At 45.7% G+C, this 122,165-nt stretch overlaps 6 protein-coding genes, 1 non-coding gene and 1 pseudogene across 11 annotated transcripts; 7 read left to right on the forward strand and 1 right to left on the reverse strand.

Moving 5' to 3' along the window:
- Nucleotides 1-2,290: 2,290 nt before the first annotated feature.
- Nucleotides 2,291-10,637, reverse strand: LOC129328735 (zinc finger protein OZF-like). The gene is made up of 5 exons (XM_054978001.1): nt 10,556-10,637; nt 8,535-9,581; nt 7,221-7,280; nt 5,784-5,886; nt 2,291-4,500 (listed from the first exon to the last, which is right to left on the reverse strand). Exon 5 carries the CDS (start codon nt 4,412-4,414, stop codon nt 2,921-2,923), a length of 1,494 nt encoding a protein of 497 aa, XP_054833976.1. The 5' UTR covers nt 4,415-4,500; nt 5,784-5,886; nt 7,221-7,280; nt 8,535-9,581; nt 10,556-10,637; the 3' UTR covers nt 2,291-2,920.
- A 4,064-nt stretch (nt 10,638-14,701) lies between these two features.
- Nucleotides 14,702-23,746, forward strand: LOC129328739 (zinc finger protein 396-like). Its single transcript, XM_054978005.1, has 4 exons — nt 14,702-14,779; nt 16,267-17,205; nt 19,478-19,607; nt 22,533-23,746. Exons 2-4 carry the CDS (start codon nt 16,429-16,431, stop codon nt 23,006-23,008), a joined length of 1,383 nt encoding a protein of 460 aa, XP_054833980.1. The 5' UTR covers nt 14,702-14,779; nt 16,267-16,428; the 3' UTR covers nt 23,009-23,746.
- A 2,375-nt stretch (nt 23,747-26,121) lies between these two features.
- On the forward strand, nt 26,122-53,461 carry LOC129327823 (uncharacterized). Its single transcript, XM_054976577.1, has 11 exons — nt 26,122-26,203; nt 27,132-28,028; nt 30,833-30,953; nt 33,240-34,236; nt 39,851-40,547; nt 40,980-41,064; nt 42,104-42,773; nt 42,879-43,052; nt 48,278-49,046; nt 49,711-49,825; nt 52,144-53,461. The coding sequence occupies exons 2-11, from the start codon at nt 27,294-27,296 to the stop codon at nt 53,298-53,300; spliced, it is 5,520 nt and encodes a 1,839-aa protein (XP_054832552.1). The 5' UTR covers nt 26,122-26,203; nt 27,132-27,293; the 3' UTR covers nt 53,301-53,461.
- Nucleotides 38,516-43,482, forward strand: LOC129328719 (zinc finger protein 397-like). 3 transcript variants are annotated; one of them, XM_054977970.1, is made up of 4 exons: nt 38,516-38,562; nt 39,714-40,547; nt 40,980-41,064; nt 42,104-43,482. In XM_054977970.1, exons 2-4 carry the CDS (start codon nt 39,831-39,833, stop codon nt 43,105-43,107), a joined length of 1,806 nt encoding a protein of 601 aa, XP_054833945.1. In that variant the 5' UTR covers nt 38,516-38,562; nt 39,714-39,830; the 3' UTR covers nt 43,108-43,482. The 3 variants fall into 3 exon arrangements, with proteins under 3 accessions (XP_054833945.1, XP_054833944.1, XP_054833943.1); XM_054977969.1 differs by having other exon boundaries at nt 38,523-38,562; nt 38,960-40,547; XM_054977968.1 differs by lacking the exon at nt 38,516-38,562 and adding an exon at nt 38,817-38,862 and having other exon boundaries at nt 38,960-40,547.
- A 2,999-nt stretch (nt 53,462-56,460) lies between the features above and the next one.
- Nucleotides 56,461-71,688, forward strand: LOC129328700 (uncharacterized). 3 transcript variants are annotated; one of them, XM_054977936.1, is made up of 6 exons: nt 60,128-60,251; nt 63,479-63,514; nt 63,777-64,754; nt 68,563-68,692; nt 70,063-70,821; nt 71,281-71,688. In XM_054977936.1, the coding sequence occupies exons 3-6, from the start codon at nt 63,993-63,995 to the stop codon at nt 71,667-71,669; spliced, it is 2,040 nt and encodes a 679-aa protein (XP_054833911.1). In that variant the 5' UTR covers nt 60,128-60,251; nt 63,479-63,514; nt 63,777-63,992; the 3' UTR covers nt 71,670-71,688. The 3 variants fall into 3 exon arrangements, with proteins under 3 accessions (XP_054833912.1, XP_054833911.1, XP_054833910.1); XM_054977937.1 differs by lacking the exons at nt 60,128-60,251; nt 63,479-63,514 and adding an exon at nt 56,461-56,501; XM_054977935.1 differs by lacking the exon at nt 63,479-63,514.
- A 3,709-nt stretch (nt 71,689-75,397) lies between these two features.
- On the forward strand, nt 75,398-75,469 carry TRNAT-GGU (transfer RNA threonine (anticodon GGU)). The gene has a single exon. It is a non-coding gene; the product is annotated as a tRNA-Thr (tRNA).
- A 10,458-nt stretch (nt 75,470-85,927) lies between these two features.
- LOC129327824 (zinc finger protein 850-like) lies at nt 85,928-102,648 on the forward strand (annotated as a pseudogene).
- Nucleotides 102,649-108,937: 6,289 nt separating this feature from the next.
- LOC129327825 (zinc finger protein 22-like) lies at nt 108,938-109,474 on the forward strand. The gene has a single exon (XM_054976578.1). The coding sequence runs from the start codon at nt 108,938-108,940 to the stop codon at nt 109,472-109,474; it is 537 nt and encodes a 178-aa protein (XP_054832553.1).
- The last annotated feature ends 12,691 nt before the right edge of the window (nt 109,475-122,165 follow it).

Below are 122,165 nucleotides of genomic sequence, written 5' to 3' on the forward strand. Positions count from 1 at the left end.
AATATCAGAATGGCTGTATAAAATTTGGAATATTTCATATTTGACCAAAATAACTCTTATAAGCAATAAAAGTTTAGTCAAGAAATGTATCAGTTTCTTGAAAATGAATAAATGAATAATATGAATAATATGTTTTGGAAGAATAAACACAACAAGGGTGTTCTATCTTATGTATACTTTTGAGTCAATATAGATGCCTATGTTTGCATTTTTAATAATTTCTTTTTAGGACTACATATACTCAGTGCTTTTTTTCTTTAAAAAATGTTTAGGGGTACTCTCAGTACACGGGAATTCCAACATTTTAAAATTTTTATTTTCTCCCGTTAGATTCACAAAATGTTTAGGGGTATGCGTACCCCTGCGTACCCCCAGAAAAAAAGCACTGAATATACTTCCTCTAAATGGTGGCAGTTATGCATTTAATGAAGATTTAGATAAATTTTCCTTGAAAAAATCTCAATCTCTCTCAGTAGAAATTCAGACTTTAATGAGGATATTGTATTTTTTGTATTTTATAGACTGACTCACTGATTTTTGGGGTACTTTTTGTCAATTCGCTGACTATGGTAATGTAATTATTTATAGTTTGAATCTTTCTCTGCTGTTTGGTGTAGTGTTTATTAACAAATAGTTCAGATTCCTGTTTAATGTTTAATTATCAATTTAATCTTTATGGAAAATGAATAAAATTATATATGTATGTATCTATATAGAGAGAGAAATATAGACACATGTACATGTGTCTATATATAGAGAGAGAAATGGGCTGATGTGAAATGCTCTCTCTGGGACGAAAGGAACAGCTCCTGGGCCAGAAAGGAGGGAGGGGGGCAATGTCAACACCCAACTTCTGCCTGGATTGGGCCCCTTGGGCTCTAGGGGAGGGCCTGCATGTGTGAATGTTCATTCCTTTCTATGATAACAGAGCTTGAAGAAGAGCCCATCAGCTGTGAGAGTGAGTGTGAGGCTGTGATTCTAAACTCAGGCCAAGGCCAGGGATCTTCCTCTGCCCAGAGACTCCCTGGGTAGCTTTGGGTCAGCCATTATTTCTCAGCCTGAAATACCTCACAGAGTTGGTGTGACTTTTAAGATGCTGAGGGGGAAGGACCATTAACGTATCCCTGAGGACTTTGGCGGGAAGAAAGCTGGGAACCTAAAAGGAGAAGGAGAAGCTGAACCCTCCTATGGTTTTACCAGAGATGGAGCAATTCCTACAGTGTCATAATGTCAAGTATTAACACAGGGGCAAATAATAAGGTTAATTTTTTCCTGAACAGATCCAGAGAGCTTCCCCCTCATTATTAAGAGTCCACAGTGAGCCCTCACCAATCCAAAACCAAGTCCACAATTCAGGCCAGAGTTAAGAATAGCTTTAATTCTGCTGGATTGTGGTCTTGGGTGGAAATAGGGTTGCCAGCCTCTCGTGGGACCTGGAGTTCCCCTGGAATTGCAACTTATCACCAGACTACAGAGATGGCTGAAGAAAATGGCCGCTCTGCGGGGTAAACTCTTTGGCATTATATGCTGCAGTGGCTTAGATCCATCTCCAAATCTCCAGGAATTTCATAACTTGGAGTTGACAACCCTGGGTAGAAAGCTGCCAGACAAAGAAAGTAGTTTTGTTTCCAGAGAGGCTTGACCCCCAATAAACCTAGGATCCTCCTTGAGCAATCCTAGACCTGAGTCCCATTTTACTTAATGGGGTTTTCTCCCAGGAAAGCGTCCTTATGACTACAGCCTTTGTGATGCATTGCTAAGAATGCAGCCCCAATTGTACAGGTGAAACTGAATGTTTGCAAGGGTAATGCTTATAAATGTGCCAACAAAGTCCATGATCTGAGACATGTGCTCCTCAGGAGCCTTTGCATGTGACTGAGGGATCCGTCCATCTCTTGAATCATGTGGTTGAGATGGGAAACTGGGTCTGCCTGCCGCATGGAATGATATGCAAAGTATGGGGAAGGCCTTCTTTTGGGAACATTTTCTGTGCTCATAACGATGTGTTCCTTTGTGCTGTTGAATTGTGGCGTAGCTTAATGCACAGAGCTGGTGCCCTTGGGGAAACTATGAGACCTTGTGAATAGGCCATGCTTCTAAAGTGCATATTGAGGTAAAATTAAGGGATGGCCCTCTACAAGGCACAGGGATCTTTGGGTTGATAGTAATTGTGAATGTGAGTACTGCTGATTTAAAACAACATGGACACAAAATTATTTTGGCCCTCTGGGCCAGCTAAATGCTTTCCAAATGTTAATACAGTTGTCAAAGAATAGCACTGGATTGGAAATATTTAATTATGGTCTGGAACAAGAGTGTGTTAAGGACTGTTGACTCCCATATGAACGCACCCGGCAACTAAGATCTTTGGCTGAGGCCCTTGGCCAGGTAGTGCCTGGTTACTGGAGACAAGGACCTAGTTGCAGACCTCCTCCCTCAATCGCTCTAGATGCCCAGATGTCTCGGCTTTTGATATATAAATCTGGCACAGCTTCTGGCATTTAGATTATGTTTCATCCCTTTTACTGTGCTTCTACATTGTAATGGAAAGGCAGGATTTATAACCCTTAAAATAACCAAATAATAAATGTAACTGAATTTGTCGTCTATTTTTTCCGAATGTGCATTTGCATTGGTTGTATGTAACGGGACGTGAACTATTCCTTCCTCTTCCTGGTCACAGAATCAATATTTTTAAACCCATTTATCACATTTGTATCACATCCTTCCTCCAAGCTTGTCACCTGATTAAAAGTCATACAATGAATTAAAACAATATTATAACCTTGTAGAGAAGAAAATCATTGTTCCTTTGTTCATAGATGGTGCATGAACATGTCACAGCTCAGCACCACTTTAAAAGAAGCGTTTGCTCCAGAGGAAGGAATCTTTGTTCAGGGAGTTGCCATAGAAATACATTCTATTGACTCAGTCCTAAAACGGGTTTCTCTGCATCATGTGTTCTCTCATGTCTAGTAAGATGAGCTTTCCGGCTGAAGCTCTTCCCACAGTCTTTGCATTCATGTGGCTTCTCCCCTGTGTGGGTTCTCTCATGCGCCACAAGGGTCGATCTGGCACTGAAGCTTTTATTGCAACAGGCACATTTAAAAGGTTTCTCTCCTGTATGGTCTCGCCAATGAGTAAGGAGGTGTGATTTCTGGCTAAAGCCCTTCCCACAGTCTGGACATGTATGAGGCTTCTCTCCAGTGTGGATTCTCCGGTGGCTGTTAAGATTTGTTTTCTGGCTGAAGCTTTTCCCACAATCTGAGCATTTGTGCGGCTTCTCTCCTGTGTGTGTTCTCTCATGCGCAACAAGGGTGGACCGGCCACTGAAGCTTTTCTCACAGTGTGAGCATTTGTATGGCTTCTCTCCTGTGTGGGTTCTCAAGTGTCCAGTAAGGAGGGAGCTCAAGTTGAAAGTTTTCCCACAGACAAAACACTTATAGGGTTTGTCTCCTGTATGCAGTCTCTGATGGTTTGTCAACTGGGATTTGTTACTGAAACTTTTCCCACATTCTGAGCACTTGTGTGGTTTCTCTAAAACATGGGTGTTTTCATGAGTGATCAGAACTGACCGCAGACCAAAACTTTTCCCACACTGTGAGCACTGAAATGGCCTCTCTCCTGTGTGGATTTTCTGATGACTGTTAAGGTGTGCCCTCTGGCTGAAGCTTTTTCCACAGTCCATGCATTTGTGAGGCTTATCTCCTGTGTGAGTCCTCTCGTGAGCAATAAGAACGGACTTGAAACTGAAGTTTTTACCACATTCCAAGCACTTATATGGTTTCTCCCCCGTGTGGATTCTCTGGTGCCTTCGGAAGGTTGCGCTCCAGCTAAAGGTTCTCCCGCACTCAAAACATTTATAGGGCTTATCTCCCGTATGGATTCTCTGATGGGTAATAAGCTGTGATCCGGCGCAGAATGTTTTCTCACAGTATGAGCATTTATATGGCTTCTCACCAGTATGTGATCTCTCATGCACAATCAGGTTTGTGCTCCTGCTAAAGCTCTTTCCACAGTGAGAACATTTAAAGGGTTTTTCTCCTGTGTGGATTCTCTGGTGGATATTAAGGTCTGATTTCTGGCTGAAGCTTTTCCCACAGTCCAGACATTTGTAAGGTTTTTCTCCTGTGTGGGTCCTCTCATGCTTAGTAAGATCTGTACTCCAGCTGAAACTTTTTTTGCAAATGTGGCATGTCTTTTGCTTCTCATCAGTGGGAGTCTTCTGTTGCACTGCAGTTTTGGTAAGCTCCTTATCTGCTCTCCTATAACAAATGGATTTCCCTGCTGCTCTGCCTTTGTGGTTTCCTCGCTGCATCTCAGGCCTGGGCTGACTCTCCAAAGCATTTTCCCGATTGGGACACTGGATGCTACTCGTGTCTGGTTGCTGCACCAATGACCCAGAGGGCTCCATTCGATCAATAAATCCCGGAGCAAGGTTTTCTTCCTCATTTTGGGATACCCAGCTAACACTTGTTATAACAAAGGAAGACTCGTTCTCTGCAGAAAAGAGAGACAACCTCAGTATGGGGAAGTATTTCCGTTTCGTTTATTACATTTACAACTGGTATGCACCAACCTGAAGGTTTGGGGTGGGGTTGACAATAAGGAAACTGGTTTCTAACAGCCCCATAATACAAAATTACAGCACCCTGCCACCTTCAACCTGTCCAGCAACACCAGTTCAAAACAACCGAGACAGACTGGCAAGATGGCTACAAAACCCATCGTAGTGAGACATGTGGGCCCTTTGAACCAATGAGCTGAAAGAACCAATGAGCTGTTCCGAAGTTAACACAGGAAGCACCAGAGCATCCACCTGAGTTCTTGTGAAGTTGGCTCTGCCAATTATGAATATATATGTAGAACTTAATATTTATATAGAACTTATACATGGAATACATGTAATCCATAAATTAAAAAGGACAGGCCTTTCCCTAAAAAGCTCGCCATCTCAGCTGAGCAAGCACTCTCATATGAATACATGGCACTGCCTTTATCCAGAGTCAGACTCTCAGTCCTTCCAGCTCCGCATTGCCAACTCTGACTGGCAGCAGCTCTTTGAGATCTTTCGCATCATCTGCTACTTGAACCCGCACACACATGACGCTACCTCATTCTGAATCAGACCATCGGTTCCTCAAGGTCAGTATTGTCTACTCAGACTGGTAGTGGCTCTTCGGGGTCTCAGCAGAAATCTTTCACGTCACACCTACTACCTGGTCCTTTCAACTAGAGAGGCCAGGGATGGAACTTGGGACCTTCTGCATGCAAAGGGGAGACTCTTCTTGAGGTCCTTCAATTGGTCATGCTGTTGTCTAAACCTTTTGTATGCCATGTTCATTCACAGAACTGTGGCACCTCCTGAGATGCCCCATGAAACCCTTGGTCTATCTAGGATTGAACGGGGAACATTCTGCACACAATGCCAGATACTTTTTACACTTAGCTGCTAGAAGAACCCCCAAACTACCTTGGCCAATGGGTAGGATCGTCTACTCGGAATGGCTCTCAGGCAAAGAAGTGTCTTTCCTCCGGCTGGAATTGCTGGGGCTTGAACTTGGGGTCTTTGACATCCTAGCCCTCCCCCTTTCCTCCATGGCACTTGGGATAATGTTTCCAGTTCTTCATTCCTCCAGTTTACATAGATGGTGAGATAGGTTAACAGCAAGAGCTCAAATGGGGATTCCCAAGTCTCCTTGGTCCTGGACAGACACTCTAACCATGACACCGCGCTTCTCTACTTCTTCCCGTAACAGCTCTCACATAACAAGACACCGTACCTATTAAGCTTTGGTCCCCTGGCTTAGTTTCTTCAGAGTCCAAGGGAGTTGATTCTTCTTTGTGGGAATTCACAGATGCCTCCTTCGTGACTAGAGGCAAGATCTGAAACAGCAATAAAAGGAATTTATTCAGGGCTCAATGAAACCTGATTCAGACATAACTCTATGGGGCAAGTTATTACTTCTGTGAACCAGATCCCAGGTGGTAGCATGAACACCTGACAACAGAATCCAAGCTGCTGAGCCTCCATCACAATTTCCTGGGAATTCAGACCCTCCTTTTGGACAGCGTGATGGCAAGAATGCCTGTTCTCCCACCAAGGATCCCTGCCTGGAAAAGCTCCCTGCTGTGGTGTTGTGCTGCAAGCTCTTCTCAACCTGCTTTATGTTGCATTCAGTGACTTTTAATGGGCTGTCCAAGACTGGATTCAGAAGATATGTTAACTGATGGGGGGAGGGGGCGCGGTTTCCAAAAATGTTGCCTCTCCTAGTGGACCTGGTAATCCCCGGTTACAGAAAAGCTGCAACACATTCAGTAATATTTGTTATCCAGATAGACTCTTAGGAGAGTGGACCAATAATGTGTTGGTGCTGTCTTCCATTTGCAAGTAATTATAAAAGGTAAGCTACAGACACAGTGCATTGTTGGCAATTTCTTCCCTCCCAACTCCTTGGTTAAGCTCTTCCTTTAAGAGCTCAGCTAAGCTTATTCATCCACAATAGCCTCTGACCAGAAAGCAAGGGCTTACTCTCCCCTCTCCCTCTCTGGGCCGTGAGCCTGCCAACTCTTATTTACTTAGAATATTTTTATGCCTCCTCTTCAGAATTCTGCTCAAGGCAATTTAAAAACACGCGATTAAAACACAAACAACTGGACATCAGTAGCATAAAAACTATCCATAAAACAGAGGCAGACCATTAAAAGGCTGTTTTAAAAGAACTCTAATTAAAAGCCTGGGTGAAAAGATGTGTTTTGTCCTGGTGCCTAAAAGATCGTAAAGCAGGTGCCAGGTGAGCGTCAAGAGAGACCCGTTCCAAAGGTGAAGTGCCAACACAGAAAAAGCCCTGTCTCTGGTTGCCACCCACCTCACCTGGAGGGAAGAAGAAAGCAGAGCAGAGCTTGAGAGGCAGATTTTAACTGATGGCTTGATAGTATGGGAGATGGTCCTCCCACAGAGAAAGCCCTTCTCAATGCCTGCTCACAGTTGCCTTCCAGGACACCCATCTCTCGCCCTTATGACTTCCCAGACGCTTTGGCAACGGATGTGTCTTGTCTTGGCCTGAGAGCAGTGTTCCTCTGGCTAGCCAGTGTGGTTTAGTGATTAGAGTGCTGGACTAGGTTCTGAGAGACCCAAGTATGAATGCCGTCCCCCATTTTACCGTGAAAGCTCACTGGGTGAACCTGGGCCAGTCACACTCTCTTTCAGCCTAACCTACCTCTCAGGGTTGTTGTTTTGAGGAGCAGAGGAAAATGATGTCATCTGGTTTGGATCCCTTCTGCGGAGAAAGGTGGGATAAATATCTAAATATATTCAGCTGATTTTCCATTGTTCCATCTATGGGGGGGTCTCCTTTTTTGGTCAGCCCCACAGATCATCCACTCCCTCCTGAGCCCCGGGGGCAGCCAGTGTGTCTCATCTTTCCCAGAAGCATCAGGTCTCACAGGAGGAAAGTGGACTCATGTGGGAATTCTGGGGCAGGACCCTAACCCACGCTATCAAAACTTTAAGGCACCTCCACCATCTCCCCTGCCCAAATTTATATATTTAGTTCATTTATACCCTGCCTTTCTCCCCAGTAGGAACCAAAGTGGCTTACATTGTTCTCCTCTCTTCCAGTTTATCCTCAAAACAACCCTGTGAGATAAGTTAGGCTGTATGCGCATGACTGGCCTAAGATCACTCAGCAAGATAATAATAACTGCACTTATATACTGCTCTTCTAGACCGATTAGTGCCCCACCCAGATGGGTGAAGGCCACATAAGGCAACAACACATATCAGAAAAGAGGGACTGTCCCTGGTAAATGGGGACGAATGAAGCACCTAGTTAGTGTGGGGAAAAGGATCCCACAAGGCAGACAGGCAGGAACTCATTCTTACAACCTGAACCATCACCTTCCTTGTCCGCTGGCCACAGGGATGCTTCTCTACACTGAAGGAGGAAAAACTCCATTGTCACTGGCTCTAGGATCTGAACCCTCATCCAAAAAGGGAGCTAAACTGACCCAGAAAAGCGTGTTCGAGTGGGGGGGATGGAATCCGTGAAGCTCGGTTTTCAGCCTTAATGAGGTCCATCACCCTGTGCTCTTTCATACCCCCTTACTTGTAATTTTTGGTCAACTGTGTAGACAGGAATGACGGTGGGGTCATGTAATTCCCCCTACTTTTACTGAATAAGAAATAGGATTGCCAACCTCCAGACTGGGCCTGGAGATCTCCTGGAATTACAATTGACCACCAGATGACAGAGATCAGTTTTCCTGGAGAAAATGGCTCATTTGAAGGGTGGACTCTATGGCATTATACCCCGTCCATTCCCCAAACCCCACTTTCTCCCTGACGTCTTTGCTGCTTTTCTTTGAAAACAAAACACTGAGGTATAGATGTTTTTTCTTTGCAACTGGTGCCATGCATGGGGAAACCTCTGAGGATTGGTTTTTATTCCAATGGCTAATTTGGGTGTCTCTTCAGCTCACACCCTGGATTAGTAGTTTGTGTTTCTTGTGGAGCGGAGGTGAAACACACTCACTTGCTGTTCCCCTCTTCCAGCCTCTCCCTGCCTCAGCAGGAATGCCTCAGCCAGGGCCACCGCCTGGGCGCAGCTCTCCGCTCTGTGCTCCCTCAGCCAGCTCTGGATCTCCAGGGGCAGGATGGCCAGGAACTGCTCCAGGATCAGCAGCTCCAGGATCTGTCCCTTGGTGTGGCTCTCTGGCTTTAGCCACTGGTGGCAGAGATACCAAAGCTGGCCACAAACCACACGTGGCCCATCTCCTTCTTGGTAGCGCAGTTGCCTGAAGCGCCGGCGCTGGGCCTCTGTGCTTGCCACTGTCTCGTCTCGGATTTCTTCCTTTAGCTCTGTGGTGTTTCCCATGACCTTGGTTTCCAGGTGGCTACCAGCCTGTTGAGATTCCTCCTCAAGGCCTAGCCAGATTTGATGTTCTCGCTGGCTTCTTGGGTGCTGGTTGGCATCGACAGACTCTTCCAAAGAGGCTAGAGGCCCCTCTGGGTCCTGTATTGGTCCTTCCATCATTTGTGGATCCCCCCACTGCACATGTGGAGACTCCACAGTCTTCAGAAACTCTTGCCACTGTGTTTCCCAGTGCTCCACCAAACCCTCCTCTGGTTCCTGTTTGATTTGTTGTGGCACCACACCGTTTAGAAATTCCCTCCAGCTGACATGAGGGGGGCACTTTTCCAACAAGTCTGGTTGCAGGTCTTCTGGGTCTTCTTCTTTCATTTTTGTCCTTGGCAACATAGTTTGGAAATGGAGATCCCAACTGGAGTGGGAGTCCTGTTAGGCAGCCATTTTGTCTCAGGCCACCGCCTCCTCTGAAGTCCATCTGCTCTCAAAGTTATTTTTTCTTGACAATTGTTGGGGAGAAATTCTTTTTTTTTTAAAGCTTCTGTGCCGATATCCCTTCAAGAAGGGCCCTTCAAGAGCCTTCCTTCCCTCAAGGCTCATTTGACCCTAATAACAATATTTGATCCTTGCAGCACACAGATTTGTTTTTCATGTCAAATGGATAGCAACAGCCAGAGGTCATGGAGTTTGAGGCAAGCAAAAGATGGCTGCTCCCTGTTGGAAGGAAAGACAAAACTGAAAAAGTGAAAACAGGAAGTTGCATACAGGATAGTTTCTTACAGGTTATCGATGCCCCATTTTTTAAAAAAGGATATTCTTCTTCGATAGAAGAGAATACAAGGAGAGCCCTGCTGAGTCACAGCAAAGACGTATCAAGATCAGCATCCTTTTTCCAATAATGGACAGCCGGATACTTTTAGCAAGTCCAAAAGCAAAGCAACTGACAATCTATTCTTGCCTTCCTTCCAGTATCTGATATTCAGGGGTAAACTGCCTCTGAACATGGAGGCTCCTTCTGGCCATCTAGCTATTGACATTACCCTCAGTAGCCACAGAGAAATTCTTTGCTTCGGTGCAAAGACCTTAAGTAACTGTGCAGAAAACTCCTCTGGGTATATGCAGAGTGCTTTTCTGCGGAATAACAATCTGTATTTATCAGACTGAGCGTGTTGGCGGGTGGAGGATAGAAAGATGAGCTTTATGCTAAAGAACACAAACACAGGCAGCTTGCTACTATTTTGGGATTCAGATTATCTCGCTGTTTGTGGAAATTCAGGCCTGGATGTCCCAATCTCATCCCAGATCACGTGCTATTTGCTGTACCTTTGACCATTAGCCAAGCTCTTCCTCCTCCTCCTCCTCCTCTCCTTCCGGCACAATTAGGAAGCAGGCAGCAGAATTTAATTCCCATCCCATTTCTGGGCAGAAAACACCAAAGGAGAGGCTTCCGAGCACTCTTAAATCCCTACATAACTCACTCAGTTTTGAAAAGCTCCTCTCTCATTCGGTTGCCAACCTCCAGGCCAGGGCTTTGACACAGGTAAAGTAAAGCAGGGGGCTGCCCCTCTTCCCCCCACACCCTGCTGCTTCCTTTGCAAACAGCCTGCACACTCCCGATGCAACAGAAAATGCAGTTTAATCGTGACCTTTATTCCCTCTATTGCAACAGCAGTTCCCCAGCTGCTCACCTCTGCACTCCAGCCCCTTTCAAATCAGCAGCTACCTCCTCCGTGAATGCAACCCCCCTTCCACCCCCAGATATGGTCCTTTCCTTACTATCATACATCCTCTTTCCCCAGTTTGTCAGGACCTCTCTAGGAAACTGTTCTCGGTTTGTTTAACCCTTCGATCTGGACCATTCCAACAGGAGTTGGCGTCGCAGTAAGAGGCTTTCTCAATTCCTCTTGACTTTCTCACCCTTCTTCACTTGGCCCATTCCCAACAGGCTCAAATATGAGTGCAGTAAGGAGTGCGATGCACTTTGCACGTGCTCAGAGGACTCAGAGATACAGCTTTCTCGCTTAGCGGAGGCTGTCAGAAGAGCCCTGCTGGAGGGACGGGGTAAATGTCGGAACGGGCATTAAAGAACTAGTGGTACCACAAAAAAACAGTGGAATGTGTTAAAGACGCTCCAGAACAAGATTTTAGAAATGGAAACATGATGCTTTTATTAACCCTTTCCCTGCCAAAATGCTCCTGGAACAGGCCAGAACGGGCACTAAAGAAATGGCAGTACCGCGGAAAACAGTGGGAAGCATTACAGGCAATGCATAACAAGATTTTAGAAACGAAAACACTGAAGTGGCATTTTTTTTAACCCCTTCCTAGCCAAAGGGCTCCCGGAACACCACAGAACAGGCTGGAACAGGCAGTGAAGAAATGCTAATGCTATAAAAAATGGTGAGAAGCATTGAAGACAAAGTGGCCTGAAGCTAGAGTTACCGACAGTTCTGGAGAAAAATGTCTTTTCCTTTTAATATAGGAAATGGGCAATTGAAGCTTTTCATGGCATGGAGGTAAATAACATCCTCATGTAAATATCCCTGTCTGGAGCCAGGAGCCACTTAAAGACTGGAGATATGTTCCTACAAATATCAGGTATACCCTTGTTTGCAGAAAAATCTTGAACTAAACATGGAGGTTACAATTTATCCAAACTAGCCATCAACTCTTCCACTTGCTCAGACTTTGCACAAAAACTGTCTGAAATATGGGGTTGCCAAGTTCCATAAAAAGACAGGGATGAGCTATGTATGAGTTCTGGAAAGGATCATTTGCCAGGTTTTCTGAGGGGAGAACAACAGAGAATTGGATTGGAACAGCAAGCAGCAGGGTTTTCTGCAGTGGCTCAGGTTTTTAAGTGGGCCCAGACCATGTTTTCAGCTCCCGCTCCTCATAATTATCTGAACTTAAAATATAGCCTTAAGCCAATAGAAGAGAACAACAAGAGATCTGTTCCACAAGGGAAATTCAAGCCATGGCTTGGGATGCTGAAAGATCAACATGGAAATACAGTATCTAATCAGGACAAAATGAAGGAAAGATGGAAACAATACACTGAAGAACTATACAGAAGAGATAGAAGGATGACAGATATTTTTGAAGAAGAGTCCTTTGATGAAGAACCAGAAATCTTAGAAGTAAAGTGAAGTACAAGTTGCACTCAAAGCAATTGGGAGAACTAAAGCACCTGGAGTAGATGAAATACAAATAGAGCTATTTCAAGCTACAGAAACAGAGTCCATCAAAATTTTAACAAGAATCTGACAACAAATGTGGGAAACAAAACAATGGCCCACAGACTGGAAATGTTCAGTCTACATTCCAATTCCCAAAAAAGGGGATGCCAAAGAGTGTAGCAACAATCTGACTATTGTGTGAATTTCCCATGCAAGCAAAGTGATGTTCAAGATTCTACAGCAAAGACTCTTACTATATATGGAATGCACCAGGGAATTTCAGAAGAAAATCAGCATGTGTTTTATAGAGTGCAGCAAAGCTTTTGATTGTGTGGATCATGAAGAGCTATGGATAGTGTTAAAAGAAATGGGGGTGCCACAACATCTGATTGTTTTGATGCACAACCTGTACTCTGGACAAGAGACTACTCTTAGGACAGAATATGAGGAAATAGAATGGTTTCCAATTGGCAAAGTTGTCAGACAAGGATGCATATTATCTCCCTACCTGTTCAACCTCTGTGCAGAGCATATCATAAGGAAAGCTGGATTAGATCTAGAAGAAGCTGGAGTAATAATTGGTGGAAGGAAAATTAACAGTTTGAGATATGCAGATGATACCATGTTACTGGCAGAAAATAGTGAAGATTTGAAACAACTACTGATGAAGGTTAAAGGAGAAAGTGCCAAAACAGGATTGTATCTGAACATCAAGACGACAAAAGTAATTACTGAGAAGTTACACAATTTTAAAGTTGACAATGAGGAAATTGAAATTGTCAAAGATTTTCTATTCCTTGGCTCAATCATCAACCAACAGGAAGATTGCAACAAGGAAATCAGACGGCAATTGAGACTTGGAAGAGCAGCTGTAAGGGAGCTAGATAAGATAAAGATAAAGATGTCTCCCTGGGAACCAAGATCAAGATAATCCAAACAATGGTATTCCACATTACGCTGTATAGATGTGAAAGTTGGATAATGAAGAAGGCTGACAGGAAGAAAACTGACTCATTTGAAATGTGGTGCTGGAGGAGAGTTCTGCGGATACCATGGACAACCAAAAAGACAAATAAGTGGGTACTAGATCAAATCAAACCTGAATTTGCCCTAGAAGTTAAAATGACAAAACTGAAGCTATCATACTTTGGTCACATTATGAGAAGACAAGATTCTTTGGAAAAGTCAATAATGCTAAGAAAAGTAGAAGGCAGTAGGAAAAGAGGAAGACCTAAAACGAGATGGCTTGATTCAATAAAAGAAGCCATGTCCTCCAGTTTGCAAGATCTGAGCAGGGCCGATTCCAGACGACTAACCTTAAGTCGCCTCATGCCGCCCTCTTCCGGATCGCGACGGGGAAAATGCGAAATATCGCGTTTCCTCGCGTGAGTTTTGCGCGACGACGCGCAAAACTCGCGCGAGGAAACGCGATATTTCGCATTTTCCCCGTCGCGATCCGGAAGAGGGCGGCATGAGGCGACTTAAGGTTAGTCGTCTGGAATCGGCCCAGGTCTGTTAAGGATACGATGTTCTGGAGGTCTTTCATTCATAGAGTCGCCATAGGTCAGAGGTGACTTGACAGCACATAACACACACGCCAATAGGGGGTCACCTGGCTGGAGGCTTCAATTAACAATCAAAACAAAAGGAAACTGCTTTAAGCATTGCTCCCCATAGACCAATTCAGTCAGTGCGTCAAAATGAAGGTGAGTGCAACAGTGATAGAATTGGAAACGGTGTGTGTGTGAACAATGAACAGTAGATGAATGTGAACAAAGCCAGCGATGCAAAAATTGGCAACACTTCGTTTGGAAAGCTGCATGGAGTATGGGGTCTCTTGAAAAGGAGAGACCTTTAAGGCCTTTTGTCAAGGCCACATTATATGGTATCAGGCAGGGATGTTGGATCCTTCTTGCCTTTGGAGGGGGCTGAGACAATGTATCCCGGTGGCTGTGTCTGGGCTGGGCTAAAGTCCCCTGCTCTCTCGTCTGCTCTGGACCACCACTCTGATCAGCAGATGGATACTTCTGGATCCAAGCGCTGTCCCCCTCCTCTGCCATGAAGTAACTGTTCTACCAAATGAGCACTTCTCCTCCCAAAGGTAAGGGGAAGAGTGGGCAGCTGGATGCCCTATAAGGGAGGTTGCTCTCTTCCCCTCTTGGGCAGCTCCTGCAGGATCTGGCACCTGGGGAGGCAACAGGGCCACTGACCCGCAGTACTTTCCTGGGTTGCTCTCTCCCTCCTGAGACTCCTTGTTAAAAGGCATAAGTGTCCCTGGAAGTCCACACATTTAAATGGTTTCTCAGCTGTGTGGATACGTTAATGGACAGTAAGGTTTGTACTCAGTGCAAAGCTGTTTCCACAGTCCTCACATTTAAGCTGTTTTCTCACCTGTATGGATACGTCAATGGACAGTAAGCTCTGTATTCTGAGCAAAGCTCTTTCCACAGTTCACCACTGAGGCATAATGGAGCCAGACCCTTTGCTGCGGAGGATCATATTGGCTTGATGTTGGCTGACATTTACCTGCCCTTTCCTTGGATGCTCCGTTTGCCTTTTCTCTCCTGGGCCCCTTGAACTAAGGAAATGCTCCCTAAGGGTTAAAGAGAAAGAGAACTACAGTCCTAGAGAGGCAAATGGGATGGGGAGATGTGGGAAAGCCATTTCCTGTCCTCCCCATTTGTGGGAGCCGCTTCTTTGTTTCTCAGGCTTGAATGGCTGGGAGGAAAACTGGTGAGCTGAAAGGGGCTTTGGACGGGGAGAAGGGGGAATGTGGGGTGGGGGCTGCAATGCAAGACCCAAAGGAGAGACCTGCAGAATCCCATCAGCCCAGCGGTCTGTTCTAGTCCAGCATCCTGTTTCACACAGCCAGCCCCACAGTTGCTCTACAGGGCCAGCAAACAGGCCTTCAGGAGACTTGGCTTCATATCCGTGCTCTACCACAAAGCTTATTGGGGCCGTTCACTTTCAACCTAACCCACCTCACAGGGTTGTTGTAAGGATGAAATGGGAGGAAGGGACCATGCATGCTGCCCTGAGTTCCTTAGAGAATGGGGCAGATTAAAACCTAATAATTAAACAAACAGCCACATGACAAGGGGATATACAGCAGCATGTATGTTCTGCAGCATGGGGCTGAAGATAGGGGGAAGCGTCACCTGTTGGCTTTCTGCCTGTCAGATTCATAGAGGATGGGTCTATTCATGGCTATCAGCAACATCATATAACCTCCATGACCAGCGGCTGCCTTCAATGCATCGGTGAAGGTCTGGCTTGAGAAATTCCTGAAGATTTTGGGGGTGGAGCCTAGGGAGTATGGCATTTGTGGAGGGGAGGGACCTCAACAATGCCATAGGATTCACACTCTAAAGGAGCCATTTTCTTCAGGGGAACTGATCTCTGTACCATGGCGATCAGTTGTAATTTGGGAACTTTCCAGGCTCCACTTGGAGGTTGGCAACCCTAGATAGGGTTGCCAACTGCCTGGAGAAAAAATGTTCTGTCCCATTAATAGGTGCTTAATAGGATGTTATTTCCCAGGTAATGTGACTTTCCTCTATGCCATGAAAAGCTTCAGCTGCCCTTTTCCACACATGGGACAGGAGATTTTTTTCCCCCCACGGTGTTGGCAACCCAAGATCCTGAATTTTAGTCTGACATTCTAACCACTATACCGCATGTCTTCTTTCCTTGCAGGTAACAAAGCCAAAGGAGCCCTGCAGTGCAGGGCAAGGGGGTTAAAAAGACGAGAACTCTCAATGCCCTTCAAAACACTCAAAATCAGACATTCCAGTTTGTTTGTCAAGGGTTATGCTGATAGAACTCTCAGTCCTAGAGAGGCCCAGAAAAATGAAAGGGGGGGGAGGCGTGGATATATGCAAAAACAAGACAGGCTGATCCCCCCACCCTTTCTAACAGCTTGTGGTGGGTTCAGCTTCCTTCCCCTCCCTCTCCACTCCTGCACCTCCCTAAACCCCCAAAATACTCCTGAAATTCCAGGAGACAAATTTTCATTACTCCCAGAATTTCAGGACTTCCAGTTCATTTCAGGTATCCCTGTGCTGCCCCCAAATGGCTAACTTTGAAATTAATTTCAACTCCGGTATATCCAAATGCACACTCCCTATCGGTATTGTGAATGCAGACTCTTCAGGGTCTCAGACCCTTTCAATGGCGATGGTGACTGCAGACTGTAATAATCATCTGTCTCTCATCCCCAGGGAGGGGCCTTCTTGCTCTTCCAGAATACAATCCGTTCTGGCAATGATCTACTGAGAGATAAAAAGAAGGAACACTCAGCCTGCTTCCGTTTCATTGTCTGAAGATCAGAAAAGAAATTTGGGAATCCAAGTCTGCTAAGTCTAATCTTGGCCTGAGGCAAAATGACCACAACAGGGGAAGGGGGTCTCCAGTCTCCTGTTCAGCTAGAGCAAGGGGTGCAGACAGATATTAAAATGGAGGAAGAGAGCCCAGCAGGCTACCAGTGGACTGACGACTCAAGAAAAGCCCCTCATATCCTCCAGAGTGGAAATATCAGGGAATTCCTGCAAAGGAGACAAGCAGACAAGATGAAACAGGAGCCCAGTGAGGGGCAGCTTCAGAGATGGGAAGTCCAGTGGCTGGAGTTCCTGAAGACAGTGGAGACCTCTCCGTCAAGCTGGAAGAATCCACAACTGCTGGATGAAAGTGTCTTTTCGGGTAAGGCTCAGACTGTTCCGTCTTCGCTTCAAGGACAGCCTGTCACCAGCCGCCAAAACGCAGGAGAACAGGTGGCCCAGGTCTTACCCCCTCCTCATGAAGCTTGTAACAGGCTTGAATGTGGAGGCTATGGGCAAGTGAAGGAAGAAACGGAGAGCCGGGAGGCCCTCAGCCCAGAATTACAACGCCAGCGCTTCAGGCAGTTCCTCTACCTGGAGGCTGAGGGGCCCCATGAAGTTTGCAGCCAACTCCGGGAATTTTGCTGTCGGTGGCTGCAGCCCGAGAGACACACCAAGGAGCAGATCTTGGAGCTCATAATCCTGGAGCAGTTCCTGGCGGTCCTGCCCCCAGAGATGTTGAACTGGGTTAAGAAACGTGGCCCAGAGACCTGCTTCCAGGCAGCTGCCCTGGCGGAGGAGTTCCTGCTGAAAAAGCAAGCATCTGAAGGGCCAGAAGAGCAAGTGAGAGCAATACTGTGCTTGTTGGAGGTGCTAAGAGCTGCTTTGACTGATGGGCAGGACAAAATGGTTGAATAAATTGATGGGTAGGCCCTTAGAAGGGTCTGAGATTGCCCAAATAAAAGCAGAGAAGAATATCCTCTTAAAATTGTAAGTAACAAGAGGGGCACCTGTGAGGACTCACACAGGAGGGGACACGGCCTCCCCTCAGCCTGTTCCCATTCTCCCGTGACCACTGCTTCTTTATTTCTCCCTGTCAGACTGTGACGCCTGAGGGATGGACACCGGGGTTGCTGAGCCCTCCAGCATCCTTTAGTGGTGGTCCACAGGCAAAGCCTCAGTCTTTGGAGGAGGCGGGGGTTCTATCTCACGCTAGTCCCCCTCCCCTCCCCCCTGACTGCAAGGTAGAGTCTGGCCTGTCCTCCTTGGCTACCCTGTGTCCTGTTTTTTAAAGGCTTTCCTGTGGGCAGGGCAGCCCTGGACCTGTTTGGAGCCTGCTGGTTGGGTTCTTGGCCCAGGCCTTTTCTTCCTGAACCCCTCCCTCCCCTGCTCCCTCAGAGGGCCTCTTTTTTCAGCTTAAGCCAGCCTAAGGAAGGAGACACTGCTGGCCTCATCCATGGGAGTGCTGGCGGGTGAAGCTTGGCAGGAAAACCCTGCCTCTCTATGCTGCGTGGAGGAAGCAGCTGGCATGGGGAGTGTCCCAGCCAAGTCTCCCTGTGCTGTGGCCCTTTCTTGCCTGCTGTCCAGCAGGGCTTCTGCCATGGACTGGTCAGTTGTTCCAGCCACTGGCGGGGCATGCAGCGCTTGCCTGGGAGCCTTCACCAATCCAGATAAGTTCAGGGGTGTGGCCCTCAGTGCTCCCCATTCTCTATCCCCTGCTCATCCCCCTACACTCATACCACAGCTTTCTTAGTTGCCAAGGTTACCCCTCTTGTCAGTGAGACCTCCGCCTTGTGTCGTGTTTAGGTTTTAGCGCCCTCTGCCAAGCCCCAGGCAAGCTACCTAGCACTTGACGCTTGGCAGAAGGCACTGCCACCTACAGCCAATGTTCCACAGCAGAACGTGAGGCGGGGGTCTTGTTGGTGTGAGGAGTTGCCTTGGCAACCCAACTAGCCACCAAGATCTCATGAAGTAAACTGCTGAGATCTTGTTTGGCAAGGAACTTGGCGATTCTTTTTTGCTGTGTTTGCTCAGATGTAGAGATCTCTATATTGTGGGTTTTTAAAACCTTAGTTTTTAGGAAAAAACTTTCTGTGTTCTTCTGCAAACTTTGGAGTTTCCCTGGGTTTGTGAAAAACTCCATTGTAGCCCTTTGTAGGTCATATTGTGCACTTTTTAAAAATGCATGGCTATTAGATATATAAAGGAGAAGTAGAATTGTTGGCCTCTTCGTCTCCTCCTCCTCCCTGCTTAGTGTTTTTCAGGGTTTATTTTAAGCACTGTTTTTTTCAGTTTAAAGGAATAAGATGGCTTTGTGACTGACCTTGTGGTGAAGTGGATATCTCTCCAGAGCACGTTCTGGGGGAGGAAACAATACCTGTGCCCAAAATGTTGCAGAGGCACTTCCTCAGAGGAATTGTCATTAAAATGAAGTAATTATGTACATAATAGAGCCCTGTTGGATCAGACTGATAGCAAATATAGCAGGGATGCCATTTGCCCAGAGATAGTGGGCAATTTCCTGCCTCCAAGCCCCATTGGAGCTCTGTACTCCAGCAGGTGCAAAATTAGGGAGCAGGAAGCAAAGCCATGTGATGTCATGACATCAATTCCAGTTGTACTCAAAACTGGCATCACAATATTTTGAATTCCCCAGATCTCTATGGAGATTGAGGAGTTGCTAGAGCGTCATGACATCACTTCCGGGTATTCAACATTTGCAACATTGTCCTCATCCAACAAATATTCCTGCTGGTGGCCAGCACTTGACATAACCAACGCGTCTCAGGTCCTGGGTTCAAGTGAGATCACCTAAAGATCACCAATTTCTACACCAGGCATCACCTGCTGATCCCTGAATTCCAAGGTGCTGTTACAGACAAAAAAGGAGACCAGGCCACTCTTTCCTTCTTCTGGCCACCTTTGCCCATCTTGAAAGAGGAAAACAGACCCTCAGGCCAGTTCATTCTTAAACTGGGGGTTGAGGTGGAGAAACCCCGCCCCCAGTTTCTGCCTCTGTGATGGAATATGGGAAGGGGGGTGGAGGTCACAAGATGCATTTTGCTAATATTCCCTTACAGCCCTGACCTGAATGGGATCTTCATTTCGGTTTCAGGGTCTGGAGCCAAGGGAAGGGGCAGCCTTGAATACCTCTAAAGCCATGCCAGCTTCCTTGGACCACTTGCAGATGCCAGTTTATAAGGCAGCAGAACAGGAGAGTGATGCTGAAGGTGGAAATATCCTGGGTAAGGATGTACTTTGTGTCTATCACCTTTTAGACTGCGCTTTCAGGAGATCAGGGTTGCTTATGTGGTTCTTCCTCTCCTTCAGTCCTCCTTACAATGAGCCTGTGAGGAAGGAAAGGTTGCCAACTCCAGGCTGGGAAATTCCTAGAGATCTGAGAGTGGCACCTGAGGAAGGTGGGTTTGGGGGAGGGGAGGGACCTCAGCAGTGTATAATGCCATAGAGTCCTCCATCCCAAACAGTCTTTTTCTCTAGACTGATCTCTGTCATGTGGAAATGAGTTGTATTCCAGTAGATCTCCCAGCCCCCCGGGAGGTTGGCAACCCTAGAGGGTAGGTTAGCCGATAAAGAGAGTGACTGGCCCAAGGTGGCTTTATTTTTATTTATTTATGCCATTTATAGTTTGCCTTTCTTAAAACAGATTACATGGTGCGTGTCTGTACAATCAATATCATGACATCTCAATATACATGTAATGGGGTATATGCATGCTATTTTGCAAAATTTAAAGAAAAATAAAGATGTAAAGATTTAACAATGTTGAAACAGAGCATAGGCAAATTCCATGACTGATATATTAAACAACATAGAAACTACCCAGTAGGATCATATGTATAACAATAGATCCAGAGGAGTTAGCCGTGTTAGTCTGTAGTAGCAAAATAGAAAAGAGTCCAGTAACACCTTTAAGACTAACCAACTTTACTGTAGCATAAGCTTTCAAGAATCACAGTTCTCTTCATCAGATGCATCTGATGAAGAGAACTGTGATTCTCAAAAGCTTATGCTACAGTAAAGTTGGTTAGTCTTAAAGGTGCTACTGGACTCTTTACTATTATGTATAGCAATTGTAGTAAATTCCCTCCCTGTCCCTTTACCTATTGATCTCTTGAGACCACTTCAGCCTTCCCATCTGAGCAAAAAGCCCTCTTGAACGATTCACTTCTGCATGGTTTACAGAAGGCCAGGATAGTGGGAGGGCAGCTGTTGATTCTGCCCATGTGAAGTGCGGTACTATTATAACAATTTTGTGGACTTGGCTTGTCTACCTTTTTATTTTTGTCATTCCCTTTGTTCTTCCAAGCTCAGGGCAGAGCGTACGGCTCTCTGCTCCCCATTTTCTCCTTACAACCACCCTATGAGGTAGGTTGGATTGAGAGAGAGTGGCTAGCTCAAGGTTACCCAATCACTTTGCAGCACAGTACGGATTTGAACAGGCGCCTAATCAAATTCTCTAACTATTACACCACACTAGTGGTTTTAGGCATTTTGTTTGAAAGCCACTTCAGAAGACTATAGCTGAGAATGTGTGTGTGTGCATACGTGTGTACGTAGAAAGTTTTTACCTCCTTTAGCGGGAGATTCTGGGAATTGAACTGGGAACTTCTCCAAGAGTCAGCAGTGTGATGCTGCTGCAAAAAAGGCGAATGCAATTTTAGGGGGCATTGAGAGAAGAGATAGTATCTAAAGTCGTGTGAAGTTCCACTCAGCTCAGTACTATGTCTGGTCTCATTTGGAGAGCTGGATCTAATTCTGAGTATTGCACTTCAAGAAGGGTGTGGACAGATTCAGAGGAAGGCAGTGAAGATGGCCTGAGGTCTGGAAAGGAAGCCCTATGAGGTAAAGTTGAAAGAATTGGCCCTTTAGACTGAGGGGAAGTCAGGATCACATTCTTCAAACTCCTGAAGGGCTGTCCCATGGATAAAGGCAAAGAGTTGTTTCTGCTGCTCCCGAAGGCAAGGCTAGATGGAATAGTACAGTTGAATATTGGGGAGGGGCTGTGGCTCAGTGGTAGAGCTTCTGATTGGCATGTAGAAGGTCCCAAGTCCCATTCTCGGCATCTCCAGTTGAAAGGATGAGGTGGACCAAGGGTATAAGGGTCTGCCTTAGTAAAATGCTGGTTCATGTAGAGAGAGGCCATGGCTCTGTCATAGAGATTGCTCTTCAATTTAGAAGGATCAGGGGATGTGTATGACCTCAACTTGAGACTCTAGAAAGCCACTGTCTGAATAGACAATACTGATCTCAATGAATCAGGGGTTTGATTCAGTATAAGGCTGTTTCATCCATTCACGTATTCCTTTGGAGAAACTTCCAAGTTGTTTTGGAGCCTATTACCTAGAAGGGAAGGTGAGCTCTGCCATGGCAGGGGTCTTCCAGCAGAGAGAGGATATCCTGCTGTTGGGAATGCTCTCGCTGGGGGTTTCCTGCATTGAGCAGGGGGTGGACGTGGATGACCTCCCAGAGGCCTTCTGACTTTGGATCTGCAGTGCTCACTGGCTGAGCTAGAGCTTGACCCTGGAGTGGAAACTGCTCAGCTAACCAGGGTGTAAAAGTGCGCTTACAATGCAGCCTTGCCAAGGCCCAGCTCCAGATTTTGCAGGGGTGTTCAGGAGATCCCCCTTTGCTGCCATCTCCTCGCTACCCAAAGAGCCAGCAAGCTAATAGCCACTGGGGACTCCTCTTTATCATCCTGGCCTCGGCACACTCTTTCACTGAGACAGTGTGCAGTTGATGCTGGCAAGGGATAGCCACAACAGGTCCAGGGCTGGCGGTGAGCCTTCCTGGGGCCTCGGCCTCCACACAAGTGGTGGGAGGTTTGGGGGCAGGGACATGGGAGGAGGCAGGGACATGTGAGCCATTCCATCACTTCTGGGGAAAACCCAAATTGATGAAGGGTAGCTCTCCAGCCTGCCCCTGGAGGAAAACCTAAAGCTACTATATGTCACTTCCATGTCCCCCCAGAATTCATGTAGCAGCATACACTATGCCAATTTTTTTTTTAAAAATCCTAAGTGGTGGCAGGCTAAGATGGCTGCTGGTGGGAGACAGCCATCTTAGTGAACCCAAGGATGCTGATCCCGATGCTAGCTCTGGCTTTATCACCCACTGGCAGTTAACCCACGATTATTTTTGTCTCTTATCAGGCAAATGGCTCCTGAGTATGAACGAGGAAGAGAAATACGCTCTGGAAGGCTTCAACCACGCGGCTGCCAGTAACATAACTCAGGGAAGAGAAAAAGAATTGTCGTTCCAGAGTCATAGAGGGGAATCCAGGTGTCCCCATAGGCCAGAGCAGAAGGGAAATTGCCCAGGAGCAGGAACATGGAAGTTATTTCCTTCTCAACCTGAACCCCTCTTTAAAACCATCATACAGTACAAAATTCACCCTTGCCAGAACCTGAAAAAGGACGGTGGGAGAGGCTTCCAGCAGACATCAACCCTTGTGAAATGCGAGCACACCGAAGCAAACCGTAAGCCTTATAGTTGCTCGGAGTGTGGGAAAGCTTTCTTCATGTTCTCAGCTCTGAGGACTCATCAGAGAACCCACATAGACCACAAGGGAAGCCACGCAAGAGGAGCAGGCCATACAACAGCCCCATACAGTAGGCCCATACAATAGCTACAGATGGTGAGAGAGAAGTCAGCGGCAGCTCTATTAAACTTCTTCGTCAAATGTGGTGGTAGGAGCAACCAATGTAGTGTTCGGATTTCTGGTTGATTCAAAACCAGGAGGAACTGCAAACATTTTGGAACATCAGATTCAACTTTCAAGTGATCTGAACTACTTTCCATGCTAGCCAAGACAGCAATGAGAATAAAACTGAGCCTCATTAAAATATAAGCAAAGAGCCAACGTGGGACAAAAGAGAAAAGGGCGGCGGTAGTGGAAGTTTTGTTTTGAGGTCTGGGATTTGGGAGGTGGGGTAGGAAAGAGGGACCAGCTGTTGGCATGGAAAGTGCAAAGCTTTAGAGAGATGTGTCTGTTCCCCATTCCCTCTAGAAAGATATACTTACAGAGAACCCCAATCTGTAGGGATGTGCAATGCACACAGAGCTGTACACAAGGATGTCTGGGCAATCTATCAGACAGATTGTTAGGGTGCCAGAAACAGAGTGCGGTATTGAATTTAAATTCCCAGTCTTTATGAGACTGGAATGCCCAGCCCTCAAAACCTCCCTCTTTGGGATTCCTTAAGCTCTTGGGGGGAAATCCCCCTTTCCCTCCCCTTTAAACTGGCTGCCGTCAACATCCCATGTCTTCTGGAGGATGCTCAGATCTCTGCCATTTCTGAGGGGTTTTCCTTTTAAATTTACAAAGACATGCTTTTCAGCCTTAAGAGTCCTTGAATTAAATTAGAGTTGCAACTGTGATCCTGTTGTGCGGCTTTTGTTATCCTTTACAGGGGCAAGGGGAGGGAGTTTATAATACTCAATATTGTTAGTCAAAAGGGAGAGGAAAGACAACCTTAGTTTGAAGGGAGATTGTGTATGCTGTTAGAACAGAGTGCTCAGCCGCTAAAGATGACTTTACCAGCCATTTGTCATTAGTGATGCCACTGATGAAGTCACAGGTGCTGTCCAGGAGGTGCTCAGCACAAACTGCAACCAACTTATAGCGAGACCTTAAAGGTAAGTGAGGACCGGAGGTGGTTTGCCATTGCCATCCTCTACAGAGGAACCCCAATCTTCCTTGGCGGTCTCCCATCCAGGTACTGATCAGGGCTGGCCCTTTATAGCTTAATGCCACTGTATTCTTCATAATGTTGACAACAGCAGTTGTTCAAAAAAGCATGAATAAGAAAGGATGTGATAGAGGTTTGTTAACCTTATGCTCATCCACCCTGTTCAGCTGGTCCCAACATCTATTTAATTATTTATTTAATTATTTCATTTATAGCCTGCCTGCCTTGTTGAGGACATCTCCATTTTCTGGCAGAAGTTGCAGGCTTTGGTGAAGCTTCTGCCATTATATAGGGGAAAGAAACCCCACAATTATGCATCTTTGCAACTGGCTTCAATTAAAAATAATTGAAAAGCCAATGCTGTCCATGTATGCTGCAAAGAAAGCCCCGCTGAGTTCATGGGATTTAAGCCTAAATTAAATAGCACAGGAACATAGCCATTGTTATTGTTATTGTTGTTACTACTACTACTACTACTACTACTACTACTACTACTACTACTACTACTACTACTACTACTACTACTACTACTACAGGAGCCCCGTGGCAGAGTAATAAGCTGCAGTACTGCAGCCCAAGCTCTGCTCACAACCTGAGTTCAATCCTGGCAGAAGCCAGGTTCAGGTAGCCAACTCGAGGTTGACTCAGCCTTCTGAGATCAGTAAAACGAGTACCCAGTTTCCTGGGAGTAAAGTGTAGATGACTGGGGAAGGCAATGGCAAACCACCCCATGAAAAGTCTGCCAAGAAAACATGATGTGACATCCCCCATGGGTCAGTAATGACTCGGTGCTTGCACAGGGGACTACCTTTACCTTTTTTACTACTACAATGCATATGACTAGTGTTTGGAACACTGCATATGCTCAGAGCAGAAATTAATAATTATGAAAGGAGCTGGAGGGGTAGGCACTTTGCATATGCTCAGTGGGTTTCCAGTAAGTTTTTGGCTAAACATTAGGAAGAACTCCCTGACAGAGCAGTCCCTCAGTGGAACAGGCTTCCTTGGGAGGTGGTGGGCTTTGGAGGTTTTTAAGCAGAGGCTAGATGGCCATCTGACAGCAATGCCGATTCTATGAACCTGGGTAGATCATGAGGGGAAGGGCAGGAAGGGTTACATCAGTGGTTAGTTCTCGTGGCCCTTCTTACATGCCCAGGGTAAGGCCAATCATTACCTTGGGGTCAGGTAGTTTTCCCCAGGCCAGTTTGGCCAGAGATCCTGGCAGTGTTTTGCCATCTTCTGGGCATGGAGCAGGGGTTACTGGGTGTGTGTGGGGGGGAGAGGTAGTTGTGAATTCCATGCAGAGGTTGGACTAGATGACCCTAGAGATGCCTTCCAACCCTATGATTCTAAGTAAACTCACCAATAACATTCTAGCTTAGTAGCAGTAGAAAAGAGCAAGAGTCCAGTAGCACCCATAAAACTAACAAAATCTGCGGTAGGGTACGAACTTTCGTGAGTCACAGATCACTTCTTCAGATACCCATCTTGATCTTTTATAGCGCAGTGAAAGTCCTAGCTATTGATTATATTGTATTTTCACTCGCACTGTACAATCCGCCTTGGATCTCAGTGAGAAAGGCGGATAAATAAATACATAAATAAAAACAACACACGCTGAACATGCTGGAAGTAAATATATCATTGTTGGTAGCCCTCACTGCAGTGCTGGCCACTCTGCATGTGCTCAGAGTAACTGGTGGTGAGTACTCCGTTGCGGCACTCTCTTTGCACGATTAGAGCCGATACCCAATAGTATTACGCTCCCTCCTTTACAACCCCTGTCCTGCCCGTGCTTCCTCAGAAGCCCCGCTGATTTGAATGCGGACTGCCTCCTAGTAAAGAGTGGGCCGGACGGGTTACAAAGTGCACATGCTCAGAGGGAAGGCGTTTTTCGCTTGCTACCAAGGCTAATAGCTCTGCTTCCCGGACCAGATTTTTCCGCAGGCTGAATCTCAGCTGCGATCAGGCCCCCTTGGCGCCAGCCAGCTGCAGATCCAACCCCTTTCCTTTGGGCCCTTTAAGGGTCAAGTCGAGAGAGCGCCGAGTCCTAGAGAGGACGTGTTGGCGGAGGCGGGGAGGGCTGGCTTTGCTGGCGGAGAGGAAGCCGCAAATGTTGCGCGGCTGCAAAGGTGAGAGCGAGAGGGGCGCTGGGAGGGAGCCGAAGGAGAGGCTGGGAAGGGCGGGAGAGGATCCATCCCCGGCGGAGTTCCTGGGGGATTGCACTGGAGGAATGCCAGAGAAACTTGCAGACGAGCAAGCCCGCTCTGGCCGAATCCAGGCCAAGGGGTTGCTCGCTGGAGGATGCCTCTACTCCACGCCTACCCACTCCACGCAAACCATGCCTAGGGCTGCTACCTTTTTGCCCCTGGCAGGATTCCTGTGCCCTTTTAAAACAGCTGAATGACAGGCAAGAGAAGTTATTGGCTCCACAAAGCAACTTCTCATCTCCCCCCAGTTGATCCTGCCAACAACAACCCTGCGAGGTACGTTAGGCAGGAGGTGTGGCTGGCTCAAAGTCACCCAGCAAGCTTCAGTAACAGAGCGGGGATTTGAACCTGGGCTTCCAAGATGTTCATGTGCTGAACCAGCCCCTGTAGTTGTGCCTTTCTTAGCAACCCCTTCTGTTGGCAGTGGCAAAACTTTATATGGCAAGGGATTTGGGGGGGGGGGGCGCTTTACCTTTTGAATTGCTGCCTTCCTGCAGCTAAGACCCAGGAGCAGGGCCACTCAAAAAGGTGACTTCCCTGTTTGGGGAAGACAGGTGCCTAGCTTCTCATTAAACCACTGGGTGTGTCGAATAAACTAAACCTTTGGCTGCAGGTTTGTTATAAAACCAATTCCACATAATGGGACCTCCTGGTTATTGCAGAGGCAATATGTTTCTTGCGCCTGAAGCCTTATGAACCTCACAGCCTGCCAGCTTAAATTAAAACTGATTTTTCAGAGCTCAAACTCTTCCCTTAGTTTGGATGCACAGAGAACTTAATTTTTTCTTGTGGTTCTTATCAGAGCTTCCTTTCCTCATTCACTTAGTGAGCTGTTTCCATTGCCTCACAGGACGCTTGAACCTTTGTTTATTTTGGGACAAGGCTTCATCACTGTGCTGCAAGCAACTCCTGCCGAGATGACGCATTTTTAATGCTGTGAGGTCTGAAGGTCTGAACCCAGCAGGGTGGACCTCGACAGGCATTCATGTGAACTCATCCAGACGGGAACTGAATGGAAAGGCATCTTTCCTCATCTGGAGGAACAAGGATGTCTTCCACCCAAAGAACTTCAGCAGCAGCCCTGGGTCTCCAATTCCAGTTGATGTTGGGAAACGTGGTTCTGCCGCAACGGAATATAGAAAATCAGGACTCTGTAGGGTCCAACCTTAGAGATAGGCTGGTGGGACCTCCAGAAAGCCTTCATAATAGTATCCAGGGGAAAGCTGGAGAGTTCCCCAACTGTAGTGAGGGAGTCCCTGTAGGAAATAAGGCCTTAAATTCAGAGTGGGGCAGGCCAGAGACTGCCCCATGGGACAGCACAAAAACTTTTGTGTCCTCTGTAGAGGGAGAGGTGGTGACCAGCCTTTTGCCAAACTTCAGCAGAGAGGCAGAGCCAGCACATGGCTGCCTGGACTCCAGAGGAGCTTATGAGGACCCCACAGAAAGAGATGCCACCACTGTGGAAACTCAGCGGCAGAACTTCCGTCAGTTCTGTTACCAGAAGGCCAAGGGACCCCGGGAGGTTTGCAGCCACCTGTGGTATCTCTGCCACAGGTGGCTGAAGCCAGAAAAACACACCAAGGAGCAGATCCTGGAACTGCTGATCCTGGAGCAATTTCTGGCCATTCTACCTCCGGAGATGCAGAGCTGGATGGGGAAGAAGTGCCCCGGGACCTGTGCCCAGGCGGTGGCCCTGGCCGAGGATTTCCTGCAGAAGAATCAAGAAAGTGTGACACTGGGAGAACAGGTGAGAGAAGATCGCCTCTGTTAGCTGTAGGAAGTTGTAAAGCATCGGAAAGGCCACCTTGTCCTCCTAATATGAGAGATCCCTCAGCTGACATCCTTATCTGATGCTCTACAATGGGTACCCTGTTTTCAGAAGGCATGTGGTTTCCAGAGACAGGGCTTTCTCTGTAGTGACATCCCAACCGCAGAACGTGCCTCCCAGATGTGTCTGCCTGGTGGCTCTGCATGTTTCCTTTAGGTGCTGGGTTAAAACTGTCCTGTTTTCAGAGAAATGTAAATTAATGGCTTCTGAAATGCTTGTTTGGATATTTTAATTCCTTAATTAATAGACATATTTTGCCCTGTTTTTTTTTTTACTCTTCCAGCCCTCCAGGGGGCTCACAACAAGGTAAAAACAAGACATAGTTTTAAGAATCCACACCTCGAAATGCTCAGGAGAAAGGCAGGCCTAAATCTTAAAGAAATACATTTTTGAATAAAAAATCTCAGCTGCAAGGGCCATAGTCAACACTGTATCGATTTTATGCTGTTCAGACATAAGTAACAGCCCCCCCCCCCACACACACAAGCTTTCCAAAACAAAACTGTCACCTGCCTTCTCAAGAGTGATTGAAGAGGAAGCCTATTGAGGCTCTCTTGAATGGGGTGGGGCTGGCAGTGATGGTAGGTAACCTCTAGGCCACCTCAAAATGGCCCTGTTGTCGGAAGCTTAATGAAAGGTGATGTGACACAAGGACCTCCTTGCTGGCACCGATGTGAGGCAATGTTGGGGTTCTCTAGCCTTGCAGGCATTCCCTAGCCCTGATGCCACCAGCAAGAAGGCCCTGTTACATGCTGCCTCCCCTCAGACTGGTGGGGCTATGAAGGGCAACTCACAGTGTTGTTGTGAGGATACTATGGAGGAAGGAAGAAGAAAGTAGGCTGCTTTGAACTCTTTTGAATTAACTGAAAGGGTAAAAATCTTCCTACAAATGTTTTTGAAGGTGACCAAAAAGTGCAGGGAGGTTTACGATGGAGGAGGCAAGGCCCGTAAGGTTTCCTGCACTGTGACATTTACAGCAAGCATCGCTATTGCGGTACTGGAGTGATGCAACGGAGGCCTGCTGGCCTAATCAGATGCCGCTGATCTGCAGCTTCCCTCTCTGGCTTCCTGCACTCTGGAAGTTTTGTGTCCCGGTTCGTGTTTTATTTGCCACGGCATTTTACTATTCTTCACAGATAGTTAGCGACTGGGAAGGTCCAGTGTGGGAGGGATGGCAGTTTTCAAAATAAATAGAAGGAAGGTATGGCTAAGAGTGGGCGGGCCGCCTTCCATTTTTGCTTGTTCCGAGGCCTGCTCTTGAGCATGGACTGTCCAAGCAGCAGGCAGGCGACCAAGGAGACACAGGCTTGTGCTTTTCTTGGACGGGTCAATCGACCGAACCCTTTGGGGAGAGAGTTGTGTCGCACAGTGGTGAAGAGAGTGAGCGGTGATCCAAGAAATTTGCCACAAGGTAATGGCAGAGAAAGGTTTCCCCAAGACTGGCTTTCTCCTTGGGCTTGTTCTTCATCTGGTACCTCCAGCTAAACAGCTGTTCCATGGCAGTGACAAGAAAAGCTTTTCTCTGCTGAAGTTCAGAGAGCAGCATTTACTTTGGGTAGCTGTACTTGGCTATGCAGGCGGCTGCTTATCCGACTGTGCCTAAGGCAACCATTTATCCACGTTTAATTGGAAGGCAATGTGGCTTGGTGGCAGAGGCCCTGCAGAAGGTCCCAGGTTTGATTCCTACCATCTCGAGTTTTAAAAGGAGATCGCAGGCTTTGAAAGAGGAGTCCCGGTGGCGCCTTAAGGACTAACAGCATTTTGATACAGTCCTAATGAAGTTACTCCAGTCTAATCTTATTGAAATTGCACTGTTTAGTCTGGCTTGAGCTTTTGTGAGTTGGTGCTCACTTCTTCAGATGCCATGAACAAGAAATCATAGTCCACATTTTTATAGGAAAAATTGCACATAAGGGGTGGGGAATGGATTTGCCAAATAATTTTTTTTTACTGAACTGTGGATTATGATTTCCTCTTCATAGCACCTGAAGAAGTGAGCTGATTTGTCGGGAATAAATGTTATTCTCCAAGGTGCTACTAGATTTATGTCTTATTTTGTGACAATAGACTAACATTGCTACCCCTCTGGGAGAAAAGGCCGCTGCATACCAATATAAAGCTATGTGGACTGCAGTATAGAGCTTCATATGTTTGCACAAGTTATGCAGTTAGTTTCAGGTGAGTAGCCATGTTGGTCTGCAGTAGAGGAGTTTGAATTCAATAGCACCTTCAAGACCAACAAGATTTCCAGGGTATATGCTTTTGAGAGTCATCCTCCCTTGGTCAGATCCCTTGTATCTGCCAAAGGGAGTTTTCTCTTTAAAGTGTATACTCTGGAAATCTTGTTGATCTTTAAGATGCTACTGTACTTGAATCTTACTTTTCACATAGTATGCAGCTTTTCATCATAAGCCTCAGTTTTGTCCTCTTGGGGAAGCATAGCGCTAGAATGCATACGCTCTTGTGCATCTGACGAAGAGAACTGTGTTTCTCGAAAGCTTATGCTACAGTAAAGTTGGTTAGTCTTAAAGGTGCTACCGGACTCTTTACTGTTACGCTCTTGTTGATTCACTTCACAACACCCCTGTGAGATTGCCCGTGCTGATTCCCAGGCCTAAGTCTGAATCCACAGTTCAGGTGGCCCTGATCTCTTGGATCAATTAGCAACCTAGAAGGATATCCCTCATTCCTTACCTAAAATCCTCATTCCTAATTTTTTTAAGGAGGCTTTCCAGGAGATGCCTGTGGATCCCATTGAAGCAGAGCAGATGCCTTCTGGGGCTGGGGAGAAACGGCTGAGCGCAGAAGTCAAAGAGGAAGGCTGTGGGGGTGCCAGCTGTCCAGGTATGTATGATCTTCCTCAAAGGAGTTCAAGGCAGCATACACGGGTTTTCTCTACTTTTTCCTCACAAGAGCCCTGTGAGGTTGGCCATGCCAAAGGGCTGTGCTCACCCAGTGAGTGTCATGGCAGGGTGGGTTTGATCCCAGGTATCTCTGCGGCTAACCAGTACGCCATGCTGGCTGGATTCCTTCTGTCTCCAGTTTGAGGCAATGCTCTGGTGCTCCACACTCAAGACGGATCCATTTTGTGGCAAGGAAAGAGATTCAGTGACCTGCCGGAACTGTTCAATTTTTTTTTTTAATGTGCATATATACTTGACTATTTTCCCCTCTCCTTCCACCATAATTTTTCTGCTTCTAAAACTCATAGGGTGAGACACCCAGATATTCAGGGTCCCCAATTTTTTAAATTTAGATTGGGTATTTCTGTACCACCTCTTCAGAGTCCTGCTTGAGGGAGCTTACGATTAAAAACCACGATATTAAAACACAAGCCATTAAAACATAAGCGAATGGATGTAAAGCAGCATAAAAATTATCCATAAAACGGAGCAGACCATTTAATGCTGGCAAAGTAAAACCCCAAACTAAAAACGTTGGTACTTGGCACTTAAAAGAAAGTAAAATAAGCGGAGGCTCAAGAGGGGCCATGTTCCAGAGGCAAGGGGCCACCACAGAAAAAGCCCACTCAGTCATCCAGCATTGCTTTTGCATTTGATCAGGAGAATGGAGGAGAGAGCATGTGTGTCCCGTTTGTACATACATCGGTGCTGTATCCACATTCTGGTGAGTGCGACACTACTGCGTCCTACTCTCGTGTAAGCACTGTGGACCCCTGGCAGTTGTGGGCAATGCTGGAAGATCCCAGCTGAACACGGTTGAAGGAGGAGCCAGGTGAAGCAGGGAGGGCAGGGGAAGTGTTCCGGTGCTGAGATGTTTTGTCCGGTGACTGCCAAATATTTCATCCCTTGGCTCTGTTTCTGAGGCCCCCTTTCTTTCATTAAAGACATTGATTTACTTTATTTACAGCCTGCCTTTCTCGCCAAGTCTCCAGGCAGATTACGTGGTGCAAAACAGTGCAATCCATCAGCAGAAAACAACCAGCGGGGAAGGGTCGTGGCTCAGAGGTAGAGCTTCTGCTTTGCATGCAGAAGGTCCCAGGTTCAATCCCCAGTATGTCCAGTTAAAAGAATCAAGTAGGAGATGATGTGAAAGACCTCAACTGGAAGCTCAGGAAAGGTGTTGCCAGTTTGAGTACTCAGTACTGACCTTGATGGACCAATGGTCTGATTCAGTAAACGGCAGCTTCATGGGTCCTTGGTTGTCCAACCAAATTACAATGCAATAGGATGAGGATTACTGAATTAAGAAACTGCAAACAACAAACTGCCTAAGGCAAGGTATACTATAACAGACTCAAAAGTGAACATACAAAGGTAGAAGACAATGCAATAAAAGCAAGATGACATATACAATAAATCTTGCAGTAGATGGCAACCCTATTCCCTTATAGAAGCAGCCTCCGTTCTGCTGCAGTTCTAACCTAAAAATGCCATCCTGGACATTTCTGGTTTGCGCTTTCTGCAGAATGAAAGAAGTGTGGGGAAATGGATTTGTATGCATTAGCACTGGAAATGTCTGCCTGGTACTATTTTTTGAACTTTTTAAATATTCATTGAACTCGTGCAGAGCAAAAGAATAAAATAAAGAGATCCATTACAAACAGGCAGTTAGCATATCAGTTTCCCACCTCTGTTAAATATATCCACCCTAATCTATCGATATCTAAGAAGAGACTAAACAAATTGGTAGGAATTTATATTGAAACTATATATTTGAATGAATATGGATAATTACCCTGGACCATATTGCGTCCAATTTTTGACCTCTCTTTAAACGAGTAAGTTCCACCATTGTAGGAATTTCTTTAATCATATCAAGCCATTTCTCAATACTAGGACCAGAATTTGATTTCCAGGATCTTGCAAACATCAGTCTAGCAGCCATGATTAAATATAACAGATTTGGTTGTAACTTTTTGGGAATCATGGCAACATAGTTAAGTAATAAAGTTTCTGGAGATCTTACAATTTGTCTATCAAGCCCAATACTTAGCAAAGCAGTTGTCCTATTCCAACAGACTTGTGCCTGAGAACACCTCTGCTACATATGCATAAAGTCTAGCGGTAAATTATTACAGTACCAACAAGTCCATTATATATTTTAGATACATTTGCAGGGAGGCAAAGTTGGTGAATCACCTTGACTAAATTTTCTGTCTTGTCATAGGTGATAAGCAGCTGAGTGAAAAGGAGACGCCACAGCTGGGAAGTCCAGAGCAAATGGAGATGCGCGGACAGAGAAACGAGAGGAACTCTTTGCCTTTAATGGAGGAGGAAAGTTCTTCCAATCCTCCCGGATCAGACAGAGAGCTCAGCAACAATCTGGAGGGTAGTACTGCTTGCTCTGAAACCCCTCACAATCCCAGTGAATCCATAACCCAGCTGAAAAGCTCCAAAGGCAAGCAGGAAACAACATGTAGTGTGTGTGGGAAGAGCTTCAGCCGGAGAACAGGGCTCTTGGCTCATGAGAGAGTGCACACAGGAGAGAAGCCATACAAGTGCTCTCACTGTGGCAGAAGTTTCCGGTCCAAGTCAACCCTAGTGGTGCATCAGAGAACCCACACTGGGGAGAAGCCCTACCAGTGTCAGGAATGTGGGAAGAGCTTCCCGGTGACCACGCAGCTGATTGAACACGAGAGAACCCACTCAGGAGAGAAGCCCTACCAGTGCGCTGAATGTGGGCAGACGTTCCGCCAGAGGTCGCACCTGAAGAACCATCAGAAGATCCATACAGGCATCAAGCCATTCAAGTGTTCATATTGCGGGAAGGGCTTCAGCATCAGCTCGGACCTTATCCGACACGAGAGGGCCCACACGGGGGAGAAACCGTACCAGTGTCCAGACTGTGGCAAGCGGTTCTGCAACAGTTCACAGGTGATCACTCACCGGCGAGTCCACACGGGGGAGAAACCTTACAAGTGCCTGGAATGTGGGAAAGGGTTCACCGTGAGCCAGCAGCTCATCCGGCACCAAGCTGTCCACACCGGAGAGAAACCATATCAGTGCCTAGAGTGCGGGAAGACCTTTGGTGTCAGCACGCTGCTTGCCGGCCACCTGAGAATCCACACGGGGGAAAAGCCGTACGAATGCTCGGAATGCGGGAAGTGCTTTCGGCTGCGCTCCACGCTCATCACACACCTGAAAATCCACACAGCAAGAAAAATGTAGGGATTGGCAGACTTTAAAGAACGCTGGATGGGGCAAGGGGAAGAAGCTTTAGGTTATAATTTTAAAAGTCTTGGAAGTAAATTTGGTAGATGATAACAAAATAATAAAATCAGTGTGTTTATATAGTGTTTACAAAAAGGAGTTGCTTATCATGCAGTATCTTGTAACCCTTACAACAACCCAGTAAGGCAGGCTGGTGTTATGATTTCCATATTGGAGATGGGGGTTAGGTAGAGAGAGACTATGCCTTGGCTAAGAGTCAGCCGGTGAATTCATGGTGGAGGCAAGATTCAAACTGAGAAATTCCTAACTTGTAACGGGAAACGGAGCTGTATCAGCTCTGAACTCTGAAAAATGATTCATGTAGGAATGTTCTTCATTGGATACTTGAAAAGCCCTGGAGGAAGAAGAACCAAGACGAGAGGGTAAAGGCTGGGGGGGAGAATTTCAGTGTTTAAAATTTGACCCATACTGCACATGAAACCACCCAGAAAGGAATGTAGATTAGGGGTTAGAAACGGGTGACCCCTGGGTAAAATCAAGCTCAAGAGCTAAAGTTGCCAACAGACTTGGAGAAAAAATTCCTGGCCCTTTAATAGAGGTTTAAAGCGTGGAAATGGGAAGATGAAGGTTTTCATGGCATGGAGGTAAATCAGATCACCTAGTAAATAACATCCCATTATACCATTATTAAAGGAAGAGAACATTTGTTTTCTCCCGGCCTGCTAGCAACCCTACCTAGAGCACCTGCCCCTTTGCTTTCCAACACAAATAAATATTCTTCCTGAGACCTCCTTTCTGCCCAGAAGGGCCATTCATGCTCTATCATTACAAGCAGATTGAGAATTACTAATGGAAAGGGGAGAAACAAACCACTTGACAGCGGGGAAAGAGGGAGCTGGCAGGCTTTCCTGACAACCAGTGTGGTTGCTTAGATACTCCTAAGGCAGGGAAGCCTCCGTTAGAGCAGTGCCGGTAGTTGTCGCAGAGCTCTTCCAGGCTCAAAGCCATAGCCCTGTGAGTTTGGACTGTGGGAAAAGGTTAACACATACTATAGAACTGCATTGATGATGTAGAGACGTTCTTGATTAAGACCATTTCAGCTGGAAAAAAAAGATGTGGATGGAAGCAGCAATTGGTGAATTGTGTCCCAGATTCACTAAACTCTCCTTTAGATGACTTTCCATGCGGATTCTGAACTAATCCATGGCTGGATTAGTTTCTGTATCCTTGGGAGCTCCTCTCTGATCTCTGGAGCATAGTTTTTTTCAAGCTTTGTGCCGCATCCTGTGTGCTGAGGAGTCCCCTGAGCTGTGCAGTTCATGTTTGATATTGGCTGTGGTCTCAGTCAGGGCCAGATTCAGATTTGGGCAGAGGTGGATGCCATTTAGTGCCCCCCCCCCGCAAGATGCCACCATTCCTCCTCCTCCCTCTCTCTCTCGAGTCAGTGCAGGCAGGGCTAATGGAAGCCAAAGTGAATAAATATTTATTTACTTAATTTTAATCCCCACCTATCTCCCCAGTGGGGACCCAAAGTGTTTCAAGACATTCTCTGCACCTCCGTTTTATTCTCACCACAACCCTGTGAGGTAGGTTAGATTGAAAGAGTATGACCCCTGTGAGTTTACAAGGCAGAGCAGTGATTTGAACCTGGGCCTCCTATAACTTGCTGCTCCACTTTCTCCAGCATCTCTCAAAACAGAAACTGGGAAACCATCAGAGAGGCCTCTGTCTGAGGCAGTCTCCCATTTCTGGCTGGAGGGGGCCGAGCCCTGACACTTCTGTGCTCCTTTTAGTCCGGCTGGCACTGACAGAGTTTAAAGGAGCTTGAACGTGTGTGTGTGTGAAGTTCCCGGCACCAGGAGCCTCTGACAAAGGTGATTGTCCCTGAGGACTTGAGACGTTCTGCTGCTTCTCCCAGGTACCCTTCTTGACCCAATGGAGGACATGATGAAAGGCTGGAGAGTCTGGGACTTTTTAGTTTAGAAAAAAGCTAAGGAGGTACGTGGCAGAGGTTTAAGAAATTAAGCAATGGGAGGGAGTGTTTTTTCTCCCTCTCCCAAAATAGTAGAACTCGATGGCATCCAATGAATCTGATGGGCAGAGATTTCACAAAAATGAAATACGTTTTTACCCAACGAGTGATTAGACTGTGGAATTCGCTGCCAGAGGATGTAATGATGGCCACAAACATAGTGTTAGAAAGGGATTAGATAGATTCATGGAGGACAGGTCTATCGGGGTCTAATAGCCATGGTGACTAAAGGGAACCTCTACATTTTATATTAAATGTTTTATATGAAATGTTTTTAAATGTTCTTAATGCTGTTATCTGCCCTGAGCCTGCTCGCGGGGAGGGCGGGATACAAATACGATAAAATAAGAAAATAAAATTTAGAGGCAGTGAACCTCAGAATACCAATGCCAGAAGCAAAGTTAGGGGAAGGCCTTGGCGTCTGTGCCCTGTCAATGCTCCAGAGCAACTGGCTGGCCGCTGTGTGAGACAGGATGGTGGACTAAATGGACCACTGATCCAATCCAGCAGGCTTCTTATGTTCTTATGCCTCTGTTGGTGTGCAGTACATTGGGGCCATCTTCTGATTTCTGAAAGAAGGGAAGTGTGCTTGGACAGGGGGCCAGCCAGCACCTGTGACTCTCGTCTTACTTGTTGGCTTTGGGGGTCACTTTGGCTGTGCTCCTTTGCAGGTGCCCAGCCATGCTAACCATGGCTCTGACATCCCTCTCCAGCACCCCCCTAACACTCTCTTGTGGCTATTACAGGGGAAAGGTTTTTAGAGGTACACAAGCTGTCTCTCAGGAAAGCAAGTCTACCATTATGGATCTTCTCTGTGGGGACTCTGGCTAAACTTTCAGGATCTGCATAGCTTCCCTTCGCTTTGTCAGAAAGCCTGCACATGGACAATGCTCCTGGAATTGTGGTACCACCTCTCACACTTCAAGGCCTCATGGTTTATAACAAAGCAGATGTCTCGGCAGTAAATGGTGGTGGGAGAACTTGGCACTCACCTCCCGCCCCCCCCCCCCCCGTTTGCATGTGTGCTTTGCGCATGGCAGCAAATGGGTGGATTTGGGCCCCAAACAGTTCCAATTCGGCCCGTTTGGGGCCCAAATTGGCCTGGTGTGAAGTGTGGGAGTTCTTCCGGTGCAGTATGATGATGTCACTCCTGGGAGTGCCATTGTCATACCACACCAGGAACACGCCTTGGAGGCTTCTTTCCCTGCCTCCCCCCCCCGGCTAGTGTGAGTGACCTATGCTCATGGGTGCCATGGCACCCACCAATACTCTTCCTGGTGGCTGCCAAGTGTTTTTAGAAAGTGGGTGGATTCACGTTTGGCGCATGCCAACCAGGGTTTCCAATTGGTCACTGTAGATCTGGTCGGGGGCACAGATTAAAATAACCTTGTTTCAGCATCTTTTTAAAATTGCCTCTCTTCCCCGCTGCATTTGGGCCCCCCCCCCTCTCTCTGTGTTTGTTATGTACATCAGGTAATGTGGTTCTATCTCTTAAGTATTGGAAGTTTGCTTGAAAATCTTTCTTTGATGGAAATGGGTTGAGCCGGTAGTGGGTAGAAATTATTTTTCTTGTATACATTTTTTTTATCCTGCCTCTCAGCCATAGCTTCTGAGTAATTTTTTTCAATATAATAAACTTGCATGCTCAAATATCAGAAAGCATCCTAAAAAACAGCAACCAGCTTAAAACGAGAGCAAAAAGAAAAAAATCTCACAAAGGCCTAGGTAAACCAAAAGGTCCTGAAACCAACAAAAGTGTATAATCAGCAACAGGGAAGCCACCATGGAAACTGCCTAAATTGTGTGCATCTAAAGCAGGGCCTCTGATGAAGATCTTAAACTGCAGCCTAGTAGAACCTTAAAGACTAACAACATTTATTCCAGCAGACGCATTCATCATTCCAAACTCACTGTGCCAGATGCACGGGAGTGAAAATCTTATTTATCCAAGTACCCTGAGCTGTTTATAGGTCATAATCAATGTGCCAACATCTTTTGGAAGTAAATAGGTAGACTAGGATTGAGGCCTTTTTAAAACCGGTGAGATTAATTTCCTTGTTGTGGACACAGTGGTCTCAATGGTGCTACTAGATTTAAAACTTGCTGTTCTACTGCCGACCAAGACAGGTAAGATATGCGCAGTCCTTTAAAGGGTTACATCTATAGCGTTGCAATTCCTAGAGAGGCCAGAAATAATGCTGATAGCTGGTAAATAGGGCAGCCCTTTCCTTTTCCTGGCAAAGAGAGAAAGAAGCTGCCAGTGGGGCACTGCTGCAAGATTAGAGAGGTGAGGGTCAGGGGAGGTGTGAGAAATTGCAAGGGGAGAATGGGGTGGAGGGAGTAAATACAAAGGGACGTTTTTCAGAAAGGGGCATTCAGTTCAATTGTGGGCAGCACTAAAGTGCGTTTCTGCAGAGGTGGAGAATTGATTGCATGAAGCCAAGATCTTGTCAGCTTTCTGAGGATGCTTCTCACTTTTGGTCTCTCCTTCCCCCTAGTCTAGACCTCTTGAGCCTTCTAACCCTGGGAGAATTCATCTGTGTGTAAAAGCATAGAAGTCCATTGAATTCAATGGATTTAGAATGAGGTAATTCTGTTTAGGACTGAACTCCAGGATAGTGGGTGTCAGCCAAGTATTTACTTATTTGCTTACTTAATTTATACTCCACCTTTCTTCCCCATAGGGACACAAAGCAGCAGATATTGTTCTTCTCCATTTTATCCTCACAACAACCTTGCGAAGTAGGCTCAGCAGAGAGTGTGACTGGTCCAGGGTCACTCAGTAAGCTTCCATGGCAGAGCAGGGATCTGAATCTCCCTGATCCTAGTCTGACACACTAACCACTACGCAAACTGGATGTGGCTGTCTAGTGAGAATGTGTGAAATCTGGTTACCCTCTCTAAGGGGTGTGTCAGAGCTCTTTTCATTCCGCCCCCCCCCTGGAAGGAACTGCTATTACTAGAGATGTAAATTTTGTTTAAAAAACATTATGGTTTGAACATCAACAAGCTCACAGCCAAAACTCTCGGAAGTGTTTGTTGGGCATTACTCCATCTTCAAGACTCTATGGAAAGTCTGTTCTGCACTAGAGAACAAGGAATGAGGTGGGATCCACTTCCCTGGCTACCAGAAGCCTCAAAGGTATTTGGCCTCATGCCTTGCTTCAGGCTGCTTCCTCCAAGGGTGATGTTTCTGCTGAGCAAGGAAATTCCCTGGATGTGCGGGCATTGCCCTCTGGTGCAGCAGCAGCAGGGATGTTATTGGCTCTCCCGAGACAGCCTTTGTCCGCATGCCTGCACCTTCTTGAAGAGATCTGCATGCCTGCCCAAACCTCCTGAGGATTTTTAACATTGACAGCAAAACAGAAACAGTAAACAAATCATTAACATCTTAACGTGACATCCCTAGCTGTCATTTATCTGCACTTGCTCTTGCAGGATTCAAGACACTTGCCTTGGTGGAAAGCCCCTCCCTGGATGTCTCGAGGTCGAACATCCTTTGTGAGGCAGCTAATTGTATACGTGAGTTAAGAGCCAAGGTAGAAGGAGCTGGCAATGTTCTTGCATCACAACAGAGAGGAAATGGACCGGACAGAAATGATGCCAGCAGATCCCCAGGCCCTAGCGCTGATAGGGCCACAGGCAGAGCTAGAAGGTCCTCCAAGAATGCTGCACAGACCGCAACGGAAAGTGGACAAGGGGTCTGGAAGAATCCAGGAGGATGTTGTCGAAGGCGCAGACCCTGAACAGCAAGAGTACCCGACATTGGTACAATTGCCTAATTCAGGACGGGAGATGGCAAAGCCTGCTAAGCCCTGTCTACCCTCACTTAGAGGAGGAGACAATCAAAGCTGCTGTTCTGGAAAAGACAAAGCAACCCATTTCCACCCAGGCCTTTCTGGAGAAGGCAAGGAGGCCCACGGCCACTCAGACTCCAGGGGGACAGAGAAGAGTGGGGAGGCTGCAGGGAAAGATGCTGCTACCATGGAAACCCAGCGACAGAACTTCCGGCAGTTCTGCTATCAGGCGGCTGGGGGGCCCCGTGAGGCGTGCGGCCAGCTCTGGTACCTTTGCCATCGGTGGCTGAAGCCAGAAAGGCATACCAAGGAGCAGATTCTGGAGCTGTTGATTCTAGAGCAGTTCCTGGCCATCCTGCCAACAGAGATCCAGAACTGGGTGAAGGAACATGAACCAGAGACCTGTTTTCAGGCAGTCGCCCTGGCTGAAGGTTTCCTGCTGAGGCAAGAAGAGGTTGAGAGACCTGAAGGACAGGTGAGAGCATCTTTTCCTAAATTACCGTCAAATAATGTCTAGTAGAACCTTAAAGACAAAGAAAATTTATTCGTTTCAGGAGGGTAACCATGTTGGTCTGCAGCAGAACAGCAAGATTTGAGTCCAGTGACATTTTAGACACCAACAAGATAAGAGGTTTTTTAATTTGTTTTATAATATATTTGTATTTTGAAAGGGATACAGAAAAAAAGAATTCTGCTGGTATCCAGCAGAATTACAGTAGAAACTCATTCCTTATTGTACCCTATGCAGTCCTCCTGAGCCAGGCCCCTTCTGTTTTTCTACAAAGGAAGCTTTAACTCTTGAAAACTTACGCCCTGAAAATTGTGTTGGTCTTTAAGGTGCTACTGGACCCAAATCTTGCTGGGTTTCTCCAGTTTCTGTGACAAGCTGTCTTCTTGGTTGTTTCAGGTGGCTGCCATGCCTTCCCTTAAAGCAGATGGAGCTCCTTTGGATAGCAGAGAAAAGCTGTTGTGTCCGGAAGTCAAGGAAGAAGGTGGCAGCTCTTTGGGGAAGGATTTGTTGTGAACGACCATGGGGATTCTGCTCCTTCTGGCTGCCTTAAAGCCAGACCTTTCCCTCCCTCTGGCTCTTGCAATTCAAGGGCTGAGGCTGCCAGTCCTTAGCTAAAGAAAAGGAGATCGAGAAACTGTCCGTGGTTTGGGGGGGGGCAGGGGGGTTGGATTGATGGTTGACGGCTCTCTTGGGTGAGGGCAACTTATTTTCTCTCCCCTCAGCTCCCTTAACTAAACATCCAGATTGACGCAAAATTCTGGAGAACTCAAAAACTAAAACACTGTTCTGAGATGCACACTGTTCTTGGATACTTTCACTGATCTTCCTAAAAGGGCTTTACATGAGTCTCGTTTTTAGAATTTAAACTGTCAGGGGCTCTTGTGCTAAAAGAGTCCAGGGTGGAGAGCGGAATACAATTTATTAGAACTCTTTTTTCTCTGATCCTAGTAAATCTGGCTCCCATATTCTTGTAGCTTCAAATATCTCTTTAAAATCTCACAATAGAACAGTGGTGGAATTGTAGCAAATGGCCAGAGGTTTCCCGGTAACCCTCAAGCAAGGCATGAAGGCATCAGTCCCCTGTTGCAGTCTCCACCCCAGCATTTGGTACTCTGGAGGTATACTGCCTCTGAACTTGAAGGTTCCACTTAGCTTAGGTATTGATGGACCTCTACTCTAATAAATCTCTCTGATCCACTTGGAGTCTGCTGTGCAATTGGCCATCACTGTACCCAGTGAGTTCCACGATCATCTGTTGTGTGAAGAAAGATGATCAGTGGTCTGTCCTGAATCTGCTGCCTGTCTGTGTCATGGGGTGATGCCAGAGTTTTAAAATTATGGGAAAGGGAGATAAAGTTCTCTCTGTCCGCTTTCCCTGCACTATAATTAAAAAACCCCTTGTATATTCTTTAAGGAGGAAATAGTCACCCAATTCCCATTGCTCCTTTTTAAAAGGTGTTTTTTCTTCCCAATGCCGGAAATAATTCATATCAGAAATCTCTCATTTTTTGCTCCTGTAGATGTAAGCTGGTTGAATGGAGATGAAGAGGAGGAGGACAGGCTATTGGTGAGAAGCCCTTTGCCAGTGGAATCTCATCAGGAGGGAAGACCTTGGCAACATCTGCCTAAGATAACAGATTCTCCAGTTTATTCAGAGGCAAAATGGGAAAGTCACCCAGAAGAGAGCACCAGTAAAGCTACAGAAGTCTTGCTAGACCTCAGTGAACACAGAGGTCAACAGGTACCTCCCAAAGGCAAGAAACAGAGGACTTGTAGTGTATGCGGGAAAAGCTTCAGCCGTAGCACCGGTCTGATTGCACACCAAAGAATACACACCGGAGAGAAGCCATACGAGTGCTCAGACTGTGGGAAATCCTTCACATTGCGGTCCAACTTGATTTCACATGAAAGAACCCACAATGGGGAAAAACCATATTCATGCCAAGAGTGCGGAAAAAGTTTTAGTGTCAGTTCACAGCTCATTAAACACAAAAGAACCCACTCTGGGGAAAAACCATACAAATGCACAGAATGTGGACAAACATTCCGCCAGAGTTCACACCTTAAAAACCACCAGAGAATCCACACAGGAGACAAACCATTTAAGTGTTCGGATTGCGGGAAAAGTTTCAGCGTGAGCTCAGACCTGATTAGGCATGAGATATCCCACACAGGGGAGAAACCATATCAGTGTCCGGACTGTGGCAAAAGATTCTGTAATAGCTCACAGATTATTACTCATCGGCGCGTTCACACAGGAGAAAAACCCTATAAATGCCTGGAATGTGGGAAAAGCTTCACTGTGAGCCAGCAGCTTAGCAGGCACCAGAGAGTTCACACAGGAGAAAAACCATATAAATGCCCAGAATGTGGGAAAACCTTTGGTGTGAGCACCCTTCTTTCAGGACACCTGAGGATTCACACAGGCGAGAAACCATACGAGTGCTCAGAATGTGGGAAAAACTTCAGGTTACGTTCAAACCTTATCGCTCATCAGAAAATACACACTGCAAGGAAATCCTAGAATCGTTTGACTGTCAGAATAAAAAAAAGGGATTCCTTGATTTTGACATGAATTAACTGATTTGTTTTTTAGAAGTCCTATTTATTTAAGGGATTCTGGGACCCTCATCAGATCCCCAGAAGATATCTTTGTTTTGATTAGGAATATTAACTAAACAGCAATTTACTCTCCAGGTGTTTTCATGTGTTAGAGCATTTCCTTACATTTCTACTAGATATAATGTGAAGAAAGGTTTTTGGGGTTATAGAATTGTTACTAAAACCTGGATTTGTAGAACTAGGATTAACAAAATGAATATAATCTTGTAATCTGGACCTGTGAAACCATACCCAGTTTGAGGTGTTTTCATGAGAATCATGACCTTAGAGTAAAAGAGATCATGCATTTTAATTATAGAGAACTTGATGCTCTGAATTTGTTTCATTTATATGCAGCCTTTCTCCCAAAGCGGTTTGCATTGTTCTCTGTTTTATCTTCACAACAACCCTGTGAGGTATTTAAGGCTAATTACTATGCCACACTGGCTTCCTGAATAAAATCAACCCATTTATTTCCACTTAAGAACCACCACCATATAATACAAATCCCATCCTCCGCTAAATCTTAAGGTTAATTTTCATGCCAAGAAAATCAAACCAAGCAGAATTAGAAATCTGGACCCCTTTGTTGACATCTGGAAATCTTGTTGGCCTTTAAGGTGGTAGTGGACTTGAATCTTTTTCTCCCATTGCAACAAACGCTTCTCAGTTTTTGTCTTGGAATATATATTAACGCTCTCTCAGATGGAGTGGGGAGGAATTTTATTCCCCCATACTGTATCTGCCTGTCCATGCTATTTCCACTCTCCCTCCCCCTGGCAGCCCCCACAGCGTCTCTCTCCCCTTTTCCTGCTTTCCTTCTGTCTACATACAGAAGGTCCCAGGTGATGTCAAAGACTTCCATCTGAGATCCCGGAGAACCGCTCTCAGTCTGAGCAGACAACGGAGGCTTCAATCAATGTTCCAGTGGTTTGACTCAGTACAAGGCAGGTTCATAGCATGTTCATAAAGGCATAACAGATAGGGAAATGCCCCTGGACATCACCCCACAGCACAATTGTGCTGACTGCTGAAGCAAGAGGAGCAGCTTCCTAATCATCTGGATCTGAACCTCAGCAGCACAGTAATGTGGACTTCTAAACTGGATATTACTCATGTAGCTTCAAAGCAAAGAACTCCTCAATGCTATGCAGGAGAGTTTGGGAGGGGGAACATGTGTGGCATCTACATCCCCTGACCCTCCCATCTCAGGATACCTTAAGCCAGTGGTCCCCAGTGTGGTGCCCATGGGCACACTGGCTCCTGCTGATGTGTTTCTTGATGTCAGCTTGCTTCTTCCACAAAGCAGAAAGCTAATCCTCTACCTCACCAGAGCGGAAAGTGCTCCAGAAGAACGTAGGAGGTATCACCATTGTGTCTGCTGGGACATCATTTGGAAACAGCAGCCTTCATGGTGGAAACCAGTATTTTATGATTGGCTCTCCCGAAGGCAGCAATTTTGTGGTAGTGCCCACTAATTGTTTTCCAAATTCCAAAAGTGCTCATCGTCAACAAAGTTGGGGACTCCTGTTTTTAAGCTGGAACTCTGCAGTGTATCTTGCATTCTGTTCTAAGATGAGAAAGTGGGAGTGCTTGAAGGGCTGCCTCCTACAGTGAAGAACCTCATCCCAAATCCTGTTGTCCATGCCCCCCTCTGCAATCTGTAGCTATGGACATCCTATGTGATTTAATTGTGAGTTTTGGGGGACCCCATGTAGAAATCCTCAGGATCCACAAAGAGCCCTACTTGGAATCACGTTTTTGTGCCATGGTGGTGCCCCAAAGTGGTGGATGCATGATTTGTGTTGTGCAATGGAGATATGTGATTTGATGGTAAGTTTAGGTTAGAAACCCCATGTAAGGTGTGAGTATCCACACCTTAGATTCGTAATAGTAAAAAGTCCACTAGCACCTTTAAGACTAACCAACTTTGAGGCATAAGCTTTTGAGAACCACAGCTCTCTTTATCAGATGCTTCATCAAATGCAGAGAGCTGTGGTTCTCGAAAGCTTATGCCTCAATAAAGTTGGTTAGTCTTAAAGGTGCTACTTGACTTTTTACTATTTTGCAACTACAAACTAACATGGCTAACTCCTCTGGATCTATGACCTTGGATTTATGTGTTTGCTTCATGATAATGCCTCAACGGGGTGAATTTGTGATTTTTATGGTGCTTCCTATTGACCACTGTATGAGATACAGTATCATGGTGGTTTGGTTTCAGTGAAAAAAATCATGAATTTATGAGTATCCATGCTTCTGATCCATGTTTTCAGTTTGTGGACCTGGCTCTGATATTGTTCTTGTTAAGAAGTACAGCTTTCTCACTGAGATTCAAGGTAAATTTCACAGTGCAAGTGAAAATCCAATATAATCGACAGCTAGGACATTCACTGAGCAAATTACAATACTGAACAATAGGGGATCCATCTATATCGTCTTTTACTTTCCCCTGATTTATCCTTTGCTTTATTCCCCAAAGCCGGCTCACATCATTCTCGATTTTATCCTCACAACCATGAGGTAGATTTGGCTGAAGGGGTGCACCACACTACAGACACAGAGCCTTTGAGATGACCAACTGTTTCCTTCCACCACGTTCCTCAGCCTTTATGGGCAGCCTAACACCCCAGCAAAACAAAAGTCCAGTGACACTTTGAAATCAAAAAGAGACCAGTAGCACCTTTAAGACTAACCAACTTTACTGTAGCATAAGCTTTCGAGAATCACAGTTCTCTTTGTCTGATGCATCTGACGAAGAGAACTGTGATTCTCGAAAGCTTATGCTACAGTAAAGTTGGTTAGTCTTAAAGGTGCTACTGGTCTCTTTTTGATTTTGCTACTACAGACTAACACGGCTAACTCCTCTGGATCTGTAACACTTTAAAGACTAACAACACTCATTTCAATGCAATAAGCGCCTTTGTGGGTAACAACAGCCCATCTCGTCACATAGAGATGTTGGCAGAAGATCCACAGGTGAAATTTCCCAGCGGAAGGAGGAAGGCAGGCATTTCACCAGCTGAACTGGTGTCTGCAATCCCGCTCCAGTTATTTTCCACGCAAGGGAAATGGCGCCACTAACAGCACCGCTGAGTCGCCTAAGCAACCGTTGCTACCCGTCACGCGCCGCTAATGCCGCGTCACCACCCTCCTTCGCCCTCTCTCCGCTAGAGAGGATGGAAGATGGCCAAGCCCGTTGCCATGGATGCAAGAGAAGGGCGGGGCTTCTTGCGGCTGAGCTTGAAACCCTACGGTCCGAAATCAGCGAGAGGATGCCTAGAGAGGACGTGGCTTCCGCTTGGGAGAGGGGGGACGTTGGGGGGGAGGAGATGGAAGATGGCCGCCAATTCAGTTGCCATGGATACAGCAGAACGACAATCCGGTTGCGGCTGAGTTTAGAACCGGTACGGGCGGTCTAAAACCAAATAGTGAATGCCTAGAGAGAAGAGGAAGGTGGTCAGTATTTTTGTCTCTCTATGGTGCGAACTTCCGGCCCCTTTCTCGTGGGTGGGAGCTATTAGAAGCTCTCCTAAGTCGCCTGCATGAACGTCGTGGGGTGAGCGTGGGCTGGTTGTGTGCATGAGCGAAGGTAATGCCGTGCCTTGAGTTTTATTGCTTAGTGGGGTGCAGTTTGATATGCTGCACTGGTTACTGGAGTGCAGTATGATTTTTTTGCATGCATTATTATGGAGTATAGGCAAAGTAAATAAATAAATACATGCATACGTAAAATCTGTTGCGTTCAGTCAGAGCGTTGGATCATTTTGGCAATTCCTAGCCGTGCATGCTAGCCTTGGAAGAGTTACAGTGAGTGGTTTTTTTTGAAAAACTGCTGATGGTTTCTCTTGGTTGCAGATGCAGAAGCTGCTGGGTCGTGCTTACGTTTTGGACGGTGGGAGGCCTCTGTCGGCAAAGAAAGAAAAAAATTGGGGGAGGGGAGGCTTGCATAATGGCCACAAAGATGTGTTGTGGTCAGATTTCAAATGCAGCTTGCTCTCTGTCAGCCCCCTGTTGCCAGAATGCTGCCTGCCTTCCAGGGCTGTTGTAAGGAGGCCACAGCATAATGCATGGGGGGAAACTTGTTAGGGAGATGACATTTCAGTGGCATCAGGGTTAAAAGAGTGAGCTGCAACCCTGGATTCAAATCGGTAGATAGCCTCAAGCAAGGCTTCTTGCCTGCTGTATGGGGAGGGGGGTCATAACACTGGCCCACCTTCCAGCACTGTTATCAGAGTACCAAGCGGAAGGTGTGAGATGTGCTTGGAACACTGGTTTGCCTTAATTTGAACAAATGCTGACCTAAAGAGAGAAGGATCCAAATCGCCACTCTTACCATGAAATTCACTGGATGATCTTGGGCTAGTTTTGTAGCCTGTGGGTAGGTTTCACAGGATGTTTTCAACTAAGAACCCAAATGCATGTCACTTCTGATGTGCTGGGGTGTCGTTTGTGTGGTGTTTGCAGCTGCATTATTCAATAAGTATAGTCCCCCACCTTTAAGAACTGGAAGTGTCCAGGCAAAGAGGACTGGATGTAACTAGGGAAGAAATGAAGGCAAGAGAGCCAGTGTGGTCTAGTGCTTAGAGTGTCAAATTAGGATCCGGGAGACCCAGGGCCTTGGGCTTCCTTCGTGCTGCATTTTTCCTCTTCTGTTTCAGCCTCACAACAACCACCCTGTGAGGTTAGTCAGAAAAAGAGCAACTGTTAATATTTGTTTGGGCTGCTCAGAAACTCAGACGAAAATCTGCAGGAGCCAAATGAACTATCCAGATACCCCCACACAATAAAATTTGGTTTTCATCGCCTGGGATGATGGCAATAGTGTTTGAATCCTGCACTAGTCACAGAAAGGTTTGTGTTTTGCCATTAGGCTAGTTTTTCACTGACTGAAGTTTGTTAACAAAATACTCAATGGGACTTTTTCTCTGTTTTGTCTTTCCCTCAGGGTATCCAAGCCATCTTCTGGACAATACATTTCCCCCCTCAGTGCTCTGTAGAACTCCTGAAAAACATCTGTAGACCCTATGGGACCTGCATATAGGGGGGCAGCTAGCCAGCAGCTGAGTAAACATCCAGCAATTTTTGTGAAGATACAGAGGTAGTGAGAAGCCATTTGTGATTAAGATCATTCTTTCACTGAGAGACAAAATGGCTGCCAGTCAGGGGACTGAAGGGGCCGTGGGTCTCCAGGATGAGCTGGGGCAGGGTATTATACAAGCAATGGTCAAAACAGAGGATCAGGGCCTGGTAGGGATCGAACCTGGGGTGGGGTCTGATATAGTGATAAGACTCTCCAAGGCTGAGAAGGAGCAGAGTTTTCTGAAACTTAAAGAGGAACCAGATGATGAGAATCTTCAGCAGTGTTCAGAATTACAGCAGTGTCCTGAGGGGACCCAACTGGTATGGGGAAACCCACAAACACCAGGGCCTGTGCAGTGGGGTAACATCGAGGACATGGAAGGAGTGGCTAATGTTTCCTGTTGGCCCCGAGGTCTCCGAAGGTTAAAGACCAGAAAGAAGGGAGAGTATTTGAAGGTGAGGGAGGAGACCACAGGTGATGACCTGAGTGCTACAGACACACAGCGGAAGCTCTTCAGGGAATTTGTCTACCAGGAGGCTGAGGGGCCCCGTGAGGCCTGTTGCCACCTCTGGTATCTCAGCCATCAGTGGCTGAAGCCAGAGAGGCACACCAAGGAACAGATCCTGGAACTGGTGACCCTGGAGCAGTTCCTGACCATCCTTCCCCTGGAGATCCAGAGCTGGGTCAAAGAGGGCCAGCCACAGAGCTGCACCCAGGCGGTGGCCCTGGCTGAAGGGTTCCTGCAGAAGCAGTGCAAGGGCAAGAGACCAAAAGAGCAGGTGAGGGCATTTTGATGGGAAGTCCCAAAGGTCTCAAGGGTTCTGGTCATGACTTTATATTGAGGTGCTGAAGCCATGGCAACTTGATGCTCTTCCATGCGTGTGATGGTGGTGGGGTAATGGTGGAGGGTTTGTCACGACTCTGGCCACTGTCTTTTTAGCCCAAGTTTCAGTAGTTTGCTGAAGGAAAGGCATCTATTCCACTGTTAAGTAACCACGTTAGACTAGCCTTGCTTGATCAGGTCAGAGGTCCCATTACTATGTCTCAAACAATAAACTCTAAACTTACATAAGCTGTATTTTCTTTTTTCAAAAATCTGTTACCCCTTGTAAGTTGTCTTTACTCTGAGTTTGAGGGAAGCCAGTAATGTCAAATAATACATCAAAAGTTTTTAAAAATATATTCCTTTATTGTTTACTTTATAGTCTGCCTTGTTGAGATGCAAGGTGGGTGACAGAATTTAACAATGCCTTAGGAACAGTGAATCAAAGCTATCATGGTTGTAAAAGGCTAGGCACCACGATTTTTGTCTCCCTAACATCCAGGGTTAATCCTGTGGGCTGGGCCTTTGGGACATGTGTTCTGAGTGGCACCTAGCTCACCTTGATGGTAAATGCACAAATGCTGGGCAGCAATGAATAGGACCTTCTCTGCTCTTTTAAGGTGATGACAGTGGTTCGGGAGACACTTGGGAGTTTCTCTTTCGCAAACGGGACCTCAGTGGACTCTGGGGAGATGCAGGCGTTGACTGAGAACGATGGGGACACTAGCATGCCAGGTGAGCTCTCCTTGTGCAGAATTCTGAGACCCTCTTGAGTTGAATTTGGGCTTGGCTGCCCAACCTTTCTTCCTGCTTGAGGTTCAAGCGATGCAGTTAACTACAAACCCTGAAGCTGATGTGGGAGAGGAAGCCCTCCTCAGCTGCACTTTCTACAAGAGGGAATTACTTTTCCAGGAGTTAAAACTGCTGTCATGCTTGCTGGCCTTCTGGCCCCCATTTGGAAACAAGTTTGGTCCTAAGCAACTTCCAAAGTAATTGGTGATTACTTTAAAGGTATTTAATACCTGAGATTCTTAGTACTACTGTATCGATAATTTCATTTATACTCCAGTTCTCTCCCCAGTGAGGACCCAAAGACCCACTCTCCCTGTCTCCTTTATTTTCACAACAACCCTGTGAGGTAGGTTAGGCTGAGCTTATGTGACTGGCTCAAGGTCATCTGGAGTAAAGCAATACCATCACTTCACGTGATCTGGACATTCTTCTTCTGTTGATACAGCCTAAACTCATGTTCGCGATTTGCATTTGCAAGGGCTTTAGTTTTATTTAACCGAAACAGCCAATCAAGGGAATTCATAACCTGATTTTTAATTTGGGTTCTTGTATGTATTTATGATTTTATTCCCTCCACCCATTTATGAATCAGTAAAACATGCACACGTTCACAGTTCCTAGGATAATCACTCAAAAAGCATTACCAGACTTCCTTAATATTGTATTGGCACTAGCATCTTTTATATTCGCTGTTTAAGTTTATGAAAGATTGGATGTTTAGAAACGGGGTGGAGGGGGATTTCCATTGAAAAAGAAAGCACTGGGAAATGTTCTGCCACAAAGGCTAATACGTAGGATGTATTGTGGCAGGTATTGTTCCTGGACATGTTGCTGGGGGCGGGGTGGGCATTGAAAGTAAAATGCACCTAAGGAAAACGTAGAGGGAAAGTGCAGTCCTTGGCAGAGTTGCACCCGTCTAAGACCACTGACTGTAATGTACCTTAGGATTGCACTGTAATGGCAGAAGTGGTCTGGACAATCTGGTAGATCTATGTTTTAATAAGACTGAAGGAGGAGGCTTCACTTTCTTCCCTTTGTGCTGCTGCACTCTTGCTTCGACTCTTGGGCCAACATCTCCCAAACCTCTGATAGCAGAGAGGCACTTTTCCCCCAGGCACGCTGCTCCAGAAAGGCTTACTTGCAGAGTTCTCCGAATCCTTGTTGCTCCGGGGTCCAGGAGGTGGTTCGCGTGGAGGCAGCCCCCATCTCCACCCCTCTGAATCCATCTGTCCCTCGGGCTGACTGTCAGTGACTGGTCTCAAACTGACAGAGCAATTGTCATGACTGAGCGGGGGGTTGCGCTCGGTTCTCCCGGGCCCGAATCCGGCACTCGAAAATACTAAACCTCATGGACTCTCCAGGAAAGAATTTTGGATGGCGTGATCCCCGCCAGAGACTCTAAGTCAGAGCAGATGGCAGTGGCTGAATCCAGCTCAGCATCAGGAATTCTGACGTGCAGTCCCATCAGTGACTGGCCAGTAACGACACTCAGCAAAGCAGGGCAACAGGTCCACCCACAGGCGAGGCAGGGGGCTTTTGCGTATACGAGGGACTCCCTAAATATACAGAAAACATGACTTTGTAAACAAATGAGAAGAAAAAGATGGCCGCCTACTAGGCCTGATGAGAGAAGCTTAGCAGTTACTTCCACGCAAATTACAGAGGGTTGGCTCCATCGAGGGCCTGCATGTCTTGAAAAAAAACATGACTTTTCGGGTTTAAGATTGAAGTGTGCCTCCAGCTTTTAATTTGGAATAAATTTGTTTCTCCACTATCAGTGTTTCATGACACATGCTGGTAGTTTTTAGTTTTGGAGGATGGATGGAATCCTAAGGCAGTGGATAATTGTGGGAAGATTTGTACCTTTGTAACAGGACACATCACAGTGTTCCCCCCCTCCTTCCGCACTGTTCACTAACACAAGGGTGCCACTGCCATCCCAGACATTGGTGGGATTTTGAGGGAGGGGGATTCTGAGTCAGAGGCTGCGGCATTTTTCTTTCGAAACAAATTGCTGCTGGAACGTGACCACAGCTGCCTGTTGAGCTTGTGGCTGGGCTGGCCGCTCTCGGCCATGTTTGTAGCTAAAGGAGTTTCCAGGCACTCTTGCTTGCCCCTTTTTTAAGATACTTGAATTTGGTTTTTATTCTATTTCTTTTTTTGCTTTCACTTCCCAAAATGACAGTCACAACATCCCCATGGATTTCCTTTCTTCTGCGTGCTTTGGAAGGATTTGCGTAAAGCTTCCATGTTTGTTCCAGCAGGTGACAGGTGGGTGAGTGAGAACAAACAGGAGAATCTTGTGCCGGAAGATCCTGACCAACTGGAACCTCCGTGCCATAAAGAAGGAGAGTTGGCTGCAAGTCAGAATGGATCAGGATGGGGAAGGGAATGCCACCTGGAAGAGACCCTGGCCGATTCTATTCCTTATGCTGCAGAGAAGCAATGCTTCAGAACGACTGCTGTCCAGCAGAGGTGGCTAAACAATGACAAACGGCACAAGTGCACTGTGTGTGGGAGAGGCTTCACGCGTTCCACTGGCCTCGCTGCACATCAGAGAATCCACACGGGAGAGAAACCCTATAAGTGCTCAGAGTGCGGGAAAAGCTTCAGCTTGAAGTCCACCCTTGTGGCACATGCAAGAACCCACACAGGAGAGAAGCCATACATGTGCACACACTGCGGGAAAAGCTTCACTGTGAGTTCAGACCTCACGAGACACTACAGAACTCACACAGGGGAGAAGCCGTACAAATGCACCGAGTGTGGGAAATGCTTCCGGCAAAGCTCCTCGTTCACGTGCCATCTGAGAATCCACACTGGGGAGCGACCGTTTGAGTGTTCCTGCTGTGGGAAAGCCTTCACCATGTGCTCAGACCTTACGAAACATTATAGAACCCACACAGGGGAAAAGCCATACAAGTGCCCAGAATGCGGGAGGAGGTTCCGCCAGCACTCCTCTTTCACCAACCACCTGAAAAGCCACAGAGGGGAGCTGCCATTCAAATGTTCATACTGTGGGAAGTCCTTCAGTGTGAGCACGTTCCTTATTCGGCACGAACGAATCCACACTGGGGAAAAACCATATCAGTGCACGGATTGTGGGAGGAGGTTTGGTCACAATTCCCAGTTGATTTCACACCGAAGAGTTCATACGGGGGAGAAACCGTACAAATGCCTGGAGTGTGGCAAAACATTCACTGCTAGTTCCCTCCTCCGGGGGCACCAGAGAATCCACACAGGCGAGAAGCCCTATAGCTGTTCTTTCTGTGGGAAGACATTCAGCCTGAGGTCAAACTTCCGACGACATCAGAGCACTCACACAGGAGAGAAGCCATATAAGTGCTTGACCTGTTGGAAAAGCTTCATTACCAGTTCGGACCTCCTTGCACATGAGAGAATCCATGTAGGAAAATAACTATAGAAATGCATAGGTTATGTGAACCCTTTTTAAAAAAAAATCCATGAAGCACTCTTTAGAATATCCACATCACAGGAATAGGTGGACTGTGAGACTTGAAGTGGGTTGTTGAGTTTATTCCTTTTCTTGGAAAGAATCTGTAACTTATTGCTACATGGCTCAATAAAAGCAGCTTGCTAGTTGCAGGCTAAATAAAAAAAGCAAATAGCAAGTTGATAGGATGGCATATTTGCAATGAGACGATCAGAGTACTTTATTATAAAGGGGCACTTCCTTTCATGGTTGTTCTCTTGATGTCATCAAATGTTGAGTTTGTGTCATTTGGAGCATTTTAAACAAGAGACTTAGGGTTGCATCCTGCCGAGATAAGGTACACTATTGTTTGCATTATCCAGTAACATTCCTGGCTTGGTACAAATCCCGTTCTGTCTCATCCAGAGGTGAACGGTATGTAACTGAGCCCCAAATTAAAGTGTTTGCTGCCAAGTTGAATGCGCCTCTGGAAAACATCAACACCCCCCGCCCTCCACCTTCAGCCACATTTTCTATTTCAATTCCTGTAACGAGCGTTTCTGACATACTCTCACATAAGTGCAGTCTTCATAATACAAGATGAACATAATTCATATTTGGGAAAAAGTGTATGGCATGTGTCTATCCGTGTTGGCTCCTGAGTTTTGAACAGAGAAAGGTGGGACTCCTGAACAGAATGATCTCCTCCTCTCTCTGGCTTTGTTGAGTGCTCTGCACATTGGTGCAGTGGTTCCTTTTCCAGTTTTTCAGCCCCACAGATGCTTGACTTTGCCGGTTTTAGTCTTACCATGTTCTTCTAGAGCGATGGGCTTGATAAAAATAGACAAATTTGTGTAGGTGTGCACTGTCGATATCTAGGACTGGAACATCCCGTGTTCAGAGGTGACCAGGTATGCTGGGGTGTGGCTGTCACTTTTGTGAGACAGGGGACCACTGAGGGACATGAACCTTTCATCTGCTCTGTCAAAGTTGTTTTCACGAGCCGTTTCACATGACCTCAGTAGGAGGCCAAGTTTGCATTCTGCAGAGACCTTACCCTTGGAGGGTCAGGATCGTGTCACACATTCAGATCTAACATCTCTGAGTAATTCCAAAGGTGCAGCAGCCAGGATGAGCCCCCTCTTCTCTCCCTCGACCCCATGTGGGCTTGGAACCAGAGAGGAGGGTAGCACACCACTGCATACCCCTTCTTGTAGAAGTGAGATCAGTTGATAGTTATTTGCTTCAGCAGGTAAAAATCAAAGCTCTGATTGACAGGTGTTGGGGGATGGCTGTCATCTCCGTGTCCTGGGCTGGATGGCACCCGTTGCAGATGGAGTCCTGAGCTGACCGGGCCTTTAGGTCTGGTCCAACAAGGCAATATTTTGGAGTACCCACCCTGGAGGCCAAGCAGTGCTAGGGAACTCCATCTTTCTATGCTTCATCGAAGCCATAATGTCCTCAAACGAGTTGAATTCTACCTTGATACTAGATTTTTCACTGGAAAGATGGCCTCTGGGATTTTTCTCTGGGATTTTTTCCCAAGTAGGCTTAGCATCTCAGCCTTTGTGATAGCCCCAGTTCTGAGGCGATCAGTGAGTTTACCCTTCTGTCCCACCAGGTAAGAAGAAGCAACAGGCCCAAGGCCCCTCCATGAGACTCTCAGCAGGGGCTTGAGCACAGGACTTCCCCCCCCTAGCCCTGCGTTTTCTGACTGCTCTCACAGTAGTGAGAGCTGCCCGGGCTCTTCTGCCCCAGTTCTCTTCACGCAGAGCCTTCCCAGCCAGATCCGGGGCTCCAGCCTGATTTCTGTCCCCCCTCACCCCGTCTGCCACTGCGGCCTCAGCCTTGACCGATGTCGTTCTGGGGAGGAGTGCTCACCTGCCGTTTGAGGTGACATCTTCACATTGCCCTCCAATCTGACCTGGGATGACTGGAACTGATGGAGCCCTAGAGCCATAATGGGGCCAGAGGAGGTGAGGGAGGGACGTTTGTAGATGGCGAGAGGCCATAGCCGTCTAGAGCTTGCTGCAACTGGTGGGTTGTGTGGGTCTCAGTGTATGGTCCCAGGGCACCTGGGGCTGCCCGCTTGCAGAGGCCAAGCAGGTCTGGGTCATCTTTGCATTCTCTGATGGAGGAAAGCTGAGGAGTCCGTGCAGGGGAAAAAATACCGCAATTGCCCACCAGACCAATCGTCCATCTAGGTTAGTACGGTTGATTCTACATGGTAGCAGCTTTTGGGCAGGGGGCTGTTTCCTACTTTGGATCTTTTTAACTGTAGACATCAGTATTGAATCTCAGACCTTGGGCATGCCAAGCAGGCCCTTTGTTGCTGAGCCACAGCCCTCTCCTCTGCACGGTTGTGAAAAGGGTCCCACACAGTTGATCCAGATCTGCCTACTCATCTCTTGCAAGGCCATTAGGTTAGCCCCCTAAGCTACCAGGGGCTTGTGTCATCACACAACTGCTACAGGGGGAGTCAAGAAAGAGGACCAGAAAGAGGGGTGCAGAGATGAAAGCTTGGCTGCAGGCTGCCTTCTCTCCCATGTTCACTACTAGAAAGCTCAGGAGGAGGAGAATTTAAGATCGCTCCTTAAAAACTTCAGTGCTACACGTGCCACTTGGATCAGAAGCATGCGGGGATACTGTGCACCAGAACGGTGAGCTTTATGTATGCCCTGCGTAAAAATTTCCTGCCGGTCACCTATTCATTCCTTGGCATGCCCATGTACTGTTTTTGGTGAACGAATGAGTACCAGGGGTGTAAGATCTTGCTAGAGAATTTGGTATTTTCCAGCTACTCCTCTGCAGGCTATTTTGTCTTGGTGTTTATTCTTTGCCCATGGAATTGGTTTCCTCCTGATCGCTTGTCCACGCAAGTTGCCGGATATGACATCAGACCATTGAAAACCAAGTTCAAGGGGGTTGTGTGTGTTCGGGGGCAGTACGTTCCCCTCCATTTCAAAGGGCTTCATGCTGCAACTGTGCAGTTGCCGAGTTACACCCTTCTAAGCTCTCCAGCTTCAATGGGCTTAGAAGGGTGGGACTCTGCTTAGGATAGCATTGCAAAGCCCTCAGGAACTGGCCAAACCAGTTGCAAGAAATCCAGAGCCAACTGACAGAAGGCTTAAGAGACTTCGCTTTGAGTTGGAAAAAGTTACAGAGATGAAGCAGAAAATCCACAAGGTATGTTTTGCTATGTGGTGTCTGAGGTTCCTCGAATAAAATCCAGGGAACCTCAGACACCACATAAAATCACAATAAAATCGAATAAAATCTTCCATTTTTCACTAAATGAGATCCTTGCAAAAAAAGTTAATGCAATGCCGATTAGTATTACCGTTGGTTGCATAGAGAGGAAACGGGCAGCAAGTTCTGTGTGTTTTGGATCACTCCATTCAAGCCAGAGCCTGCAAATTCTCCGTGTTTTGGGGTAGCCAGGTCAGATCTTGTATGAAACGAGCATTTCCATGGTTTACATGTTTTTCGATATATCGCAGAGAATTCAAAAGTGGTGCAGAATGCCAAGTAATGGTTGGGCGGCTCTGCACATTTCTAATCTGCTTCCAATGACTGTGTGTCTTCTCGAATAAATGTTTTTGATCGTTTTAGATATATGATGAGGTTTGCAGCAGTGGATGAATTTGTTGCTGTAATGGGGGAAGGGTACCTTTCTGGGCTAACCTGTGTGTGTCTAGGAAAATGAATGGTCTCGAAAATAGTCCTTGAAGGAGTATGCACATTGCCTGCAGCTGCCAACTTCTTTTTAGGGCAGGGCTCCTGTGTCTTTGTAACTGCAGTGTGGCAAGGAGAAAAACCACGCATTAGATGTTTCTCCTGGCATGCACGTACAATGATCATAAAAACTTCAGTGGCTGAGTTATCCTTACGTCATATAGCTGATAAAGGCATAAGAGCCCCTGTCGAGGGCAGGGGGAGAGTTGACCACCCTCTCTGCATGCCTGTGCAGCGCTAGTAGCCTGTTTTGATGACTGAATAAACTAAAATGTTTGTCTAGTTAAGGAGCTTTGACCAAAACTTGCTCTTCTACTGCAAGCCAACATGGCTACCCACCTGAACGTTTCTGGTTATAATAAAGGACATGTCTGGAACGTTTTGTCACTCCTGTTTCCAGCTGTTTCAGAAAAGGCAAAGCCAGGGGAGAGGCCCAGACCTCCCCACTCCTTTTGTCCCTTCCACTAACTGTTGTACAGGGAGAACCATTTTGTCAGCATAGCCATTAGCCATTGATGGGCTGATATTCTACAGTATTCTCTAATCCTCTTTTAAAGCTGCCTGAGCCTGTCACCACATCCTGTGGCAGTGAGTTCCATAAGCAATATGGCTATATATTCTTTTGTCTATCCTGAAACTATTTCCCCATTGGTTTCAGTGGGTGGTTGTGGGAGCTTGTTCTGATGCCTAACCACTGTGCTGGGAAGCGGTGATGATTTTCCCCCCCTGAAAAGCAAAGTGTGGTGCTTAGCCCTGGCTTCAAGGCACGTTTCTCTCGCCCTAGAAGCTCTGATCCTTGGGAGCCCTGACTGTGGCTGTGCAGATGAGAAAGGTCTCTCTGTGCTCCAGGATAGCCTTTTTTCTCCTGGTGCTGAATGTCTGCCTCTGTCCTAGACTGATGTTGCTGCCTTGATAATAGAAGCTTACATCAGACTTAAAAGACGTTTAGCCTACCTTTCTGTCTTTAGTATTTGAGTCTGTTTATAAGGAGATTAAAACAAGCAGTCGTACCTGAAGTATCAAAATTGCTTTAGAATAACACCTAGAACTGCAATCGGGCTCTTCATCCTGCTCCCTTCCTCAGTGCCTGGATGAAATTGATTTGACCTGGTGCTGAAAAGAGAGGAAGAACAAAAATTCCAAGGCCCGAGTGCTGCCACCACGAAGAAGGCCCTGTCTCCACCACATCTGACTCAGAGGAACCTGGAGCAGGTTCCTATGGCAGTACTTGGTCCTTCATATCCCCTTGCATTTGACATTTAATATCCAGCCTCGGCCTCAAGTGGCTTTAGAATGAAGGAGCCGCAAATTTTGGCTGGGCTTCGGTAGCCCATTATGGTTCCTATCAGCCAGTGAGGGAAAGTGTTCTCTATTTTTGCTCCACAGGAAAAGCAATGCTGTCTTTCAAGAAGGATTCACGAGGCAAGCAGGGATCTATGCGTGTTATGTATGTTTGTAGCAACTCTTCCCCTTGAGACCGAGCATAAGCTGGAGCCAGCTGCCATTTTGAAACAGCATGCCTCTGCCTCCCAGAAGTGGCACTTAGATTAAAAATAAACGCACAAAAACCTTATAACTTCTACAGTGGAACCACTTAAAGACTTTCTCTGCTGGCACTAAGTTTATGGCCACCAATGGTGACCTGGGGATTGAATTTGTAAGACATCTACTTAATGCCCCTTCCCCAAGCATTGTGTGGAAGACTAATATTAAATATCATTATTTTAAAAGTATGCAAATATAGACAGCCTGTAAGGTGTAATGGTTAGAAGCTTTGATTAGAATCTGGGAGACCCAAGGTCAAATCCTGCTCTGCCATGGCAGCTCGCTGGGTGACTTTGGGCCAGTCATGCACTTTCAGCCTAGCCTACCTCACTGGGTGGTTGTGAGGAAAATAGGAAGCGAACAGAGCAATACAAGCTGCTCTGGGAGGAAGGCAGGGTATAAATGAAGAAAATAAATGAAATAGATACATTGCATATAGTCAATGAAGCTCAAAAGGTATCTTGCATTTAACAGTGAACTCTGAAAGACTTTGTGGATAGGGGAGTGGGGAGCCAGTACCATGAAGGTACTGCTTCCCCCCCACTTTAGGACATATTTCCCTAATTGAGGCATTTCAAGTCTACAGTGCTTGGCATGCTTACTTAGGTGTAAGCCTCAGTGAGCTTACTGGCACTTACTCTGGAGTAAATGTGTAGAATCAGGTGGCATGCTGGATCCTTGCTCACTGGGGGGGGGGCACTCCCAGTAAGCAAGCCTTGCCAGCTTTCCAGAAGTTTCTAAGAAACTACAAACTTTTCTGCAGCCTCACTGGCTCCCCTCTTCAAGACTCTAATCTGACAGGCAGAAGTTCCATGAGTGCAGCTTTTCACCTGTTCTGGAGATGTGCTGCTGCAGAAAACGTTGCCTGTTGGACTTCTGCCTGGAGGCGAATCCCTACACACAAACCTCTACACCTGTTTTATGAAGCCATACTTTGCCTGCTTCTTTTATTCTTCAATATGCAGACTTTTTCAAGGAGGGTGACAGCACAGGGACTGTCAAAACATCTAGCGTTTTATCTGGAGTTTGTGTTTTTATTCTAATTTTTTCCTAAGGGAGAAAATAACAGGATTTACTTTGTTTCCAAAGCAAGGCATTGTCTAGCCTTGGTCGGCCTTTTAAATCCCTCCCTTAAAACCTCCTCTTTCCGCCTAGCCTGGCTCCCCCCCCCCTATTTCCGCCTTGCCCATTAACCCTATCGTAGCTATCTTTGCTTTAATCCTCTTTCTGGCTTTTTAAGCCTACTCTGGGGGAGGGGGGAGGGAAAGAGACCAATTAAATATCAGAGAATCCACACAGGTGCCACTTTGATGCATTTATGAACTGGGTAGAAGTCAGGTCTGGCAGGCAAACAAGTGGGAAAGTTGTGACTGGTGGCTTTGAGATTAACTTCTCTTCCCCTTCTCTCCAGTTTCTAACAAGGTGCTGGATGGGTTAAGCCGATAGAGGGCTGAGTTTCCCAGAGAGAACAAGAAACTTGAGCGAGAAGAAGCTCTTAATACCCAAGGCCCTTTCCTGATGGGAGGAGGGAGGCGCGGAGAGTGTCTGGATTTGGAGTTAATTTTCTTTCTCTCTTATCATTATTACTATTGCTTTTTTTTTGCAAGAAAAGCCCCGCTTAAAGAAGACAGAAACGCACAGAAGGATGTATGGCAGGTAAGCTAGCGGGGTGCAAGAGAAAGCTGGAATGCCCCCCTCCCCAGCAAGAAAAGTAATAAGAGAAGTAGGAAACTGGAGAGGGAGGTATTCTGAACCCCCCTCCCCAATCAGGGAGAGCAGGAAGGGTTTTGTGTCTTTCTACGCATGGCCTCTTTCTCCCCGGCCAGGACAATAGAAGAAGCTGCAGCTGATCCCAGATCAAGGGCAAGGCATGGAGAATTTTCCTTTGTCTCGTCTCTCTTCCTCCCCCCACCCCCAGCCAGGGAAAGACTCTGGCTTTATCCCCCCCCCCCCCCGCACACTTTTTGCCATGTTAGGGCTGCACAGTCCAGGAGAGCAGTTAATAGGCATAAGTGCCACAGACGTAAGAAGAAAAAAAGCATCTCTACGAACTCTAGATTATTTATTTGCTCCTGAGCTGGACACTTGCGGTCATGCAGGGCTTTTCTCCTGGAGGAGATATAAATACTTTCCCCTACTCACTCTGTGCAACAGACTCCTTGATCTTTGAGAGCTGGTCACTAGGAGAGGGAGATTCTACCTTCACCCTCTCTCTGATGAACTGGTTTTCTGCATACAGGGAAATTTTTTACAGCAATCTCGGCAACCACTGAACACCAGCTCAGGTCTGAAGATTGCTTCAGTATAAGGCTCAGACTGGAGATTTGGCAAGTGGTGGTGGGATGACCAGAATTGAGTTGCACAGCCACAGAGAACTTGGATGCGTACAAGTCATCTCTCTTGGCGCACGGGTGGTGACAAGTGAGCAAGCAGCAACTCTGTGTGATACTCAGCTCTTAAACAAAAACTTATAAATTCTGCAACACCAGTCCTGTAATCCAGAGTCAGCACCAAGAACTGAATTCTGCACAGTGAATAAATTATCTTAATAGAGTCCATTTGTTTGATTTACAACTATCTTGGGCTAGTCCTGAGAAGGGAGTGGAGAATAAGTCAGGGAAACTCCTCTGATCTCTGAAAATTATTATTTTATTTAAGCTTTAAAGTAATCAACCTCTTTTCTTCTCTGGAAGATGTCACTAGGCACGGCTTGCACATTTGCAACCCATCTTTGCCTCCATAAGGGCTAGAAACTTGCTTTGTTAAACATACAAGTGGAAAGCTTTAGGATACTTTTATATGAAGCTGGAAGGCAAAGGAGGTCGTCTCACCAAAGACAGAGCTTCTGCTTAAATGGTCAGGCTTAAGTAATTCTACGTAGCACATTACTAGCATTCTACAAGAAAGGATGTACATTCCTGGCTGCTATGGGAAGGGGGGGGGCGGCGTTCAACTCTTGAGCACTTCCCAGCCAAGATTTCTTTTCTTTGCATGCTTTGTGCTATATTACTGGTCTCTGACATGAGATAAACTTAATGCCCCAGGCTATGACTAGGTTAGGCTGACCTTGAGCCAATTGTGTGAGTCTCTGTGCATGTCCTCACACAGCCTACCCTACTTAACAGAGTTGTGAAGATAAAATGGAAAAGTGTGCCCTGCTCTACACTGCTCAGAGGAAGGATGGGCTAACAAAGTTGATCAATTTTGATTTTAGGTGCTTCCGGGGATCGCTATGGGTATGCCGCATTTCAGCCATCGCGGTAAATTGCTGAAAATTCCTTGGTTGATTTGCTGCATATTTTGAGTCCCCTTGTTTGAGAAAAAGGGAGCTGTATAAATGCAGTCATCTATGGGGTGAGTGGGGCTGTGAGCTCACCAAATGGCAACTTTTGGGTTGCCTGGAAATCCCTTGCCAATGTTGGGATACCGTTTCCGGGGAGACATGAGAAGAGTTCCATTTTCATATTTTTCTGGGGTGTCTTGAGATTACACATGTACTGGTCTTTCTAGCTGAAGGGGTACTCTGGCAGATCAGACAGTCTGATATCAGTGTGTAATTTTCAGCAATAGACTTTTTTCTTAGAAATGTTAAAATATGGGTGGTTGTTCTCTGCCACAGTTTATTTAACTTCAGCAAAATATTCTGGTCCTCTTCTATCTGTGTACCATTTGCTGGAGTTTCTTCTTGGGTAGTTCTAGCAAGGGAGATGATGAACTAGAGCAGCCTTCGGGGTGTCGGAAGGGGTCATCCCCTCTCTTGCATTAAGCAACAGGAGATCTTTAGGCTGTTTACGGCAGGTGGATTTTGTCCTGTCCTTGGCCCCTCTCTCTCTGTGCTCAGCCAGTGTTGCTCATCTGAACAAGACCTTCTACAGGTGCTGCCCTGCAAATGGGCAAAATCAACAGCTGCCCGTACACATGTATTCTCTGTAGTGGCCCCCCACCTTATGGAATGGCCAGGAAAGCTCCCACTCTCCCAGTTTTCCACAAACTGTGCAAAGCGGAATTTTTCAGGAGGGCTTCCTTGTGCAGGTAATAGGGCTGTGTTGTAAGGAAATGGTTAAAGAGATGCTTCGATAAAGGGATAGGGACTGTAGACTATACTACTGTGTACTTTATGTTCTGTATGTATTCTTACTCAGTCTTTTCTGCATCATTTAATATGTCATGGTCAAATTGTTTGTTTCAGTATTGTTTTAGCTCTGTATCAGATTTCTGCCTGTTTTCAAATTTCAGCAATGTACACCTTGTTGTAGTGTTTATTTGAATTTCCCAGCTGTTGATTATACTCAGTTACACTGTGTAATCCACATTGAGTCTCAGTGAGAAAGGCAGACTAGAAAGAATGTAGATAAATAAGCAAGTAGTTCTCTACCTTTTTCCCCCCCATCAAGTCACAGCCAACTTATGGCAACCTTGTAGGATTTTCAAGGCAAGAGATGAGCAGAGGTGGTTTGCCATTGCCTTGTGTCTGCAAAGCAACCCTGGACTCCCTTGGTGGTCTCCCATCCAAGTACTAACCAGGGCTGACCCTGTATAGCTTCCGTGATGTGCCAAGATCGGGCTAGCCTGGGAGGCAGCAGCGGCTACTGCTGCTGCTGCTAATACAATGTTATTTATAGTCCGCCTTTCTCACTGAGACTCAAGGTAGACTACATAGAATAAGTCAACGTGATCAATGGCTGAGACATTCGATAAACAAAACAATTCAATAAGGCTATTTAGGGATGACTCGCCAATCCCTCTGTCAAAGAAAAATTGGTCCCGCTGTGATAGAAACAAAAAGCCCAATTTCCCAAGGAAGACATTTGCGTGTTTAAAGTCATTCTGTTGTTTTTATTTATCATTGATATGCTAACTTTTAAAAACATTAAAAATTACAGAGTTGGAAGATTGCCGGACTTCAAAGGCATTTGCTGGTGAGCAGGAGGATGGGGCGGGGGGGGGGGGGGAGAGAAATGCTGAGTGTCCAAAGTTACTCCTGGCCCGGCAGAAGATCAGATGGATAATCCATGGCAGATAGGGTTGGCAGGAGATGGCACATTACACTCGCAGTGGGCGTGGGGATCGAGGGACAACAGAGTGATGGTTAAGAAAATTCTGTGGCCCACCAGTGGTGCATATACCACTGCTTGGGCAACACAGCAGGTTAACTTTCCCTCTCTCGTTTCCGTTCTTCAGGTAGAAGGCCCTGTCTGCAGCAATCGACCTTCCATTTGTTTGGGGACTCCCTCCGGACGCTGAGAGCAAAGATCCCCTTTTTGATCCTGTAACAGCCTCTCCAAAGAACAGAAGCGTGGGCAGCAAACTACAGTCCAGGGTCCCCCCCTCCCCCCAATTCTCTGTGTTTGCAAAGGAAGACCTGGAGGGAAGGCCTGTGGTGAGACTGTCTGCAGAATGACTGCCAAGCGTGGAGCATCCCAGGGAGCTATAGAGCAGATGGCACGGAGAGGAATGAAAGTGGAGGAGGAGGAGGAGGAAGAACCTGAAACCCCAGAACCAGAGGGAAGGTGGAGGAAGAAAGGAGGAGAAGAATCTCGTAGTCTCAGAGAAAAAGACGGGGGGCTACCCAGAGGCAGAGCAAGTCACCACAAGGAGCTGCTCAACGCGACTCGATCCAGCCGTTCTGGATGGAGAAATCCACAGCCCAAAAGGCCTGCCGAGTGGGGAGACAAACAAGGGTCGTCACCCTCAGTCAAGAGACCCGCAGTCGCCCGTCAGTGGCCAAGGAGTGGACGGGCTGCCCGGCACCCACCCCCAAGCCTTGAGGAAGACGTGCCAGAGGCCCACAACAGCATGGACTCAGGGGAAATCGGTGAGTCCGGAACAGTGAAAGTGAAGGAAGAGGTCTTGGGGGATGACTCGGCCAGCATGGAAATGAAACGGCAGCGCTTCCGACAATTCCGCTACCAGGAGGCTGAGGGGCCCCGGGAGGTTTGTAGCCAACTGTGGTACCTCTGCCATCGGTGGCTGAAGCCAGAAAAACACACCAAGGAGCAGATCCTGGAGCTGCTGATTCTAGAGCAGTTCCTGGCCATCCTGCCGCTGGACGTCCAGAGCTGGGTGAGGGAGCACGAACCAGAGACCTGTTCGCAGGCAGCCGCCCTGGCTGAGGATTTTCTGCAGATGCAGCAAGAGGCGGAAAGGAGGGAACAGCAGGTGAGAGGGCATTTTGTCTTGGCAGCCTTGGGAGGAGCAATGTAGACGATAGAGAATATAGACGATCCAAGACACGGCAAGATGTGAATCCCGGTGTCTCAAGAAACGTATGCTAGGATTCAGAATCAGGATGGCCTTTAAGTAGCTTAGCCAATAAACTGACGAATATAGAATATAGATAAATTGGTGAATACAGAAGCCAGCAATTAATCAAATCTAGCACCACAAGGAAGAGAGAGAAAAATACAGCAGATCTTATGGTTACAAATCTGGAGGTGACTTTAGTTGATGCACTGGTGGAAACCAGCAGTGAAAACCAAACTGGGTATCATTACCTAGTCAGTGGAAGGCAAGGCACCCCCACAAACCCATCCCAGTTGAAGAAAGTTTATCTTACTTAAAAAGACGGTAGTAAAGATAAAATGGGGTGGTATATGGCCAGCACTTTGGTGGGAGGGCACCAGCTTTGCATGTCAAAAGGTCACATGTTAATCAGGGTTATCTTCAGTTAAGGAGGAACTTTCTCTGCTTGAGACTGTCTCGAGAGATCCTCCTGGTTGGCATAGACACATGAAGCTGCCTTATACTGAAAGAGATTATCAGCCAGCCAAGATCAGTACTGTCTACTCAGACTGGCCGTGGCTCTCCAGGCTGTCAGGTGGTCTTTCACATCACCTCCTAGCTGATCCTTTCAACTGGGGGTGCTCAGGATTGAAGCTGGGACTTTCTGCCTGCCAGCAGATGCTTGGCCACCAAGCCACAGCCCCTCCCCTTGCTGGGCTAAATGAAACAGTCAAGATAAGGGACTCCTTCGAATATGAACCAAAAGGAGAAAGGCACAGCCTGTCGGAGGGACTGTTTACAGGACTGGACCAAAAAGAAGCCCACTAATCTGCTTCTCCCTCCCACCCTACAAAATGCTTTCTGATTCCCAGTGGTGACCATCGGTCCAGTTCTGAGCACTGTGTTTCCTTAAGGCCCCACAAAAGCATGTGTATGCGTAAAGCACCCATGTGAAAGTGATCACAATTATAAATACATACGACAATACTTATATACAGAATGCTCATATACAGAAGAGGTCAACAGTTTCCAGTAGGTGTCATTCTCGTCGGACAATTGCCGTGAGAATGACACCTACTGGAAACTGTTTGTTGATGAGCTTTTGAAAAAGCGTTTAGCACGAAACGGGATTATAATGCTGGCACACGCCCGTCAAGCTCCACCCCTTCTGAGAATGTCAAATACAGCCATATTTGTGGTCTGAATAAGAGCTTTATTGACTTACTGTATCTTGGTCAAGAAGGTTCACCTGCCGGACTTCCTGTAGACACTTGACGACAGAAGCACTTTTCCACATCCGCAAGAAGAAAGATTAAGAAAACAAAAGACTATAAACTGTTTCAGGACTGCATAATTACCTTGAATAATTACCTTACTTTACTTTTACCAGTGGCGTGATTGATTGTTGGACCTCTTCTGTATATAAGCATTCTGTATATAATTATTGTCGTATGTATTTATAATTGTGATCATTTTCATATTGAGCACTTTTTGCACTTTATATAAAATTTATTAAAAAATTATAGTATACATTGTAGTCCCTCCGACAGGCTGTGCCTTTCTCCTTTTGGGCTAAATGAAACAGCAGCCTGACTCCTTCCCGTGTCCAGAGGTGGGTTATGTTGCACCTTCAAGGTGTAATGTAGGTGTAGAGACCCAGCGTGGTGTATTGGCTAAAGTGTTGGACTAGGGTCTGGAAGTCCCAGGTTCGAATCCCCACTTTGTGCTAGTCACACTCTCTCACACTAACCTATCTCACAGAGTTGTAAGGATGAAATGGAGGAGAATGAGGGAAGCCACTTTGGGTCCCTATTGGAAGAAAGGTGGGAGATAAATAAAGCAAATAAATAAATAAGGAAGGGGTAGGATACCATCAGAACAAAGGAAGTTCTTCCTGAGAGCCCAGTAGTTGCAAGACTCACCGTGGGAATGGTTCTCTATAGGATCCACTAAGCCCAGGCCCATTGGGTCTAGCAACACTGACATCTAAGTCCTGAGCTGCTTCCTCTTATAACACCACCTGTGGGTGCTTTACGCATACACATGTTTTTGTGGGGCCTTAAGGAAACACAGTGCTCAGAACTGGACCAATGGTCACCACTGGGAATCAGAAAGCATTTTGTAGGGTGGAAGGAGAAGCAGATTAGTGGGCTTCTTTTTGGTCCAGTCCTGTAAACAGACCCTTCATAAGTTTTGTCGCCCAAGCCAAGAGTTCTCAGTGGCTGAACTGGTTATAGGAAAATTACTACGATGGCTGCAGCCATGGTTCCCAGCTGCTGTGTAGGCATTGACCACATCCCTGTTCCCACAGCGATTCTTTCTCTTCCATACTGGACAGGATAGGGGATTTCCACCAGCCACACCCATTCAACCCTACTGGTCAGAGTGTTGGACTGGGATCTGGGAAACCCCAGTTTGAATCCCCGCTGGGCGACCTTGGGCCAGTCATGCACCCTTAGAATCTAACCTACCTCACACTTTGGGTCCTGCTGGGGAGAAAGGCAGGCTATAAAGGAGGAAAATATTTTTTTTTAAAACTCCACCAATTTGACTCCCCACAGCTATAAAAAAAAAAGTAACCACTGGAGATGTCAAAAAAGTTTGGGCAGAAGGGCAGCCCTCCTGGTGAGCTGGTATCACATAACTAAACTCTTAACCCAGGAGATCCCCAGTTTAAATCTCACCATCAGCTGCAACTTTCCTAAGTGGCTTTTGGCATGCCTTCTGTCTGCAGTACAGGGATTCTAATAATACTGGCCCGTCTTGCAGGAATGTTGTAGAGACCCTCAAGATAATGTAGCCCAATGTACATGGAGACCGCTTGTTTTGCCCTTTAGTTGATCTAAAATTGAATACTGTGTAGGAAAAAGATCGTATTTAGTTTGAGAAGATACACAGGAGTTGGAATAGGAGATGTAATATTGATGAACTCTGATTAAGGTATGTTTTGTGCACTCTGTATTTTATTATAACAACTCTTGTAGTGCAAAATCTTATTGTTCCTCTGACCCTGTTATCCCCCCTTCTTTTTTTGTACCCCTTTGTTCTGAAATAATAATAATAAAAGATAGTGTACCCCAAAGTGCTTCAGTTCTAACCCCCAAAGTGTTTTAACTGCCCGTCTAGCCATTTTGAACATTCTGTCCTCTCAGCCCCTCCCTTCAGATAAAATCTGGCTGTTTGTAATGTCTGATATATTTACAAACTCTCTGTAACTTTTAAAATTCTGGAAAAATAAGCTCCTTGGAATGTATTTGCGGCGTTCTGCTATTACTGGGGAAGGCAAAGAGCTGTGTCCACTGGACATTGCGTGTCTCCCCTCCTACCTTGTCTCCCCTCTTGCCTTCTAAAGATGTCGAACCCGTCGCCTCTTCAAGTCTCAGAACTTCAGGGAAAACTGAGATGCTGAATTCTGAGTCCTAGGCCAGCTCCTCCCCAGGCATCAGGTGGTGGCAGCAGATGAGCAGTTCTTAAGAGAAACACGTCCTTGAACATCAGTGTCTCGGCATGATGATTTTGCTGCTATTAGAAGGCAAAGGTAGCCAGAGGGACTTGGCATCGATGCACAAAGAGAAAGGCCCTTAAATCTGTCTGAATTCTGTCCCACAAGGTGCAAAGGGTTGCCTGAACGGGCCATTACCCAGTGTAGTCTGAGAATATGGGGAATCTGGGCCATTCTTTGGGGCTTTTCCCTTCCTACCTCTTTCCTTCCAGTAATGGCTTCTTTCGGTGATTTTTTTTTCAGGTGCTTGGACTATTTGAGATGGACAATGAGGATTCTCCTGAAGCTGAGCAGCCTCCTTCGGAGGCTGTGCCAAAGCCCCTATTCCGGGAAGCAAAGCAAGAAGCAGAGGAGGATGAGGCCAGCCCTTTGGGTAAGGCTTTGATTTAAGTTAGTCGTACTGGCTGGCTATGTTTGGTTCTTGGAGTGAGCTTCAGATATGGCTCCATCTTGGATGCTTAGGGGTCGTGTTCTGCCCTTGCAAAATAGTCCAATGCTCAAGCAAACTTGTGGAGCCAGTAACATGTTTAATGGTTGTAGATTCTAAGTGTCTGTCCAACTTTCCCTTGGGATTTTGTCCTTCTGATCTGTCACTTCATTGGAGCTGTTAGCGAAGGTGCTGAACAGCCTTATATCCTTTGCTGACAGTTGCAGAATTCCTTGGTTCACCCTCCACTCACTTTTTGAAAAATCCCTTCAAGGCTGCCAGAGTATTTTATTCAGTGCAAGGCACTGTTCGGTTATTTTGCTTTTAAAAAGAACTCAAGAGAGATTTTGGGGACATACTTTGACTCCACCAATGTGCAATAGGCTTAAAACCCCAAATCGCTTCCAGCTATTACCCACAGCAGAAAGAGGTCATGGTGTGAGGACTCGGTACATGATGTACAGTTTGGCATCTCCATTTAAATGGATCTCTGGCAGCAGTACTGGGAAAGATCTTTGCCTGAGACCTTGGAAAAGTGCTCTTGGTCCAGTTGGGTGGACCACTGGTCTGATTCTGTGCAATCTAGCATTGACCATTGTGGTGTACTGGTTAGTATCAGGCTAGGATCTGGAAGACTGGGGTTCGAATCCCCACTCTACTATGGAAGCTTGCTTGGGCTAGTGATAACCTCTCAACCTAACCTACTTCACCTGGTTGTTGTTTTGAGGATAAAATGGAGGAGAGGAGAATGATGTACACTGTATTGCATCCCCAAAAGGCAGGGTATGAACATAGTAAATGAGTATGCAATAAAATTCCGGATTACAGTGGGAATTTTTGACATGACGGAATGCTGAAGTTCCATTGAAACAGACCAGCTCTTCTACCTCCCTGAACAATATACTGCCCTGGTTAGGGGGATTTTTATATTCCTCCCTGCAAAACTTTGCTACCGTCCACTTGATGATGCCGTTGCAGTCGGGTGGAGGAGACCAAACATCTCCCTGTGTTGCTGTGGTGTTCAGGGAAGAGCGCTTGGTGTTGGCCCTCAGTATTTGCTGTACAGTGGTAAAATCCTTTCTCAGCAGCAGCATGGTGGTGGGGGGGGAAGCCACTGCCTGACAGTTGTTGAGTTCTGTAGGGAAGTCAAGGCAATCTGCATATTTTCTGGCAGCTGCATATATGGTACTTCTTAGAAAATGGTGAAAGTGGTCTTAGAAATGTAAGAGGTTTTCACCGCACAGGAGAGGTCCTAATTTGGGTCCTCTATGTTGAGTGTAATCAGGATCTCTCCCTCCTCCTCCTTAATCCCACAGGGACCCTTGGGCAGGTGGAACCGCGGGCAGGAGCCCCCCTTCCCCTCTACCCAGAGGAGGGCAGCTCTGATGATGAGGGCCTATTGGACCTTGTCTATGCAGCCAATCTTGAGATCCACAGCAGGCGGCCACCCCGACGGACCCGCCTCATCCGAATGCGCACCCACGAACTCCAGGTCTCAGACGAGGAATGCCTGACCCGCTTCCGATTGGACCGCCAGGCCATCCAGGATCTATGTACGCTGCTGGCGCCGTACCTGGATGGGGCCTCTGCAAGCCGCAGGCACATCCCTACACTCCAGAAGGTTCTGATAGCATTACAGGTTCTTGGGACTGGCTCCTTCCAGCGGATGACAGGTGACAACCTCAGGGTTTCCCAGTCTTCTGTCAGCCGCTGCCTGGATGCTTTCCTGGAAGCCATGCTCCGTCATGTGCATGAGCACATCACCTTCCCTACCACCGACTCAGAGCTTCGCCGTACTCGGGAAGCATTCTTTGACATTGCCGGCTTCCCAAATGTCATCGGGATAGTGGACTGCACCCACGTACCCATCATAGCTCCAGCAGACATGCCAGCGCTCTACCGCAACTGCCACAACTTCCACAGTCTGAATGTGCAGGCCACCTGCGATGCTTCAGGATGCTTCACCCACGTGTTGGCAAAGTTCCCTGGAAGCGTCCATGATGCCCGGATATTCCAGCTGTCCCAACTGCAGAGGCTCCTGGAGTCATGGCCTGAAGGGAAGGGATGGCTCTTGGGTGAGTGGTGTGGGTTTGTGGGACGTCATTCTTAGGCGAGGCCACACCAAGAGTTTGCCTACTTTGCATGGCAGGAGCTTGTTGGGGTGGGTCATGAGGAGGGAAGCATCATGTGACATGGCAACATCACTTCTGGGTGGAGACCTGGAAGTGACTTCTGGGTGGAGACCTGGAAGTGAGCGACACTGTAGGAATTTACTTGATCTCTATGGTAAAGACCATAGAGATTGAGAGGATTCCTAGAGAGTTGCTTGACACAGTGATGTCACTTCCTCCTGGCTGTTCCTCCATGCACCCCTGCCACTCCATTGAGTGCTAGCAGGGGACAGGGAATACTGGAAGGGGTTTACCCACTTATAGCAGTCAAATGACAACCTGAGCCACAACAGAGATGGGTGCCCCAGGAGATACTTGTGTCAAGTGGGTCTTGATGCTCTCAATGTCTCCTCTTCTCCACAGGTGACAGCGGCTACCCCTTGCGCCCTTTTCTTATGACTCCACACCCTGATGAAGGCCCAGAACCCATTGCGCGCTACAATGCCACACACGAAACAACCCGGATGGTAGTGGAGAGGGCATTTGGGCAGCTCAAGATGAGGTTCCGGTGCCTTCACTCCACTGGGGGCCGGCTCATGCTCCGCCCAGAGAAGGTGGCCAAAGTGTTTGTGGTATGCGCTATGTTGCATAACATGGCCCTACGACGTCAGTTGCCCATCATCAACGGGGGACAGGGGGTGGACACCGAGGTTCCCGTGCCTCCGTACCTGGACACGGACGGCATCATGGAGCAGGATCCTCGTGGGGTGGATGTTCGGGAGCAAATCATTAGCAACTATTTCTCACAATAAATTGAGCTTTCAGTAGATAGATTGTGGATGGTTGTGTGTGTCTTCTTAATGGCAGAAGGTAATAGACAAATAAGCAGGATGTGGCACATGGCCCAGACATGGCTGAGTTGTCCTAAGCACTCCTCTCCCACCTTAGTTTTATAGACTTTTGCCCTAGCAAAACTTCCTTTTTAAATTAAGCTTCTATCCAAAGTAATACAGAGTTTTGCATTGCATCACATCGGATTTTACACTGGGATTTGTTTTTGGAGCCTCTAAGGCAGGTTGCTCTTCCAGCTTCTGGCTTCCCATTGAAATGTGACCCTTGGTACATGACTGAGTAGTAGAACACATGGATTCATGCAGAAATATTCCCAGATCCTTGGCATCTTGTCTTAAAATGAGCCGAGGCAGTTGCAAAATACAACAAAAACCCAGTGGCACCTCAAGGACTAACATTTATTTTAGTACTAGCAACAAAGCCCGTTGTGTGAAAAAATACAATGGGCTCTAGAAAGAGGAAGGTGGGCAAGTGGGCATTCCCTCATCCTGTGTCACTGATCCCAACCGGATGAAGGCCGGTGGGGGGGGCATGGCCACATCTTCTGCGCCTCATCCTGGCTGAGTGAAGGGGGGCAGGCATTGCCACCTACTCCACACTTAATTCAGGCTGGGTGAAAGGGGCATTGCCCCCTGCTCCGCTCTTGATCCCAGCTGGGTAAAGAAGGGGCGGGCATTGTTTCCTGCTCTGCGCCTGATTCCAGCCAGTTGAAGCGGAGAGGGCATTCCTTCCTACTCTGCTTCTGATCGCAGATGAGTGAAGGTGGGGCAGGCATTACCACCTGCTCTGCTCCTGATCCCAGATGGGTGAAGGGTGGGCGGGCATTGCCACCTGCTCTGCGCCTGATCTCAGCTCTCTGGAGGTCTGGCTGCCTCATCTGGGCTTCCCTCCACAGCAGCGCCCTCTGGAGGCACACCAGGGTAGGAAGCGAGTTGTCTTGAATACGCTTAGCCTTTTACATATATGAGCTTTTGTGCACAGAGACTACTTCATCAGATGAATATGTGACAGAAAATCATACTAGGGAATTTTTAGGGGGCAGGTTGGAAAGTTCATATTGAAATGTTGTTGGTCTTTAAGGTGCAACTAGATTTTTGTTATATTTTGCTATGGGGCTACCCCCTTTGCAATCCTCAGGTAGCAGAAGTGGGAAAGAATCTACCTGTGCTTGACACTTTCAAGATTTGTGGCTGGAGTAGCAAATTATGAGCTAGATGGACCAGTAGGCTGTCATAGAAGAAGGCAGCTTCTTTACATTTAAGTGGTAATAAAGATGTTGTTTGATACATCAAGGTTTCAGCTCTGTTTTCTCTCCTGCTCCTGAGCTTATGTAAATAAACAGCAGTTTATTCTGAGTCAGACGAAATATTTAAAATTGCTTGGGTAGCTTCAGTACCAAAGTCCCTACCTCGTTTCGAGAAATTCTTGTTTTCTGCAATTTTTTTTTCTTACCAAGTTGAAGCCGACCCATACAGTTTTCAAGGCAAGAGACATTTGAAGGTGGTTCGCCAATGCCTGCCTCTGCTTAGCGACCCTGGAGTTCCTTGGTGGTCTCCCATCCTAGCAGGGCTGACCTTGCTTAGCTTCTGAAATCTGATGTGATCAGATTAGCCTGGGTGATCCAGATCAGGGGGATAAGTAAAAATTGTGCACCTGTGTCCTATTGATTTTTGTTCCCATTTTGGCTTCTTCCCCTCCTCCTCTGGCCCCTGTGCCTCCACCTCATGCTGTGCCACTCACAGTGACTGCAGACACCCCAATCCTGGCAGCCAGGATGATGCCACTCATACATCATTGTGCACACAGTCATAGAGAAATGGCATTAGTGCTTCAAACCAGGAACCTGCAGGACAAGTGATGAGTCTCTGTGATCATAAGGTGTGTCTGACCAGCCCAAAGAAATATTGCTGCACGCTATTTGCTACAGTGAGCTTCTCTTAGGCGCTGCTCTCCTATCTCATGACGTGCCGCTGGCTGCGCCATTTTATGGCAGCCAGTAGCAAAGGCTTCAGTGCTAGCGGCGCACTGCATTCTGGCACCATAATGACTTCATACATGTGATGTTGTCTCCTCCTTTGTATCACAAGATCAACCATCCACTCCAAGGCTCGAGTCCGCACAACAACGTGCAAAAAGATATTCAGGAGCACTATCTTCTTCTGAACTTACAAGCATTCGCCAAGCTGAACATTTTGGTGGGGGTGGGGAGACAGAATGGGATGCAACACATAAATTGACAAGATATAGCCCAGGCTTCGGAGCAGATTCTCTGGAAGAATTGCCTGGTGGCATTGTCCCTCTTCTCTGAATTAATACAGACACTATAATTGTGAAGGAAATACTTGTGATGTATAACCACACTGGGCATGTGCCGGGAAGACGTGTCTAGTCATCTGCTGTCTCTGAGGTGAACGTGGCCTATGAAGCACAGGCCTAGGTCTGGAAACCTGAAGGGCTGATGTGCTGCGTAGCCATGGGCAATAATAGTTCCCTGCCGTGTGTCTATGACTTGTTGAAAGGCCTACTTCCACCATTCCAGTGTTAATGTTCACCAGGAGAGATGTGGGCAAGTGTATCTACCGTATCCATTAGGTCCATTAGGTTTTTTGTCGCACAGGGTCACCTTAGAGATCAACATGATTTTCATGGGGTGATTTTTGGGAGTCGGAGTTCCCTTCTTCTAATTAAAAGTAGCTCATATCTGATGAAAGGCGCTTTGACTCTTGAAAGCTGAAAATCTTGTTGGTCTGTAAAGTGCCGCTAGGCTCCAATCCTGCTGTTCTACTGCAGACCAACACGGCTACCTGCCTGAAACATAGTATGTTCCGTTGCACCTTAAAAACCCGTAAGATTTCCAGGTTATAAGCTTTTAAGAATCAAAGCTTCCTTTGTCATATACAAGAAGGGGAGCCTTTGACTCACAAAAGCCTATATCCTGGAAATTCTTTTAGTCTTTAAGGTGCTACTAGACTTGAATTGTGCACTTCTACTGCAGATCATCATGGCTATCCACCTGAAACTACTATATTGTATGTGAATCAGCTCTCCCTTGATGATTGAGTTCGCTGGCCTAACATTGGTTGTCTCAGGGTCAATACTGAAATCCTAGGACCGCGCGGATCTGGTTTTTATCCTTGTAATAATCTTATGAGGTATGATTAATGGCTGGATTCTGGCATCACACCAACCCATGGCGAAGGAATATTTAACTATCGTTTGGCACAATATCAGAATTGATCAGCTACGGCTTGCGTTCTGCCAGTTATTCAGAATCTGAAATTGTGGCTTGAAAGGGGTGATGGCAAATTGAATCCTGACCAAATGTTCCACTAACAGAACAGGTGAGTGTAACTTCCACCAGTTCCCCCTTCCTGCTCCAGACCTCCCGTTTGCCTTTCATGTTCCTGTGTGTCCCCTATACCCCCAGGAGCAGTATTTTGGGGAGATCGGTGGGCTGAAATGGGAGGGTGGGAGGCAGGAATGTTCTGGTCTGCTGACAAAAGTGCCTTGTGTGGGTGGGGATTTTAGCCTGGAGCCAACCCAGCATGTGCTAACTATGCTTTAGCATGATGTCTGATTTAACAAGCCAGAGGCCCCTGCCCCATAGCACTGGGAATGCTGAGCTGCTTGAAAATGAAAGCAGACAAGTAGCTCTTTGGTTTTGCCTGTCTGGAAACTCAAAGGGAGAGGGGGTGTAGCTCAGTGGTAGAGCATCTGTTTGGTATGTGGAAGGTCCCTGGTTCAATCCCTGGCATCTCCAGTTGAAAAGAGGAGGTGGACCCAGGATCTAACTCAGGTAAAAGCAGGTTCATTTAGGGAAGGGTGCCATGGCTTAGTGCCAGGGAGCGGAGGGATGCCATGGCCTCCCCCACAGATTCTGGAGAGGTGCTACCAGTCAGAGTAGACAAGGCTGTCGATGATAGCATGTTTTGGAGGGCACTCATTCATAGGGCAGCCATAAGTTGGAATGAACATCAGTGCCTCACAGAAGGGGGCCACCACCGGCCCCCGAGCACCAAATGAGTTCATAGGGCATGTGAAACAACTTCTGGTTCACAATTCACCCTTGTTGCCTGGCAACTGGAAGGAGGTTGGGGGCAGGGACATGATGGGAGTGGAGTGTCGCAAGTGAGATGATGTCAGTTCTCGGGAAAAAACAGAAGCAATGACAGTAGCTCTAGAAATCACTGGAATTTCCAGATTTCCCCCAGAAGTGACATCATCACACTTGCAATACCAGTGAGTTTGTTTTTTATTTTTCCCTTGCTGCCTCTTGGAGCAGCACAAGAGCTCAGGGTGGAGGACCAGGGATTGGGAACCCTTACATACAACATCTGAAAACCTTAATTACAAATGGCACTATTGGTTTCAACACTGGAAACAAGGCCCCATCCCAAGACACACAGGGTCACCCTCTACTTACAGTAGAACAGCTCTTTCCAACAGATGAAAGCTTCCAATCTTTTGGCCTAGTGCCCATGTAATGTAGGCTTCCCAGTTGACCGCTGGTGGTGGGCAATCTCCTGTGGCTTTGCTGCATTGCCCACTGATTGCTGGTGATCGGTGGGAGGTGGTTACCCGCTACTGACAGGCAATCCTGGAAACTGCATACCAGGTGTGCAATGACACCACTTCCTGAAGTAACATTGTCATGCCGGCCACAGGCATGCTCCTGTGCTTCGCTGGGGCCAATTTTGGCCGGCGTGATGACATCACTTCCCAGAAGTGACATCATCACGGGAGCACCAGGAGCATGCATGCAAAAAGGGAGAGAGGCGCACAAGGCACGAAGCAAGTGCCAGGTCCCCCCTCCCATCAGGAGGGTATAGGGATTTGGCAACTCAAAATGAACTTCCTGGTACATTACTAGCATCCGCTTGCTACTTCTCTCAATACATGTCTTCAGGGCTCATTTCAAGGGGGAACGCGCAGGAACACAGTTCCAGCAGTTCCCCTAAGAGGTCACCTGTCAGGTGGTCCCGCCCACCTGACTCTCGGCCATTTTGGGCCCATTTAAGCCTGGATTGGGGCCAAAACGGCCCAGATCAGGCCTCTGACGGTGGGTGGATCACTCATTTAGCCGCGGCCCGATCCTGACCATTTTGGGCCCCTTTTGGACATTTTCAGCCCTTTTTGGCCATTTTGGGCCCAGTTTCGGCCCTGAATGGCCAGGATTGGGTCCAAAAAAGCCAGGATAGGTGATGTCAGGGGATGTGGCATATGCAAATCAGTTATGTTAATGACACACCTCTGGTGATGTCAAGGGACGTGGCATATGGCAATGAATTATGCTAATGAGTTATGCTAATGAGTTCCTCCAGCTCTTTTTCTACGAAATGACCCCTGCATGTCTTCAACTGCCTCTCCTGCACATTGTTATCTTCCAGACAGGCAAATGACATATTTCACCTAATCCAATCACACTTGCTATTGTTATTCACCAGCTATTGTCATTTACCTCCTACTGCTATTTGGCATCTGAAATCACACCACTCTCCAAGACATAAGGACAGATGGACTCACATTCTAGCTGCATCTGAAGAAGTGAGCTGTGACTTCCAAAAGCTCATACCCTACCACAAATTTTATTAGTCTTATAGGTGCTACTGAACGTGTGCTCTTTTCCTCTGCTACACACGGGCTAACAGGGCTACCCATCTTGATCTACCAGAAAATAACAATTAAGTCATTAACAGACTTCCAGCTGCAAGCTACTGGCCAAGGCTCCAGTATTCTTTGTGGATGTTGTGTTCCCTCTGTAACCATTCCCCTGTTCACCTTTCTATACTCCAATGCAGGGCCATTCCTCAATGCGCACTCTCCTAATACCTTGGGCCTTCATCCCAGAAACAGACAAAGCGCACTAGGGTGTGCCAGGCCGCAGCCACCTCCTCTGGGTCTCCAGAAACTAACCGGGCAATCCTGAGCAGTGCTACACCCTTCTAAATCCATTAAAGTCTTAGAAGGGTGTAACTCGGCTTATGATTGCACTCCTAATCTCTGATGTGGGTGTGTGTGTGTGGATGGATTCATTAACTGCATGCACATCGTTGCATATACTATAAGAAGAAGAAAAAAACAGCCTCGCTTTTTATGCACTTTTGTGAGGGGAGGGACTGTTTTATGAGCTGCAGTGTAAATATTGATATATATTTTTTAGCATTGGGCAGGGCACACCACAAGTACTCAGGAAAGTGACTTATTCATGACCAAGGAACTCTTTCGCACAATTGCCGTGCTATTAACTCCAAAAATAAGGAGATGCAAAGTAGGTTAATGTGACCAGTTTTTGCTGGTGTGGGAGTATGCAGATGGTGGGGCTGAGAAGGTTGCTTGACTAAGCAGATTCAAACTTGGAATTGTTGCATAACACAGCAATCAATATTGGTCCAATGTAATATAAACTTCTTTCTTTACTTATTTGGTCTCTCTTTGTTTCACTGGCTCCAGAGAGAAGGGGCTCTGCTCTGGACTTCGTGATGCAGTAGTAAAACAAGCCTCTAACAGTGTATTGAGTGCCTGTCTCTCAAAACTGAGCATCCACAGCAAGTTCCCTACACATCTGGGAAAAGAAGGAAGATCGTCTAATTCTGAAGATGAACCTTAAAGTCAGCCGTGAATTAAAAACTGTTGGCACGCTTAACTTGCGTGTATTGTGTGACCTCAAGTCGCTTCTGAATTATGGCGACCTTATGAATGAAAGACCTCCAAATTGTCCTATCATTAACAGACTTGCTCAGTTTTTGCAAACTGGAGGGCTTCCTTTACAGAGTCAAGTCATTTCATTTTGGGTTTTCCTCCTGCCACCAAGCACTTACCACCTGAAAAAGTATAATTTTGAAGTATGGAAGCCTATGAAATATTCATCATCACAGGATCGTACCTATTGTGATTTTGCCCTGTTTCCTGACAGGAAAGAGGCAACATAGTGCAGTACTTCATTCAGAGACACAGTGGGCAACCTCCCTGTAAGGTGGGTAAGTTCCTGTGTCTGCAGTGGGAAAGAGTGAATGATTTACACTCCAGATAGCAGAATTCCCTTCCCCCTGACAGGAGGGAAACAAAACCAGTCCAGTGACTCACAGGGAGATGCGATGGGTAGCCTGAGGGCAGGTAAATCCGCTGCACTTCTGCAGTGGGCGTGATCAGAATGTACCTGAAGCAGAGGTGCAGTGGAATTACTGGCCACAAGGAACAGTTGATGGGAAGGAGGAAAGGTAAAAGCAATGCAGTGGGCAGCCTCCTGTGGAGCAGGTGTTCAGAGAAGCCTTTTAACTATTTAATTAAATTTCTTTCTCACGCCACACTGAGTAAAGGGAGTGGACTTCAGAGCATCTCTTGTTCCGACACTTTGCAGCTCCAGGAGCAAAAGGCTGTCAGAGAAAGGACATGGGCCACAGGCTGTACCCTGCTCATCCCCCCTACCTGAACTGGAGGTCCAACAGCTGTTTCTATCTCACTGCAAAGACAATGGTTCAACAATGTCATTCCACGGTCTGAACGGTAGGTAGAGGAGGAAACAAGGGTTTTAGCCTAGATCAGCCCCCCCCCCAATCTTTTTGAGCCAGTGGACACCTTTGGATTTTGACATGGGGTGGGGGGTGGGGTTTGACCACAAAATGGCTGCCACTGGAGACGGAGCCAGCACAAAATGGCCACACACAGAGAAGAAGCCCAAGTGCAGGGGAGAAGAGGGGTGATTTTAAAATATATTGGGAAAGAAGGATGAGGAAAAATAAAATCAACGCTCACGGCTCAAGGAGGCTTCATGTGTGGAAATGGGCAGTTGAAGCTTTCCAGGACATGAAGGGAAATCACATCACCTGGTAAATAACATCCCAGTGAGCCTCTATTAAAAGGACAGGACATTTTCTCCCCAGACAGTTGACAATCTAAGGGGTAGGCTTGCCAGCCTCCAGGTAGTGGCTGGAGATCTCCCAGAATTACAACTGTTCTCCAGGCCACAGAGATCAGTTCACCTGGAGAAAATGGCTATTTTGGGGGGTGGACTCTATGGAATTATGCCATGCCAAGGTCCTTTCCCTCTCCAAACCTCACTTTCTCCAGGTTTCACCCCCCAGATCTCCAGGAATTTCCCAACTTGGAGCTGGCAACCCTAGGAAGGGAGCAGGCAGGGCTTTAAATGCTGCCCATGAATTTCAATCATCTGAGACAGAAGGAAAATGAGTGGTTGAAACCTGCCCTGTGAACTCCAGAGCTTAAAAACAGCAACTGTGCTGGATCAGACCAAAGGTGTCTCTTGTCCAGCATCCTCTTTCCCACAATGGCCAGTCAGATATCTCCAGTCCAGAAGACATGCAAGAGGACAAATTCTCTCCCTATTATTGGCTTCTGGTAACTGTTATTCAGAGGCCTGCTGCCCCTGACCATGGAGGTTCTGCTTATTCAGGGCTTTTTTTCTGGCAAAAGAGGTGGTGGAACTCAGGACTGCACAATGACGTCACTTTGGGTTAGCTGGAACAAAGGGGAAGTTTTTTAAAGTTTAAATAGCCCTTGGCGAAAATGATCACATGGCTGCTGGCCCCACCCCCTGATCTCCAGATTGGTAATCTAAACTCCCCTCTGTCTGGAGATCAGGGGGCGGGGCCATCAGCCATTTGACCATTTTCAAGAGGTTCCAGAACTCTGTTCCGCCACGTTTCCACTGAAAAAAAGCCCTGTGCTTATTCATCATGGATAATAGCTGCACCCAGATGTGTCTACTTCTTAATCTGACAAAAGACAGGCACCACCGGATACAAAATCCAGAATCTACAAACAAATTCCGGTGAACAGGAACTACAAGGTTCCACAATCTCTTAAGAAACTTTTTGTATATTTTAAAGTATTTTTAAAGTGCAAAGTGCTAATATTGTGCATACAATAAACAATACAAATAAACAGTCAATGTGCAAACCAATCCAACTGGTAAAGTTCAACCATATACATATAAGTCCAACTGGTAAAGTTCAACAATCCATGAGCAATGCAGTCAACACATGAGAATGAAATTCCCAGTATATTGCACAAATGCCGAGGTAGTGACCTCCAAATCCAAAGATCCAATGAAGGTGTTGTAACTGAGCGTTTCTTCAGCCTACGGGTTTCAGCCAGCAAATTTCCAATACCTTTTTCATAATAACAAACTTCCTCATAGGCAATAATATCTACTAGATTGTAAAGAGATTGGTACAACTAATTTTTTAAAAATTACAAAATTACCAATTATACAAATATTAAAAATACAAAATTCCAATACTCACTGGTCACAAAGTTTTCACAAGTTCATGTCTCAGTTGGTCAATACAGATGGAACAATGTCGTGAAGAGAACAGATCCGGTTACCATTTATATCTATTTACATTTAAAGATACAGTACACAGCCAAACATACAGCAGACAGTAATGACATAAATATAATTACAATTACAGTACAGTATAGGTGACATCACAAATAGCAAGACAGATCCATCTCATTGTTCAGTCCCTTAGGGGCTGAGTCGACTGAGTCGATAAATCCAATATGTTTCTAATTGTAAAAGGCATTTCTCATGGTCATTTTGTTTCGATGTATCTAGTACTCCCACTACCCATATCTTGAGCTCGTTAACTGAGCTATGCTTCCGTAGAAAGTGCTCTACCACTGGTGCTTCTAAAGTTTTATTTCTAATAGGAGAAAGATGTTCCTGCACCCTTATCTTTAACGACCGAGTTGTACTACCCACATAAATCAAAGGACAACTACACTGTATGATATACACTACATGGGAAGTCTTGCAAGTAGAAAAAGACTTTGAATACAGAGGTCTCCCCGTAATTGGGTCAATTATCTCAGATAGTTTAACCATGAATTGGCAAGTATTACAGTCTCCACACGGAAAATGTCCTATTGGAGTAGCTCTTAAAGGGGCAGCACCCTTATATTCTGATTGTACTAAAAAGTCTTTGAATTTTTTTGTTCTACGATAACCAATCGACGGAGCAGACTCGCATCCCTGAATAATAGAAATTATGTGCCAATGTCTGCGTATAATCCGTGATATAGAGGGAGCCATTGTGATATAGACATGAGCTTGTGAACACTTTGTGACCAGTGAGTATTGGAATTTTGTATTTTTAATATTTGTATAATTGGTAATTTTGTAATTTTTTAAAATTAGTTGTACAAATCTCTTTACAGTCCAGTAGATATTATTGCCTATGAGGAAGTTGTTATTACGAAACAGGTATTGGAAATTTGCTGGCTGAAAGCCGTAGGCTGAAGAAACGCTCAGCTACAACACCTTCATTGGATCTTTGGATTTGGAGGTCACTACCTCGGCATTTGTGCAATATACTGAGAATTTCATCCTCATGTGTTGACTGCATTGCTCATGGATTGTTGAACTTTACCAGTTGGACTTATATGTATATGGTTGAACTTTACCAGTTGGATTGGTTTGCACATTGACTGTTTATTTGTATTGTTTATTGTATGCACAATATTAGCACTTTGCACTTTAAAAATACTTTAAAATATACAAAAAGTTTCTTAAGAGATTGTGGAACCTTGTAGTTCCTGTATACCGGAATTTGTTTGTAGATTCTACTTTTTAATCTGAGCTGCCTTGAGTCCCTTTATTGGAAGAAAAGTGAGGGATTAATATTTTAATTATTAAATGAATAAAAAGGCTTGTCCACTGATTTTTCTAATCCCTTTCAGCGTCATCTAAATTAGCGGCCATCAGTCCATCCTGTGTCAGTGAGTTTCACAGGATCACGCTATGCTGTGTGAAGAAATATTTTCTTTTTTTCCTGACCTGAACCTTCTACCCATCAGCTTCATTGTGGTATAAGGAGCCCTTACCCCATCAGAAGGTATCTTGAGTACCCTCTTTGACCTGCACCCTCCGCCACTCTGCTGACAGCTCTCCTTCTTTCGAAGAAGTTAGCTTCCATCGTCATGAATAGTCCCCATGTCTGAAACAACAGCAAGGGTAAGAAAAGGAATGGAACAGATCAAGGAATGGCTCCTGTCCTGTCCCACTGCCACTTTCTGCACCCCTGCATTGTCCAGCAGAGCTGCTTCAACCACAGGGGCAAGAATCAGAACTGAGTTCTCTTTCAACCGTGATCATTTATCTGGCAGGATAAGAAATTCACTAGTAGACGAGGCTGCTGAATGAGGCTCCTAAATCTCCCCTTCGGATGATTAAACATGGACAAATATCTGGCAGGGAAGCTTTAGGATATGGTGAGATATCATTCCTTGACTGGGAAATAACTGGAGGATCACCCCCCCCCCCACTCAGCTGCTCTGCCTGCCTCGTCTCCTCTGCCTGACTCAGGAGGAAACCTTCGGCCAGGGCCACCGCCTGCAAACTGGTCTCTGGTCGTCATCCTCTCGCCCAGCGTGGCACTTCCTGGGGCAGGATGGCTAAGATAGAAAGCTGCCTTGTGGAAACCCTGTTGCCACTGCACTGTATCAGCAACCATAGCAGCACCAGGAAATCACACAAGCCCTTCCCCATGAGGAAAACATTGAAGGACACAGCTTCAGACACTGAAGTCCACTAAAGGCTTATTTCCGATAAGGCAGACGTCTTAGGCTGGCCCTGGGGAGCCAATAGAAAGCAAGGAGAGCCTGCAGAGCCAATCAGGAAACAGGACCCTGGTTGCCAGCCTCCAGGTGGTGGTTGGAGATCTCCCGGAATTGCAACTGATCTCCAGACCACAGAGATCAGTTCCCCCAGGAGAAAATGGCTACTTCCGGGGGTGAACTCTATGGAATTATACCATGGGAAGGTCCTTCCCCTCCCCAAAGCCTGCCTTCTCCGGGCTTCACCACCCAGTCTCCGGGAATTTCCCAACTTGGAGCTGGCCAACCCCAGGACTCCCCTCTCAAAAGGCCCTGCCTCACTTCCTAAAGAACTTGTAGTGGGAAGATTTCTCTATTACAAATGGGGGTTGCAAAAGAAAATGAAAATCTAGTGGCACCTAAAAGACCACATCGATTATTTCAATATGAGCTTTCAGGAGCCACATGCAGCCCACTCTTTTGGACAGGCGTGCACAGTTCTTTTTTCTAAGGAAAGAAAGGAAGAAGTTGGTACTCATGATGTTCACTTCCTTGGGGATCCTCTTTGGGGGTGCTGATATTAACAGCTACAACAACAACGGCAATTATCTGTCAAGGCTTTGGGGAGATGACGTCCATGCCGGTTATCTTTTGATAGATTGTAGACTGCAGCTAAAGGAACCCCTGAGGAAGCTCTGCGAGACGGGCCGCCCACTAGCAGCCTGTTGGGGCCAGGTGTGATCGTTACAGCTTCTTCTGGATCTGGGGTCATCTGCAAAACAAGAAATTGCATATTTATTGCAAGGACTATTTTATACGAAACAGTTACTTACCTCAGTTCCAGGAAGCAGCCTTCGTTACCTGCAGTAAAAGAGAACAGTTACACTGGACCTTTATTGTGTCTTTTACCGGCAGAGATTGTAGCTGGAATATACTGATTGTGATATTTTGTATCTTGGTCGTCACTACTTCATGTTGCTTATTTATTAATGTCTTTATATGATATTTTTGATATTGTTATTTATTGATTATATTGTGGCACTTTTGCACAATTGCACTTAAGAAACCACTTCTTGAAAACTTAATAGTGTGGTTTAGTGTATACCGCGGAGGGAATCCCCAGAGTTTTGCTATTGTGGAAAGAGGTGCCAGTACACTGAAGGGCTGCTGGGGATTCTGGATTAATAATGGACCCTAGTGTGGGGGGACTTACTTTTTTCTTTTTTAACTGTGCACACTTCTGGGGCGGTGTGATGATGTCAGTGCAGGAAGTGACATCATCACGCTGACCCCCCCCACACACTTCTGGGCGCCACTCCTGAGCAGCACCGCAAAGCCACGGGAGGCTGCCCAGGGCACCTGGGCTGATTGGCTGCTTCTCCAGGCTGGCAGCAGCACCATCATGCAGCTACAGGAGGGGCCAGGTGTCCAGTTTGGAAAACGTTTTCCCCAGGCAGTGTCCCAAAATACCAGATAGTCCGAGTTTGGTTCCCACTCCTCTGCTTGAAGCTAGCTGGGTGACTTTGGGTCAGTGACAGCTTCTAGGAGCTCTCTCAGCCTCACCCACCTCACCAGGTGATTGTCATGAGGATAATAATAACACACTTTGTACACTGCTCTGAGTGGGCATTAAGTTGTCCTGAAGGGCAGTATATAAATCTAATGTTAGTGTCAGGCTATGGATGACAGGATATGGTAGACAGGTCTCTGTACCATTGCAACAAGAAGTCCAAGCTCTTGGTTAAATGGTTTTATTCAGAAATCCAATCATTTCCATATATATGTCCATAGAATTACTCAGAGGCAGGAAAGCATCTAAGCAGTACACACTTCCTTGATAGGAAAAGAAAACTACGGCTCTAAATACTCAATCATTTCCCCCCTCCCACTTCGACCACAGGTTTGCGCAGGAAAGGGTCTGGGAATTTCTTCCAGAGTTTACAGACAGAACAAAAGGCATAAGAGTAAACTGTAACATTTCAGACAGTACAAGGTCACTTCTGTGAGTTTTAAAGGAAAGAGATAAGACAGCTGTGTTCTCAGGCTGCTTGAGAAACTAAAGTGATGGTTAGAGCATTTGCAAAATGAAATGAAGGTACAGCATTAGCAATGGTTCATCACCTAGAACAATGACATGGATGTAGGGGTACAGACATTACAGTTGTTATGATGATTAAAACCGGACACCTGGAAACCGTAGCACACTGGCATGTACCCTTCCCCTCCCCCCAAGTCCTGAACATGTGAGGAAAGATCCTGCTGGGAAATTTTATGCGGGGAGGGGGAGATAGGGGGGAGAAGTTAAAACTTGGTGTCAATTCAGCATAAATCTTTTTAAAAAAATTAATGAGCAAAGGTGTTTCTGACATTGCCTTCCTCTAGCAACCCTGGACTTCCTTGGTGGTCTCCCATGGAAGGACTGGCTGTGGTCGGCCTGATTTAGCTCCCAGCCTGGATTAAACTGGCCTGTTCAGATTGCTTTTCTGTTATCAACTCCTCTGGTTTCCCCTGACCCTGAGTTTTCTCCAGCAGGCTCTTTTGGGAATTATTGGGTTAAACCCATAAAAACCCTCATCCTAGAGGGCCGGAGGAACAATCTGAGCAGGAGGCGTGTCTTTAAAAAATCCAAACAGTGAAAGCTCTTTTTTTTTCCCTGCTGGGGGAGCCGCTCTGGTTTTCAACTTCTGTGCGGCAGAACCAAAGGAGGAGGGGGCCCTTCGGGGGAGCATGCAAGTGCAGGTGAGGCCCTTTCGCGAGGGGGAGGGGGACGCCGGAGGAGATTCCCGGAGAAGCACCCACGTGCTTGCTACGCCTCCCCCCCCATCAGTTAGCAGTGTTGCTTGGTTCCCACGAAGGAGGTACCTCCCCTGGCAGGTGAGGTTGCCAATCTCCAGGTGGTGACTGGAGTTCTTTGGGAATTACAACTGAGCTTCAGACTACAAGAGATCGGTTCCCCTGGAGAAAACAGCAGCTTCAGAGGGAGAAATGGTACCCTGTAGCTTGTAGATGAAATCCCTCCCGAGTCCTCCCTCCTCCACAGCTACCACCCCCCAAACTCCAGAAAGTTTCCCAGTGTGGAGTTGGCAGTCCTTCCAACTCAGCTTCTTCCAGATCTGAGATGCAGGAAAGATATTTGCAAATGTATCCCCCCTCTTTTCTTTTTTTTTTTGCAACTTCTAGACGGTTGAGGGGTAGGGTTGCCAACCTCCAGGTGAGGCCTGAAGACCTCCTAGAATTACAACTGAACTCCAGACTACAGTGATCAGATCCTCCGGAGAAAATGGCTGCTTTGGAGAGTGGACTTTATGACCTTATACCCTGCTTAGCCCTCCCTAGGCTCCACCACCTTCAAATTTCCAGATATTTCCCAGATGAGTTGGCAACCAAAGTGAGGAGGAGTTGCAGTTTGGGGGTGGTGGGAGAGAAGGAAGACGTGCCACCCTCCCCCCCGTACGAGAGCACCTAAGTGTCCCACCCGAGTTCTCAGTTCTCACAGGATGTTTAGAGGCCAAAAGGCAGCCTGGTCCAATGTGGATTCATTAGGGTAGAAAGTGACTCCATTGGGTGTCTTTTCTTATGGTCTAATTATCTTCAGTTTGGGGTCTGGGTAATTTTAAAGTTTTATTTATTTTATTTTACTTTCTCTGTTTCTTCCTTCCCAACTGCGATCTAAAGCTGCTTATGTCATTCTCTGCTCCTCTGTTTTATCCTTGCGCAACAGCGCTGTGAGGTAGGTTAGGCTGAGAGGCTGTGACTGGCCCAAGGTCACCCAGCAGCCTTCAGTGGCAGAGTGGGGATTCAAACCTCGGTCTCCAAGATCTTAGACCAATACTCTATAACCACTACAGCACACTGGTTCTACTGCGTTTTACTCAATACTGTTCCCATAAGGGGACTGCTTATTTGCCTCTTTCAGTGACTAGTTTACTGTTTTACTCTGTGCTTATCATGATAGGAATTTTATTTTTTTTGTTGCTGCTATTTATTGTTAGTTTTGTATTGTATGTTTTCCAGTGACTGTTGCAAGTTGCCTCAAACATCTTAAACAGAGATTGTTGCACACAAACTGATTTAATAAATAATGTTAAAGTACACACACACACAGTGCCAAAGATGGAATGGTTGCTGCTCTCTGTTTTATTTATTGTTACTGTCTATTCCATTTTTCCTTAGGGAAAAGCATATAATGCCATCCTCACCTCCTGTTTATCTCCCTTTTCTAGAATTTTCTTTCCTGAGAGTTTATTACAGCAGGATCAGCCAGCAATGAATATGGAGGCACAAGATTCAGCCGACTCCGCCCCCGAGATGGGATCCCTTAAAGAAGGAAAAGCCCGACAAGCCAACCAAGCCGGAAGCATCCGAGAATTCTTGCAAAGGATCCCTCTGAGTCAAGTGAAGGAGGAACCAGACGAGGGACTCCTTCAACGGTGGGAAGTCCAGTGGCAGGAATTCTTGAAGACAATGGAGTCTCCTCATTCAGACTGGGGGTTTCTACACTTACCGGAAGAGCCCACCCACTGGGATGATGCTAAGGGATTTCTGGCCTCCTTTGAGCAAGTGGCCAAAGCCTGCCGGTGGCCCAGGGAAGAGTGGGTGGCCCGACTTGTGCCAGCGTTGAGTGGAGAGGCTGAGCAGGCCTTCAGCAGGCTGCAGGACAGGGACAGAGAGGATTATGGAAAGGTGAAGGCAGCCATCTTGAAGGGAGATGCCATCTGTAGGGAGAAGCTGCGTCAGCACTTCAGGCGTTTCTGCTACCAGGAGGCTGAGGGGCCAAGAGGGACTTACTGCAGACTTCAGGAACTTTGTGGCCGGTGGCTGAAAGTTGAAACACACACCAAGGAGCAGATCCTGGAGCTGCTGGTCCTGGAGCAATTCCTGACCATCCTGCCCCCAGAGATCCAGAGCTGGGTAAGGGAGCGGGGCCCTGAAACCTGCGCCCAAGCCATTACCTTCACTGAGGATTTCCTGAAGATGCGGCAAGAGGCCGAGAGACGGGGAAAACAGGTGAGGTGATTCCACTTTGGTATTTGAGGTTGTGGCCCAGGGATGGTGGCTCTGCCTGTTCTGAAGTAGAAAGCAAGAGCTGCTCTGCCCATCTGGAACGAGGCTGCAGCCTGCCTGCCTGCCTGTCTTGGACAGCTGATCAAAGCGGATGAACTTTTCAGCCGTTTCACACAGAAGGCTGTTGACTAAGGATGGCCTGATTGCTGTCTTTGTATACTGAAAGGGGCCTTGCTTTTGTTGTAGGTGTTTATGCCATTGGGGGAGTTGGCTGTGAGTTTGTCGGAGGCCGAGAAAGCTCCATTGGGCACTGAACCCCTGCTGTGTGCCAAGGCCAAGCTGGAAGATGACGGAGATGCCCACCTGCAGAGTAAGGAAGGGGTAACTTTTACGCAGTCGGGGATGCTGTGAAGCTCCTTCTTGGTCCGATCTCAGTTGTGACACTTCTGGGAGCTAAGAGGTCGCTTAGGGCCCAGAGAGTCTTTGAGATGGAGAAGCTGGCTTTCAAGTTTCTGGGTGAGCTAAAAAGGGAATGCAGAAAGGCGTGCAAAGTTCTTCTCTGTTGCTCAGGGGAGGGGCCGTATCCAAGCATGGTACAAAAATTATCAGCACCATTTAAAACAGTTCCTCAGCATGGCGCCCATCAGTCCTTCCCTTGACACTTACTGAGCTTTTCAGAAAATGAGTGGGGCAGTTGTAAGGCAGGGCTTATTATTAGCTGTCCTCATTCAAATAAAAGGGGTTCTCCACGGCCCCTGTCAATGTATGGTTCTATTCCCCCTTTCAGGCTTTCCTCCTTTTTATTCCTCCTCCTCTTTCCCCTGATCTTTCCTTCATTTCTTTTTATTCCCCTTATGCGATTCTTTTGTTTTAGTTTCACTGGTTTTTATTTCCAATATGTCCAAATCCGTTGCTTAGTTTATGGCATTTAAAACACCATTTGTATATGTAAGTGATGCAGAAATATCCAAAACGGAACAAAATTCAACAAGGAAAAAGGTGCAAGGAAACACATTCACATGCCATGGGAGTTGTGATTTCAGTTTCCATGTTTTTAAAAATATATATTTGCATTTAAAGTTCTGGTAAGGTGCCTTATGAAACAGTATCTATATTTATTTTAAAAATTTCTATGCTGCTTTTATACCGAAATAGGGCCAAAGGTGGGAAATATCAAAACATTAAAACATTTCAATATTAATGTCTAGAAATATTGTAAATAAATATTACTTGTTTCCTTAGGGACTCCTTTCCCACTATATTGGGTCCGTCAAGCTCTTCCAGAGCTCTCTCAGCCTCACCCACCTCACAGGGTGATTGTTGTGGGGAGAGTAATAACATACTTTGTCAACTGCTTTGAGTGGGTGTTAAATTGTCCTGAAGGGCAGTATATAAATTGAATGCTGTTGCCGTTGTTAAAGGGAAAGTAGCCACAGAGCTTTTCTCCTTCTTCCTGGTACCTGTGTTTTCATGTTCTCAAGTTCAATTTTTCTCCTGTCCAGAGTATAAGTACTACATGGTTTTTCTCATTTCTTCTGCAGGTCAGGGAGGGCTGTCTGTAAATAAAGAGGAAAAATCTGCACCAGAAACTTCAGAGAGAGATGGATTATTTGGAACAGCACCGGAAAACACAGAAGAACTTGGCCCTCGGTTTGGAAATCGTGAAAATGACCCTGAGGATCTGCAGAGAATAGAGCTCCAGGAAGAAACCCACCCAGGGGAGATCATGGATGAATCTGTTACTTATGGAGGTTATATAGACTTGGGAGGAATTATTGTCCAGCAAAGGAGCCATACGCCCAAGAGACATATCGCTTATGGGAAAAGCTTCGGCCACAGTGCGCGTTCCATTAAATACAAGCGAATGCGCAAGAGAGGAAAACCCCACCAGTGCTTGGTATGTGGGAAGTGCTTCCTTTACAGCTCTGGGCTCGCCACTCATGAGCGAATCCACACGGGAGAGAAGCCGTACGAATGCTCAGAGTGCGGGAAGACCTTTGTCTGCAGCTCGGATCGTAACCGCCATCAGAGGACTCACACAGAAGAGAAACCATACGAGTGCTCTGACTGCGGGAAAAGCTTCCGGCAGCGGTTCAGTCTTAACAGACATCGCAGACTCCATACCGCTGAAAATCCATATATCCCATGCTCCAAACATGGAGAGAACTCCATGGTGAGCTGAAACGCAGTTGGAGATTTGCTCACTGGACAGAATCCGTTTAGGTGAATGAGCTGTTTGGGGAAGGAAAAACCTATTCAGAATGTTATTGAAGAGGAAAAGGAGCAAGACGCTTCCTCCATTTGGTCAGTCCTGCTTGGGACTTAAGCCTACTGTGGATAAAGGCTATTAACAGCTCAGTCACTAGAGGAGGAGCCCGGTACCTGTTGGTGCCTGTCTTGAAGTTCAGGATGGCCCTCACAGGTTTGGGACATGCATTTTGCAAGAGTCCCAGCATGTTCAGGTCACGCAATTCAGGACATTCCTTCCCTGTATAACGGAAATTAGACCTGCACCTCTTTCAAATGTCTTAAATTTCCAGGTCTATCTTGAGGGCAGTGTGGAGAAATAGGGGAGGTTTTTGGTTATTCTCATTTCATCTCTTAGGGTTTTTTTAAAAAAATAACTCTTCCTAGTGAAATTACATGACCCTGTTTTCTTTGCCTTTGTTTCACTTTCTAAACAGCAAGTTGTTTCAAGAGCTGGTGGTGGTATAAATTCAAGAACTGGTGGTATAAATTAGGAAAATTCTCTTGGTCCTTGGCGGTGGGTTGGCTTGATCTTCCCATCCCATCACTGCAGCCATAAAGCCTCATGTTCTCCCGGCCCTCTTCTTTTCACAGAGGAATGAAAGAGAATGCCACACAGATAACTTGGGAATGTTGTTTCATCCACAGCCCCTTGTCTCTTTTGCCAGTGTGTAGGCCATCAGGGAACCTGAATGAAGCTGTTACCATCAGCGATCACACATGTCTTTGTTCCATTCGCCTGCCATTTGTCTTGTGTTGTTGTTTCCAAAAGAAAAACCGGGGCTGACACCAGAAAGGCGAGGCATTTCTCCACTCCTGGGCAATCAGTCTTGAGGCTGCCAGCAGCCAGCCTCCACTTTATCCTATACTCCTCTTCCTTGGCCAGTTTTGAAATGCTTTTCATGCGGGTGATCTTCCACACCATCGCAGTGTTTTCCTTCTTCTCTCTGACTTTGCTGCCTTGTCCATGCCACCGTCATACCCATCCATTTTTATAGAAACGTTATGATAATTTTATAGTCACATAATTATGATAAATTTTGAAATATTAGAATGGGCATTGCATTTATATCCTGCCTCTTCTACTTGAATTCACTACAAATGGGAGCGAGGGAGCATACAACATCCCATTCTCAAAATCCAAATATGCTAAAATACTTTCAGTGACACTGAGAGATCTCTGTCTTTTGGTGCTACACCTCTGAAGATGCCAGCCACAGCTGCTGGCGAAACGTCAGGAACTACAATGCCAAGACCACGGCAATACAGCCCGGAAAACCCACAACAACCAATTTTCAGTGTTCTGCCAATTCTGTTTTTAAAAAAATCTGCTGAAGCAGTTTTTTTAAAAAAATGATCTGGGAGCAAGTGGGTGGGCCACCCAGAGAAATGGGGCCACCATAAAGAAGTATCTGCTTAGCTTACCATGGTAAATCTCATGTGGAGCAGGGGATCTGCAAACATGGCCCCTTCCATTGATTCCAAAGGATTTGCTGCACGTTTATTTGTATAGTGATGCCATCACGAAACATCCCCAGTGAAATTCTAGTCCTTACTGGGGTGGTGAATCTGTGTCTGAGCTGCCTGTACCCCTTCAGACTACAGGTGAGGCTTGCACGACTGAACAAGTCCTCCGTTAAACAAAAATCCTTTGCAAGAAGCAGGGCTCCAGGCTACCTGTTGTCTTGGCTTGCTGGTTTCTTATAGACAGAGAGGAATGTATGGCGAGGCTGTGGATTGTATGAATGCAGTGGAGGTATAACAACATATGAACAGATTTTAATCCCCACTAAATCCATCTATATGTACTTTCCACTGCTAAATTTTGCTGACTTGTCCCTTTTTGCAGTTTGCTGTGTAGAAAGTCCGTACCTTTACTGCAGTGCTAATAAAAATAGCAATAATAATTCTATTTCTTCTCTGCTCATAAGGCCAACTAGTCAGTTTGTGACAGAAGTGAGGTTTGACTTGGGGACCTTCTAGACATCACTCCTTCTCTTTGGCCTCAGTGCTTCCTGATCAAAATAACCTACACCACCAGCGGAACCAAAAACCATCTTGAGTTCTTGTTATTGCCCCTCAAAAGGACAGGAAAATCTGTTGGTTTATTTCTTTTACTTCAGGTATTTATAAGCTATGTTCTCTGTGAAATAATGTGGCAAGCAGCATCTAAGTAGCAGGCCAGAGAGTGCTCATGGGCTGTGAGGAAATGGCCAGCGTGGCATGGCAAATAACTGAATGCTTCTGTGTGCTGAAAGTAACCACCTGGAGGAGGCTGCCCGTTGCATATCTGCATGATTCCTTGTTCTGGCCTTGCTGTCTCCTGGTAAGCTTCCAGCTGGGCTGAGTACATCTGCAGTATTTCTGTATTGGCTGTAATGTATTATGAGACACTTGCAATGCAGCGGTGTATCAGAGCTAATATTGGGGAGTATTGCTTGTTGCATCACTGCATGAGTCCCTGTTTATGCTGTTCTTCCTTCCGATCAGCCTCAACTTTGAACAGGTAGTTCTGCACTTTTTCTGCATTCTTCTCAGATACTACTATTAATATAATGCAACATAATGCATATAACCAAAACTTGAACCTGTTTTGCTTTGTGAGAACAGCACAACCACAGACACTGCCTAATCATTAACCGCGGGAACTATAAGATCCAGGCAAAACATATATATATACCCATCTGGATCTGAGGCTTTGCTCCTCCAGAGTCCCTCAACCAAACTGTGTCAACACGGAAAGCGGTTTGAGTTCCAGGGTGCAATAAGACACCATTTAGGCTTGGGCAAATAAGGAAAGGAAATGGCTGGTGTAAAGAGAACCTGTGGGGTGTAGTGGTTAGAGTATCAGACTAGAGCTGGGGAGACTTAAGTTGAAATCCTCACTTAACCATGACATTCTGGGGGACCCGGAGCTAGTCGCTGTCTGCCTAACTTACAGGGTTGTGAGCATAAAATGGGAAGTGGGCTTCCCACCAGGGCACGTTTTCTGGAGGGACAGGGTGCCTTGCCTAGGCTTCCTCTGTGGCAGCGCCCTCTGGTGGTGCACCAGGGTATAAAGTGAGTTGTCTGAAATAATTTACTAAATTATATAGAAGGATTATCATTCCCCTGGTAAAATCCCACCCCCCCCCCCCGTTTTGCTTGTGAAGATGATGAGGGGACTATATGCATACATTCCTCCCTTTAAAGTTTCAGCTTATTTCCAGGGGAGGGAGGTGGCAACGGCCTCCTTGTCAAATGTGACTTAAATCCTATTGCTCCACCGTCTTCTGCAACCGGAGTCCAAGTTTGCTCTTCTACTGCAGACCAGCCCGGCTCCCCCACCTGATCCCTTCATACAGAAGAGCAAACGAAAGGCTTCAAATACGGCTAGGAAGTGCCGCTTGCAGACGGAATTGCCCGTCTGGGAGTTTGTAGCAATGTAGATCTATGGGAGGAAGAGAGTCTGGATTTCTAGAAAGGCCCCTCCGTTGGACGGCCCCTTCCCCCACCTGCGCGCTCCGTCGCCGGAATAAACTCCTGCTTGCAGTTGCTGAATACGCTTGCCTCCCCTGGAGTCGGTGCCGCTGCTTCGGGGCCGGATCCCGCACGTTCTTCCTTCCTTCGCTTCGGGTAAGTTGAAAAAAATATTTTGCAGCCGGAACAGAGAAAATCCCTGCCGGGAGAGGGAAATATCTGGCAGCAAAACAGAGAGAGAGAGAGAGCCTTTTCTCTACTCCTCCGCCCCTTTATTTATTTTCTTCATTTATAGCCCGCCTTTCTTACTATGAGATACTCTGACTCGGGGGAAGGCAAAAAGCAGGAGGCGGGGGCTGTTTCTGCGTTAAAAGTAATCGGGTGCGGAATGTCCCTCCTCCAGCGGCATGTTCTATGGGGCTCATTTGGGGCAAGGGGGATTGGCAACCCTAGGAAAGAGCAAAAGCGTTGGCAAGGGTGGCTCCAGATTCGACAAGCAAGCTTGTGTTTAAGGGAGGGGTGAATGGGTTTTTGGGGGGGGGCGTTTTAGGATAAGGTATGTGTGTGTGTGTGTGTGTTGCGGGTCTTTTGTCGAGGTGCCTGATTTCAATGAGGGCCAGGAGCTACGAGGAATGGGCATTTACTTAATCTGCAGTTGGAAATAGCAGATTCTAAGAGCCTGTCCTTTCATTGTAAGCAAAGTCCAAAGTTCCCTTCTCCCATACTTCCCGTGCCAGGTCCAAGGCGACAACTTGCCCCTTGCCTTCTGTGATTTCTATTGCCTTAAGCAGCATATAGCTCACTTGGGAGTGAATTGGTCCCCCCAAGCACATTATTTTACTTAATATGTACATAAGCTGCATTTCCTCTTTAGAAGCGATGTAGACACACACACACAAAGTGCAAAGCAACAAACCTGGAGCCAGCCTTGTTGACAGCACGTAAGTTAAATGGCATAAATAACTTTGGGGGTCATCTAGACCAGGAGACCCCAGTCTTTTTGAACCTGTGGGCACTTTGGAATTCTGAGACAGGGCAGCAGGTGCAACTACAAAATGGCTGCTACAGGAGCCAACTGAAGCTGTTCCTGGCTGCCCTACCACCGGAGATGGAGAGCTGGGTCAGGGAATGTCAGCCAGAGACCAGTTCCCAGGCAGTGGTCCTGGCAGAAGGCTTCCTCCTGAGCCAGGCGGAGTCCAAGAAGCAGGTAGGACAGGTGACAACATTTCATCCAAGTACTGCCAAGGGGGCTGAATATATGAACAAGAATATCCTACAGCTTCCTCGACATTTTCCCCCATTTTCTTCATCCAAAAAAGGAGATTTAACATTCCCATGGCAAAAAGAGGCAAAGCCTCCAAATAGAGCTGAGAAAACAGAAATCTATTATATAATTTGTGATATGTGCAGTATGTTTCAACATGTAATGTTTTAATTGTTTTTATGGTTTGTATGCATTTTACACCTGGTTTTGTTTTAATGATGTCTTCTTTGTTGGTCTTAAGGGTTTTTAAAGTGTGGTTTTATTATGTATGTTTTACGTTGTTAGCTGCCTGGGTGGTCCTTAGGAGGGCGGAAAGGTGGGGTATAAAGCTTGATAAATAAATAAGAACATTTCTCAACAGCAGTGTGAAAAAATGACATTAAAAAAAGACCGTTGGAGAAACATCAAAACTAGAAAATGCCTTAGTTGGCTTGAGCATCTTTTGTCAAGAGGAGGCCCAGTAAATGGGGGAAACTTTACTGCTGTTTCAGATCTGGGGATCAACCACAGTGACGGCTACTATGTTCCCCACAGTGGACGGGGCTTCATTAGAAAAGTGGCAGAATCCTGTTACCAGGGACCACTTACAGGAGTGGGGCCAAGATTCCCCCACACTGGGTAAGAACTCATCCTGTTTTATTTAGGGCTGTGGGAGACAAGAGGCACAACTGGGAACCCCAACGTCTTTCCTTTTATTCCGAAGCAGCCCGAAACAAGTTGGGGTGGGGTAGCTGGAAAATAGATCAGAGCTTGACAGATCAAAGCCTGCCAAGAATAAGGAAAGAAAAGGCACCATCGTGAGTTGTCAATATTGCCTGGCTTGGCCAATATCAATACTTGATGACTACCACGCCGGCAAGGTCAGTTTAACCAGCCCATCAGGGTGAAGGGCTGAGATACGTGATCTGCTTTGGGCCAAGGGAAGAGGAGGAAAAAAGAGGGTGTTTGGATTTAAATTTATTTATATCATTTATAGTTTGCCTTTCTTACTGGGACTCAAGGAGGCTTGCACAGAATAAGTCCATACTATCAGCAAGATAGGACATCCAGGAGACATTACAATGCAATATGCTTTGACTTGTAGAAATCTGGCACCAGCCAGAGATTGGAAACAGTGTTGAAGCAAAGCATAAATATTAACAAGACACATTAAACAATGCAAAAAAAATGACATAGTAGGAACCTACTTGCAGCAACAGGTAGTATGGATGTGCAGTATAGACTACAGACTAGAGCCTGTAGTCTATACTAGAATGTTGAAATGGTTTGGGAGCTGGCTATTAAGAAGTGCCCTTGGGGAGCTGTAAAGGGCCTCTCGATTTCTTAGTGGGACTGCTGCCATTTTAAAGATAATAAAAAACTCTCTGTACCTCCACGGGAAAGAACTTGCTTTGCTGGCCTGGAGTCTCAATTCCAGTCCAGGGAAAGTATGTTGGATAGCAGGGCTGCTTGTAGTTTGGGAGAGCCATTGTCAGCCAGAACAATTGTAAGCAGATCTACTCAGAATTCACCTGGATCCGGGACAGTATTTGGCGGACTGGGCGAAATTGAAACAATTTTTGGGAAAAAAATGGGATGTGAAAGGAGAACTGTGGCAGTTTGAGAATTTTTAAAATAAGACATTTTAAACAGAAGAGAGAAGTGACTTTACCATTAAGAATTTATATCTATTTTAATCTAAGCTTGGATTATAATATAGTAGAAAAGGGGTGAAATTTAGAACTGATTTTGTAAAGAATAAGATAGGGAGGTTAGGATAAGTAATACCTTTTTTAGAGTATATGAATAAGGGAATGGTTAAATAAATATACTGATGGGGCATACTATATATACTATAATGTTAGTGGATCAGATTGTATATTATATAATTAATGTGTAGTACGGTGTTGTATGCTGTGCCACATTGGTAGCAGGGCACACAGTAGGGGTTTTAATACATATTATAATGACGATAGTATATTTGATAGAATATATGTTTAAAAGAAATAGAATATGTTTAAATTAAGACTTCTGTTATATATTATACTATATTATACTGGTCTGCTATATTGAGGGGTATAAGATCTATACTATATTGATAGTATAACTGATAGATGTATATTATACTGATAGAATATTTGATAGCATAATTGATAGAAGTATACTATATTGATAGGATATTTGATATATATGATAGAATACCTGGAAAAAAATTAGAATGTGCTTAGAGTAAGGGATTTATTAAGTAATAAGAGGGGTTAAGGGTTGGAAAGATGTTGGAAGTCGATAGAGAGGGGGGAGGAAAAGGGTGGGGGGTAGGGTTAATTAGAGATTGAGGGAATGTATGTATTGAATTGGAAAAGTATACTCACCAATAAAAAATTGTTTTTTAAAAAAAGAGATCTACTCAGAATTCTACTCAGGGGTTACTCCTAGAAAAGAGGATGGTAGCATAGGTGGTCTAATGCAGCTTCAAATGTTCAAACCTGCTTATCAGGGCATTTTTCTGTCCCCCATCACTTCCTTTGTATATAAGCAGACATTTGAAGCAAACCAAATTCTTCTCCTTACAAGGAAAGTGCCCGGTAAAGTGAGCTCATAAATAACTATTCACCTGTAGCCACTACGATTTCTTCTAGTTGACAAAGAACACAGAGCTTTTGCAAACAGAATGAAAGAATGGGATTGCTTCTCTTCAGGCTAGTAAGGAAGGTTGAGTAGGCTTCGTTGGGCCCCTAAGATTTGTGAACTTTGCACATTTGCAAAAGCTGTCATAAACAGCGACTCTGAAACCTCTTTTTGCTTGGATATGTGAAGGATCCATGGCTCAGTGGAAGAGACTCTCCTTGGCATGCAAAGGGTCCCTGGTTCAATTCCCAGCATCTTCAGTTTCAAAAGATAGTAGGTGATAGGAAAGACCTCTGCCTGGGACCCTGGAGAACAGCTCCTGGTCCGAGTATACAATACTGACCTTGATGCATTGATGGTATGATTCAGCTCTGTGTGTGTTTGTAGTGAAACTGCATTCAACCAAGCAAATGAATTAAGAAGTGTTTATACATATGATTTTTTTTTAAATCCCCACCCCAACTTTTACCTCACTCACAGACAGCAGAAAAACGCCTTTGACCTATCTTTCTTGCAGAGGAACTGAAACAGCTGCTGTCCATCCAGTCCAGGTAGGGGAGATGAGAATTGATCCCCTCTTCCTTCGTCGTGTGACTTTTCCTCTTGGAACTACTGCAAGATGTCAGAGCAGGACAGACTCTGAACTTCACTCCCTTTCCTCACATACTATTCTGTACATGCAAGAAAACACAATTCCCCACACCTGAACTTCTGCATTAGCATTGCAGTCGCTGCCTGGGATAACCTTCATTTAGATAACATTTCCTCCTCCTTTCAGTATCCAGTGTCCTTTGAGGATGTGGCTGTGTATTTCACCAAGGCAGAGTGGGTGCTGCTGGATCCTGGCCAGAGAGCTCTGTACAAAGATGTCATGGTGGAGAATTACAGGAACGTGGCCTCTCTGGGTAAGGATCCCCTTTCCTTGAGTTTGTAGATGGCAAAGGTGTGAATTGCTGTTGTTAAGATGTTGCAGTGAAACAGGTGGCTGGGTTGTGTACCTTTGGTATAACCTTTTGGTACAACCTTGTAGCCTCACATTCTCTTCTTTTGGCTTAAGAGGGAGGGAAAACCTAACCAGGTGGATATGCTATTAGCTGGTTGACATGGTGCTCAAAGATTTTCCTGGGAAAGTTGTGAAGGGCATTTCCTTCTGGGTTTTGGTTTTCTTTCCCTGTGCTGGAATTTGCACAATAAATTTCTGAAGAAATTTCCCAGGCTGAGAAGCAGAGCCAGAAAATTCCAGATACTTACAGGAGTCCTCCCTCTGTGACATACAAATGTGTCAGGCTTAAAAAGCACCTTCCTTCATTTGAAGGACTAGCTCAGCTAGGAGGTACAGAAACAAGGTACATCAGTACATACCTAGACGACAAACCTGTATTGGTTACAGATGAATGTGTAATGGACATGGCTTCCCCTAAAGAATTCAAGGAGTTGTCATTTGGGCAGAGCGCTGAGAATTCTGCTAAAGGTTCCTAAATTCAAACCACTGCAGAACTACAATTCCCAGTATCCTGAGGGAGAAGGGAATGGCTGTTGTATCTGTAGCATTAGGTACACTATCACAAAAGCAATATCTAACTGATCTCTTCTTCCTGCCACCTTTGCCAAAGGATCTGTGGCCCCTAAACCTGACCTCATCTGCTGGCTGGATGAAAAGTGTATCCAGGTCTCCAAGGAACCAGAGCAATTAACAGGTAAGTGCTTAAATGTGCAATGGAATCCTTTAGGAAATGTGAGATACTGTGGGTCTAGCTTTGGTGGGTTTTTTTCACCCAGACTATTAGACTGTTTTTTTCCTAGCACTTTTCTCATAAGGCTTTATGTCACCCACTGTTTATTACAGTAAATTGATTATATGGAACATTTATAGCATTACTTTGCCATTACATAATAAAGAGTGTACCACTCTTTCTTTTCATCACACTGTTGGTCAGTTGGTCGGCTGTCATGTACTTTGTGTAGTTTAGCAGAAATACTAATGAATCAAAGGTAGCTTTAATCCATTTATCTTCTTGTTATTATCTTCTTGTTAAGCCTAATTGAAGGCTTGTTCTTATATATCTGGCTTGATTGTTCTAGGCATCAGTTTGGGGGCCCAAAACTATTTTTTTAACAGTTGTTTCAGCTAACCATTCTTTGTTTCTTTGAGCTTTTAATAGGTTTCTTTCTTTGTTCCAACAGAAGATATAAAGGAGAGTAAGAATGAAGGAGAGTCACCCCAAGCAGAAGAGGTTAACCATACAGAGATGAAAAGGAATGTTCACACAGGAAAGAAACCTTTTAAATGCCTGGAGTGTGGAAAAAGCTTCAGTCGGAATAGCCACCTTACTTCACATCAGAGAGTGCACACAGGAGAGAAACCATATAAATGTTTGGAGTGTGGAAAGAGCTTCAGCAGGAATGCCCACCTTACCTCACATCAGAGAATTCACACAGGAGAGAAACCGTTTAAGTGCTTGGAGTGTGGAAAGTGCTTCAGTGGCAGTGGTGGCCTAATTAAACATCAAAGAGTTCACACAGGCGAGAAACCATATAAATGTTTGAAGTGTGGAAAGAGTTTTACTCAAAGTTCAAGCTGTTCTTTACATCAGAGAATCCACAAAACTGAGAAACCATATAAATGCATAGAATGTGGAAAGCACTTCAGTCACAATGCAAGCCTCTCTTCGCATCTCCAAATACACACAGGAGAGAAACCTTATAAATGCTTGGTATGTGGGAAAAGCTTCAACTGGAAAAATGGCCTCACTTCCCATAAGAGAATACATACAGGGGAGAAACCTTATAAGTGTTCAGAATGTGAAAAAAGCTTTAGTCGTAGTGCGAGCCTTACTCAGCACCAGAGAATCCACAAAGGAGAGAAACCTTATAAATGCTTAGAGTGTGGCAAGAGTTTCAACCAGGGTGCGGGCCTTAGATCACATAAAAGAATTCACACAGGAGAAAAGCCCTACAAATGTTTGGAGTGCGGAAAGAGTTTTACTCGCAGTTCCAGCTGTATGTTACATCAGAGAATCCACAAAGGAGAGAAACCTTATAGATGCTCAGAGTGTGGAAAGAGCTTCAGCTATAGCACAAGCCTGATCATGCATCAGAAACTACACAGAGGGGAGAAACCATATAAATGCTTAGTATGTGGAAAGAGCTTCAACTGGAGAAGCAGCCTTGCTTTGCATCAGAGAATGCACACAGGGAAGGAAACTCATACATGCTTAGAGTGTGGGAAGAGCTTCAACCATAGTGCAAGCCTGACTCGACATCAAAAAGTACACACACAAGAGAAACTGTATAAATGCTTGGAGTGTGGAAAGAGCTTCAACTGGAGCAATAGCCTCACTTCACACCAGAGAATACACACAGGAGAGAAACCTTATAAATGCTCTGAGTGTGGGAAGAGCTTCAGTCACAGTGCAAGCCTTACTTGGCATCGGAAAATACACACTGGAGAGAAACCATATAAATGCTTGGAGTGCGGCAAGGAATTCAGAAACAAGAGAACACTTACTTTGCATCAGAGAATCCACAGGAGAAAAAATATATCGGTGCACAGAGTGCAGAAAAAACTTCAGTCAGCGTTGCCACCTTACTTCACATCAAAGAATCCATACAGGAGAGAAACCTTATCAATGCTCTGACTGTGGAAAGAGATTCAGTTGGAATTCAAGCCTTATTTTTCATTATAGAATTCACACAGCAGGGGCGAAACCATATAAATGTTTGCAGAAATTAATTCAGGAAGGACAGGCACCTTTTTAAAAGTTACAGGGCAAAAGAAATATCAATAAGTTTTTCCTAGACACAGAGCTACCACACCACCAGATTAGTAGGTGCCAGAGTTTTCTCATAGCAGAGAGAACTCGGTGTATCAATAGGACTTACTGGAGGGGTGAGTGTTGTTTATATTTAGGAGGCTGATGATGTGCGTTTGTTTAAAAAAATGGAAGACATGAAGCTACCTTATACTGAATCAGACTATCAAGGGCAATATTGTTTACTCAGGTAGACAGCAGCCCTCTAGGGTCTCAAGTAGAGGTCTTTTACATCACCTACTAAGCAATCCTTTTAACTGGTGGTGCAGTGTGTGGTTTAGTGGCTAGCGTAATGGGCTAGGATCTGAGAGACCCAGGTTCGACTCCCTGCTTTGTCATGGAAGCTTGCTGCGTGACCTTGGGCCAGTGATGTACACTTAGTCTAACATACCTCACAGGGTTGTTGTGAGGATAAAATGGAGGAGAGGCGAACAATGTAAGCCACTTTTGGTCCCCATTGGAGAAAAGTGGGATATAAAGTTTAAAAAAAACCACCCTGGAGATGCTGAGGATTGAACCTGGGACCTGTTGCACAGCAAGCAGATGCTTTACCATTGAGCCATGGCTCCATCTCTAAATTAAAAGTTAACATTTGCGTTTTCAGTTTAAAATGAGTGTTAGAATATGTTGTGTGCAAATAGCTTTGTGGGAGCCTTGCTGGTATGGTATATATTTTTAGATACACAAGTATATATAAATATTGAGATTATACTGTCCTCCCTTCACACAAAGTGCTCTGGTTGAAGAGTCGGTCTTCAACTCACTCTGATTGCGTTTGTTTTTTGACCCATCTCTCCTGTCCTACCTTCAGTTTGAAAAATAGAGAAGGCTGAAAACAGACACAAAAGAGGCCTGTAAGATCAGACCTTAAGATTATGGCCCGGGGCTTCTGCCTGCTAGCCTTATGTCTTTTTAAATTTTGTAACATCAAGCCTGACAAAGACCTCTGGTCAGCTCAAAAGCCTGCATGGAGTTTTGTGCTCATTTGGTTGATCCAATAAAAAAAATTACACAGTTTTTGTTCTAGTTTTTGGAATTTTGTCTAGACCAATGTGACTGCATTGTGGCTTGGATGGCCCAGGTTAGCCTGATCAGATTAGATTTAGGCTGCTAAGCAGTGTCAGCCCTGGTTAGTACTTGGATGGGGGGCCGCCAAGAAAGTACACAGGTCACTATGCAGACACAGGCAATGGCAAACCACCTCGGTTCATCTCTTGCCTTGAAAACCCGTTGGGATCACCATTAGTCAGTTGTACTTGACATCTTACACACACACACGGCTGTACAACTTTTTCTAAAAGATTAATCGTCACACACACACACACAGTAATGTGAGCCTCTTTTCTATTCCCCAACTTAGTTTTTAGCAAACAAGAATGCTTCTGAGCATGAGCAGAGTGACTTTTTGTCATCCGTAGCCAGCCCTGAGGAGAGGCAGCAGAGGTTTTTAATCTATTCACTTGGGCAGGCTGTTTCAGGAGGTGGAGGCCACAACACAGCATGACCACAATAATGTGAGATTCCAGTCCAGTAGCATCTTAAAGACCAACAAGATTTCCAGGGTATAAGCATAAGAGAGTCAAAGCCCTTCCTCATCATTATTGTGCCATAGAACACAATGCCATGGAAGCCTGCTGGGCCAGCCACCATCTCACAGCCTAAGCTACCTCACAGGGCTGTTGTGAGAATCAAGTGGAGGAGAAAAGCATGATGTTGTATGTCCTTTTCAGCTCCCGTTGGGGAGAAAAGAGGGGTATGACTGAAGTAAATAAAATCAATCCGGCTTGAGTGCAAACCTGGCCCCTGGACCTTGTATGCCTGTTTATGTCATATGTAGCTGTTATGGGTTCAGGAGACAGAAAATCAAAGAGATGTACACGATGGTCATTGGCCAATGCAGGGTTGCCTTATGAAGCTTCCTTCTACCCGGTCAGACTCCTTTTCCATCTGGCTCAGTACTGTCTCCTTCGACTGCATGTGGCTCTCCAGGGTCTCACAAAGAGAAAGGTCTTTTCCATCATCAGTTACCTGAGATCTTTGAACTAGAGATGCTGACATATGTAGCCGGACCATCTGTAGACAAAATTCGTGGTCAGCACCCGAGTTATCAATTCTCCTCTATTTACATTTAAGATGCTCTCTCTGCTTTTCTCCCCAATGGGAGCTGAAAAGGACATACAACATCATGCTTTTCTCCTCCATTTGATTCTCACAACAACAGCCCTGTGAGGTAGGTTAGGCTGTGAGATGGTGGCTGGCCCATTGTTGCCCAGCAGGCTTCCATGGCATTGTGTTCTATGGCACAATAATGATGAGGAAGGGCTTTGACTCTCTTATGTTTATACCCTGGAAATCTTGTTGGTCTTTAAGATGCTACTGGACTGGAATCTCACATTATTGTCATGCTGTGTTGTGGCCTCCACCTCCTGAAACAGCCTGCCCAAGGAGAACTGTAGCACAGTCGTTAAGTGGTTTGGCTGTAAATCAGCACTCTACTGGTTCGAATCCCACTACTACCGTGAGCTCAGTAAGTGGCCTTAGGTAAGCCCCTCTTCTCAGCCCCAACTCCCCAGCTGTATTGTGGGGATAATAATAACACTAACTTGTTCACCGCTCTGGGTGAGGCACTAATCTGTGTAGAAGAGCGGAATATAAGCGCAGTTGTTGTTGTTATATTATTATTAAGAAGGCTTCCATGCTTCTGATATTCTGCAAATATGTAAAACAGAATTGTTCAGTAGGGCATTTCTATAAAGGTAATAGGCCGATATAATGGAATTGTTCAGGCAAGGAATTGTAGACTATATTGCTGTGTATCAGATGGCTTTTCTGTTTGCTGTATGTATTGTGCCTGTATTTTGAGTCATGTCTAATATTCTGTGCTTGTTTCAGATTTCTTTGACCCTAATTCATCCATCCATCCATCCATCCATCATTAGATGATCCCTTCTGCTGATTGCATTGACTCACACTGTGTAATCTACCTTGAGTCTTAGTGAGAAAGGCAGACTATAAAGAACATAAATCAGGGGTCCCCAACCTTGCGGGGCCTGTGGGCACCTTTTGCATTCTGAAACACAGTGATGGGCACAGCTACAAAATGGCTGCCACAAGAGGTGGAGCCAAGCACAAAATGTCAGGGAAGGAGGCAACAACAACAAAAACTGTACTTATATACCGCTTTTCTAGACAGATGAGTGCCATACTCAGAGTGGTGAACAAAGTCAGTGTTTTTGTTATCCCGACAATACAACTGGGGAGCTGGGGCTGAGAAGAGTGGCGTACCCGAGGCCACCTGCTGAGTTCATGGCAGTACTAGGATTCAAACCAGCCAAGTGCTGATTTGCAATCCAACCACAGACTTAACCACTATGCTACAGCAGCTCTACATAACTCTTCAACATCTCAGGCAGCTGCTACCCAAACAATTAAAAAGAAAATCTGCACAGCCAATCAGATTACCAATCAGAAACTGGATCATTCAGAGAGGCTTTTTTACTCAGAGAACAGGGCTGTGCTGTAAGAAATGGCTTAGATGCTCTGGAAAAGGGACTGGGACTGTAGACTATACTACTGGGTACTGGGTCGTTTAATAAAGGTAAAGGTAGTCCCCTGTGCACGCACCGAGTCATTACTGACCCATGGAGGGACATTGCATCATGACGTTTTCTTGGCAGACTTTTTTTTTACGGGGTAGTTTGCCATTGCCTTTTCCAGTCATCTACAATTTACCCTCAGGAAACTGGGTACTCATTTTACCGACCTTGGAAGGATGGAAGGCTGAGTCGACCTTAAGCTGGTTATGTGAACCTGGCTTCTGCTAGTTCAACCTGAGATTGAACTTAGGTTGTGAGCAGAGCTCGGGCTGCAGTACTGCAGCTTACCACTCTGCGCCACAGAACTCGTTTAATATGTCGTGTCAAATTACTTATTTTTTGTTTCAGCAATGTTTCATCTCTGTATTTGTATTTCTGCTTATTTCAAATTCCTGCAATCCATATCCTATTGTTTTCTTTATTGGGTGTCCCAGACATTGATTGTATTGACATTGTGTAATCTGCCTTGAGTGTCAGTGAGAAATCTTCCAGGCTAGTCTGAGTTAGAAGAAGGCCTTTTCCCCCAGCTGCATTTACTTGCTTCTCTAGCAGTAGCGCTGGATCCAGTATAACCCCTAGGCTCTTAACCAAATCAGAAAGGGTCAACTGAACCCTATCAAAAGTAGGAACACAGCATCCGTCAAGATCTCTCCCTTCCCAGCCAGCCTCCTTTCCATCTTGCCTGGATTCAGTTTCAAGTTGTTCACTTTCAGCCATTTGACCATGTTGGTCTGCACCAGAACAGCAGGATTTGAGTCCAATGGCACCTTAGAGAGTGTCAGAGCTCCTTTCTTCAGACATGAGTAGGATTTGAGATCCCTGAGCCTTTATATCCCAGCCAGAGGTGGGTGGGGTGTTACAAGGGAGGGCATCAGGATATAAAAGTACGATGCAGCTTCATCAGATGGGAGGGTGTGGCAAAGGAAGATGTCAGGATGTAAAGGTACAATGCAATTGACCATAGCTGTCAGGCAGCAACTCAGGCCTCTGCTTTTCTACTTACATAGTACCAGTTTCTGTGTTTAACATATAATAGTCTATGCTTTGGTTTTAGATTTCTAAATCCTAGGCTTATTACATTGCATATTATATATCCATATTGATTGCATTGACTTACACTGTGCAATCCTCCTCGAGTCTCAGTGAGAAAGGCAGCCTATAAAAACCATACATACATGCATACTGGGAAGGCTTAAATACAAGCATAATACTGCAAGTATTTTTATTCTAAAACATTGTTCTCAGGAGTCTTTAACACAGAGCGGAACTACAAGTGACAAAAGGCACAGGTTGGACTCTTGTCAGCTTCCCTCAAGTTTTGATGGGAAATGTAGGCATCCTAGTCTTGCAGCTTGGCTCTCTGACTGCTGTCCAATGGACTTTTCAACTGTCACTTGTCCAACATTCTGCCAAGCTGCCTACATTTCCCATAAAAACTTGAGGGAAGTTGACAAGTGTCCAATCTGTGCCTTTTGTCACTTGTAGTTCCACTCACACTCTACTGATATTATTTAATGGATTCTGAGATGCTCAGGAGAAAGACAGGCACATAAAGATTATATCTAAATTAAATGGCTGTTCCTTTTTAGTGTGGCTTTTACACCACCCCCAGAGCAAGATTTAAATAATAAGTGAATAGATTAAAAACCCAAACACGTGATGAATTGGGGCTGTATAAATCTGCGGGTGACAAAGTGGCAAACGCAATACCACCTTGACATTAACATAGGAGAAAGTGGAGAAAAGGGGGATGGCGAAAAGACATGGGTTCCGTTCTGCAATATTGTGGTTTTTTCTTGTAAACATTGAAACTGACAAGGAAAGTGCCCCCCCCCGGTATGTTCAAGTCTTGCATAGGCACCTTATACGGGGAGGATGTCAGTTCTGCTCGCTCCTCCCTGTTGGTTTCTTATTGTATAGGTTTCAGATATGCACTTCATTTGCTCCTCAGCCTTTTCTGATTTACTGTCAAATCCATCCTCCGCCATGATGATTCCCACTGGATGGATAAGGTTGCCATCCAGCAGCTAACAACCAGTGCCATCGTGTGACGGTGCCACAATACTTCCAGGAAAAACCTGAAAGTGGTGTCACACCTCTTTAGGAATCACTAGAAACTCTGTGGTAAAACCATAGCGTTACTACCAATTCCTAGAGCGGCATGATTTCATTTCTGGGTTTTCCCTGAAAGTGACAATGCCTTTACACCAATGGCAATTCCCCCCATCCCCGGTGACATCTGGAGCACCAGCAGGCAATGGGAGCCCCCAGCAGGTATACAGCATCCCTATAGATGGATCCTGCTGGCCAAGTCACTCACTGTCAGCTTAACTTATCTTTCAAGGTTGTTGTGAGGATAAAATGAAGGAGAGAGCTCTATTTATAACACTTGTATGCCACTTTTCTACCCAAATAGAGTCCCCAAGGCAGTAAACATGTTATGCACAAACTTGTGCCTTAGGTGTCCCTCTCGCCAATCACAATAAGAGACACACACACCACGGAGTCCTGTAGAATGAAGCAATATATGATTGTTTAATTTAAACAATGGAGGAGCCCCTTTTTCACAGGAGTAGGTGGTCTCCTTGTGTCCGGAGCTCATCAAAATTACAATAGAAACACAGGCAATTAATACTTTCAGATAATCATAACAATATTACAATATTCTAATATTTGATATCTTACTGGCTCGTAACATATCTAGGGTCAGTTCTGATTTGAAGATGCAATTCTGGGCTGGCCCCTCTATTTGGGGGAATTCCAGTCTTCACAGTTTTTTTTCCTCTGCCCTCATTTTGGAAGGACACTGTCTAACCTTTTACCTACTTTCTTCTGGGGATAATACTTTCAAGGGCGCCAATGAATCTCAATCTGGTGCCTTGATATCTTCTGATAACTGAAATCTGTGGATAGGAAGGGATGTTTTCCTATTTGTGCCCTTTTCCCCAGTTCCTTCTCAGCTTTAAGGAAGATAATACCACAGGTGGCCAAAACCAGCTTGCTGCATCAAATCAGTTTTCTACAAAAGGCTCTCTGGTACTGATTTCTATTGGAATCTATAGAATAATATAACATATAATATAAGTGCAGCCCTAAAAGCAGTATATCAGTTCTTACAGAGTTTCAAGTCTTCTTGTTTCAAGTGTCAAATTCTTACAGGTTACATTACAAGTACTACTTTGGCTCCTGAGCATAGAAAAAGTGCAAAGCATGTAATACTGAAAAAGCATAGGTTTAGTATATAAAAATAAGTATATAAAAAACCTCCAAATCTATATCCATCAAACATTTAAAAATTAAACATAAGTTTAAAACGTTTAAAATAGCATAAAATTTATTCAACAAAAGCACTCATACAAACATGCTACCCTGAGTTTCTTCGAGGAAAAATGTCAAAGATTTTTCCAAAGAGATACACATCAAATGTCATCTTCTTCATTCCAGCAGATTGCAGACAAGATGGTGAGGGTGAAGCACAAAAGCATCCGTTGGGAAGTCCAGAACGAGTGGAATCATTCCAGAAAAGATCCAGAGGAGCCTTTACTCAGGATCTCACACACGCAGAAGCTTCTGAGCATGATCACGGTCCAAAGATCCAGCCGTGCAACCGACCCCTAACACTTTTTTCAGACAAGAAGGCCTTTAATGAACTTCTACAGCCGCCTGAGCAAAATTCGCCAAGCATGTCTGAGGAAGGTTTTAAGCAAGACGCCAGTTTTGTTAAGCCTGAAAACAGCCATGCTCAGGAGGTGCTGCACCAGTGTGCTGAGTGCGGGAAAAACCTGAGTCGCAAGGATCATCTTAAGAGGCATCAGCAGATACACAGCAGAAAGAAGAAGCCGCATCAGTGCTGTTACTGTGGGAAGTGCTTCCGGCAGAGGTCGGATCTGGTTTTCCATGAAAGGATCCACACAGAAGAGAAACCTCATAAATGCTCTGTCTGTGGGAAGAACTTCAGGAGCACCTGTCAGCTGATCGTCCACGAGAGGATCCACACCAGGGAGAAGCCGTACAAGTGCCTGGCCTGTGGCAAGAGCTTCAGCCAGAATGCAAACCTCACTGTGCACCGAAGGACCCACACGGGCGAGAAGCCGTACAAATGCTCCACTTGTGAGAAAACCTTCATTCAGAAGTCACACCTCATGAAACACGAGAGAACCCACGCCAGAGAGAAGGCGTGTAAATGTTTAGCCTCCTTTGGAATGAATTTCATAAATTAACACTGGGTCAGGGGTGGCAGTGGGGGGGGGGAAACCACTTACTGTGAAGAAAAAAATCTTGGTTTCAAATGCATTCCTTGTTTTCTAGGAAAGATTCTGAAGAAGATGCTACCAATCTGTGGACGTTTCAGTTGTTAGCGTTCTCATCGGACACAAAAGCATAACTCCCCTGCCCCGTCCCTTAGGAAAGCTGCCTTAGACCATTTAGGTCAGACTATTTGGTCCATATAGCTCACTCAGTAATATCTCCTCAAAATGGCAGCACCTGTCCCGCATCCCAGGCAGAAAAGAGTCTTTCCCATCACCTTTCTCCACCTTTAGGGAAAAGGGGGAAGTGATGTCATGCAGATCCAATATCCTTTAACTGGAGATACTGTGGTGCTGTGGCCAAAAAGACAAATAAGTGAGTACTAGATCAAATCAAGACTGACTTTTCCCCGAGAATGACAAAACTGAGGCTATTGTATTATGGTCACATTATGAGAAGACAAGATTTTCTGGAAAAGTCAATAATGCTGGAAAAGTGGAAGGCATTAGGAAAAGAGGAAGACCTAAAACGAGATGGCTTGACTCAAGAAAGGAAGCCATGTCCTCCAGTTTGCAGGATCTGAGCAAATGTCTTAATGATAGGACATTTTGGAGGTCTTTCATTCATTGGGTCGCCATAGGTTGGAGACGACTTGATCACTCACACTCACTCACTCACACACAGGCAATTAAAACTGGGACCCTCCACATGTGAAGTAGACAATCTTCCAGTAAGTAGGGTTGCGAAATCCGGGTTCCTGGAGATTCCGGAGATTCCTGAAGATCTGAGGGAAAAGTCCAGGGAAGACAGAATTTGGGGAGGAGAGGTAAATCAGTAGGGATGTGATGCCATAGAACCCATCCTCTGAAGCCATTTCCCCCAGGGGAATTGATCTCTCTGTAGCCTGGAGCCCAGTTGTCAGCCTGGGAGAACTCCAGCTCCCACCCTACCAATGACTATTGTCCCCTTCATATGAGTATTCATAAGTTTCAGTTCAAGGCAATTTTTATTTACTATGCGAAGAATCTCTGTGCATTTCTTTCCACATCTTCAAAGCTGATTGTGAGATCTCAGTGAAATCCTACCTCTCAGGGTTGTTGTTGTGAGGATAACCTGGAGGAGAGGAGAATGATGAGAAATCCAGGATTTGCTCTTTCTGAGCAAGCAGGTCAAAGATGTTTGGTTTGCGCTGGGCTATCCTAACTGGGTTTGGAATCCAAGGGACAGTCTGAAGAAATGCTCCCTTTTATAAGTCCTTAGAAAAGATTCTGCTAGGGGTGCCAGCTTCTGGCTGTGAAATTCATGGGGACTTGGGGTGAAGCCTGAGAGGGACAGAATTTGGAGGGAGGGACTTTGGCAAGGTGTGTTGCCATAGCATTTACCCTCCATAGCAACTGTTTTGGAGGATCTCCAGTAACAACATGGAGATTTGCAACCCTAGATTCTGCTATGCACTTTTTGTTTTGAAAGAATAAATATTGGCCTGAGCCAGGAAGGACATCTATTTAGGAACCTAATTCATGGGTGAGGTTTTGACCATCTTATACTCTGGCCACATTCAGATGTTCACTACATGCAGAAACATAGCATTGTGGAGCTCATGAATTTGCATGTAAAGCACAAGTGAAGTCTTCTTGGTTTGGGAATCCTTGGGTCAAAGTCTGAAAGTCTGAATGCATGCCACTGGGCAAATTGTAATGTGTTTCCTCCTCACCCCCAAAAATATTCTAAATCTCAGTTTCAGGGGGAAAGAACAAGCTCCAATTTGCCCTGGTGCCTGCATCCAGATGGTATGGCATTTTGGAGTTTAAGAATGCCAGAAGATCCCCGTTGGATCAGACCGGTGGTCCATCTAGTCCAGCACTGCAAATCATGCTGGGGCCAAAACAGTTACTCTGAATCAAAAACTGCCAAACCAGGAAGTTTTTCAATTGTGTTCTATGCAGAGGAGGGGGAACTAGGGAGCACACAACAATGACAAGCTACATTTTTGCCTATTACAAACTGAGGTTTATTGTCATGTTTGAATGCATCCTCTGCAGTCAAAGGCAATCCTAGGCATCTAGGTAATACATTACAAAGTCAGATCCTAAGGGTGCCTTCACTGTGTTTTTATACTTATTTTGAGATTTAAAGTCTGCTAAAGTTATCTAAAATTATAGATAAACATGAGTTAGTTTAGATGTCTATCCTTGCACAGATCATAGGATTACATCCGACTGGTCCTTTGTAGCAAATGTATCCTTGTACTCTCCTATTATAAACTAAGGCATGTGTCCACCAAATTAATACTATCATCTGTTTATCTATATGATTTTCTCAGAGTTCATTTTGTGTTTTGTCATGTATTTTATATTAATCAACCATTCCTTTCTAGAGGGTTGTTTTTTTTATTTATTTCTCATAATCAGCTCACCCTAAATAGAAAATCTGTCCTTCTCCAATTCTGAGGGAATGGCGGAAGAGGTTGTATAACGGTTGTATAGTACTTGAACAAGAACCAAAGAGACCTGAGTTCAAACCTCCATTCTGCCCTGAAGTTTTCTGGGTGGTCTTAGGCCTAGCGTTGCCAGCTGCCTGGAGAAAAAAGTCCTGTCACTTTAATTTCGGCTTATTTACCAGGTGATGTGATTTTTCTCCATGCCATGAAAAACTTCAGCTGCCCAGTTCTGCACATTAAATCTCCTTTAAAGGGACAGGACATCTGCCTCCTGGCCTGTTACCCACCCTACTTAGGCTTGTCACTGCCTGTTGTCTAACTTACCTCACAGGGATGTGAAAATAAAAAGGAGACAAAACTCATTGTGCTATCCTGAGTTCCTTGGAAGAAGAGCTGGAAAACAATGAGTAGGCTTTGCAAATGGGAGTGTACTGCACCTGTAAGGTTCAAGGAGCTAAGAATATTTATATATTCAGTGTGATTCAGTGACTAAAGTGTCAGATTTCGCCCTGCTTTCCACATGCAGGAGAATGAGGTAGAATGGACTACACTACTTCAGGCTGCAAGTAGCGGATTCCAGATTTGAATATTCTTACACATAAATTCCCTGCAAACAGAAAACTAGCCCAACAGGGTTAGGAGAAAGGGTTTTAACTCTTTACTTTCAGTGCTGGGTTTTTTTTATTTGCAGGGAGGTTTTTTTAAGCATCAGGCTGCATTCCAAAATATAAAGCTTTAGATCCAGTGCAGTGTAAGCGGAGCCACATCCTATAAATGGAAATACTCTCCTCTTTCCCCTCCCACACCAGTCTTCATTTCATTTATACCTCATTTTTCTTCCCAGTGGGGCCCCAAAGAGGTTTACATATTCTCATTTCCTCCGTTTTATCCACACAAATCACTATGAGATAGATTAGGCTGGGAGGGTGTGACTGGCCCAAGGATCAGGTGCCAAATGTGTGCTAGTGGTGTTGGTTTATTTACTTCATTTACATTCCACCTTTCTCCCCAATGGATACTCAAAGGGGCTGACATCATTCTCCCATCCTCCATTTTATTTTCACAACAACCACCCCGTAAGGTAGGTTAGGCTGAGTGAGTGTGTGTGAGTGGCCCAAGGTCACCAAGGAAGATTACATGGCAGAGCAGAGATTCAAACCTGGGTTTCCCAGATTCTAGTCTGACACACTAAATATTACACTACACTTGTGGGAGAAAACAGTAGAAACCATGCTTGCCTAGTGTCTACTATTAAGTACTGGCTTCAGCCTTCATATAAGGACAACTGCAAGGGATCAACTTACTTTATGGAGACCAAAAGATAAGGTTAAAAGGCTAACAAGAGAGCAATAGCTACCTGAAGTCAACCAGGCCTGCACCACACAGCTGACTTACTCTATAACATCTACCTTGAGTCTCAGTGAGAAAGGCAGACTATACATAGAGTAAATAAATGCTGCAACCACAGAAACAGAATATATATCTTAAAAGTACAGTACAGTAACATTATTTACAGAATACTTTCCCATCACTTACTATGAGCTGAACAGAAGATGACGATACAAGCCAAAATAATTTAAGATCTTCCTCTTCTAGCCTGGACAAACCATTCCACCACCTCAGGTTAGGCTTGAAGAAAAAGTGTCCTCTTTAACAGATGTTTCATGAATGGAAACTAGCAGGTGAAGTTTTTAATGGCAAGGAGGTAAATAACATCACCTGTCAAAGAAAAGCCCATTAAATCCATATTAAAGGGGCAAGGACATCTCTCTCCCCACCACCCCCATTGTTGGCAACTCTACCTCAGTTCTCAACTTTCTCTTCCTGTCATGCATGTGTGAACCAGGTGTACATGCAGCAACAGCCCAGTTCAAATCTCCTTCATTAGGGAAGCTTTCTGGGTTACCTTTGGCTAGTTTCCCACCAGGAACATTTGAAGAATTGGGACTTTTCAGATGAGATGGCGGGGGCAGGGGGGTGACATGATAGGGATAAAATGCAGGACAGGGGACTAATGTAAGTCAATTTGAGTCCCCATTGGGGAGAAAGGCAGGATATAAATAAAGCAAGATAAATAAGTTCAAAAATATGGAGACTGTAGAAAAAAATATTTTATAGCACATATCTGTCATGCAAGCTAAGAATGGAGCTTCCATTTACAGAGGCAGTGCGCCTCAGAGGGAGAGGCCTTAGCTCCCCCCTATTGTCTGCTTGTGGGTTTTCTTGAGGCATCATTATGCAAACCTGTGGAAGAATCAAGAACAGAGAGTGTGGTATAGTGGACAGAGAAGTGGATTTGGGCTGCAATTAAAAAAATACTTTTCTGGAGTAAAAGGTCCCTCAAATAACATGGGTCTTACTTCTGAACAGACTTTTTGTTGTTTTTATTTAGGATTGCTTGCCTAGGATTGCTTCCTTAGACCGGAAAGTCACAAGGTAAAATTTTTGGTCCACTCAGTGTTAGTATTGCCAGTTGCCTGTGGGTAGGAATGTCTTGTCCTTTTAATAGAGACTTACTGGGATATTTTTGATGAGGTAGTTATCCCCCCCCCCATGAAAAACTTCACCTTACCATTTCTGTACATTAAGCCTCTATTCAAGGGACTTTTCCAAGCCTGTGAACAACACTAGTCACTATCTTTCAGTCTTCTCTTACAATCTACCTCATAGGGCTGTTGTGAGGCTATGACCAGGCAGGTATATGCAGCTTACAGCTCCTTTGTGGAAGAGTGGAGTAAAAATATGATAATAAATTAAAAGCATGTGTGTATCTAAATAAGGCAGAGAAACACACTGTGAAGTTAAGAGTGTTGTGGATCAAAGCAAACAGGAATCAAAGTAGAGGACTTTTCTTCAAGACTTCTAATTAGGACTGTCAACAACCTGTGGTGGGGAATAGAGGCAGAATGTGTGAAAATGGGCAGGTTAAGCTTTTCATCATGTGGAGGGAAAACATATCACGAGCTACATCAAGGGGTTTAGACTGGAGTAACTCTTAAGGATTTCACTGTAAATAACATCCCACTAAGCCTACATTAAGGGAGGTGGGACTCCCCCCCCCCCCCCGACAGTTAGCAATCCTGGTTTTAATCATATATTTTAACATTTTGACGGTCTTTAAAGTCTTATTCGACTTAATTTTTCTTTTTTTTAACATCTCAGCAAACTTGATTTTTTAAAGCTCAATTTTTCTATTTGTAACATTCTAGCAAATTATTAAAATGTGTCTTAAGCTTTCATTTTAAAGCATAGTCCCCATAAACCAAATGGGAGAGCCCAAATAAAGAAGGGAAAAGGAAAAACAAGAGGCAGAGAAGGATGCCAGTTGTTCATTATCCACTTCTGATTTCCAGCGAACGCCGGCAAAAGCGGGGCGGGAGCATCCTACAGAACGGTGCAATACATGGGCGGACTTTATCCCCCCAAGTGGGTGGTAGTTTTGGTCTAGAATGCTATTGGGAACCGGAAGTGTCTCTACGAATCTCTGCCTAATGGGGGAATTCTCTCACGTCACGTGCTAAATGAGAACGTTTTATAAACGAATGCAGAGGCGGGAGCGCTTTGAAGATACAGAAAAAGGCGGGAAAGAGAGGAGGCGTGCGCATGTATAGCACGGTCTTTGCGCATTTGCGAGGTAGGTACTTTTTATTTATTTTATTTCCGTAATCTAGAGTCCGCCTTTGGGACTCCTGGTTGATTACGTACTGTAAACCGGCGCAATCCAGAGATTTACAGTGCAATCCTAATGATTTACTCCAGTCTAACTAAGCTCATTGATTTCAATGGGTTTAGACTGGAGTAACTCTCCTTAGGATTGCACTGTAAATCGTGGGAGGATTGAAGTAATAAGATTAGAATTGCAGAAATTTTAAATTCTGCCTGGGGGATATTTTAAGGGCTGCTTCCTTTAACACATGGTTGCCCTGCTGAGAATTCTTTTCCGTTTTGGTGCTTGTGGTGTGTGACGCTTTGGAATATTGTAAGCCGCCTTGAACATGCTTTTCAATAAACGTTTTAGACTGGAGGGAAGCGCGGTGAGAAAACAGGCTTGGAAGGTGAAAGCTGCGGGCTTTTGCGGTGAGTGGTTGTGAGAAAGTCCTCGCTCTCCCTGAGGTGATTAAAGTGGTGTCTGGGTTGCGGTGGTGGCGGGAAGGTTTGAATTTTATATATTGCCCTATGTTTAGGGTGGGGGAGTTCTGCTTGTTAAGATGTCAGGGAGAAGACTCATGTGATCTGTGTTTATGACACAACTATGTTTCTAGTACAGCTTTCATTCTATCTTGCAGTCAAGCTAGGTTTTGAAATGAGAGGAATGGGTAGAGATGGATATGGAGAGAGACTAAACTGTGCGCTGAGGGAGGATATAGTCTAGTTAAAGACTAAAGATGTATATCTCTAGTTCCTAATATGTGTTTGCCATAGAGAACAGCAGTGTGGCTCAGTGGCAGAGCATCTGGAATGCAGAAGGTCTTGGGTTCAATCCCTGGTATCTCCATTTAGGATTGGATCATAGGTGATGTGAAAGACTTCATCCTGAGGCTCTGGTATAGCTTCTCCCAGTATGAGTAAGCAATAGGGACTGTGATGGACAGTCCAAGGGCCTGAGTCAGCTTCAGATATTAGGGTTATTAACAGTCTTGAGAAGAAGAAAAAAAGTCCTGGCCCTTTAATGGAGATACAAGAGAATGTTGTTTGCCAGGGGATGTGATTTCCCTCCATGCTATGAAAAGCTTAAGGTGTCCATTTCCTTGTAGAGTCTCTTAAAGGAAGGGGCCTTTTCTCCCCTCCAGGCTTGTAAGCAACCCTAGCAGCCTCTGCACCTGGATATGACAATGTGTGGTTGCTCTTGATCTGTTAAAGTGGGAACACCATCTGGTCTGAATTTGTTTCTTCTCTTCTTGCTGCTACTTAGTCTGGGTGTGGCCAGAGACTAGGGTTTCCATTTGGCAGATGGGTCCTGGAGATCTCCTGGAATTATAGCTGTTCCCCTGGAGAAATGGGAACTTTGGAAGGCGGATTATATGGCTTTCTATCCTGCCATCTCCAGGCTCCACCTCCAAATCTCTAGGAACTTATCGATCTGGAGCGGGCAGATCGATAAACAGATTCTGCGGATAAACAGGTAATACTTTAAGGATCAGGTTGGGCGAAATCCTTTATTCCTTGTCTGCTCACTTCTTACTTTCAGAAGAGTTTTGAATACTGCCCCCCCAAAGGAAAACCCTGCTTTCCTCTACTGACAACCTGAAATTAGTGTAGTCTCCTCAGACTTTTGTCACCATCTTGTCCCAAATGGTGCTTTGGGCACGTTGGCCTGGTATTACTTGAAAGTTCTTTGCTAGTGGCTGGTGCTGCAAAACATTCTGTCTAGGTTTCTTTTTTCCATTTTGTAATATTCACTTTGTGAATATGATATGAAGCATTTTGGTTCAGATTTTACAGAATGGGGAGAGAAGAGAGAAAATTTTCCTGAAATTCTTAATGGGTATCATGTTGTGATGTTTGTCTGCATTTGTTTACATCATTTTGCTTGTGTGCAGTTCAGAGAGTGACTTTACGGGATAGTGCTTTTCTTATCACTTGTTAGAACGTCTGGTTCAGATATCACACTGCCCAGTTGCCAGGCCTTGGTTTGTCCATCTGCAGCATCATGTCTGCCTGGTACATTTTGTCTTTCCCTACATTTTGTCTTGCCCTACTGCCAAGAAGCGTATGATGGTTCTTCCCTTGTCTGTCTAACCCTAAAAACAAACTTATGAGGTGGGCTAGGCTGACAGTGAGCGACTGATCCAAGCTCGTCCAGTGAGCTTCAAGACTAACTGGAAATTTGTAGTTGGGGTTTCCAGGTCCTTCCTAGTCTTAACTACTGAATCATGTGCTGGTTCTGTCCTTTTCTTGGTTTGGGCTGACCGTACAACAGACTATTGTGATATCCAAATTCTGCCAACTATACTTGGAATTAGACAGGGGTTGCCTTCAAGGTCTTTTGTTGGCATTGAAAGTGTTCCAGAATTATCACAAGCATTGGTTAGACCACAAGTATGAGGATTTGGGGCAGACTGAAGAGAACTGGGTTCTGATTCTGCTCAGCCATGAAATTCACTGAGTAACTTTAGGCCCTTACTCTTTCTCAGCTCGTCTCACCTCATAGGCTTATTAAGAGAATAAAAGTGAGGTGGGGAGGGGGAAGACTGCATGTATCACTTTGACTCTTTGAAGAAGAGTTGGGATGAAAATGCTGTAAGTAAAATACTAAAAATCAGGAAAGACAGAAAATGTGGGCTGTGAGAAGAACCTGAGAGATGTGCCTCATCTGCAAGCTGTGGGAAGGTAGTTCTGTTTAATGGTTAGAATGTTGTACTAGTCTTGGGGGCGAGGGGGGGGGGCTTGGTTCAAATCTTCTCTTGGCCATGAATCTCATTGGGTGATCTCAGACCAGCCTCCACTCAATTTATCCAACCTTACAAGCGTGGTCATGTGAATAAAGTGGCAGGTGGATCTATGTACATTTCCTTAAGCTCCTCAGGACAAGGGTAGGATGAAGATGTGATAAATGGGTATTAATTTACTTCACTTGTACCCTGCCTTTCCCCTAGTCAGGATCCAGATCTCTTCTCCATCATTGTATCCTCATAACAACCACCCTTTGAGGTAGGTTAGGCTGAACGTGTGTGCATGGTTCAAGGTCACCCAGTGAGCTTCCATGGTAGATCAGGGATTTGAATATAGGTGTCCCATGTCTTAGTCTGAGACTTTAACCACTGCATCATGCAGCCTGTCATAGATAAGAAAATGAAAGTATTTCCATGGCCTTCGTTCAGTATTTCCAAATATTGTTTTTCTCTTTTTGCTTTAGGACATGAACTGTATTTCTTTTCTACCACAGCAGAAGAGTGGATGAAAGCATACAAGGAAATGGAAGTACAGAGCTGAGGATTCCAAGTGGGAAGGTCTGCATGGACTGGCTACAGAAGTAGGCCAGGCTTATGAATAGGAACATGTCTCCAAGTGCGCAGACCCGAAATCCAGCAGGGAAAGCTTTTCAGAAAAGTGAGCGGGTGAAAATTTTCTTTGTGGAACAAATGACAATATAGAAAACAGCCCCACCATCAGCTTACATGGGTAAGAGATTGCAAGGTGGTACTTGACAGAGTCCCAATTTGGTGCTTGTGAAATGTAAGGAACCTGACATGGTTTGGGGGCCCGTGTGACTGCTGAATGCATGCCTCAATCACTCTTCTTTGTTCATGTTAATATCCCTTCTTTTTCTTCTATTTCACTTTTCTCCTCAGTGGTAGTCTCAGAGCAGTTTAGAACCTCTTTCTCCTCTATTTTATCCTCTCAACAGCCCTGTGAGGCAGGTTAGCTTGTGAGCATGTGGCTGGCCCAAGGTCACGCAACAAACTTCCTTGGTAAAGGCGGGATATGAATCCAGTTCTCCAACACTTTATCCTCTGCTGGCCATCTCCAAATGTAATGGAAGAGTGGTTAATAGTCATAGCAAAATCTCCTCCCAAAAGAAATCCTGGAATTTTTAGGCTGTAAGGAGCTTGCCATAACTATACATCTTAATGCACATTCTCCAGAGAGCTAACATACATGGGAATTTAGGAAAGATGCAATCACTGTTCATTTTACGTTTTACGTAATTACACTATGAAGCTGCTGTACAAGATCCAGTGTATATTGTGGAGGTTAGAGTACTGGACCTGGACAAGGGTTTAAATCCCCAAACAGCCATGAACTCACTGGCCTTGGGCTGGACATTATCTCTTGGCCTGACCTACCTCACGGGGCTGTTGCAAACTAAAATGGTGGAGGGAGCTGTATATTCTGCCTTGAGCATATTTAAAGAAGGACAGGATGAAAAAACCTAATTAATAGGTATGTACTTGGTCAGACCATTGTGCCATCAAACCCTGTGAACTGGTATCAAGGATTTCTGACTAGGCTTTCCACCCCTGCTACCCAAGCCTGTGCTCTTGCCTCTCAGCTATGGATTGTGTCCTTAATTATTCTTGAGTGTGTAAAGCGGGAGGCAACCAGCATGACTGAAAGAGACTAAAGGAGAAATCCTAAGTGGATCTGCTTGGGAGTAAGTCCCATATTACTCAGGTGAGGCTGAAATCCAAAGTGATTTTTCCTGAGAGTTAGCCCTAGAACTCCGGGTTCAAGTCATTCAGCTGTGAAGCTGGGCCAGGCATCAACTGTCAGCACGCCCTACTTCACAGGGTTGTCAAGAAGATAGCCCTGATTGGGTGGGTATCCATGTATGTCCTCTTGCTACTACAGACTAACACGGCAAACTCCTTTGAACCTTTACACAAGCAAACTGATCCCCACACCAAAAGGAGCTGTCTGCATCTCCATATCAAAGGAGTTGTTTACATCCCCCCTCTCCTCCTCACCCCCTTCCCTCCCCTCTCCTCCTCTATATTTGGCCAGTTTCCTTCTGCCCTCCATGCATCTGACGAAGAGAACGTGATTAGCGAAAGCTTATGCTACAATAAAATTGGTTAGTCTTAAAGGTGCTACTGGACTCTTTTTGATTTCATCAGATAAAGGGCAGGATAAAAATGTGAGAAGTATAAACCATATGAAGAGCTTAAAGAAAATGGAGAAAACTGAATTAGCTTGGAGAGAAGGAAAGGATGAACATAATTAAGAAAACTGATACTTATTTTTAAGAATTGCAGTTTCACAAGGGGGATCAAGTACTATATTTCTTAATGAAGACATTATACCAAATTGGGAGGGGGGGGAGGGGGAATAGGGTGCAGCACCATGAAGTTTGTGTACGTTTTTTCTTGGCGTGAAACATGAAGTGCATAACTTAGACACTGGTAATTCATTTATTTCTGTTTTATTTTGCATTCCCATAGTTTACAATCCAATGACTGAACATGATGAGGAATACTTTCTATCAGAATATCCAGAGAAAACAGAGCTGTACAGAGTGTCTCCAGGAAGCACAAGGAAAAGCATCTCTCTTCTTCGCCGGGAAGAGAGACTGTGCTTTGGCGATGCCTTTTCTGCATGCTGAGTGTGGGAAGAGCTTCAGTCGCACTGCATCAAAGCAACACCAGCTGGCTCACACGGCAGGGAAGCCATCCAGGTTTGGCTAGCAGGAAGAGCCCTTGTTCAGAGCCCAGACCTGACCAGGTACTTAAGAACCTACAGGGGAGAAAAAACATATTGGTGTGCCCTCACTGAGAGAAGCTTCGCCAGCAATTCACACAGTATTGAGCTCAGAAGGATTCATGCAGGGGAGAAGCACAAGTGCATTGTCTGTGAGAAGAGCTCCTGTCGCAAATTGTTTTGCGCAGTGTGCATGGAGGAGAAACAATGTGTTTGCTGTGCAGAAATTGGTTCTGTTCCCATCAAGGCCTTATCCATCACAAGATAGCCCATGTTGGAGAGGAACACTACATGGGCTTACTGTGTGAACATGTTCAACTTGTGTCTTCCTTTTTCTTCATGGGAGAACTCGCACACTCTCAGAGGGCAAGAAGGGCCTTGTCTGCAGTTTATTACTTATCGATCAGCTTTTCTTCAAGTGCAGTTTTTGTGAGGGTTGTTTGTCTATCTCAGTTTTGTATAAACCCAGGAAAAAGGGCAAAGGCTGACAGAGTCCATTTGTCTGGGAATTGTAACCTGGCCCTTATGGCTATGGAGATATGCTAGACAATGGAGAGATGCATTCTCAAATGACACTGTGGTGTGGTGGAAAGAGTGTTTGAATAGGACCTGCAGAACCCAGGTTCGAATCCCCACTGTTCTGTGGTGCTCACTAGTTGACCTTGGCCCAATCACTCTCTCTCAGCCTAGCTTGTCTCATGGGGTTGTTGCAATGTTGTTGTTGTTGTTGTGTGGGCCCCATGGTATACTTCCTTGAGATTCTTGGAGAAGGGGCAAGAAAATACTATTCTTCTGGAAGCAGAATCAGTTTTATTTTGTGAAACTGTATAGCTAGCATAAGACGAATTATATAGAATATCATCTTTTCTTGGTTCAGAATTTGAGCTTCCCTTAAGTGTAGAATGTATGGTATGTATTATATTTTTAGGATCCTGTTTTTGAATCCTGTTACCCAGGATTCAAGGGGAAATAGATGAGTGTGCTCTTCCTCTGGGTATCCCCTGACCTAATCCTTGGGTGTTTTGTATACACAGGAGTGTTTGGGATTGATACCAGGAAACAGGAGGCAATTCTAAAATAAGGCT

Source organism: Eublepharis macularius, chromosome 4 (genome assembly GCF_028583425.1).
Source record: "Eublepharis macularius isolate TG4126 chromosome 4, MPM_Emac_v1.0, whole genome shotgun sequence".
Classification (NCBI taxonomy): domain Eukaryota; kingdom Metazoa; phylum Chordata; class Lepidosauria; order Squamata; family Eublepharidae; genus Eublepharis; species Eublepharis macularius.

Coding starts and splice junctions, on each gene's coding strand:
- LOC129328700 (XM_054977937.1), top strand. CDS start 63,993: ATGACTGCCAAGCGTGGAGCATCCCAGGGAGCTATAGAGCAGATGGCA. Junction 68,693..70,062: donor GGATGAGGCCAGCCCTTTGG/GTAAGGCTTTGA, acceptor TTAATCCCACAG/GGACCCTTGGGCAGGTGGAA. Junction 70,822..71,280: donor AGGGAAGGGATGGCTCTTGG/GTGAGTGGTGTG, acceptor TCTTCTCCACAG/GTGACAGCGGCTACCCCTTG.
- LOC129327825 (XM_054976578.1), top strand. CDS start 108,938: ATGTCTGAGGAAGGTTTTAAGCAAGACGCCAGTTTTGTTAAGCCTGAA.
- LOC129327823 (XM_054976577.1), top strand. CDS start 27,294: ATGGAAAGGCATCTTTCCTCATCTGGAGGAACAAGGATGTCTTCCACC. Junction 30,954..33,239: donor TGGGGGTGCCAGCTGTCCAG/GTATGTATGATC, acceptor GTCTTGTCATAG/GTGATAAGCAGCTGAGTGAA. Junction 40,548..40,979: donor TTGAGAGACCTGAAGGACAG/GTGAGAGCATCT, acceptor TGGTTGTTTCAG/GTGGCTGCCATGCCTTCCCT.
- LOC129328735 (XM_054978001.1), bottom strand. CDS start 4,414: ATGGAGCCCTCTGGGTCATTGGTGCAGCAACCAGACACGAGTAGCATC.
- LOC129328719 (XM_054977970.1), top strand. CDS start 39,831: ATGTTCTTGCATCACAACAGAGAGGAAATGGACCGGACAGAAATGATG. Junction 40,548..40,979: donor TTGAGAGACCTGAAGGACAG/GTGAGAGCATCT, acceptor TGGTTGTTTCAG/GTGGCTGCCATGCCTTCCCT. Junction 41,065..42,103: donor TCCGGAAGTCAAGGAAGAAG/GTGGCAGCTCTT, acceptor TTGCTCCTGTAG/ATGTAAGCTGGTTGAATGGA.
- LOC129328739 (XM_054978005.1), top strand. CDS start 16,429: ATGACCACAACAGGGGAAGGGGGTCTCCAGTCTCCTGTTCAGCTAGAG. Junction 17,206..19,477: donor CTGAAGGGCCAGAAGAGCAA/GTGAGAGCAATA, acceptor TTTCGGTTTCAG/GGTCTGGAGCCAAGGGAAGG. Junction 19,608..22,532: donor TGAAGGTGGAAATATCCTGG/GTAAGGATGTAC, acceptor GTCTCTTATCAG/GCAAATGGCTCCTGAGTATG.